We start from the raw sequence: 144,179 nt of genomic DNA, 5'->3' as shown, positions 1-144,179 counted from the left end.
AGTGGATGGGTGGGTTGTAAGTTCTCCCTACTTTGTAAAATACATTGTAAAGTGTATCCTATGCCTTATGAGTAGGTTGTGTTCTTTTAGGCTCTCTTCCTTTTGTGAGTTTACTATTTGGGTGGGTAGGTGGGGTTTCTAGGAAGACCGAAGCAGGAGGCATCAGTATAGGAATATGGAGGGCACTTTAGTGGTTTAGGGAAAAGGACACCATGAGTGAAAGCTCATAGGGGCAAATTTAATAAAGGGCGAAGTGACTAACACTAGCGAAAATTCACCTGCGTGACTTCATTTCATTACTTCGCCAATTTACTAACGGGTGCTGACGTAAATTCGTTAACGAAGTGGACCTACTCTAGTGCTACTTCGCACCCTTACGCCAGGCGAAGTTGTGCTATGGCAAAGGGACGTAACTAGGCTAATTCACTAACTTGCGCATTTTACTGAACGTTACCTCTTGCGCCAGACTTGCCTTCGCCACCTCAGACCAGGTGAAGTGCAGATAGGGCTTGCTTCAAAAAAAGTTGACATTTTTTCTAAGTCCCAAAAAACGCTGGTTCTTTTACTTTTTTAAGGGTGATAAAATAAAGATCGTAAATTTTTTTGGGGGTACACTCCTTCCCCCCTACATTTCCTAACATATGGCACCTAAACTATACAGTGGGCACATGTATAGGGCAAAATAACAACTCTTTTATCTTATGAAGCTCTTATGAAGCTTTCCCAGGCTTGTGTAGTGTAATGTATTTGCTGCTACATATACGTCCATTGTACTTTAACTTGGCGCCGTCTGCAACTTAGGCATCGCTAGCGTAACTTTGCTTTGCTCGACGAATTAACGGTAGCGCAACTTTGCTACCTTTTGCCTCCCTGATCGCAACTTCGGATTTTAGTGAATTAGCGGCGCCCTGGTGAAACTTCGCCAGGCTAAGTGCGACGAAGTCAATGCTGGCCAACTTCATTGGTAAGTAAATTTACCCCATAGTCTATAGGGCACATATTCTAAAGTGTAAATTTTATCCTTGTCTAACTTCATCAAAGTTCACCTAAATTCACCAGGTGTATTTTTACAACACATCTCATATTTACTTTCAAGAGAAATGTGTTGAATTTTCTCCTGGCGTATACAATTTTCTCCTGGCCCATACAATTTTCACCATACAGAAATTATGCATATGGACAATTAGCTTGGATGGGGTGTCTGCTCTGTCTACATAATGGTAGTGTGCCAGTCTGTACCTGGAGATATTGCATTCTTGTGGTCTTAATAAATTGGAGAATATTCACTGGAGAAATTTCACCTGGAGAAGAGATGGGAATTTAAGCCAATGCAATGAGAATTTTCACCACTGAGAAGTTAACGCTGCAAAATTTGTTGTATTCGCCTTTTAGCAAATTGGAGATAAGGAGAGGAATCTTAATTTTCGTTGAAATTACTCCAAATTCTCCCTTCCCCCTCTATGACAGGATAAAAACACCACACTTCAAGAGTATGAGATAGAGGGGGTAGTTAGGAAGGGCAGCTGCGTGCACCACCAAAGAAAAATAGTGTGGGTTAGTTCTACATGTGAACTACCATGTGAAATAGCTGTGATGTGACAATCTTCTATGAATATACATCTATCTCATCTGTACAGCAAACATTAAGGGAAATCTGCCCAGCTCAGCCAGAGAGGCAGAGTTTGAGGTGCTCCTGTGGACCTGGAGAAGGTGCTTACAGAATTCCAGGTGGAATATTTCTGTTGGGCTAGATTCCCATTTGGATTGGTCTGGGTAAGTGACAGGACCCCACACTTTGCTGCCATAGAGGAGGATTGGAGTGATGACACTGTCGAAAATTCTAAGCCAGACTCTCATCTGTGGTTTAAGGTGGTACAGGTGTCTTCTGATGGCATAGAAGGTCCTGCACGCTTTGTCTTTTAGGGCAGCTATTGCTGGTTTAAAGCTTCCTGATTGGCTGATATCTAGGCCAAGGTAGGTATAGCTGTCAGCAGGGCCGCCATCAGGGGGGGACAGGGGGGACAAGCGTACCGGGCCCGGGCATGAAGGGGGGCCCGGCAGCGCTGCATTTTTTTGAAGATCCGGGCCCCCCTTACGAGCGCCCGAGCCGTACGTCTTGCCTCTTCAGTGCCGAATGCGGAAGTGCCGAAAAGCCGAAGCCGATGCGACGAAAAGACCCGAAGTCACGGAAAAAGCCGAAGTCACGAAGCGCCGAAAAGACCCGAAGTCACGAAAACAGCCGAAGCCGAAGTCCTGAAGCAGCGCAAAGACCCGAAGTCACGAAAACAGCCGAAGCCGAAGTCCTGAAGCGGTGAAAAGACCCGAAGTCACGAAAGGAGGCGAAGTTGAAGTACTGAAGCCATGAGTTCAATTCTACTGAACACCAGTTTGTGTTTTTTTTTTTTTAATCCCCTGGCCACCAATGTATTATTTTAATATTCTATAGGCCCCTGCCACCAATCTTTTTTTTAAAACTTTTGTTTTTGGGGCCCCAATTTTTTTTTTAACTCGTAAGGGGCCCCTTGCCACCATTGTTTTTTTTTGGGTTTTTTTTTTTTAAAAAAAAATTAATTTTCTTTTTGGTGGCCCCAAATTTTTTTAACTTGTAAGGGGGCCCCTGCCACCAGTTTTTTTTTTTTTTCAAAAAAATTTTTTTTTCTCCAAATTTTTTTTTTGGGGCCCCAATTTGTTTTTAACTTATAAGGGGGCCCCTGCCGCCAATGTTTTTTTTTTTTTTCAAAAAAAAATTAATTTTTTTTCAAATTTTTTTTTGGGCCCCCAATTTGTTTTTAACTTATAAGGGGGCCCCTGCCGCCAATGTTTTTTTTTTTTTTCAAAAAAAAATTTATTTTTTTTCAAATTTTTTTTTGGGGCCCCAATTTGTTTTTAACTTAGAAGGGGGCCCCTGCCACCAATGTTTGTTTATTTTTTAGTTTTTTTTAAATTTTTTTTGTTGGGGCCCCAAGTTTTTTTTAACAGGGGGCCCCTGCCACCAATGTTTTTTAAAAAAAAAAAATTTTAATTTTTTTTTTTTGGGGCCCCAATTTTTTTTATAAGGGGGCCCTGACCATCAATAGCTTTTTACAACTTGTGTGGGGGGGGGTTACTTTTTTAGCGCTGATGTCTGTGTAGTCTTTTAACTGCGATGTGGGCGGGATATGGGGCAGAGCTTGGTCGTCAGTGTGGGCGGGGCCCAGGGGGCCCCAAAAATTTTGTTGTACGGGGCCCCGTGATTTCTAATGGCGGCCCTGGCTGTCAGTGCCATTCAGTGTGCAGTTGTTTAGTATGAAGGAGGGATTTTTGCTTTGTTTACTCTTCTTTTGGAAAACCATGACCTTCGTTTTGTTAATGGGCAGTGCCCATGTTGTGCTGTACTTCTCCAGTACTGCCAGGCTGGCTTGCAGGCCACCCTATGTTGGTGACAGGAGAAAGAGATCATCAGCATACAGCAGGAACTTCACCTAGCTGTCATGTAATTTCAATCCTGGTGCTGAGGAATCTATTGCTGCTGCCAGTTCATTAATGTCGATTTTTAAATAGGGTTGGACTCCGGCTGCAGCCCTGTCTGACTCCACAGTCTTGCTGGAACCACTCGCTTCTCTTCCCCTTAATCTTGATGGTGCATTGGTTCTCAGCATATGAGCTCTTTATGACATCATATGTCTTCCCTCCTATCCCACTCTCCAGAAGTCTCAGGAATAGACCTGGGTGCCACACTGAGTCAAAAGCCTTTTTAAAATCTAAGGAAGACATATGACATCATATGGCAAATATTTTTCCATGTTTTGTATTGTGGACATGGTCCCTGATGAGGCTGTGCAGGGTGTAGATGTGATCAGTGGTGCGATGGTTAGGCATGAACCCTGCTTGGCTCTGGCTGAGGACATGGTGCTGGTTTAGGAATGTGAGGATTCGCCTATTTGGGCTACTGTTGAACAGTTTGCCCATTGTTCTGCCCACACAGATCCCTCTGTAATTGGTTGGGTCATACCGGTCCCCACTTTTGTAGATGGGATATCTATCTATCTATCTATCTATCTATCTATCTATCTATCTATCTATCTATCTATCTATGTATCATCTATCTATCTATCTATCTCTCTCTCTCTCTCTCTCTCTCTCTCTCTCTCTCTCTCTCTCTCTCTCTCTCTCTCTCATCTATCTATCTATCTATCTATCTATCTATCTATTTATCTCTCTCTCTCTCTCTCTCTCTCTCTCTCTCTCTCTCTCTCTCTCTCTCTCTCTCTCTCTCTCTCTCTCTCTCTCATATATAGTATGTGAAATATACCTGGGTTTGGAATTGACTGTGAAACTCTTTTTTTACCTTATACCAATAGCACAATATTTCTATCACAATAAATAGTGAATTAAATACAAGTTTATGGCTTCTGCCATAAAATCCATCCAAAGTGTATGTAAGGAGGCAGCAAAGAGATGATCAAAGATTATGAAGATTATAAAGTGAGTGGCAGAGCTGAATGGCAGCACTCCAGGAACAGAAGCAGCAATATTACTGTGTCGAGGGGATTGTGTTGAAAATAGTGAAGGCATATGCCAAAGTAGGGATAACTGTCAGGAATGAGAAACAGGGGTCACAAGAGAAAAGATCCATAATGCAGAGGAACAGACAAACAACAGGGCAGTTGCTGAGAACCACCAGAACAACGTTGGAGCTTTAGGCAGTGTCGGACTGGGACGCCAGGGGGTCACCATAAAACTTTAGGCCACAGGTCAACTCTACTTTTCAGAGATAGAAACTAAACTCCCAGTAAAAAATTGTAAAAAGGCTGAGTGCTTATCGCAGCACTTTCACAATATATATATATATATATATATATAATATCTCGCTTGTGCGAGATATTAACAGTTTTTACACTACTGATATAATAAATTTGAAACAGTAGTGCCCCCTTCCATTCAAAAATCCAAGTTGTTGAGCAGACAAGTGCCTTCCAAAGCTTCTTTTCTGATTTCTATTGCTCATTGTCAGCTGAACGAGAAAACTGATCAGAGAAGCATCAAAATCAGGAAATGAAGCCCCTCCTAACACTTCTCTGCTCAGCAACATCATTTCCTGATTTCAAATGCACTATATTAAAGTGCTAATATATTGAAAACTAGAAAAAAAAAACAATAATGGAAATTGCAAAAGTGCACAGTTGCCCATTCATTTGTTTAAGGGTGCTTAGTTCCACCTTTAATTCCACATCACCCATTGTTTTCATATATTGTTGTACTTTTATGGCAGCACTGTTTTATTTTTATATCTGTGAAATCACCTGCACCGATACTGACCATGTGATCATGTATATGAACCATGATAGGAAGAGCATATGTCAGGCAGTATCGGTTTATTCCCAGTGGAGCAATAAAGACAATGGAAAGGTTAATGTTTATTCTGCGGTTGTTAAAAAGAACCACAAAATCTGTTTTGCAGGCTGAGGACCAGTGTCGGACTGGCTCCCCGGTATCCCAGGAAAACTCCCGTTGGGCCCAGGTGTCAGTAGGTCCTCCTGCTTCTACTTTTAGCCTATATCATGGACATTCCCTATTTGTAGGCTAAATTTGAAAAAAGAGGCTAAAAAGATTATACAGGTATGGAACCTAATATTCAGAATGCTCGGGACCAGGTATTTTCTGGATAATGGATCTTTCCATAATTTGGATCTTCATACCTTACATCTACTAGAAAATCATGTAAATATTAAATAAACCCCAAAAGCTGGTTTTGCTTCCAATAAGGATCAATTATATCTTAGTTTGGATCAAGTACAAGCTACTGTTTTATTATTACAGAGAAAAAGGAAACCATTTTTTAAATGTTGGATTATTTCATTATAATGGAGTCTATGGGAGACGGCCATTCCGTAATTCTGAGCTTTCTGGATAATGGGTTTCCAGATAAAGGATCCATATCTGTAGTATGTAAAGAAAAGAGACTAGGAGACTAGAGGTTGAGCGAAGAGAGTACTGAGAGTGGACCCCTGGTCTAAGGTTTTTGGGTGGGCCCTTGGTCTATGGTTTTTGGGTGGGCACCTGGTCTAAAGTTTTTGGGTGGGCCCCTGGTGTCTCAGTCCGATACTGCTGAGGACAACTTTGCATAATATTCATGCAAACCCCCACTGAGACTGGACAGGTAGTGAGACCACCATTAATACCTTATTCTGCATCAGCCCATAAGGAAGTTGTTATTATGATGTTAGTGGCACCAGACATGCAATGAAAGGATTAGACAAATGCCGTTATTTTGAGGAGTTTGCAAATTGTTCATTCTCTCCGTCTGTATTGTTCGTAAGAAATTTGTTAAACGGAAGAGCGAGGAGCCAGTAGTAGAAGTGAAGTGTGCCTGTATAGGGAAGGTTAGCAGCCAGTGACACAAGGAATGAGATGCAGAACACAGAGGCCATTGTGTGAGCCCTACCTGGGTGCTTTGTGCCATTGGTTTAAGAGGAATTTTCCCAGCCCAGGGCAGCGCACCTGTTCGACCACCGGCATGTGAGATTCACATCACCGTTCATGCCTGAGCCATAATGACAGGCTGGGGGGGGGGGGGTTTGGAGGGATATTTTTTCCCTACAATTATGCCTTTGTGGTTTTACATCATATTTTACTGAGCTCCGGAGGGCACCGAATTAAAGAAGAAAATTGTGTTTCTGTGCGTGGGTGTGCTAATGTGTGTGCACATTCCTGAATTTAGGCGTGTAACTGAAATTGCCGGCAAACGTTAATAAAAACAAAATAGAATGAATTCTGCCTCAGTCAGGCATAGAACATTATAAAACCAAAGTCGTCAGCTCATTTAACCGGTAAATGCATTTGTTGTGGCTCTGCAGAAACCAGCGCAGCATGCTGTGTGCTTCTCAGTCTACTGCTAATGTGCCACACAGGGTGTGGTTTTCAAAAGGCGAGTCAGAAAATGTATTATAAAACATACAAAGCTCTCAGCCCTCTTGGATTTATATACTGAGAAGTGGCTAACGCTAGTGACTTTTCACCAGCGTTGCCACCCACAGAGACATGGCCAATTTACTAACAGGCGCAGACGCCAAATCGCTAGTGACGCTCTGGCGAACGGACGTTACTCCACAAATTTACTAAAATGCGGATCTTACTGAACATTACCCCTTTCGCCAGACTTGCCTTCGCCAGCTCAGACCAGGCAAAGTGCTATAAAGCAGCTAAATCTTCCTCAATCTTCTGTCATTTAAATCATATCCTGTGAGACGAAAATGCTGGCGACTTTTTTTCAACGTGATTGTCTGCAAAAGTCCTAACAAACTTTTTTTGGGTACCGTTTTTTTCCAGACATTTCCTAACATGTGGAACATTCATTTTACAGTGGGCTCATGTGTAGGGCATTATAATAACTCTCATGTCTTATTAAAGGGATCCTGTCATCGGAAAACATGTTTTTTTCAAAATGAATCAGTTAATAGTGCTACTCCAGCAGAATTCTGCACTGAAATTCATTTCTCAAAAGAGCAAACAGATTTTTTTATATTCAATTTTGAAATCTGACATGGGGCTAGACATTTTGTCAATTTCCCAGCTGCCCCTGGTCATGTGACTTGTGCCTGCACTTTAGGAGAGAAATGCTTTCTGGCAGGCTGCTGTTTTTCCTTCTCAATGTAACTGAATGTTTCTCAGTGGGACATGGGTTTTTACTATTGAGTGTTGTTCTTAGATCTACCAGGCAGCTGTTATCTTGTGTTAGGGAGCTGTTATTTGGTTACCTTCCCATTGTTCTTTTGTTTGGCTGCTGGGGGGGGGAGGGAGGGGGTGATATCACTCCAACTTGCACTACAGCAGTAAAGAGTGATTGAAGTTTATCAGAGCACAAGTCACATGACTCGGGGCAGCTGGGAAATTGACAATATGTCTAGCCTCATGTCAGATTTCAAAATTGAATATAAAAAAATCTGTTTGCTCTTTTGAGAAATTGATTTCAGCGCAGAATTCACTATTAACTGATTCATTTTGAAAAAAATGTTTTTTCCCATGACAGTATCCCTTTAAGGTTCCCTGGACATGTGTTTTAAAAAGTGGAATTTGTAAGTATATGCACCAACATTTAACTTAAAGACATCCATCCAACTTTAAATTGCCTGCCCTATGCAAATTGACCTACGCACAAAATCACAAGCAAATTTTCGCTATGCACAAATGAATGTTAGCACACCTTCGCTTTGAAATGCTCGTACTGCTGAAGCCACGCTAGAGAAAAGTCGCCAGCGTTCCGCACCCAGGACGGAACTCTGCATATTAGTGAACTGGCGTAGTCTGAGCGCATTTGTGCCTGGCGAAGTTTTGCGATTGGTGTGAAACAGACGCTGGCGAAAATTCACCAGTTAGTGAATCTGCCCTTAGGCTGGGACAGATCTGAAAAGTATGGTTATTGCATAATAGGGGTTGCTGGGTGTGATTGGGCTAATTCAGGGGTCCCCAAACCTTGGGAGCAACAACCAAGGGGTTGGACATGTTGCCCATAAGTCACTGGTTTGGGATCACTGGGCTAATGTTTAGGTAGGACCATTTAAAGGTGGGACAATGGAGGCATTTGCTTAGGACCCCAAAGTCACAGGGGTCAGACAATATTCTTGTTTATGACATTATGCGGCTATTTCTTATAGCTACTAGTGTTCGGCCAGAGGTTCCTAGCTGTTCCTAAATGGCAGTTCCCAGCATCCCACTATCCTACCTGAAAACCAAACCATGTGTTCCAGGTCTCAAATTTTGAGGGGAAGAGCAGACTAGAAAATGAGTGAAGCTAAGGAAGATCTGGGCATGACCCATGGGAATTAGGGGACTTCTACTATGTCTATGGAGACATCAGGTTTTGTAAAGCAAATATTTCTGCTGATTACTCATCCGTTCGTGGGAAATGGAATTTTGTATTTATTTTGTTTTGGAAAGGGCTTCAATTCAGAACTTCATTCTTCACTGATTTGCCATGAAATTGATCCTGACCTAACAGAGAGAGCAGCACTTTGTATTTAGCCTGATATTCTGCCTCACACCCTAAGCTCAGTAGGTATAATATTTGATCCGAAAATCCGAATTACAGGATGGTCGTCTCCATTTTATCCAAATATTCCAATTTTTTTTAAATTATTCCCTTTTTCTTTGTAATAATAAAACAATACCTTTTACTTGATCCAAACTAAGATATTAATCCTTATTGGAAGGCAAAAAAATAAAATCCCATTTTTACTTTCTTTAATGAAAAAGAAACCTATCTCCAATATACTTTAATTAAAAAATGTGTACCATTTTTATAAGAAACCTGACTGTATGCAGTGAAATTCTCCCTTCATTTACTGCTGTGGATAGGAATTGTCAGATGGTCCCTAACTGCTGAGCAGGGAAACAATCATACTTATGAACAGCAGGGGGAGCCCCCGCCTTACTTCCCAGCCATGCAGAACTCAAGCAGCTTTGTTTATGATGATCCCTAAGCAGCCCAGACCACACTGAGCATGTGCACAGTCTTAGTCTTGCAAAGATGTACAGTATAACAAAGTTACAAGATGGTGACCCCCTGTAGCCAAATTTGAAAGCATAAATTATTTGTTTGATTAGGCTTGTGGTGCAGTAAGTTCATGTTTATATTTAGTATACAAAATACAGCATTTCTAGCCTTATTCTAGTTTAGACTTTACAGCCCTTTAATGCATTTTTTTAGTAGACTTTCTGGATAACAGGTCCCATACCTATTAGATGTCCTCTCTCAACAAAAAGGCCAATTTGTTTAGTTGTCCTTTAGACTTCTATAAAATATTTTGTCAGTGATCCTAATGATCCTTATTAAATTGTTTACATGTGCTGAGTATTAATTACCGATTGTTTATTTTTCTTAACATTGGGCTGGGCGCATTGGTACAATTAAAGAACACATCTTCGCTATCATATTACTCTATTTACAATAACTACTTCCATTTATTATCTTTCCGGCAATATAAATAGCTGCAGTTTATGTTTCTGCCCAGTATATTTAAGGTAAGAAGATCACAGGGAGATGATTCAGGGCTCTGAGCTTTGTGTTATGTTTTCTAGCGGTGCTGACACGATAAATAACAACCACAACTATGGGGTCAAGAATAGAGTTTCCACATCTCTTTAATGTTGCAATGTTTAACTGGATCTGGACTGCGACAGAGATCATGGCCATTCGGTGGCAAAGGGGAATAATTCTTGCTGAGCTTTATAAACAACTGTGTCCGGGAAATGTAACTATTCAAAGAAATCCAAACTACCAGTGCGGGTTAAAGGGAACAGCCGGGAATTGGACTCTATACCTGCGGATTGGAAACAAGTACATTTCCCTCACCCACTTGTTTACTTTAAATAAATGTGCTGGTTCATTACTTGCAAAACACAAAATGGCTTGAAAAAAATAAATTTATACAGATATATAATTCGGAATGTTTGGGACCTGGAGTTTTCCAGATAACGGATCTTTCTGTAATTTGGATCTTTATACTTTATGTCTACTAGAGAATCATTTAAACATTCAATAAACGCAATAGGCTGTTTCTGCTTCCAATAAGGACTAAAGGGATCCTGTCATCGGAAAACATGTTTTTTTTTCAAAAGTAAATAGTGCTACTCCAGCAGAATTCTGCACTGAAATCCATTTCTCAAAAGACCAAACAGATATTTTTATATTCAATTTTGAAATCTGACATGGGGCTAGACATATTGTCAATTTCCCAGCTGCCTCCAGTCATGTGACTTGTGCCTGCACTTTAGGAGAGAAATGCTTTCTGGCAGGCTGCTGTTTTTCCTTCTCAATGTAACTGAATGTGTCTCAGTGGGACATGGGTTTTTACTATTGAGTGTTGTTCTTAGATCTACCAGGCAGCTGTTATCTTGTGTTAGGGAGCTGCTATCTGGTTGCTTTCCCATTGTTCTTTTGTTTGGCTGCTGGGGGGGAAAAGGGAGGAGGGTGATATCACTCCAACTTGCAGTACAGCAGTAAGAGTGATTGAAGTTTATCAGAGCACAAGTCACATGACTTGGGGCAGCTGGGAAATTGACAATATGTCTAGCCCCATCGAGAGAAATGAATTTCAGTGCAGAATTCTGCTGGAGCAGCACGATTAACGGATCCATTTTGAAAAAATTATTTTTCCCATGACAGTATCCCTTTAATTATATCGTTGTTTGGATCAAGTACAATCGACTGTTTTATTATTACAGAGAAAAAGGAAAATCTGGATTATTTTGATAAAATGGAGTCTATGGAAGAAAGCCTTTCCGTAATTCAGAGCTTTAGTGATATCATCATCATATATTTATATAGCGCCAGCTAGATGCGCAGTGCTTTAATATGCATTTACTTGCATTATTTTATTTCTCTGTATTTGTCTTATCGAAATATGAAAAGGTTAATATATTATAAAAATTTTTTATCGCTTTAATACCCATCTTAGAGTTTTAACCTTACCTATGCTGCCTTCCTTTTAACTCCTATAGCGACAGTATTTTATTGTGTTGTAACCTTCTTATTTGAAGCCAGGGTAGCAAACGAGTTTGGTATGATATTAGATACATGCGCCCAGGGGTTTTAGTGGCATAATACACAGTAAGGTCTATCTTAAAGGGGTGGTTTAACTTTAACTTTTAGTATGTTATAGAATTGCCAGTTCTAAACAACTTTTCAATTGATCTTCATTAGTGATGGGCGAATCTGCGCCGTTTTGCTTCGCTGAAAAACTAGCGAATTTCCCGCGAAATTCGCGAAACGGGGAAAAATTAGCGAAACTGTGACAGTGCCGTGTTTTTGAAGCCAGCGTCCATTTTTTGACGTCGGCGTCCATTTTTTTGATGCCGGCGTCCGTTGTTTTGATGCGTGCGCCCGGCGCACATTCGCTTCTGAATTTTCGCGGCCGTTTAGCGGATTTATAAGACGGCGGCGAATCGCCCAATTTTGCCGCAAATTCGCATCTGGCATATAAATTCGCCCATGACTAATCTTCATTATTTATTTTTCATAGTTTTTAATTATTTGCCTTCTACTTTTTCTGAACATTTCCAGCTTTCAAATGGGGGTCAGTGACCCCATCTAAAAAGCAAATGTAAGGCTACAGATGTATTTTTAGTGACTTTTTTTTTCTCACATTGCTATTCAGACTCTCCCCTAATTATACAGGGATGGAATCTGTTACTGTATCTGGAAACCTGTTATCCAGAAAGCTCAGAATTACACAAAGGCCTTCTCCCATAGACTCCATTTTATACAAATGATCCAACATTTTAAAAATGATCTGTAGTAATAAAACAGTAGCTTGTACTTGATCCAAACTAAGACATAATTAATCCTTATTGGAAGCAAAATCAATTATTTAATGGTGACATGATTTTGTAGAAGATGAGGTATGAAGATCCAAGTTACTGAACAATCCGTTATTTGGAAAACCCCAGGTCCAAAGCCTTCTGAAGAACAGGTGCCATACCGATATTCCAGTTTCTTATTCAGATCAATGCATGGTTGCTAGGGTAATTTGGGCCCTAGCAGCCAGACTGGAAAGCTGCTGAATAAAAATCTAAATAGCTCAAAAACTACAAATAATAAAAAATAAAAACCAATTGCAAATTGTCTCAGAATATCACTCTCTACATCATACTAAAAGTTAAACAACCCCTTTGAGGTGAGTTGGACCTGAGCTGGACCATTCTGAAACAAAAGCTGGCTCTCGCACACCCAGTGTATAATGCGGTCACGCCCCTTTGACTTGACAAAGGGGCGTGACCCCGAAACGTTGCTCACTTCCGCATTAAACGTGCAAGGGGTTCCTTGCTTGCAGCAGCCTGTGTGCCGTGGATTTCTTTCGTACTGGACCATTCTGACCCACTACCCAATCTGCAAAATGTTCCTTACCAGTACCTTAATTTGAATCATTTTAACCCAGCCGAGTCTTCAAGGCCAGAGGTGGACCAGACTAACAATGATTTTTTTTTCTATTTTTTTTAATATATATATATATAGATAGATAGATAGATAGATAGATAGATAGATAGATAGATAGATAGATAGATAGATAAAACGTTATCCAGAAAGTTCCGAATTACGGAAAGGCCGTCTCCCATAGACCCATTTTATCCAAATAATCCAAATTTTTAAATATTACTTCCTTTTTCTCTGTAATAATAAAACAATAGTTTGAACATGATCCAAACTAATATATAATTAATCCTTATTGAAAGCGAGAACCAGACCATTGGGTTTATTTAATTTTTCATGATTTTCTAGTAGGTATGAAGATCCATATTACAGAAAGATCCATTATCCGGAAAGCCCCAGGTCCCGAACATTCTGGATAATAGGTCCCATAACTGTACTAAGCAGAAATCTAGAGGAAGTGTTGAGGGCACAGTGTCCCTTTAAATCTCAGTAAAATTAAAAGTCAGTATCACATCTGAGGCAATGGATAAGGAATGACAGTGTCTGTTAATGCTCTCTTAATAGGCTGTGGGTTGTGTTGGTTTGGAAAGTGCTACATACATCATTTAATGCAGTGAGATGCATGCATACAATATCTCTCGCAACTGTCTAGCCTCACATTAGCCTGTAGTGGGGTTTAATCATGTCCCCTTGGAGCAAAGAGGTTTCCCATGATGAAGCGATCAATACAGCGCCATACCAAATACTGACACGGAGCTGGCTTCCCAGAGTTGGGCAATATATTTCAATAAGTCAATCATTTGACATTTTCCAGTAAACCAGATCACTGTGAACTAGACACAAATTCAACATTCTTGTTTGTTGATCTCAGTGCAGAGAGGAGGACCATAGCCAAATGCAGACATTAGTTTGGGGTAAACAGAAGAATACGATACTTTGTTTTAGGGATGCACCGAATCCAGGATTCGGTTCGGGATTCGGCCAGGATTCAGCCTTTTTCAGTAGGATTCAGATTCGGCCGAATCCTTCTGCCTGGCCGAACCAAATCCGAATAATAATTTGCATATGCAAATTAGGGGCGGGTAGGGAAATCGCACATGCAAATTAGGATTCGGTTCGGTATTCGGCCGAATCTTTCACGGAAGATTCGGGGGTTTGGCCTAATACAAAATAGTGGATTTGGTGCATCCCTACTTTGTTTCCCAGAAACTCGCCACATATATGAGGAGGCTTTGTCCCGAGCCTTGAGCCTGAGGGAGCGGAATCCAAGTCCAGACCTGGATTTGTGTCAGTACCCATGGAATACTGCAGTGCTCTGTTCACTGGAAGGCCACCATGGAAGTATACAGTGCAATCTAACAATCAAAGGCTCTATGACTAAGGGGGTTATTTATCAAAATCCAAATACAGATTTTTTAAATAAAAAAAGTCCGACCAAACTACAATCCACAATTTGACCTTATTTATTATTTAAAAAGCTCGATTGAATCGGTTATGGTAAAAACTCGATAAAATCAAGCGAAAACTATCATGCAATTTTGTTGTTTCCCGAATCACTCGATTTTTTGTCAGGCTTTTTCCCACATTTTTCAAATTTTTGCCCGAAAAGGTCATATTTTCGGGCTAATTCCAGCGCAGACTACAGGAACTTCAAAATAGGATAGGGACCTCTGCCGTTGACTTCTACACAACCTCAGCAGGTCTAAGATGGCAGATTTTCAGAATCGAGTTTTTAGCTGCATCGGTCTTTAATAAATCTTGAAAATTTCAAGTTTAAAAAAAAAAAAAGTTCAGCCCCAAAAAGCCCGAACGGAGTTTAGTAAATAACCCCCTATGTGTTGTGAGAACGTAAAAACACATAAGGCTGTCAGTGTTCTTTGTACTCCAATAAACACCAGTTTTTTACAAGTCTGCCTGGAGCACTGCTCATTGAGTGCCTGCTCTACAAACAAATATGGTGATTATTTTGGCAGCATTAGGGCCAATCTGTAGCCCTATAGACCTATAGCTGCCACCTTAGGGCCCAGGGCCTGGATATCCTGACAAATGCTGAATGCTAGCAGGTGGAGTTTGTTCTTTACTGGGCCAACCAAGTGCAATGTCCAAAGTGCATCATATTTACAGAATGCATCATGTTTTTTACCCACCGAGCAGTTACACAGTAACAGGCAATAACTGCTACATGAGCAGAAGACTTGGTTTAGGAGTTGGGTACTAGGGTTAGATTGTACTGGATGCTCCCATGTGACCTTCCAGTGAACAGAGCACTGGCATTTTCCATGGGTACTGACACAAATCCAGGTCTGGACTGAGATTCAAATATATCCTGGTACACAGAGACCCAAACACCAGCCCAATAAATAGTGACTTTCTAAATTCACAGATTTCCAGCCTGGGCCCTGCACAAATCCACTTGGCAAGGTGGGCAAATCTGATATTTTCTGCCATTGAATGGATGCCATTCTGTTCTTTGGATGGAAGGATCAGGGCTTGGCAACTGCTGCAGCTGCTGGTAGAGGAATGTATTTGCATAAAGTTTAGTCATTGTGAGTCATTCGGCATTTTCAGACTTATACAATAATCATATAATTGGACTGTTATTGTAAAGGCGCAGTGTTTATCATGCAATTGCACAACTACCTGGTAAATATTATTGTCTCTACCAACTACTGCTTGTTCCTATTGTTCCAGCTCCTCCTTTACTTCCATTAGATTATTATAAGCAATTGTGCATGGTTTATATAGCGAATAAAGTACCCCCTCTTGTAAAATATAAGGATATTATAAGTTACCGAGGAGTTTCATGACCATATAAAAACACGAGGCCGAAGGCCGAGTGTTTTTATAGAGGTCATGGAACTCCGAGGTAACTTCTAATATCCTCATCTTTTGCAACTGGGGGTACTTTATTTATTATAATACACAAGTTTCAGTGAGTCATGTGACAGAAATGACATCAGAACTGACCGTTTATAACTGATGACATCAGAACTCACCGTTTATAAGGATATAATTTACAGGATATTCATGGCTTTTGTGTATTATATTTCCCTATTGCACAAAGCTCCAGAAATCATATCTCTCTAGCCCCCATATGGAATAAAAGGCAATAGCCAAACAAGGGAAAGTTGTGCTCACCACTGAATTGTAAACCATTCGGGGGTGTGACCACAATATTCATACAAAGACAAGAGATTCTCTGCACTCAACCCAATATCAATATATTAAAGGAAAACTATACAAAATAAATACTTAAAGGGCATGTAAAGGCAAAAAAATAAAATCCCATTTTTACTTTCTTTAATGAAAAATAAACCTATCTCCATTATACTTTAATTAAAAAATGTGTTCCGTTTTTATAAGAAACCTGACTGTATGCAGTGAAATTCTCCCTTCATTTACTGCTGTGGATAGGAATTGTCAGATGGTCCCTAACTGCTGAGCAGGGAAACAATTATACTTATGAACAGCAGGGGGAGCCCCCGCCTTACTTCCCAGCCATGCAGAACTCAAGCAGCTTTGTTTATGACGATCCCTAAGCAGCCCTGACCACACTGAGCATGTGCACAGTCTTAGTCTTGCAAAGATGTTTAACAAAGTTACAAGATTGTGACCCCCTGTAGTCAACTTTGAAAGCATAAATTATTTGTTTGATTAGGCTTGTGGTGCAGTAAGTTCATGTTTATATTTAGTATACAAAATACAGCATTTCTAGCCTTTTTCTATTTTAGACTTTACATGCCCTTTAAGCAACAGATAGTTTATATCAAATTAAGTGACATATTAAAGAATCTTTCCAAACTGGTAGATATATTTAAGTAAATATTGTCCTTTTACATCTCTTGCCTTGAACCACCAATTCGTGATGGTCTGTGTGCTGCCTCAGAGATCACCTGACCAGAAATACTGCAGCTCTAACTGTAACAGAAAGAAGTGTGGAAGCAAAAGACAGAACTCTGTCTGTTAATTGGCTCATGTGACCTAACAAGTATAGTTTGTTTATTTGTTTGTGTTCACTGTGAATCATAGGATCCCAGGGGGCGGCCCTTATTTTTTTAAAATGTCAGTTTTCTATTTATGATTACCCAATGGCTCATAGTACTAAAAAACTATATTATTATGAAAATGGTTTATTTACATGAAGCAGGGTTTTACATATGAGCTGTTTTATGCAATATCTTTTTATAGAGACCTACAGTGTTCAGGTGTATATTTTTTCCTTTAAGGAGACATTTTGTGCATACTGCTACTAAAAAAAGTCCTCCCTTTAAACAAAATAGAGATTGTTTGTATATATATTGCAATATATTTAATTTGGTTAAAGTCATCCCTGGTCTGGCCAGTCCGACACTCACTTTCATCTGATTCATTAAGAATTTTACTGCTTCATTACACAATTTACACGGGAAACAAGTTTTTGCTGCAACTGCTGTCAAGGTTAAAACTCCCAAATGGTTGCTCTTTTTCTTGGCCAGTGGCGGAACTACCGGGGGCAGGACCGCCATCAGAAATCACAGGGCCCCATACGACAAAATTTCCTGGGCCCCCTGGGCTGCGCTCACCGCAAACCCCTCTTACAGGTCCGCCCATCCCACAGGTCCGCCCCCCACCACACAGTAAAAAAAACAACAAAAATATTGGTGGCTAGGGTTCCCACATGTTAATAAAAAAATAAAAAGATATTTGTGGCCAGGGCCCCTCCATTAAAAAATATTGGTGGCTAGGACCCCACATGAGGAAAAAAAATTGGTGGCCAAAATTGGTGGCCAGGGCCCCCACCCTCACATTATAAGAAAATTGGTGGCCAGGGCCCATTAAACGTCCATATCTTCCCGAAGTCAGAAGCTCTCAGAAAGATGGGGGGGCCCGGCTAATAAAGTAAGTGTGGCGTGGCAGGGCCCCCTTACCCTCAGGGCCCCCTACAACTCTCCCCCCTGTCCCTCCCTGATGGCTGCCCTGACCGGCAGCCCACTCGCCACTAAAATGCGGGCCGGAAATCGCGTACGGAGGGGGGCCCGGCTGCGCGTCACGCACCAGGGCCTGCCACCCTCTAGTTACGTTACTGTTCTTGGCCACCACCTACACAGTACTTAAAGCCCACCATAAGAGGGTGCAAATGCAGATCTACCAGGGTGTTGGCAATTGCGCTCTCTACACTAGTGATGTGGCCCCCCTCCGGCATTGCAGAATCATCCCTGAGAACTCAACACCTTCTGCTCCCTAGGTTCCCAGGTTGTGTATCTGAATGACATTGCAAGTAGGGGGTGCCCATATGCCACCAATCTCTTGCTCACTCTGGATGCTACACAAGGGAACACAGACAGCACCCGAGTGAGAATGGGACACAAAACAAACCCAGCAGAGTAAACTATCAGCTGTCAGAGAATGAAGCATTGTGCATTCTTCATAATTATGCATCATCCGTACAAGAATGCACTAAAAGCAGGCCTGAGAGCTGTATTAATTCTTACAAAAACATGTTATTTATATAAATATATATATGGAGGCACAGCAAGCTCATGCATTACACTCTGTTTATGCCATAAGAAATGGGCTAGAAACTGATTTGCCTACGGTGAAACAAAAACAAATATGGGAGTGGGATGAGGCCTTCGCGGGGAAAGGGCACGGTATCGTTTGCAGACATGGGAAAGATCACGTTTAGATGCACGAGTGTTGGTATCACACTTTGCTGCTGCATTTCTCTTTCTGGTGTTTAGATATGAAGGATGGGAAGCAACACCCACAAAGAAATGAACCTGGTGGCCCAATCTTTATACATTTGAAGCTGGAATGTTTAAAGGGGATGTTTACCTTCAGAGAAGCCAGTCTAAATACATGATCAACCGCATCAAAACATGGTTCCAATATACAGTGCTTAAAGGAACAGTAACACCAAAAAATTAAAGTGTTATAAATAAATGTACATTTAATGTACTGTTGCTCTGCACTGGTACAACTGATGTGTTTGCTTCAGAAACTATACTATAGTTTATAGGGGCATTGGGGCAGCCATTCAAAGCTGAAAAAGGAGAAAAGGCTAAGGATACACAGCAGATAACAGATAAGCTCTGTAGTATACAATGGAATTCTTCAGAACTTATCTGTTATCTACTGTGTATCCAGTACTTGAATGGCTGCCCCCATGGCTACACAGCAGCTTATTTATATAAACTATAGTTGTATTTCTGAAGCAAAGACACCAGTTTTACCAGTGCAGGGCAACAGTACATTACATTTTCATTCCTTTAAAACACTTTCATTTTTTGGCGTTACTGTTCCTTTAAGCAGTGTATATTGGAACTATGTTTTAATGGGGTTGATCATGTCTTTAGACTGGCTTCTCTGAAGGTAAACATCCCCCTTAAACAGGCCTGGACTGGGAGTCAAAATAGGCCCTGCCATTCCAAGTACACAGAGGCCCAAACAGCCCCCTACCAGCCCACTATATGGTATCTTTCTATTGAACTATACAGCAGCCCCTCTGGCATTTGCCAGAACCCACAGATTGCCAGTCCAGGCCTGCCCTTAAACATTCCAGCTTGTTCTTTTCATAAAAATTGTACAGGTATTTGCTCCTATACTACTCTTCTCAAGCCCCAGCTCTACTCTAAAGGGGGTCACTGACCCCTCTATGCCTATTTGTGAGAAATATTCGAATTCTTAATTAATCAGATAGAAGTTGAGTGTAGGACTTTAGATTGAATATATTGCACTATATGGACAAACAATCCCTGTCTTGTTGAAAGGAGAGGGCATTTTTAGCAGCTTAAGGCACAAAACATATTCATGTCAGATGCCTAGTGCACAGATAAGCAGGAGAGCATTATGAACTTAAACTTGGTGTGCCCCTAGACCACTCGTACCATATCACCCTCACCCCCTTACACCCTACTCATATATACCCCCCTCCCACTCGCACACCCCCTCCTGCTCACATCTCCCTCACCTACTCACCGTGATCCCCTAGTACTGTACCCTGATTGACAGCAATTTTCCCCATTTTAGATGCAGTCCTCTGTCCTTTGCTGCCTGCCCACAAATCCGGGTCTGATTATAAAGTGGAGAATATCTGTGCACTGGGAACCTCATTCATTCTTTATAAGAAACAAACTTGGAGCAGCTTCAGTTTTCCTCTTTCACCTGTTGGGCTTGAGAAATAAACAAAAAATACATGTCTGTGAATGTTCTCCTTCATCCAGGTCACGGTTAGGGATGTAGCGAACGGCGGAAAAAATGTTCGCGAACATATTCGCGAACTTGCGTCAAAAATGCGAACGGTTCGCGAACGTCGCGAACCCCATAGACTTCAATTGGAAGGCGAATTTTAAAAGCTAGAAAAGACATTTCTGGCCAGAAAAATGATTTTAAAGTTGTTTAAAGGGTGCAACGACCTGGACAGTGGCATGCCAGAGGGGGATCAAGGGCAAAAATGTATCTGAAAAATACATTGTTGACACAGCGCTGCGTTTTGTGCTGTAAAGGGCAGAAATCACATTACGTCACTCAGGTGATGTTTCTGGACACGGAATGTGAAAAAGCTCACACAGCGAGGTGGCACTTGGTTAAAGACTGGGCAAACAATGCCTGCAAGGGCAACGTATACAGTAGTGGATACGGATATTATATATTACAATATATTATTGCTGCTGTATCACTCAGGTGATGTTTACGGACACAGAATTATTATTGTTATTTAGACAGAATGTGAAAAAGCTCACACAGCTAGGTGGCACTTGCATACCTCCCAACTGTCCCTCTTTTGACCACTCAACCCCCTGTCCCTCTTTTGTACTGGAAAGTCCCTCTTTTCTCTGAACTGAACAGCTAACTTAATTAGCTTTTGGCAAAGAGCTCAGAACAGCTAACAGGTGCAAATAAGATACTTTGTAACAATTTTGACTCTGGTTGGTGCTGGTAGTGGTGAACTACTAGGAGGAGCAGCACACCGGTCCCACTCCCCAACACAGCTAGACTAATAGCACTGGGCTCTTATAGTAGCAAAGTAAAAAAACAAAAAAGAAAATAAAAGCAGTCCTTACAAGGACTATTGGGTTACAGGCAGCAGTCAGCAGATGAGAGATCAGCAGCAGGACAGCTGCCCACAGCAGCTACATACAGAGCACTGCAGTAGAAGGTAGATTACTAGCCAGCAAAGCTACCTAACCTAAAATGTCCCTCAAATCCCTGCAGAGTTCTGTCCCTACAATACAGAGCAGTTATCAAGTAGATTACTAGCCAGCAAAGTTACTATCAACTGTTCCTCAAATCACTAACCAGCTCTCTCCCTACACTAGCTCTTCCAAGCACACACAGGCAGAATGAAAAAACGCTGCAGGAAGGAGAGTGGTCCAGGGGGTGTGGGGGTGGTCCAGGAGGGAGAGCTTCCTGATTGGCTGCCATGTATCTGCTGGTCTGGGGTGAGAGGTCAAAAATAAGCGCCAGCTAAGGCGAACCCAAATTGGCGAACGTCGCGCGACGTTCGCGAACATTCGGCGGACGCGAACAGTCGATGTTCGCGCGAATTAGTTCGCAGGCGAACAGTCCGCGACATCCCTAGTCACGGTATATCTATAGCAATCAACTGGACTTGCTGTATAAAAAACTAACAAAAAAACATAGATTTTTCATCATTTAAACAATAAGGAAAGAGTATATTCAGCAGAAGCCCTATTCGTTAGACTCATGTTGAACAAAGAGGTATTAATCCCCCTTAAAAAAATTTTAAAGTGGCACAAAAAATCTGTATAATAAAAGTCCTTTTCAAATTAAACATAAAATCCAATTTCTATTTTTTATTAAAGCATTCATAGCTCATTTAAAAATATCAGCTGTCAATCAAATATTGTCTGCCCCGCCTCCAGGGCACTTCCTAGATGTCACTGCTCTCCCCACATTCCCCCAGTTCTCTTCACCATTTAATTGTGTAACCAGGACATGGGGATGGACATCAGGTCCCCCATTCTGGTGCACAAACAAGATTCTGAGATGATACAAGACTTGTCTTAATAACAGTGTCCACAAAATGGCTCCTGCCTGCTTGCTATAATTATGAATTCCCAGACTGAAGGAAGAAAGATTCAAATAATTTATATTGTGTAATTAAAGTACATTTTGCTTGACTAATGTGATAAAATAGGATTTTGAATATTTTTTTTGGGTGACGGGTCCCCTTTAATACTACATTGAAAATATTTAACAGTCCTGGTTTCTGTACATTGAACTGTTCATAACCTGTGTTTACTCCTCCCACTCTCCAGACTACAAAGGTTGAAGTGCACATGAGGGGGAAACCCTCAATAGGATCCTTATTACTCTTGTGACTCATCCCCTATTATAAAGGTAAGGGAAACCCAATTCCCAAAGCGTGAGAAAACTGCTGATTTCTGACAGGGAGCAAGTCACGACTAGGAACTCTATATTCTCTATGCTGGGAGGGAGCTTAACTATTACTCTCCACATTTATACTTAATTTCTTCCTGCTTTACTGGCACATACTGTATTGCAATAAAAATAAGATTCCATTCTGGTCTGATACTTTACTGGGGGGGGGGGGTGGAGGAGTCAAAACCAATATAATAAAGTAAATATGAAGGAATGAGAAAAACATATAAGGAGCCTTAGGCTATGGGAGAAAAAAAAACTATTTCCTTTTTTTAGATATTTGCTGGCTTTTTGGGAAAATGCATGATCAAAATTAAACTTTAGAAAGGTTTCTCTAAACATGAGACGAAGGAAATGCATTTTATTTGGCATCAGAGGGAACCAGAAATGAAAAAATGATGGACACAATCACCACCTAACTATGCAGAAAGGAGGCATTTGTATGGCAGATATGATGTGTATTTAAGCATGGGATTCTGCTAATGAAGAACAATAACACCAAAGAATTAAAGTGTTTTATAGTGGACCTGTCACCCAGACAGATAAAGCTGTATAATAAAAGTCCTTTTCAAATTAAACATGAAATCCAATTTCTATTTTTATTAAAGCATTCATAGTTGCTGTAAGCTCATTTAAAAATCTCAGATGTCAATCAAATATTGTCTGCCCCTCCTCTATGCCTTAGGCATAGAGGCGGGGCAGGCAATTAATTTCACTTTCCATTCAGCACTTCCTAGATGTCACTGCTCTCCCCACATTCCCCCGTTCTCTTCACCATTTAATTGTGTAGCCAGGGCATGGGGATAGACATTAGGTCCCCCATTCTGGTGCAAAAACAAGATTCTGAGATGATGCAAGGCTTGCTTTGAAGGGCATGAAAAGGCAAAAAAATAAAATCCCATTTTTACTTTCTTTAATGAAAAAGAAACCTATCTCCAATATACTTTCATTAAAAAAATGTGTACCATTTTTATAAGAAACCTGACTGTATGCAGTGAAATTCTCCCTTCATTTACTGCTGTGGATAGGAATTGTCAGATGGTCCCTAACTGCTGAGCAGGGAAACAATCATACTTATGAACAGCAGGGGGAGCCCCCGCCTTACTTCCCAGCCATGCAGAACTCAAGCAGCTTTGTTTATGACAAGCCCTAAGCAGCCCAAACCACACTGAGCATGTGCACAGTCTTAGTCTTGCAAAGATGTATAACAAAGTTACAAGATGGTGACCCTCTGTAGCCAACTTTGAAAGCAAAAATTATTTGTTTGATTAGGCTTGTGGTGCAGTAAGTTCATGTTTATATTTAGTATACAAAATACAGCATTTCTAGCCTTATTACATTTTAGACTTTACATGCCCTTTAATAACAGTATCCACAAAATGGCTCCTGCCTGCTTGCTATAATTATGAATTCCCAGACTGGAGCAAACAAGATGAAAATAATTTATATAGTGTATAAAGTTCATTTTGCTTGACTAATGTGATAGAATAGGATTTTTAATATTTTTTTGGGGTGAAGGGTCCCCTTTAAAGTAATGACAATATCATGTAGTGTTGTCCTAAACTGGTAAAACTGGTGTGTTTGCTTCAGAAACACAACTATATAAACAAGCTGTTGTTTAGCCATGGGAGCAGCCATTCAAGCACAGGATACACAGTAGATAACATAAGTTCTGAAGAATCCCATTGTATACTACAGAGCTTATCTGTTATCTGTTGTGTTTCCTGTGCCTTTTCTCCTTTTTCGGCTCTGAATGGCTGCTCCCATGGCTGATTTGTAATCGATTTCTAAAATCAGTGTCTGCCTGTCCTTAGCTAGGCTGTGCACTATTTATATTACAATGATGTATCAGTTGCTACATGATCAACAGACCTGTGAAGAAAAATGCAAAGCAGAGAGCTAACTTTGATGCTGTTTCATGAGTCAGACACAGCAGTGCAGAATACTGCTTTCAGTTACACTGACAAGTATTGATGAATGGATATTGGAAAGTTTCTGTTGTGAAGCTTAGGAACGCATTAGACAACAGCAATTCATTAAGTCAGTGAACATCTTTCAGCATTGCCATCGGTCATGTCACTTTATCCCTACCCACACTTTGTTCCATGTGCATTAACAGATGAGGAGGGCAGCAGTATGATTCTGATTATTATTAATTGTTACACAGTGCTGTTGAGTTTACTGAGAAGGAGGGGTGACATTGCCCTGAAACTCATGCTCCAGTTTTCATTATCTGGACTCAATCCTCATTTTTCCACTTTATAGAGTACAGTAAATTCATCCTATAATGTGGCACATAACACCGGGGCTTTGCTGGTCAGCCCACAGCCATAATAAACCTGCCATCTGCAAGTATGAGGTGCTCTGAGGAGTTAAACACATTTATCTCTCTACACACAGGAACCATTGTGCCCTTTATCTGCAAGCAACAATGTCTGGAATGGCAGGATTCCTTCAGGAGCACAGGGGGGGGGGGGGGGGACAGAGACAAATCTTAATTTTAATGCATTGAATCCGATTGCCATCTAATATCTACCAGACCAGTTGCCCACTGATTTCCCTGCATGCTTTTGGTATCATTTCTGATTTCAGGAATGCAGGTATCAGACTTAACGGGGTTCAACACTTTTTTTCCAGTTCTGTTTTCAGGTTGTTCACCAGAAATAAAGACTTTTTCTCAATGGCTTTCTGTTTTCCCTGAGTTTCATTAAAGGGGTTGTTCACCTTCAAACAACTAATTGTTTTCAGATAGATCACCAGAAATAACGACTTTTTCCAATTACTTTCAATTTTCTTTGTGTCTCCGTTTTTCTGATATTGAAGTGTAAAGTGTCATTTTTCACCTTCTAATGGTAAGGGCACACCTGGAGATTGAGGGAGATTTAGTCACCCGCCAACTAATCGCCTCTTCTTTGGGGTGACTAATCTCCCCGAACTGCTTCCCCGTGTCTTCCACCTGCTTCAATGAAAAAACGTTTTTTTGCAGCTCTGGGAGGGGGGTCGCCGACCCTGTAAACTGTTCTAAATTGATACATTTTGTTGATACATTTTTTATCTTTGTCCCTGCTGAGCAGAATCTCAGGGTTTCATTACAGGCAGCTGTTAGAATTGATACAATAGTTGCTGATACTCCAGAGATGCTGCTGAGAAATGTATCAACTAAATGTTGCAAAATTTTAGTTTTGTTCAGAATCTGCACCTGAATTACTGAGCTGCCAGACTCAAACACCAGAGACGGACATTCAACTTTACACTTAGGGGCCCATTTACTTTGCTCGAGTGAAGGAATAGAATAAAAAGACTATTTTTTTTTTTTAAAGTTTTTTTTTGGCTACATCGACCATCGAATTCAACTACGACTTCGACTTCGAATGATTCGAACTAAAAATCGTTCGACTATTCGACCATTCGATAGTCGAAGTACTGTCTCTTTAAAAAATTCTTCGACCCCCTAGTTCGCCACCTAAAACCTACCGAAGCTCAATGTTAGCCTATGGGGAAGGTCCCCATAGGCTTTCTAAGATTTTTTTTGGTCGTAGAAAAATTGTTCGATCGATTGATTAAATTCCTTTGAATCGTTCGATTCGAAGGATTTAATCGTTTGATCGAACGATTTTTCATTCGATCATTCGATCAAACTATTTGCAGTAAATCCTTCGTCTTCGATATTTGAAGTCGAAGGATTTACATTCGGCAGTCGAACTTAATTAACCCTCGATATTCGACCATATGTAAATCTGCCCCTTAGATTTTGGGAAAACAGTAAAAAATAAATAATGGAATGTATTTGAAAAAAGTCTTTATTTCTGGGGAAAAATCTGAAAACAACTGAACTGAAAAAAGTGCTTGGAAGGTGAACAACCCCTTCAAAGGCGGAAACTCTTTAAATTTCAATTTGGGAAAATAGTCAAAAATTAAACATGGAAAGTCAATGAAAAAATCTTTATTTCTGGTGAACAATGTGAAAACAAAACCGTCAAAATGTGTCTGGAAGGTGAACATCCCCTTTAAACATGTCTGCTTATCTCAAAACTATGTATAACATTATATAAAGCAGACCTGTTTTGTAAATTATTTTTGTTCTTTGTTTCTGCTTGCATGGTAAGATCCATAGCCTGGGGGTTCTTGGCCTTTCTCTGGTCCCTCTTGACTTGCTTTGGTTCATTTTTCAGTTAACTTATAAGGGCAAATTTACTTATGGTCGAATATCGAGGGTTAATTAACCCTCGATATTCGACTGCAGAATGGAAATCCTTCGAATATCGAAGTCGAAAAGATTTACCACAATTCGTTTGATCGAACAATTGAAGGAAAAATCGTACGATCGAACGATTAAATCCTTCGAATCATTCGATTCGAAGGATTTTAATCCATCGATCGAAAGATTTTTCTTCGACCAAAAAAATACTTAGAAAGCCTATGGGGACCTTCCCTATAACATTGACTTTGGTAGGTTTTAGGTGGCGAACTAGGGAGTCAAAGTTTTTTTTAAAGAGACAGTACTTCCACTATCGAATGGTCGAATAGTCGGACAATTTTTATTTCGAAACATTTGATTCGAAGTCGTAGTCGATGGTCGAAGTAGCCAAAAAAACATTCGAAATTCGAAGTTTTTTTTTATTCTATTCCTTCACTCGAACTAAGTAAATGGGCCCCATAGTATGTTATAGAATGGCTAATTCTGAGCAACCAGATTGCTGAAATGGAGAGCTGCTGATTAAAAAAGCCAAATAATTCAAAAACCACAAGTAACAAAAAAGGAAGGTATCATTCTCTACATCAAACTAGAAGTTAATTAAAAGGTAACAACAAAAAATGGAAGTGTTTTAAAGTAATGAAAATATAAGTAGTGGTGTGCAGAACTGGTAAGACTGGTGTGTTTGCTTCAGAAACTCTACTATAGTTTATATAAACAAGCTGCTGTGTAGCCATGGGGGCAGCCATTCAAGCACAGGATACACAGTAGATAACAGATAAGTACTACTATAGTTTATATAAACAAACTGCTGTGTAGCCATGGGGACAGCCATTCAAAACTGAAAAAGGAGAAAAGGCACAGGATACACAGCAGATAACAGATAAGCTCTGTAGTATACAATGGGATTCCTCAGAATTTATCTGTTATCTACTGTGTCTCCTGTGCTTGAATGGCTGCCCTTATGGCTACACTGCAGCTTTTTTAAATAAACTATAGTTGTGTTTCTGAAGCAGGCATACCAGTTTCACCAGTGGATGGCAATAGTAAATTATATTGCCATTCCTTTAAAACACTTTATATACATCTATAGGACATATAAAGTTTTAGCCGGCAAAATTACTTGGCTCAGCTCTGACTATTCTGCCCTCTTAGGGTCAGGCCACACAAGCAGATTCGGGGAGATTAGTTGCCCCAATGACAAATTGCTTCTTCTTCTTCCGGGCGGCAATCTCCCCGAACTGCCTTCCCCCTGCCCTCCACCGGCAAAAATGAAAATCGCCCGAATCTGCTCGTGTGGACTGACCCTACTCTTCTGCACTTCTTCTCTTCCTCTATTTCCTATTGTTCTATGTTGTCTCCTTTCCATTCCTATTCTCCTCTTTAAAACATTTCTCTTTATTTGGCTCCTCCTTATTTATTTTGATACCCCTTTTCCTCCTCTTTCTCCCACTCCTTTCAGTTATTAGAACTATCCCTTTCTCTCTATGAGCTCTTAATCTGTAATGTTCTTCCATTTGCTTTTCTCTTATGCGCTGCTCATTTTCACATTCATCTTTCTTTCACTTCCCCCTTTTTCCTCAAACCTTTATTTAATTTCGTTAAAATCTCTACACCACACAATTCTTATTATGCGTTGTGGGTCCTTTTTGTATCCTAGCTACTAAAAATGTACGAGTGGCTTCAGCAGGGTTGTACTTTACTTGTTTATTTTTCTGTGCTTTAAATAAGTCTTAATAAATGTTTATGATGTTTCATTATGTATTTTATTTAATAGGTGCTCTTGAATAAGTAATACCTTTTACAAAACCACAAATTGTTGTTGAAGGCTGGATACAGATTAACATTCGTTTTGTCGCCTTACCATCAATTTGTTAACACTGGGTAATTCTAAAATACATTAATAATGCTAGAACTGAGTATATAGACATGTATATTTCAAGGCTGGTTCTCTACTTTGTTTGTCTGCACCATATTCCAGCCCCAGAAGGCCTAATTAATTAAATGCTACATATTTTGCATTGATCTAATCTATGTCTCCCTCCCAAACCATTCGGGTAACAGTTTCCAACCAACCACCCTTAACTCTACATAAAGATGAAAAAATGATAATTGCAATAGGGTTTTTAATTAATGGCTATTTGTGATTTCCCCTTTAAAACCTTTATCACACCTAAATATCAAATTGACAATGTCTCTGCAAACAGCTTAGGGGGAACCAGAAACAGGACAATGCTGGAGGCAGATAAAAGCAAAATCTGCCAAAGCCATAAGAACTTTATAGACCTGGGGTTTAAACACTAACAATACAAATATATATATATATATATATATATATATATATATATATATATATATATATATATATATATATATATATATATATATATATATATATATATATATTAGGGATGCACCGAATCCAGGATTCGTTTCGGGATTCTGCCTTTTTCAGCAGGATTCATATTTGGCCGAATCCTTCTGCCCGGCCGAACCAAATCCTAATTTGCATATGCAAATTAGGGGTGGGTAGGGAAATCGCGTGACTTTTTGTCACAAAACAAGGAAGTAAAAATGTTTTCCCCTTCCCACCCCTAATTTGCATATGCAAATTATGGTTCGGATTCAGTTTGGTATTTGGCCGAATCTTTCACAAAGGATTCGGGGGTTCGGCCGAATCCAAAATAGTGGATTCGGTGCATCCCTAATATATATATATATATATATATATATATATATTGGGAATGGGCATGAATAGAAAGATGAGAAATAAAAAGTAACAATAACATTACTTTTGTAGCCTTGCAGAGCATTTGTTTTTAGATGGGGTCAGTGGCCTCCACTTGAAAGCTGGAAAGAGTCTACTGACTATACCATATACCAATGTGCACATTCACTTGTATATTTAACTATTCAGCTCAGCAATCCATTCTGCGGCTCATACCTGGGTTCCTGTACCAAGATGCACTGAATTATATAAAATCCATGGTTCCTGGCTATTAAAGACTGTGAGAAAGGGCCCCAGTGAAATACATTGCTTGGTGTGTCCAAATGAAATATGATGTGTTTTTCGCTGGCTGTTCTGCTAGGAAGGCTCTCAATAGCGCTGCCATACTGTTCATGTACATTGAACATCTTCTCACAGACTATTCTGGAAAAAATCTCAGATCTCTCAGTTCTCTTTATGTCGGGCCAAGTTTTTGCTTTTTTTTTAAGCTTTAGCGGAACTGGAGTGACTGTTTCTGTGCATAAAAATAGATAAAAGAAACTTCTTAATAGCAATCACAAATCATGCAGAAAAGAGAATATGAATAAACGGTCACACTCCATTAATAAGGATATGGGGGGAAAAAAGCTGATTGTATTTTTTTTTTTCATGCGCCCACAACAGTGGAAAGGAATCCTTGATCTCAGAGCTGACTGTCTCCATTACCACATGGCTTTTCCTTATTCCCAAGCCCTGCTCATTGGCTGCTCTCCTGTGAATACTCTGCAGGGCTGTCATTCCCCAACTCAGTACCTGTATTCTTCCACACACTCAATAATGGAACCCACACTAATACTTATGATGCGTATATAGAGTTGCCACCTGGCCGTTATTTTACCGGCCTGGCCGGTAAAAATGATGGTTGATCCCAATGTTATTAATTGGCAAAAAAGATGAATATATAGGAAGGCCGATATTTTTTTCCAGAAAAGGTGGCGTATATGGAGACTAACATCACACAGTCTTTATGGGTCCCTGTCTAGCAGTGCTGGGGTCAAGACCCGTTATTTGGAATCAGTGCTGAGACCTAGTTTTGGGTTCAGGTTCACCTACGGGGTTGTGTCAGTTAGGGATGCACCTATTCCCTGATCCTTTATTAAAGATTCAGCAGAATCCCGAACTGAACATTTTTCTAACTTCGTAGATTGTGTGATGAAAGGTCATGCGATTTCAAGGATTTGGATCTTCCAGGTATTTGGAGTTGGCTTTATCCAGCTGAAGAAAGGCACAATCTTTGCATCCCTAGTGTCAGTAACAAGACTGGAAATCGAGAGCAAGAGCACAAACTCAGCTATAAGACTTTGCTTGGCTTTGGGTGCAAATAGTTCTTTTTGAAGAACATACGAGTCATTTGCTACAACCCTAGATGCGAGTGCTAGACCACTAAGGGGCCTTTACTGCTGAATCTAAAAGCACTTATATTAGGGGATGGGCGGTAGGGGGGCTGCCTATGTCCCCTCTTGAATACAGTGCTGCTGAATGTGGAGTTGTGTTTATGATTGGATACAAAAATTGAATCTATCTATCATCTATCTATCTATCATTTAATTATCTATCATTTAATCTATCAATATATCAATCATCTATCTAGCGATCAACCTACCTCTCTCCATTCTCTCTCTCTCTCTCTCTCTCTCTCTCTGTTCAACCCCAACTGGGGCAGATGTCTTTTAGGGTTAGTCCAGACGAGCAGATTCTGGGAGGTTTAGTCGCCTGGCGACTTATTGCCTCTTCTTCTGGGTGACAATTTCCCCGAACTGCCTTTGAGTGTCTTCCCATCCGCTATAATGAAAAGTCGCCTGCGCTAAAGCACACGCAGCGCTTCATTTTCCGAAGTTTCCTCGTGAGGCAACTTCGGTCGACTTTGGAAAACAAAGTGCCGCGTGTACTTTAGCGCAGGTGACTTTTCATTATAGCAGGCGGGAAGACAAGCAAAGGCGGTTCAGGGAGATTGTCGCCCAGAAGAAGAGGCAATAAGTCGCCAGGCGACTAAATCTCCCCAAATCTGCTCGTGTGGACTAACCCTTAGGAAACTCACATTACCAGTAAGACCATAATTAAATTGGGCCCAGCAGAAACCATGCATTTGGAGTTCATAGCAACTGTAATTATGTACTGATTTTTCAGGGCCCCAGGAATAAATGGGTCTTCTGCTCACTTTGAATATCTCCTTCCAGTAGCTTGATCATTAGTTATGGATGAGCAAGAACGATTTGTCTGTGCAGAGAGTTTGAGGTTTGGCTCAAATGGGTCTGTGATTTTGGCCCAAGGGAGTGAGACCAGAACCAACAGGGGAGCCCAAAGCTCAGGGCTGGTAGCACAGGATTTTGGGGTGTTGTTTGGAAAGCAGTGAGAGCAGGTAATTAGCATGTGAATAAGCTCAGAGTCAGACTTTCCAGCCAGCAGGATAATATGATGGGCCCAGGACACATGAGCATGTCTGAACACAGCTCCCACCTGACAATAAAAAATTAACCCTTGCAGTACTGCACTTTGCAAGTGAATTCACCCTTAATCCCCTCCCATTGATCCCCCAGACTATCCAGTATAATAGCCCCACATTCATTCGTGAGGTTTTTCCAATTACAATTCTGGTGTATTCCATTTGCATAATGAAAAAGAATGCAATTGCAAATTTTACCAACCCAGCACCCCCTCAGTGGTTGCACCTTTCCTTCTCCTTTACAACCACTGAAAATTTTAATGAATTTATGTTGGGACGTTGGACTTTTGCCCCCTTTAAATCTAAATCAGCATTGACTTCCCAGATAACTGGCTATACGGATGCTTGAAAGGCTTCAGCGCCATTTATAAATAATTAGTGAAGAAGTCGTTGATGCGGCATCGGGTCAGGGTGTGTTTAACGCATCTCCTTGGAAACATGAAGGTGCAGCAATGCAGGAAAGCGCATTTCACTAAATTGCCCAGGACTGTACAGAAAGTCAGTAGGGCAGAGAGTCAGGCAATGGACCTATCATTTTATTTCTGGTGCCGTAAGTACAGCAATATAAAACCAACGGGCTCAAGGTCAAAACTGAAGTTACTTTAACACATTTCCGTGATTTTACATCATTTTTTCCTGGTCCCCTGAAAAATGTAAAATGGGTTTTCTAATGTAATACCAAATATTAACAATACAAATCCAGCCCCCAGCTGTTGTCTGGTTGCTATGCATTGCTTACCCTAAAATTATATATTTGACATTTCAGGAGACATTACACCTTTAAATAACCAGTAATATAATGCTAACAGTGCAGGACAATATTACATTTAATTTCACCGGATACAAAAGCCTTTTGTGTGTGTTACTGGTACTTTAGGGCAATGGCACATGGGATATTTTGATGCCTGCTATAAATCTTGCCTACCATAGAGAGTGATAGTCTAATACAATTTGCAGTTGGTTTTCATTTTTTATTATTTGTGGTTTTTGCTTTTTTTTTTTTCAGCAGCTCTCCAGCCTCAATAGAAAGTAATAAAAATATAGAAATAGCATTAAATGTTTAGCCTTACATGGGGTCAGTGACCCCGGTTTGCTGGAAACAGAAGGAGGCTGTTCACCTTTGAGATAACTTTTAGTATGATGCAGAGAGTGATATTCTGAGATAATTTGCAATTTGTTTTAATTTTTTTTATTATTGAAGGTTTTTGAGTTATTTAGCTTTTTATTCAGCAGCTCTTCAATTTGCATTTTAAGCAATCTGGTAAATTTCCCTAGCAACCATGCATTGATTTGAATAAGAGACTGGACTATGAATAGGAGAGAGTCTGAATCGAAGGTAGAGTCCTGCAGCGGGTCGTGTACCCGCGGGTTACCCGCAAAAATCTGCGGGTTGAGGTTCCGGGTGCGAGTATAGACATGGGTCGGCGGTTCTGCGGGCCGCAGGTTTTCGCAATAGCGAGTTTTACTCCTTTTTTTTGATGGCGCCTACTTCCGATAATGTCACTTCCAGTTTACTATGACAGCACTTCCTGATTCTTGAGGGTCAGTGGGTCGCAGGTCCGGGTTGCGGATAAGGTACTTGGGGGTCGGGTAGCAGGTCCAACCTGGTAAGAATGCGGGTTGAGGGTCCGGGTTTCAGGTTGCGGGTACAGTTCGGGTACGGGTTTCAAAAAATTGACCCGCACAGGACTCTAATAGAAGGATCAGCAATAAAAAGTAGCAATAACAATACATTTTTAGAAGGGGTCAGCGACGCCCATTTGAAAGCTGCAAAGAATCAGAAGAAAAAGGCAAATAACTATAAAACTATAAAAATAATAAATAATGAAAACCAATTGAAAGTTGCTTAGAATTGGTCGTTCTATAACATACAAAAAGTTACTTTAAAGGTGAACCACCCCTTTAATTGGCTCCTAACAAAATGATGGGGATCCCCTGAGCATCTGATCATGTCAAACAGACAAGCAACACAGGGCCTGTCCCACCCTCCCCATAAACATCACACTCCTCAATATTGGGGGGCACTTAAAAGGATTCTGCAGTGGGGGCAGTGATTTAAATGCCAGACTGAAAGAAAGGGCCTGAATGGTCAACTGCAACTCACAGCACAGTTAGCTACAGTTCCCAACAGCTTCAGGAAGGTAGGTTGGACTTTTTAAAATGAGGATTATAAAAAAATTTTTCTTTTTAACCCCATAGATCGTTCCTCAGCTTTTACACCAACTCTCTCCATCTCCAGCCTTGGATAAACAGAAATAATCACTAACACTGACCTCTCTTTTATTCTAAGGGTCAAGGATACCCAACAACTACAGAGCAGTTACAGTCCAATGGAAGATAGAGGTAGAAAAGAGACCAATGGCAAAGTTGCAGAATTCTGCCTATGAGACTGACAATGTCATTCCAGTATAGGGATTGGGATGTTTAAACCCATTATCCAGAAAAGGCCGCAATATAGGAATGGGTGGGTCTCTCACTAAGGGGCAGATTTACATATGGTCGAATATCGAGGGTTAATTAACCCTCGATATTCGACTGCCAAATGTAAATCCTTCGACTTCGAATATCAAAGTCGAAGGATTTACCGCAAATATTTTGATCGAACGAAACGAATGAAAAAAACGATTAAATCCTTCGAATCGTTCAATTCGAAGGATTTTAATCCATCGATCAAACGATTTTTCTTCGACCTAAAAATTGTTAGAAAGCCTATGTGGACCTTCCCCATAGGCTAACATTGGTGCTTGGTAGGTTTTAGGTGGCGAAGTAGGGGGTCGAAGTTTTTTTTAAAGAGACAGTAATTCGACTATCGAGTGGTCGAATATTCGAACGATTTTTAGTTCGAAACGTTCGATTATAAGTCGTAGTCGAAGGCCAATTCGATGGTCGAAGTAGCCAAAAAAAACCATTCGAAGTTTTTTTTATTCTATTCCTTCACTCGAGCTAAGTAAATGGGCCCCTAGGTCTCCTGTACATGATGAGAACTTATAAAGCCATACTGGGGCAGAACAATCAATCCTATTACATAGTTAATTCGGGTTGAAAAAAGACAAAGTCCATCAAGTCCACATTTTATCAGCCTTAGGGACACTGTCATGGGAAAAAAAAAATTTTTCTCCAAAATGCATCAGTTAATAGTGCAGATTTTTAGATATTTCATTTTGAAATCTGACACGGGGCTAGACATATTGTCAGTAGGGTTGCCACCAGGCACGGACTGGCAATCTGTGGGTTCTGGCAAATGCCAGAGGGGCTGCTATAAGGTCCCATAGAAAGTCAGCATTTAGTGGGCTGGTCGGGGCTGTTTGGGCCTCTATGTGAGCTGATTGGGCCTCTGTGTACCTGAAAAGCCAGGGCCTATTTTAATTCTCAGTCCGGACCTGGTTGCCACCTTTTTAGAATAATTTTACTGGCCCGTGGTGGGGGCCGGAATAAAAGGGGTGGGATGGGACATAAAGGGGGCAGTGCAAAAGGGGTGGAGCTGTGGGGAGGGGCGTGACAGAAAAGAGTGTGGAGCCACATTGCGTGATGGCCAAAAGACAAAGAAAAGGTACGTTTCCAGTGGAGGGCCAAGGACTTTTGTTAAGGGTAGTACAAATTTACAGGCAACTACATTGCCGGTAAATTTGTAATACCGCCCCAACCTTGGCAGGTGATTTATTGGCTAGGCCGGTAAAAAAACGGCCAGGGGTAACCCTAGTTGTCCATTTCCCAGCTGCCCCCAGTCATGTGTCTTGTGCTCTGGGCTGGGCAGGTGGGATACCAGGAAAAAAAACCTGGTGGGCCCCGCCAGCCCAGATCCGTACCTTAGTTGCAAAAATATTTTGTGCATACTTAGCAACACGCACATGCAGCGCCGTGTGCAGACGCAGCCCAAATGGGGCCCTGGAGCAGTAACCACTGTGGGCCCCAGGCCCCCCAGTCTGACCCTGAACTTCAGTCACTCTTTACTGCTGTACTGTAAGTTGGAGTGATATCAGCCCCTCCCTTTCCCCCCAGCAGCCTAACAACAGAACAATGGGAAGGTAACCAGATAGCAGCTCCCTAACACAAGATAACAGCTGCCTGGTAGATCTAAGAACAGCACTCAATAGTAAAATCCAGTTCCCACTGAGACACATTCAGTTACATTGAGTAGGAGAAATAACAGCCTGCCAGAAAGCAGTTCCATCCTAAAGTGCTGGCTCTTTCTGAAAGCACATGACCAGGCAAAATGACCTGAGATGCAACTACACTCCAATATTACAACTAACAAAATACACTTGCTGGTTCAGGAATAAAATTTTATATTATAGAGTGAATTATTTGCAGTGTAAACAGTGTGATTTAGAAATAAAAATCACATCATAAAAATCATAACAGAGTCTGCTAGTGGCACAGGCAGTGGGGGAACCAGACACAATCATGGTGGTAAATGTGAGCAGTGCTCAGGACTGATACCCACTGGGAATGAATGTGTCCCACTGCTCAGATCCAGATCTTTCTGACCCACAGACACAACTGTCTGGGGTGGGGTAAATGTTAGTTATCAGTATCAAGGAGTATTTTTGCTGCCAGCTTACACATCGGTAGTTCAGTGACTTCAAAGGCTCCTTTGTTCCGTTCCCTTATAGATTCCTGAAGAAACTCCTTCTCTCCCCCTGAGCCAGTCCCCCCTGCAGCCAGCACCCCCCTCTGAAAGCAGCACCCGTAGTTTGATAAGTTTAAAAGCTCGATGTTTCACAGTAACCTGCTCTCCTTCTGCAGCTCCCCCTCCCCTTTCACTAAGTATGTGGAAATAAAGGTGGACTGGTAACTTTCCTCACAACTTTTCTTCCCTGCAGCATATAAGTCTGTATGTGAGTCCTGAGACACGTGAGTGTGCTGTTCCAGTTTGATTTTGTTGCTTATCTAAAACTCGTCACGTGTCTCAGGACTCACATACAGACTTATATGCTGCAGGGAAGAAAAGTTGTGAGGAAAGTTACCAGTCCACCTTTATTTCCACATACTTAGTGAAAGGGGAGGGGGAGCTGCAGAAGGAGAGCAGGTTACTGTGAAACACGGAGCTTTTCAACTTATCAAACTACGGGTGCTGCTTTCAGAGGGGGGTGCTGGCTGCAGGGGGGACTGGCTCAGGGGGAGAGAAGGAGTTTCTTCAGGAATCTATAAGGGAACAGAACGAAGGAGCCTTTGAAGTCACTGAACTACCGATGTGTCTTTACACAGCACTGACTGACTGACAGCACGAACAGCCAATGAGAGAGAGGACAGAGCAGTTATGCAGAGAAACACGACCCGACCTCAGAGCTAGCCAGAGGCAGGTAGGAGAGAAGCAGCTAGAAATAGATTCACTATAATGACTGGAATATTTTAAAAACTATACATTTTTTTTAATACATTATATTTAGACATTTTAATTACTTGATGCAACAATTCTTTTTACAAATTTTTAATTACGCGATAGATCCCCTTTAAGGAATGGGATAAAAAGTCTTTAGCCAGGAAACTCCCTCCTTTCCGGATAAGGAATCCCATTAGTAGGGTTGTCTATAGGTAAACAGTAACAGTGCTAGTGTAAGGGGAAGCCTTTGTTGCCCAATGTGTGAATCTGGGGGAGGGTCGCGGTGTTTGCTGCAAAGAGTTGAGTCGCTGCCCTTTCTGTAGGAGTCGCACTTGTCCACGCGTAACATCACTGCTCAGAGACTGAGGGAGGAACAGACGCGCTCTCCCAGGCAGCCTGAAGGAGACATCAGAGAAGCGCAGAGACTCGCACACACCGCTCACAGCCGTCGGGATCAGCAGGAGAAACACGTGCCCAGTTCGAGCGACAAACATCGGAAAGTTCGGGGAGCGGAAGGATACGGGATCCGGAGGGAAGGGGATTTGCCTGGGGATATAGACGAGTGAGTGCGGAGGGAGCGGCGGTCTCAGAGCGCTGAATCCAGTGGGAATCCCTTCAGCAACAAGTGAGCGCGGGGCAGTGTGGGACTGAGCAACTTCACCGCCCGGGATCGTCTCTATCGGGGGAATAATGAGGAACGTGTGGCTGATCGTTCCCTTTGCCCTGCTCGCTGCCTTCTCCGGGGAAACGGTGAGTGATTCTGCTGGGATCCAGTACTGGGAGAATTCTGTGGGTGCTGCTGGGATCCAGTACTGGGAGAATTCTGTGGGTGCTGTTGGGATCGAGTACTGGGAGAATTCTGTGGGTGCTGCTGGGATCCAGTACTGGGAGAATTCTGTGGGTGCTGCTGGGATCCAGTACTGGGAGAATTCTGTGGGTGCTGCTGGGATCCAGTACTGGGAGAATTCTGTGGGTGCTGTTGGGATCCAGTACTGGGAGAATTCTGTGGGTGCTGCTGGGATCCAGTACTGGGAGAATTCTGTGGGTGCTGCTGGGATCCAGTACTGGGAGAATTCTGTGGGTGCTGCTGGGATCCAGTACTGGGAGAATTCTGTGGGTGCTGTTGGGATCCAGTACTGGGAGAATTCTGTGGGTGCTGCTGGGATCCAGTACTGGGAGAATTCTGTGGCTGCTGCTGGGATCCAGTACTGGGAGAATTCTGTGGGTGCTGCTGGCTTTATCTAGCACTGAGGGAGTACTTTGGGTGCTGCTGCCACTACTGCTGCTTGCAATTATCTGGGTGCTGCTAGGAACACTGTGGGTGCTTCTGACTTTATTCCCTACTGCTAATACTGTGGGTGCTGCTGGCTTAATGCACTTTAGAAACTGTGGGTGCTGCTGGCACTAGCCAATACTACTTGTAATACTGCGAGTACTGCTGGGAATATAGTGAGTTCTTCTGGCTGTATCCAGTACTGTTGGGAGTATAGTGGGTGCTGTTGACTTCATTCAGTACTGATGGGGATAAAGTGGGTTCTGTTGACCTCATCCAGTACTGTTGGGAATATAGTGGGTGCTTCTGGCTGTATCCAGTACTGCTGGGAGTATTGTGGGTGCTGTTGACTTCATCCAGTACTGATGGGGATATAGTGTGTGCTGTTGACTACATCCAGTACTGTTGGGAGTATAATGGGTGCTATTGACCTCATTCAGTACTGTTGGAAGTGTAGTGGGTGCTATTGACCTCATCCAGTACTTATGGCAATATAGTGGGTGCTTCTGGCTGTATCCAGTACTGCTGGGAGTATTGTGGGTGCTGTTGACTTCATTCAGTACTGTTGGGAGTATAATGGGTGCTATTGACCTCATTCAGTACTGTTGGGAGTGTAGTGGGTGCTATTGACCTCATTCAGTACTGTTGTGAGTATTGTGGGTGCTGTTGACTTCATCCAATACTGTTGGGAATATAGTGGGTGCTGTTGACTTCATTCAGTACTGTTGGGAATATAGTGGGTGCTTCTGGCTGTATCCAGTACCGATGGGAATATAGTGGGTGCTGTTGACTTCATCCAATACTGTTGGGAATATAGTGGGTGCTTCTGGCTGTATCCAGTACTGCAGGAGTATTGTGGGTGCTGTTGAATTCATCCAGTACTGTTGGGAATATAGTGGGTGCTGTTGACTTCATCCAATACTGTTGGGAATATAGTGGGTGCTGTTGACTTCATTCAGTACTGTTGGGAATATAGTGGGTGCTTCTGGCTGTATCCAGTACCGATGGGAATATAGTGGGTGCTGTTGAATTCATCCAGTACTGTTGGGAATATAGTGGGTGCTGTTGACTTCATCCAATACTGCTGAGATTATAATGGGTGTTCTGGCTTTACCCATTACTGCTGGGAATCTTGAGGGTGTTTCTGGCCATACCCAGTGCAGCTGGGGATACTGTGGGTACCCAGCAGATTTCTAGGCAGTGGCTCAGACTGGCTGGGATTTATTTGTAGTGTCCCTGTGCTGTGTGAGTTATGTACCCCAGGGCTATAGAGATTTCCTTGGAATGGCCTAGGGGTGGACATAGTCTTGTCTAGTGGCCCTGGGCTATGCCGTTTGATTTGAGGATGGGTAGTAACATAGAATTTGTGGGACAAGAAGATTTTCAGCGTTTGTCTGAATTCCCAAGTGATACACAGATGTTGGCGGCAGTGCCCCTTGTGTATAAAGTGTTTGCTGGTAGTTGTGAGTGTACAGCAGTGTGTACAGCATGGGATGACATTGCCCTGGGGTATACAGATCTCTGGCAGTGCCAATGCATTGGGACATACTATCCTGAATATGCTGCATCATAACAATGATCTTTCCACCACATTAACCCATGTGCTGCCAGTTGCAGTAGAAAAGAAAGAAGTGAAATATTCGTGGCTGTCCGTTATACAATTATTGTTCTTTATATGGGGCTGCCCAGGGAGGGATGTTTTTATGGCAGTCGTGCCTGGAATGCAACTCACAAAAGCCTATCCTTGTTTGTCACATCTGTATCTGTGTAAGGTTTAGTGATCTCTGCCTTATAAACAGCCCCGGTAAGAAGCCCAAATAGCAGTGATTTCAGCAGGTTGGGGTCTGTGAATGCTTTGCTGCCCAGCGGCACAGTCTGGGGGTCTCATCTCATTGCTTCATCATTACTATTGTCATATTACCTGTGTTGGGGGGGGGGGGGGGTTCTGCAGAATATCAGCCTGATTGGAAAGTCAAATCTACACATACGCCTACGAGCTGATCCTGTAGTATATTCAGGTCTCCAGAAATCCAGCTTCAGGAATTCCTTTTTCCGTAATGCCCCATTCAAGCAAACAATTCTATTTCTTTAATGTTTAAATGTGTTTAGTAGCCTTTTAGGGCAGGGGCAGATTCGGGGAGATTTAGTAGCCTGCCGGGGCGACAATCTCCCCGAACTGCCTTCCACCTGCTAAAATGAAAAATCGCCTGTGGCAATGCACTCCCGGCGCTTCGATTTCCGAAGTCGCCCAAAGTTTCCTTGTGAGGCAACTTCGGGCGACTTCGGAAATTCAAGTGCCGCGAGTGCCATTGTGCTGGCGTTTTCCCTGGTACTATGAATTAGAGAAAGAGCCCTTATCTGGAAATCTCCATGTCCCAAATGTTCTGGATTATAGATCCCTGTCCTTTGTTCACACGGTGAATGTTGTTATTTACTTTTTTAAAACTTCGAGCCCATTAGTTTTTGTTCAATAGGACCCCTCCTAATTTCATATTCCTGGGCTTCATCACTTCCACCCCTTTCTGACACCACTTTTTTTTCCCTAATGAGGAAATGAAGTCGGTGAAATGGAAGGTGATTTTCCCTCAAATGCCCCGGGAATGCTGAGTCCATCCCTTTTCCTTTCAGACCCAAAGAAACATTAATGTGCAAAGAATGCTGCCCGGATTCCAGAGCCGCAGCGATGAGGGACGATCTAAACCTGCATTGGGACAAATGCCTTTTTAGGAGCTCCCAGTAACCTATTAATTGGTGGAGGCCCCCCTTCCCTTGTCTTCAGCTGTGTTTATAATATTCCGAATCTCCCTCCCCCACTTCCTGCTCCTCTTGCCAAAACTGATCCACTCCACATTCCCTTTTGTTGACAGAGGGAGCCAGCAGAGCAGCCCATTCCCAACTTGTTTGGAGTCTGTTTAACATGTTGTTTCAATCTACACCGGGATCTTTTTTCTTCCCCTTTTAAAGGGTATGCAAACCCAAAAATAGCATTTAATAAAAGAAAATAAAATTCTATTCACCTTTCACTATATACATTTATTAAAAATGCTGAATTGCTTTTAAAGTTATTTGCAGATGGAATTGCTATTGGGGAGGGGGGCAGAGAACAGAAAGGAACAGCCAGTTGCTTTTTCCAATAGTAATTCCGTTTACAAATAACTTTAAAACCAATTCAGTTTTACCATGAATCTCTATGGTAAAGTTGCCTAGAATTATAATTTCTTTTATTTACCAAAACTTTATTTTTTGGCCCCTTTATAGTTAATGGCAATTCTAACTGGTTCTCTCCCCTGTCATTTGAACTCTTCCCCCAACATGTCCTGTATGGGCTTCTCAGGCTCACTTGTTGGGTGATTGTTGCTAATGATTGATGCCACAAGTGAATGAGGGTCAGTGGTGTAACTAGCCATGGTTCGCCCCCTCTGGAATTTCATCAGGGTCAGTGCCCTTCCATCATGCCCACTGAATCATTTTCCCTGCCCTACTATCCACTGTATAACTTATCATGACTCTAGTGGGCACAATGGTATGTGTGTCACCCTGTAAATTTGTAATCCATTTAAGTTCCGCTCCTGGCCTGCCCCGAATCTGCTAGAAACTTACACTTAAACTTATGAAAAGGTGACAACCCTACCCAAGGGGTGTAGTCCCAGGTGCAATAGCACCCCAGTAGTTGATGGTTTTGCCTTTTAATGGAGAACTAAAGCTTAACTGAAGAAGTAGGCTGGAAATGTTTTGGGTTTCTGTACCAGCCCAAGGCAACCACAGCCCTTTAGCAGTAAAGATCTGTGTCTCCAAAGATGCCCCAGTAGCTCCCCATCTTCTTCTCTGCTGCTTCACTGCACATGCTCTGTGCTGCTGTCACTTACTGAGCTTAGGGACCCACTCACAATATACAGTACACATAGAATAAAAATGTCACAATATAAGGCTGATTAGTAATTAATACAGATAATTACTATATGGCAGCACAAAAACCAGTGCAATTAGCATCAGCATTTAATAATAAGCCCTGTAGCATCAGCTTATATTACAGGGAAGCTCATTTTCTGCTGGATAATTAGTGACGAGCCCTAAGCTTAGCTTCTCAACAGCTGCTCAGAGCCCACTGAGCATGTGAGTGTCACAGACACTTTCCAAGATGGGGACCCCCTGTGACAAGTTTGAAGTCCTGGATCATTGCTGCTATTGACAAGCTCAAACTTTAGGCTGGTGCAATAAGTTCAGTATAGAAAATATGGTATTTTTAGGGTTTAGTTCTCCTTTAAGGCTCTTACAGCAACTAATTGTTATAGGGACTAAATACTCTGCAATTATCCCATGTGCCCTGGGCCCTTCTTTGCAGATAGAAAGGTAGAATTGTATATGGCGTGTGAGCTTGAGTTGTCTTTTGAGAGGAGCAGTTAGGGGTTTATGTAGCTGAGCAAGATGGCAATAGTTGCAGTGTTCAAGGGTGATCCTGGGGCTGCTGCCACCCCCAAAACAGCCCCTCTCTCCCATTCTTAAAACATCAGCATCAGAGCGGGTCAAAGGGGGGCCCCATTGCTAGTGCAGTGAAAGCAAAAGCACTCTGCACTAGTGGGGCCAAATTTCATGGCAGGAGCAGCCCTGGCAGTGTTGTAGTTCAGCAGCAGCTGAGTGGGCCATAGGTTGGACAAGTCCTACTTTAGGTAAATAATGGCTCCTGGGAGAACTAAAGGCATCCGTGTGCATGTCTAGCAGAGAGATCTGTGTTTGGCATTAAGCATTTATTAGCAGCATCAGGATGTCAACTGGGTTATTCACTTCCAAATACTTTTTTTCAGTTGAGTTGTTTTCATTCCGTTGCTTTCAATTTTTTGTTTTCCAAAATTGAAGTTTGAATTGCTGTCTCAGTTCAGTGATCCAGGCGCAAACTCTGAACTGTTCCAATTTGCTACATTGAGTTGCTCCATTAGTTGCTCCATTTATCAGTAGTATCTGTGGAGTATTAACAACTATTGTATCAATTCTAACAGCTGCCTGTAATTGAAATGCAGGGATTGTATCAGCTTTGTATCAATTCTCTTTCCCTTTAGATTGTAAGCTCTTTTGCACAGGACCTTCCTCTCCTTTTGTACTGGTATTGGTCGTGATGTATGTAACTCCATATGTTCTATGTATGTAATTAATGTAGTTGTATAAACACATTTACTTTTCAGCGCTGCAAAATATGCTGGCACTATATAAATAAATGTTGATAATAATAATAATAATAATTTAAACAGTTACAGAGTCAGTGACCCCCACAAGCTGCTTTAGGGTTGGGGCAGATTCCGGGAAATTTAGTCGCCTGGCGACAAATCGCCTCTTCCGTCTGCCTTCCGCCTGCTTGAATGAAGAATCTCCTCGCGGCGCTTCTATTTTCGAAGTAGCTCAAAGTTGCCTCATGAGGAAACTTCAGACGACTTCGGAAATCGAAGCGCCGCGAGTGCATTAGCGCAGGTGATTCTTCATTCAAGAAGGCAGATGGAAGGCAGTTCTGGGAGATTGTCCCAGCAGAAGAGGCGATTATTCGCCAGGCGAAATCTCCCTGAATCTGCCCATCTCCCCCAACCCTTAGAAGGTGAAAAATTAAACTTTATACTTAAATATTAGAAAAATGGTCACAAATAGAAAGTGATTGCAAAAAGTCTTTATTTCTGGTGAAAAACTGAAAAAAAGGAAATAACGAGGCTCCCGCTGTGAGTGCAACAGTCATCCCTTTGGAATCCTCTTCCCAGATGTTGGTCTCTTTCCATGGCAGCCGCTTGTTGGCCCCACGCATGATTCCCAAGTTAGCTGTCCAAACAAGTCTCCGTTTTTTTTTCTATTAAGTGCATTTATTTTGAATGACACATGCATATTATGAAGTGCAAAGGGCAGATGTAGGGACCTCTTCATGCGAGTGATAACCAGCAGTGTAGCCTGTCTATCTCCCCAGAAGCAATGATCGTGTTTATTTTTAATATCGCACTGCTAATTATATGCAGCTCTTCAAACATATTGAGCCCACGGCTGCCTGTGTTTGGCGTCTGAGGCCCATGGGGATGTTGACCTTCCGAAAGCCCAGAGGAGATGACAAATGGATGGAACCCTAGCTTTTCAAGTTATACACTCATATTATTATTTATTAAGTACCATCAAGCTGGGTTTTACTCATGATAACCACCATGTGGATTGTGTTTCTCCAGATCTCTTCTCTTTGGGTCTCCAGGCTTTTCTTCATTAGGGGAAATGTTTTAACTGCAAGACCCTGCGGAGCTGACTGCACTTCTAGTCTGTCTCAGGCTGGGGGAATCGGGGGATTTGTAGTCTAAAGTTAGCTATAGCTTGAAATAAAGCCTGGCATAAATGCCAACATCTGGCCTCCCATCATGATGGACTGAATAGGTTGATCTGAATAAAAGGTGCTCAGACCGGAGAACAGGTCATTTTGAGGGGCCATAGTTGTCCTTGACCATGGACAAAATGAGATCAGATCCTTTAGTGATTGTAGAGGTGGTTGTGGTGTCATAATCTGGGCATTCTAGCACAAGGGGGAAAGATGGTTTCTGTAGGATAATTAATTTGATTCTACATTACAAGTGTAGGACCTGTTATCTGGAATACCTGGGACCTGGGGTTTTCTGTATGAGGGGTCTACTTTAAGGCTAGTTGCAGATGGGGAGATTAGTCGGCCAGCGACATCCCCTCTTCTGCAGGCGACTAACCGTCCCATACTGCCTTCTCGCTGGCTAAAATACTAATCGCCGGCTGGAATCGATTCGCATTTCCAACAAGCAACTTTGGGCAACTTCGGAAATCTGAAGCAATCCCGCCAGTGATTCGTGTTTTAGCCGGCAGAAAGGCAGTATGGGGAGATTAGTCGCCCACAGAAAAGAAGATTTGTCGCTGGGCGACTAATCTCCCTGTCTGCCACTAGCCAAAGTCAAGTAAAATCAATTTTATCGTTAAATAAACCGGATAGGATTTTTTTATGCCTTTGATAAGGATTGGAGGAATGGAGATGGAGTCAACAAGACACAGCCTTCCTATAATCTGAATCTTTCTGCAAAAGCCCTCTGGATAATTGATCCTATACCCGTAAATTGTAAAACTATAAAGACTTGTGTTATATTGTGTATAAAAAAGTCCAGGCTGGCCCCCCCCAAACATGAGCCATTTATCTCTAAATAGGAGGCATGAGATTGGCTACAGATTTGTTGAATGCTGTACATATTTGCATTCTGATTGGCTACAGACTGCACAGGCTAGTGTTATATATATATATATATATATATATATATATATATATATATATATATATATATATATATATATGTATGTCTTGTCTTTCATTACATTAGGTCATTTGTTCTACTAACAAGTTAAAAATATCTATTCACGCCTGATGAAAGCTCGGACATTGGAATAACACAGAGAGCTTAGAGATGGGAAGAAGGCTGAGCTCTCTGTGCAGCAGGGGTGGGTAGATTGCAGCCCTCTGGGTGTTGCGGTTGTCCATACATGCTCTATACAGCTGCTATATTAAAGTTTTTATGAAGAACTAAGTATAAGGTGCATTTTGGGTGACCGCTGCCATATGACATAGCCTTTAAAGTCATCTTGGCACCAAAAAATGGAGTGAAAATAGCTGTTTTGTTAAAGGAATTTTTGTTAGTACATTTTAGTATGACGTAGAGATCGATATTCTGAGATAATTTACATTTCGTCTTTTTATTTATTTTTTTTTATTGCTTTTGGCTTTAAATTATTTCACTTTTTGTTTGGCAGTTCGGAATTTCAGAACCTATCTGGTTGCTAGGGTCTAAATTACCCTAGCAATTAGTCAGCAGTTTGGATGAGAGAATGGAATTTGAGTAAGAGAAGCCTGGATAGAAATATAAGTGATAAGTAACAATAACAATAAAATTGTAACCTCGCAGAGCAAGTGTTTTTTGGCTGTCGGGGTCATTGACCCCCATTTGAAAGCTGTAAGGAGTCAGAGGAAGGCAGCAAATAATTTAAAAACTGTACACAATGAAAAGTGAAGACCAATTGAAAAGTTGCTCAGAAATGGGCATACTATATCCTACTAAAAGTTAACTGAAAGGTGAGTTACCACCTTAACTGGAATCAGACTGCCAAGCCTCTGAGTTGTGGGTGGTGCCCCCACAAATCCCAATGGCAAGGTAATTTACCTGTGTCAGTCTCTTAGCAGCTCTTGGGCTGATTCATATCCTTAATGATGTTTGTGTGTGATGATTTTGGTACTATGAACTTGAAGGGCAGAGATACGCTGCAATTCGTGGAGATTAGTCACCCGGCATCAAATCTCCTCTTCAGGACGACTAATGTCCCCGAACTGCCTCCCCTACCTCCCCGTCGGCTAGAATGAAAAATGTCGGCGGGATGGCACTCGGAGCTCTTCGTTTTCTGAAGTCGCCCAAAGTTGCCTCACGAGGAAACTTCGGGCGACTTTGAAAACGAAGCGACCCGTGCCATCCCACCAGCAATTTTCATTTTAGCCGACGGGGAGGCAATTTGGGGACATTCGTCGCCCTGAAGAGGATCTTTAATCTCCCCGAACTGTAGCGTGTCTCTGCCCGAAAGGTGCAGTATAAATATAGATAGGCTCAGGGTAGGCATGGGTTTATTTTCAGTATTATGGGTACAAGTTTATATGGGTGTCTGTGTTGTGCTGCGGATCGTCCCTCACCCTGTGTGCCAAATATTCCCTCCTCTGCCGCTTTTCACCAGTGGAAGGATCCCTGTCCTTGTTAGTCATAATGGCCTGTGCTTGTGCCTCCATAGCCTCGTCCCTGTGTTCCACCTTCAGTTGCTTATCTGTATGTGCCGATGTCATTCCCAAATCCCTTTGCTGCTTAGTGGTTTGGTGCTGTGGGAAAGGCACCACATTGCTAACAAAGTAAACAGAGCCCCGGGCGTGTGGGTATTGGTGTGATGCAAGGGATGAACAGAGTTGCGCTTACTGGAAATGGGCTGTCAGTTATCTCTATAGGATTGGCTCTGTATTGCCAGAAGGGGCCGTGTAGGCACAGGGAGTTGTTCTCTATTGTCCTGCCTGTTTAACTCCATAAATGTTTCAACTCAGCATAAAAAGTATTTTGGTATGTGAGTTACAGGGATACTTTCTCTTTGTCTGTCCCTGTTTCAGCTCATTTTAAGGGGCTGAGTTTCTGTTGCGTTGAGGATCACAGAATTTTTTTTTAGAAATTTTGTAATAGAATTCTGGGCAACTTTCTATTTCAACTTCTTTTTCATTCCTGCAGGTTATGACTGTTGAAACAGTGTAGCAGAAGTCAACATTCTGTGCTGCTTCATCAGTTTGTCATTTGACTTCTGCTACATTGTTTCAACAGTCACAACGGACGGGGGCTGCTTTCAGTAGCAATTGCATTTACAATTAAGTTACTTAGAATTACATTTTTTTCCCATTAAGTAACATTTCATTTCGGGGGTTTAGGGCAGAGACACACGTGGAGATTTGGGGAGATTATTCGTCGGGCGACTAAATCTCCCCGAATCTCCACGTGTGTCTCTGCCTTTATGTCTTCATGTTAAATAAAATCATGTAGGCTATTTGTGATACAGATTTATTACACACCCACTACAATATTATAGAGACTGGAAGGCATTCATGGTTTAGGAAATCATTGTCTGTCAGCGGATGTTCTACGTTGTGATGCTTGTGGGGTAAAACAATTGCAAGGCTGTTTATTTTGCCATACAGAGGTAATTAGTTAACTTGGTTAATCTGCACATCATTAATCTGACATTATTACAGGTAGTGTTGACGCACTTTCCTTACACGGGGATTGCATTTAGGAATTCACCCATGGACTTTCATGTAGTCTTTGGTTTACTCAGATCATAGAATTATGATATATATGATGTAATGACAATTATGATTTATATAATCATGAAATATGGATTCCATTAATGGAATGTCCCTATTTTACAAGAACATCTAGGACAGCAAATTCATTATCACCTAAATGTCACCCTTACTGTCCTTTAAGGTAGGCATTCAAGTGTTGTGTTCTCCCCAGATATCACCCTAACTGGCCTTCAGATTGAGCCCCCAGTTTGAGGGCCACTGCTGTAATGTTTATTGTTTAAACACCCTTTCAGTGTCCAACATTAGATTTTGCCCGGTCACCCCCTTTTAGGATAGTTTTAAATCACCAGGAGGATTCAGGGCAAAAATAATCATTGCTCTTTAATCGTTTCCCACCCTAATACATTACATTGTTTGAGGAGGGTCAGCACTATGATTAGATAAGACATGATGATTTTTAAGCGAGTATAACACAACAGGGGACATATGGGTGGCAGTTGGGATGCTTGCAACATGTTGGAGAGCAGGAGTGAGAAGTTTGGACAGATCATGAGAAGTAGTCAATACACCCAGATGTTAATATCTCCATTCAATAATTTCAGTGACACCTAAACCCTCTTTTCTCTGTGTCGCACATTGACTCTGTAGCGCTATGGTCTATTCAAGCGGGCGACCTGGAATGTGCATTTTGTGGCACTTGCTGATAGGGTGCCAAACTGAACAATTTAGTTTTTTGGGACAATATAAGTAGTTTGCTGAAGGTGCGCCAACAAAGTTTATTTTTGAAATATCTGTTTACTCTCTCTTTAGTCCCTGGGGAAAGGCCAAGCCACAGCCTATTTATCAAACTATATAAATCCTGTAGACTCTTCGGGGATTTGCTGCTTTAGAGAGAACCTCGGGCCAGCGGCTTTGCAAAAGATTTTCTGTGTTTTGTTCCCAAGACTTAAGTAAATCCCATAAAATATCACATTGTGCACAGAAAGTTTTCAGTGTTTTAAAGTTTCTTGCTGTAATGGGCCAACACCCTGCTCTTATTTCCCCCTGCTCTTATTTCCCCATGCTCTGGGGCTTTCTAGCCCATTAGGAATGAAGATGCCCAGTTTATTATTCCACCACATCATGACGAGGCTTTCAAAAGAGACTTATGCCATGAGGAATAAGGTCTCGGCTCTGATACACATTCCCTGCAAACCTGGCTCTATAAACGCATTCTTGCCAGCACAAGGGCCCCTCTATTAGAGAAGCGAGCGTGAAAAGCCCCGTATGGACAGATGTTGTCAGATTCCTTTTTTCAACGGTCCTGTCTGGAATGATATTTTCGGAAACGCTTGGCATTATTGTATCCGGGGACTACAGGTTAGCATTGCACTTGAATTGGAACGACTGATATTTTGGGGTGTATTTATCAAAGAGTGAAGTTAGAGATGACCATGGTCCACTAGCGTGAAAACCACCACCACTCTCCATTAATTTCTATGGTATTTTTAAAGGTGTATTTATCAAAGGGTGAAAGTGCAAGTTCGCTATTTGATAAATACGGCTTTAAAAAACCCATAGAAAAGAAAGGAGAGAGGCGATGTTTCACGCTAGCGTACCATGGTCATCTCTAACTTCACTCTTTGATAAATATACCCCTTTGAGCTCAGAGCTGTCTGAAAAGTGGAAGAATTCCTTTGCATAAAAAGTTTCCAAGATGTGAGTCCTATGATGCTCAGTTTATGGTCTTCCAGGATCACATGGAGTAATGATAAAGGAAGCAGACCCCAAGGATTCTGTGAGACCCAAGTGTAGATGGTCCATTATTAGTGTGGGAAACATTATTCAATCCAAAGTTTTGGGGATCCCTATAAAGATTTTGCCATGGTGCTAACTAAATGCTTGTTAGGCCATTGGCAAACCCTATAAGGTGATTCCATTGGCTGTTAAGCTGTATGCCACTGTCTTATTGCCCATTATTGTTGATGGGGAGTTATATAACTATGGCCACCAAAAATGCTTTTTTCATGTAAACAGAGCTTTCTGATCATCAGTTGTTAACACTACGTCTCTTGACTTGAATCATGTTCAAATGATGTTAAACACAATGGGTGCCATATGCCTATCCAGCTAGAGACATTCAAGCAACATTAGGCTCTCCATGGTGTCAGTAATGCCCCAGCCTATGGGAATATTCCTTAGTCCTGTTATTGTTTTAGCAAGATCCAGGCAGCTTCTATCTGGGCCCAGCTAATGAGTGGATCTCTGACAGTGTCCCTTTAAATAAAAATGGGCTTGTGAGCCAAGCGGTGCCCATGTTCCCCTGCCAATATGTTGTAATTGTGAGATTACTGTGTGTGTCTCTCTAATATTCCATCCACCCCTTCATTACGGGATCAACGCTGTCATTTTCTGGCTAAGCCTGTCTTTTATTGTGCGTCTGTGTCGGTGGTTTATACCAGGACTTTCATTCAGCAGCTGGCCTCACCGCTCGGGATAAGGGTGTGGAGCCAGGAGGCTAACTCTGCTTTCACCTACACATTCACTCTCACTTTTATTGGCATATTGATGAGCGCGGAGACTTCAGTTCTATATACCACTATACACGCCACATCGTTTTGCCGAATGGAATTAGTAAATCCCTTATTGAAAGGGGCAGGTCACCAGAAATTGATCTTATTAGTGGGATGTAGAGACAATTATTTTTGTGATTTTTGAACTATTTGTCTTTTTATTTTGCTTCTCATTAGCCTGTAATTGGAACATGTCTGTTTGCCAGGGTCCCTGTGTCTTTTTGTAATAAAGGTGAAAACACTGGGGGTGCCAAAATTGTGTTTTGGGCCTGTTTGTGTTGCCTCTAGGGCAGGGATCCCCAACCTTTTGAACCCGTGAGCAACATTCAGAAATAAAAGGAGTTGGGGAGCAACACAAGCATGAAAAAGTCCCTTGGGGTGCCAAATAATGGATGTGATGGGCTATTTGGTAGCCCCTATGTGGAGTGGCAGTGTACAAGAGGCTCTACTTGTCACTATACTTAGTTTTTATGCAATTAAAACTTGCTTTCAAGCTTGGAATTCAAAAATAATCATGTTCTTTGAGGACCCTGAGAGCAACATCCAAGGGGTTGGAGAGCAACATGTTGCTCACGAGCTACTGGTTGGGGATCACTGCTCTAGGGCATCACCTTCTTTGAGCCATTTCCCAAGTATTGCCAACACCACCTTGCACTGTTTATACTTATCCCAACTAGGGATGCGCCGAATCCAGGATTCGTTTCGGGATTCGGCCAGGATTCAGGCTTTTTCAGCAGGATTCGGATTCTGAATTTGCATATGCAAATTAGGGGTGGGGAGGGAAATCGTGTGACTTTTCGTCACAAAACAAGGAAGTAAAAAATGTTTCCCCTTCCCATCTCTAATTTGCATATGCAAATTGGGGTTCGGATTCGGTATTCGGCCGAATCTTTCACAAAGGATTCGGGGGTTTGGCCGAATCCTAAATAGTGGATCCGGTGCATCCCTAATCCCAACTATCCCATACATCCCAACTGTCCTGTTTTCTGCGGGGCAGTCCCAATTTTGACAGCTCAGCAGTCCCGGATTTCTTACTGAAATGTCCTGACTTTCTCTTTGATCTCCTACACTGACACCAGAAGAAGATGCAAAGTTTTTCTGAAACTTAATTAAAATAAGAGGCTTTTTGGCAGAGAGCCCAGAACAGCCAGCAGCTGCACTTTTGTAACAATTTATGATACGCTAAGAAACAATTGTAACTATTTAAGATAAGTTCTTGGGAGAACTGGGACCTGTAACTTAAAGGGCAATTCACCTTCATTAGCAGAACTGCTATAAAACATTGCACTAAAACTCCTAGAAATTTGTTCAAACTTTTATAACCTGACAAAAATGGACATGGTAATTAGGGGGTGTTACCATAAAAATGGGTGTGGACAAATTTTTCCCCACGCTTGCACAAGGCTCAATTCTTTATCCCTCTTTTTGTTTTTTCAAATGTTGGGAGGTATGTTATCCCCTTTGCCACAAATGTTATCTGGTGCCTGCCCAGGGGATGCTTGGGAAATTGATAAAAAAATGGCAGCAAGACAGTATCCTGTGCCAGATCACTTTTTATGGAATATTAGTACTGTCCTTGGCCAAAACATTAGTGATTTGCTTCACTAGGCCCACCATAGAGAAAACATCAGGAAACTTTGGAAAATAAAGAGCTCCGGATGCCATGCTGCCGGCGATTTAGATTCTAGACGGCAGGGAGGCAGATTAATCGCCCGAAGAAGAGGCGATTTGTCGCCGGGCGACAATCTCCCCGAATCTTCTCGTCTGTCTCTGCCCTTAAAGGGCTTGTGCACCTTTGAAGTAACTTTTTGTGCGTTGCAATTGTTTTTCATTTTTGTTTATTTTAATTAATTCACTTTTTGTTCAGCAACTCACTCATTTGTGTTCTGGTTGCTAGGGTTCAAATCACCTTCGCAACAAGGGAGTATCTTGATTGAGAGACTGGTATATGAATAGGAGAGGATCCTTAATAGAAAAAGAATTAATAAAACGTTCCAATTGAAAGTTGGAAAGTCAAAAGGTAAGTTTTATATATATATATATATATATATATATATATATATATATATATATATATATATATATATATATATATATATATATATATATATATATATATATATATATATATATATATATATATATATATATATAATGAAGACCACATGAAACGTCGTTTAGAATAGGCTATTCTATAACATACTAAAAGTTACCTTAAAGGTGAGTCACCCCTCTTATGCACTTTCCTATTAATCTTCCAGTCTGCCATTGACTGGTTGCTAAGGACAGAGGGTCCATAACAACCAGTTAAGGGATCCTCAGAACAAAAACTGAACGAATTCAGAATGGGTGAAAACTAAAGTGCAATTGCAGACTGTATTCGAATACAGGTAACAACTATTGAGCTCCCAGTAGAGAGAAGAGGGGACCTTGGGGAATTGAGAGTAGCTATGTGGACCCCTTAGTGCGCTATAAAAGCTGCATTTGCTGTGGATGAAGCTAATTCTTTCAGGTTAATAACCAGGTACAACTTTTCATTCTCCAGAAGCTCCTTCCATAGCCGTGGGAACACTAACAGGTAGAAGCGCTAATGAAAATCCAAAACATATTATTTGTCATTGCTGGAAGAATCATCAATCCCCAGAAATGTTAGGATTGTCTGGGGATCCTCAGGGGAGCACGATATGCGCTTTGCATCTATAAATGTTTTATGGACTCTGAAATGAAATCTCCATTGCAGGCTTGGCGCGGCGTATACATATAAATGTTTATTTCCACGGAAAACACACAGCCCTTGTAATTAAAGTTTTATTGCATGTAAACACAATTACTGCAGAGACGAGAATGGGCTTTGGCACCAGGAGTATTGGGCTGCACACGTTTGGATTTCCTGGGTTGGTACGGAACATGGCAGGGGCATATATATTGCAGCAGGCTGAACCGAATCTGAATCCTAATTGCGTGACTTTCTGTCACTAAACAAGGAAGTAAAACATTTTTCCCCTTTCCACTCCTAATTTGCATATGCAAATTAGGATTTGGTTAGGTATTCGGCCAAATCTTTCGCCAAGGATTCGGGGGTTCAGCCGAATCCAAAAAAGTGGATTTGGTGCATCCCTAATAATTAAAGAAGAACTAAAGCTTAAGTAAAGAAGTAGATAGAAATGTTGTACATTATGTTTTGGGTTTCTGTACCAGCCCAAGGGAATCACAGCCCTTTAGCAGTAAAGATTTGTGTCTCCAAAGATGCCCCAGTAGCTCCCATCTTCTTTTCTGCTGATTCACTGCACATGCTCTGTGCTGCTGTCACTTACTGAGCTTAGGGACCCACTCACAATATACAGTACACATAGAATAGAAATGTCACAATATAAGGCTGATTAGTAATTAATACAGATAATTACTACATGGCAGCACAGAAACCAGTGCAATTAGCATCAGAATTTAATGATCAGCAAACCTGTAGCATCAGCTTATATTACAGGGGAAGCTCATTTTCTGCTGGATAATTAGTGACGAGCCCTAAGCTTAGCTTCTCAACAGCTGCTCAGAGCCCACTGAGCATGTGAGTGTCACAGACACTTTCCAAGATGGTGACCCCCTGTGACAAGTTTGAAGTCCTGGGTCATTGCTGCTATTGATGAGCTGAACCTGTAGGCTGGTGCAATAAGTTCACTATATAAAATATGACATTTTACTAATATTTTTAGGGTTTAGTTTTCCTTTAAGGGGATAGTTGGTTTAATTAGAGAGGAAGCAGGGCACCTATTTGTGCACTGACTGGCAACCAGTTTCATTATATGATAATATAAATAAAAATGTATTTTTCCCCAAAGTTTATGCTATTTGCAGTAGGTCCCAGTAACTCATCACTATTGCATTGGTCCGATTCCAACCATAGCCTTTCTGCATTCAGTTTGTATGTTCTCAATAGAGGTTGAATCCTCTCCGCCCCTGCTTGTCTCTTTCCCAGGCTGTAGACAAATGTTGCTGTATTGTTGTTTGGTGCAAGACTTGATTTTAAAGAGGCCTTTTTTTCAGTCAAGTGTTTTGGGGGCCAAAAGCTCCCGGGATTGTTATGCAATTTGTCTGCGTATTTTGAAATCTGTGAGCTGGAACTGGCTCGGCAGCAGGTGTCGGGACAGAAGCAGTGAATTAGGACTGAATGGCCAATTAGTTGCTGAGATTTTATATACACAAATGTGCTGCTTATGGCTGCATGAAGGGGAAGGAAGGCCTGGAAATAAACCTCAGCGGGTTAAAGGTACTGTATAACCAAATTGTGTTGAGATGAAATTCCACCACTTGAGATGTTTTCAGGATGTTGATTATTGTGTGCCTATTTCTATTTATACTGAAGGATAGCTGGAACAGTGCACAAGGCACTCTCCATAGACCGCAATAAACCAGCGCCACCAAGTGGGCATGAACAGGCCGTGTTATTGCCTTTCTGCCTAAAAATAATGCCCATGCTGCCTCAAGCAATATGGTAGCTCAGACTAGCCACCTTGCCTTGATGCCAACATTATTGATAGAAAATAAAGGCATTTTCCCAAAAATAACAATGCAGCTCCAACTCTATGTGCAGCGCTGCGACGTGACTTCTTTTGTGGCAAATGTTAAATAGTCCAGTCCCTTTTGAGTCCGTGGTTTTTCATTTTTGCCAAAATCTCACCAGTTGCATGCATGACATTAGCAGCGATTGGGTGTGAAGCTTATTTTATGGGTTGATGCAAGAGCCTTCTGGCCTTTCTTGTGCTGATTATAATATGGTGATGGATTATTGAGAAACGAGCATGTTAAGGCAGAAAACACTCGGGCACAAGGCCAGATTATTAATTCTTTCTGTTGTCTTGTTGCCATGCTACGGTATGTTGCTGTTGGATTTAAGATGTGTCACACTGAGAATGCTGGGATTTGTAGTTCCAAAACTGTATTGGGGCTGTGTCCATTCTTGGGATTTTCAGCCGAGATGTAAATATGCTGCTTTATAATAATGTTTACTCATGTTTTTTAAAAAACAACGTAGTCTAATTTTCCCACATCACATATACAGTTTAAAACCTCGCTGAACTTCTAATGGTTACAATTTAATCCATCAGTTTATACGTTGCTCTGCAGCATCCGACAAATGGCTGAAAGGAATGAGCTGTACAGTTGCAGATGTGATTGAATCTGGGGAGCAGACCAGTTGGGGCTGCTGCTGCTGCTGAGAGATCCGCGGACTAATGCATCAATTATTACCACTCAGTTGCAGATCGGATCGTCAGTAGTTGTCTTGGGATGTTTTGTTCTTTGGCCAGATGAGTGATTTAATCCCAGGAATGCAAGACGTGCTGTGTGTCGGCTGTAAAGGGCTTATAGTCAGCAGTTCAATCTCCCCATCTCCCTCTTTCAGCAGCTATCAAAAGCAATAGTGCTGTAAAAATAACCATTTTATTGCATTAGAAGTGCTGAGCTGCAGCTATACCCACCAAATTGAAACAAGTGGAACAGTGAGCTGGGGTTGGTGATAGCAGACACTCTATACTGAGAGATCCATTAAAGCTTAAAAAGCTTTCTTTTTCAATGCATGGCATACGTTTTTGTGCCAGTTGGGGATTATTTTTGTTCCTTTTCATCAGGAGTTGCCACATTATTTCAATGCGATCTGTGCGGCACTTCTGTCCGAATTTTCTGGACGTTTCCCTGAATTTTCAAATGATAACCCTAATCGAGGAGATCAAAGTAGGCATTCTCCCGAAATCTCACCCTATCCGGCCTTCAAGCTGAGCAACCTCAACCTGAGCTGCTCTGTTTAGGAACTCTTAACTCTTAGAAGTATAGTTTAAAATTGTAGCTTAATGCAAGGACCAATGTGAGACTGGGTCTTCTTGGGCCCACCAGAGGATTGACACCTGGACCTCCAGTTATATTTAGATATTACCTGACATACAGGTTTTTCACTAGGCCTGGGATGGAAATAGCTCCCCTATTTCCATGGGGGAATTCTTTTATGCTGCAGCCAGTTCAGACCCCGGTCCTCTGACCAGGACAAGACACAAGTCTTTCTGTTGCCAATGGGCAGGTCATATCATAACAAAGCTAAAGCCAGTGTTTTCCTAAAGAGTTGCTGCTTTAACCAGGTGTCCCAACAGAGGGACAGTCCCATGTTGACATATGGTTGAGCGAATGGATCCTAGCAACCGGCCTTGTAGCAGTCTCTCTGTTATGGGTGAGTTAAACAAATACAATCTCCACACACCTGCGCCTTCTATTGACCACAAACGTGTTTGCTCAGAACTAGAAAGCAGAATAAACAAGGAGTTTATGTATGGAGCCTCTCTAGACAATCTAGGTGTGGGGCTTTTGTTTTAGTCTTATTTAATGCGCTTGCATTGTGCCAGACATTCAGACCCGAGTGATTGTCAAGAGAGAGGAGAACCTGTTTGTGCATAAATACAGACGGCATGTCACACACGCGATGGAATTTGCCTTTCAAAATAAAATTAAAAAAAAAAGTGGTCCTCCGTTGAGCTAGTCATTTTGGTCCGGAGCAATGGTGTCCATACTGTAGAAGCCATATCACTCATTGGCCAACTCTAGTGACTGATCCACTTCACCTTCTCTTGCCATACTAGCAGGTGAACCTCATATTGGTCAAATGGTAGAAGGCAGGTAATTTACACAAGACTCTTGGTTGACTATTGCAGCTTAAAGTCTTGCCTTTGCCATGACCTCTGGTTGGGTAGTTCATGGTTTCCTTGTGGATAGTGCTCCCATCTGGGGGAGACGGGTTAGATGTAGTTTTATGACAGCTCCCACTTATATATAGAATTAAATGATTCTGTGTGTGACCATGCAAAGCCATGTGCTTATACTTTATGGCCTGTTCAAGGAAAGATACAGTGAATTGGTTATATAAAAGTCACTATTTCCCTGTGCTTCAGGCTAGAATCTATGCATTGCATTAAAAAATATTTAAACACACAGAGGATTTTGTATATTGTGTAGTGTGTATAAACTTGGCAGATGACTTTGCCCTTAAGCATAAGTTCACTGCAAGCTGCTTTGTGTTAGAGATCCCCTCTTGCCTCCCCCCCGCCCCACTATCATTTGCTTTGCTTGAGTAGCAGACCATTAAGAAAATCCTTTTAAATGGTCTTCAGTATAAAAGGAGAGTGTGTGAAGCAATGACGTCACAATTGCAATAATTCATTTTATTTCTAAACATTAGCCCCCCCCCCCCAAAAACAAACATTTTAAGCCAGACAAGGAATCGTACAAGCGTATCTCATAAGCATGAGAATGCACATCGGCCCTCGTTTACTAGATTTTATCTGTGCCAGTCCTGTAACCTATAGCAACCATCCCCGTCAGCTGTTTTGTTGTTCCCAGGACAGTCCTGAATTCTGTGATGAAAAGCTGGGAACTTGGAGAGAATAGGGAGGGAGGTGCTGAAACGGATTTAGGCAGTGTCTCGGCTCATTGGAGGAATGGCTACGAGAGTATCCAAAATGTCCACTTTAGAAAGCTGCCGTCCAATCAGCCGATAGCTCTAGTCTTGTGTGCAGTTGCACTGATGAATGCAAATAACTGGTCTACCTTTGTGATGGTACAATATATCATCTGTAGATGATGGGCTGGTATGTGTATAGTGAACTATGTGCTACAGAAACAATCTGGGACCTTAGTATACTGCACTACTCTAAGGACCACAGGTCAAGCCACGCTGTTATATACAGGTATAGGATCCGTTATCCGGAAACCCATTATCCATAAAGCTCCAAATTACAACATGGCCATCTCCCATAGACTTCATAATAATCAAATAATCTTTTATTACCTTTAATTTTTCAAAATGATTTCTTTTTTTCTCTGTAATAATAAAACAGTACCTTGTACTTGATCCAAACTAAAGTTGGCAATAGATGCCATTTACCATTCAGATCAAATAAAGTAGTAAAAGAACAGATCAGTCGATGTTCTGCCCCTGACAGCAATCGTACAAAAGTATTTGAATCGGCACCCACGTTTAAGAAATCTGAGTGCGGCTGCCTGCAGGAAATGATTCAAATATTTTGTATAATTTTCACATAGAGCTGCACTCCATTTTTTCAAGTGAATCAAATAATGTTAATTTGCATAAGTCTGGGTGTCCAACGTTTTGGCCCACCTTAGGGTCTTTTTGTCGCGATACAGAAAATTGCTCCAACTGTGCCGCCACGCCGGTCTCATTCCGAAAATTTTCAAAGAGAAGAAGATGGCGCCCGTGAACTCTTTCCATAATTTGTATATATATATACCAGGCGCCCTAGGCAACCAACCGGTAAGCCCCATCCTGTCCAACAAGCCCCATCCTGCATGAGTGACGGAGAGAGAAGAGACAAGGAGGTGGAGTCAAGAGGGAAAAGATAGACTAGGTCTTCGGGTATGACAAAAACTATTTACAAAAGCTTTCAGTGTCTGAAATAATATGAATTGGGGGTAAACCCAAATAGATGGGGGGTCCAGATGCTCAAGCCCCAGACCTTCAGCTAAGGGAGGCAAACAATTGCAAAAATAGAGAAGGGCTGGCACAATCCAGACCACACTCCACAGGTTGATGCAGTAAAAAAGTATTTATTTAGCAAAAAAACATCACAGCAAAGGGCCTATTCTGTTATGTTTTTTGCTAAATAAATACATTTTTACTGCATCAACCTGTGGAGTGTGGTCCGGATTGTGCCAGCCTTTCTCTATTTTTGCAATTGTAGGACTTAGGGTAAGTTTTAGAGGTAGCTGCCCAGTGCCCCCCTATTATTGCACCCTAGGCAGCTGCCTCTTCTGCCTACCCCTAGTTCTGGCCTTGAAATATAGATAGATAGATAGATAGATAGATAGATAGATAGATAGATAGATAGATAGATAGATAGATAGATAGATAGATAGAATATATAGATAGATAGATAGATAGATAGATAGATAGAATATATAGATAGATAGATAGAATATATAGACACAATATAATAAAGATGGATGCAGAAGACAATTTAAAAATAAGAAATCTCCTTTCATTGGCAGTTAGACCTTGCTGACATCTCTTTTGAGCAGCAGCATTGTGCATCAATACAAAGAATGTCCTTCCCAGGGGATGCTGATATTAAATATTATTTACAGATCTGTATAAAACTCATTGATGTTCCCTATGTGCAATTGCTTTAAATAGTAGGCAGCAGGGTGCTTTATGAGGGGATACAAGGCCACTCAATGTATAAGTCAATAAGCAGATACGCAGTTATGTCCTGGAATAAACTGCCTTGGTCAGGGGAGGGTGCCTATTCATACAGACTAATTAACGTTACATAGTAAAGGGGACACATCACCTTTAAAGAAATTGATGTTTGAATAATGGCGTTTTTTTCAGAGTATACAAAGCAAAGTAGCAGTCATGCGTGGAACAGTTTGCTGCGGATACATGCAGTCTGGAAAATGCAGGAATTTTTCAGGGTGTGCCTTAACCACATAATACCAGTTACCAGGCGTCTGTACAGCCTGTACAAATTATAGCTGCAATTGCTCCGATGTGATTGGTCCTTTTTGGTGTTCACAGTCGGAGCTGCCCTGCATTGCCTAAGTGAAAAAAATGGTCACGTATTCAGTTAACGTCGGAGAGGGGTTTCTGTAAACTGCTTAAAGTCGTGGCGCCCAGGCGTGTTTACATGATTCAGAGCTGGCCCTTTAATCACTACCATACTGTGACGCTTTTGTTAATCACTGAGCTTAATAACATCTGAGCAGTAATTTAGTTCACGAGGCATGTCCAAAATGTTCAACTCCCAGCATCCTCTTTGCTGCAAGGGATTGATGGTGGGTGGGGGCTGGAAATTATATTTATGGCTAGAATTTAGAAGTAAATATTACTTTTTCTTTCACCACACGGTTTAGATATTTTGCCTTTGTGACTTCTATTGGATCAAATCATAAAATTCTCATGGCATGTTTCGTACTGCTGTACGGCCAAGATGGGTTTCAAGGGCATAATAACGTATGTCCATTTCATTTAGGAAGTTCTCATCATGGATGAAGTGGACTAAAGTTTTGTGGGTTGCTGGCTTGGTGACATATATAATGAGGTGCCATTGCTAGGGTGATGGGCACCTCATAAGGTGGCAGTACATGTATGACTATTGTGAATGCCTACCCAGGAAATCCATGTATAACAGGAATAGTGCAGAAATGATGCCCTTGTTGATTTGTGTCGATATTTATATTCTGGTATAGAATAAAGGCCCATGGGCCGAATGGATACTGCATGTGGGGCCATACATGGTATAGAAACCTTTTATTTTTTCCATTCAAACAAAAGGGAACAAGGCTCCTCTCCACCATGATGCACCATGCAATGACCAACATGCTTCATGGACAGATTTATGAAACCTGCTTAGTTAATAAAGTGACCAATATCGATAGTCTGTAGATATTTGTAGATAGTCTGCAGATATCAGTTCAGATTGTCTGGCCAGTATACACATACAGAAAGGACAGCTTTAATAGAATGACTGGGTGCAATTGCCAACATAGGGTACATTGTAATAACAGGAAAAGTATTTCCACTTCTTTGTTGTGTTGGGTTATAAACATAAGGAGAAATTTGCTGGTTATCTGTTTGATCACAAACCACTTATTTCATAACTCCTAGAACCCCCTGTAGAAGACTGGACATTGTGGAGGATGCTTGTCCTAAAACTGGCCAACCCCCATTCTTGACAAACCCCTCTGAAAAACATCACCACTTTTTGTTCTTACACTCGCACAAGACAATAACAACACGTGGAATTGAATGGAAAGCTTCCTGCAGACCAGTCTGGAGCACAATACTTATTACAGCCTGTAGTATAATGGGTTATTTGCCATGCCCACACCAGTTTATGAGATGATCTGGAGAACGTTTAAGGTGAACAGACTGATCAGTGATTGTGTCTGCCTTTGCTAGCTTAGGAAGCAGTAAACACAGTCATTAGCAATAGAGCAGTTTCCTACCATCATAGAGATTTCTACTTAGAGCAGAAGAAGATTTCTTGGGCTCCTTGAGTACGAGGGTCTGTTGTTAATTTGCTGTTCAATGCGGGGGTTGAGATGTAGGCTGGGCTGGCCTATTCTAACGTAATAATTGTACTTCAGATCTGTGAGAAACCTGTTGTTTTGATATCAGTGGAACTATCTGCAGACCCTGACCAGTGTTAGTCTGGGCCATCCAGGTCCACCAGAGAGAGAGGCAGAGAGATATTTGTATGAGTAGAACTGAGACAATTGAGGAAGTCGGTTGGAGAGCCCTCAAGACTGTAACTGTGTAATAGGAAAAGAAAAGTACTTTAAACACCTGACAAAAAAAAGGCGAGAGTTTGAGGACGCAGCTCATAAATTCCCATAAATTATGTATTAGCTGTCACACTAGGCAATGTCTTATTTTCCTCCCCATTCACCAGGGGTGGATCATAACTTGCTTGTGGCTTATTTCATCTCTTGCTGCTGAAAATTGATTTATCATGGATAAATAATGAATTGTGGCTTTCCGTGTAAGGCCTGGATCACTTTACAGCTTCCTGTTAGTGCAAAATGTCATCTATATCTGCACATAATGGCTTTTCTGCTGTCAGAATAGGTGTGCATCAGGAATTAGATTATTTTAATGCTTTATGGGAAAAATAATGAATGCTATATTGTACCTGTAAACTGTTTTCAGGGGATTTAGCACATAGGACTTCCAAAGTAGGAAAATGCAACATGTTCAAGCAGTGGAGCAGCTCATTTTGTAGCGGCATTATATGGGGAGACACTGTGCCATTGCAGGTATATTAGAGACAGATGGTGCCTATAGTAACAGTGGATAATAGTCTCTGGGAAGGGAGTGTGACTGTGGGATAGCAGGTATAGTAGGGAGAGATGGTGCCTATAGTAACAGTGGATAATAGTCTCTGGGACGTGAGTGTGACTGTGGGATAGCAGGTATAGTAGGGAGAGATGGTGCCTATAGTAACAGTGGATAATAGTCTCTGGGAAGTGGCTGTGGGATAGCAGGTATAGTAGGGAGAGATGGTGCCTATAGTAACAGTGGGATAATAGTCTCTGAGAAGGGAGTGTGACTGTGGGATAGCAGGTATAGTAGGGAAAGATGGTGCCTATAGTAACAGTGGGATAATAGTCTCTGGAAAGGGACTGTGGCTGTGGGATAACAGGTATAGTAGGGAGAGATGGTGCCTATAGTAACAGTGGGATAACAGTCTCTGGGAAGGGAGTGTGACTGTGGGATAGCAGGTATAGTAGGGAGAGATGGTGCCTATAGTAACAGTGGGGATAAGAGTCTCTGGGAAGGGTGTGTGACTGTGGGATAGCAGGTATAGTAGGGAGAGATGGTGTTTATAGTAACAGTGGATAATAGTCTCTGGGAAGAGACTGTGACTGTGGGATAGCAGGTATAGTAGGGAGAGATGGTGCCTATAGTAACAGTGGGATAACAGTCTCTTGGAAGGGAGTGTGACTGTGGGATAGCAGGTATAGTAGGGAGAGATGGTGTCTATAGTAACAGTGGATGATAGTCTCTGGGAAGGGAGTGTGACTGTGGGATAGCAGGTATAGTAGGGAGAGATGGTGTCTATAGTAACAGTGGGATAATAGTCTCTGGGAAGGGACTGTGGCTGTGGGATAGCAGGTATAGTAGGGAGAGTTGGTGCCTATAGTAACAGTGGGATAATAGTCTCTGGGAAGGGAGTGTGACTGTGGGATAGCAGGTATAGTAGGGAGAGATGGTGCCTATAGTAACAGTGGGATAACAGTCTCTGGGAAGGGAGTGTGACTGTGGGATAGCAGGTATAGTAGGGAGAGATGGTGTCTATAGTAACAGTGGATAATAGTCTCTGGGAAGGGACTGTGACTGTGGGATAGCAAGTATAGTAGGGAGAGATGGTGCCTATAGTAACAGTGGATAATAGTCTCTGGGAAGGGAGTGTGACTGTGGGATAGCAGGTATAGTAGGGAGAGATGGTGTCTATAGTAACAGTGGGATAATAGTCTCTGGGAAGGGACTGTGGCTGTGGGATAGCAGGTATAGTAGGGAGAGTTGGTGCCTATAGTAACAGTGGGATAATAGTCTCTGGGAAGGGAGTGTGACTGTGGGATAGCAGGTATAGTAGGGAGAGATGGTGCCTATAGTAACAGTGGGATAACAGTCTCTGGGAAGGGAGTGTGACTGTGGGATAGCAGGTATAGTAGGGAGAGATGGTGTCTATAGTAACAGTGGATAATAGTCTCTGGGAAGGGACTGTGACTGTGGGATAGCAGGTATAGTAGGGAGAGATGGTGCCTATAGTAACAGTGGATAATAGTCTCTGGGAAGGGAGTGTGACTGTGGGATAGCAGGTATAGTAGGGAGAGATGGTGCCTATAGTAACAGTGGATAATAGACTCTGGGAAGGGAGTCTGACTGTAGGATAGCAGGTATAGTTGGAAGAGATGGTGTCTATAGTAACAGTGGGATAATAGTCTCTGGGAAGGGAGTGTGGCTGTGGGATATCAGGTATAGTAGGGAGAGATGGTGCCTATAGTAACAGTGGGATAATAGTCTCTGGGAAGGGAGTGTGACTGTGGGATAGCAGGTATAGTAGGGAGAGATGTTGCCTATAGTAACAGTGGATAATAGTCTCTGGGAAGGGAGTGTGACTGTGGGATAGCAGGTATAGTAGGGAGAGATGGTGCCTATAGTAACAGTGGGATAATAGTCTCTGGGAAGGGAGTGTGACTGTGGGATAGCAGGTATAGTAGGGAGAGATGGTGTCTATAGTAACAGTGGATAATAGTCTCTGGGAAGGGAGTGTGACTGTGGGATAGCAGGTATAGTAGGGAGAGATGGTGCCTATAGTAACAGTGGGATAATAGTCTCTGGGAAGGGAGTGTGACTGTGGGATAGCAGGTATAGTAGGGAGAGATGGTGCCTATAGTAACAGTGGGATAATAGTCTCTGGGAAGGGAGTGTGACTGTGGGATAGCAGGTATAGTAGGGAGAGATGGTTCCTGTAGTAACAGTGGGGACAATAGTCTCTGGGAAGGTTGATTTGCAATGTTCACCATGAATCACTTTTCTCAGTGATTTTTACCCATTTTTATCCTTGTCAATAAAAACAGCAGTCCTTTCATGACTAAGATTGCAGAATGGGTTATAACGAAACATGAGTCACATAAGAACTATGGCAACATCACTGATCTGTCTAACAGGAAAAAAATGATAGTATTTATTTCACCAAAACACTGAGAGTAAAGTAAACTAGAAGTGGAAAGTCCAGCTTTTTTTCTTTAACCGTAGTACTGATGTAAGAAAATGTAAATACAGCAGACACTGAAGAGAATACTTATGGATTGCAGCTTTTCCTTACACTTTGCTAGTGAATGTGATAGAATGATCTCTGGCCCATTAACAAACCTCACTACAAAAGCTCAATTCAGTAGCAGGCAGGAGCTACATCCAAGATAAACCTGGGACCTCCCTGTTAGGTACACAAATATATGATATTAACTTTTGGCAGAAAACTCGATATGTGCTCCTTAAATTGCATTAAAATTATAGAACGGACCAATTACTTTTATATGACCCGAAAATCCACTAAACACAGCATGTACTATTCATACGCAAAACTGTCTTTTGGAATGTGCAATAAGGAACAACTGGTTAGGGCTGTGATAATAGAGGAGACCATGACGGGAATTGGGTAAAGGCTCCCCAAACCAAAGCCACTGTATTTCCTACAACAAACAAGATAGAGGTATTGTATGTAAAGTTAAATGCAATGCCATCTTGCCATGTGTTCTAGAGTATTGTACATGAAATTGATGCTGTATGTATACTGCCATATGTATGGGGCATTATATATGGGATTGGCACGGTATTTATCCTGCAATGTGTTCATGGAGTTATAGGGTTGGCACCTTCTGGCATTATAGAAACCAGGTGGGCAGTTGAGACGGTGACATCAGGGGTGGAAACAGTGACATCAGAGGGGGATAGGATGTGGTTATCAGTGATTGGCCATTCACCATGTCAATTGAATAGAGTCCTGCACGCTTTTCCTTTTTGGGAAAATCGGGCAGGCAGTTTAGACCTGGGTAGCCCACTTGAAAACCAGTCAGGTGCCAACTCTATGGAGGCATTTACATAAAAATGGCCACTACATTTATCTTTTTGTGTGTTCTGGGGAAATAGCCCTGAGAAAATTTAAAGGAATAGGTGTAGAAAATGTCTTTACTTCCCCAAACACAATAATCACCTTCTACCTAGTTTTGGTCCACAAAATGATGGGTGGTATGAATGTAGGAGAACATGTGTAGCTGAGTATGATGGCTAAAGTCAGGCAAAATGGAGAAAGCAGACGAGAATGCAAATTTAACACCTTAAATCAGTGTTGGGAATCGGAAAGGGACACTAACTGCAAGCAGCCAAAGCCCTAAGCGGGTGCTGAAAGGGCGCAGGTTAACTCCGAGTTAGCCAAAGCCAGCCGGTTGGTTTGCTACGATGCTCCGCTTTGCTCTGAAGAGACAGAATTAACATCTTGGGAAAATATTTCTGTAGATTAAACAGAGAAGCCTGTAGGTAGGATGAACTTTCCAAACCCGCGCAGAATGTTGTTTTTGCATTAGAAAACGGCAGCTGCTTGTTGTTCCAGACTTCCATTTACTGCATGAGGACACATCAGATAAGGGCAATTGAAATTCTTTCTCAAATAAAAGCGGAATGAACGGACGCACCGTGTCTGAATTCCTATCAATATGTGGAGCTTTTCATATGGGTATTTCAATATGCCCTTTCATTCAAAGATCTGCTTTTCATTTCAGTGTCTCTTCCACTTGAAAAATATTTTGTCTGTTTGATTAACTTGCCCATAAGGCTGTCTGCTGACTTTATCGAATGTTTGTTGTCACAGTTTCCAATCCTACTCTTGTGCTGATAAGTTATGTGTTTTGGGCAGTGCTTGGCCAAAAGGTAAGGGTGCAAAGGAAAGCCTTCCCTCCCCGCTCATGCCTGGCATACCCACCCATTTATTACCAACTTTCCCCCATTTTCCCCCACTCGCCTATGCCCTTTGCCTCCCAATACTGATGAAGGGATTACAGAAGGGCTGGGACTAGTGGTAGGCAGAAGAGGTATGTGCTGATTATCCAGACCGGTGCACCCTAGGTGCCTACCCCTAGTCCCCTCCCTGCTGTTGCCTTTCTTGCATTGCTGGGCCCATGCAAAATGGCGGCCTCCAGGCCTTTGGGTGGATAGTGCGCCCTAAGGAACCACCTCTTATACAACCCCAGACACTTAATCTCTTTTGTGCCGGAAAGGTTGTGTGGTTAACTACAGGCAAGTGTCAATGTTTTAAAATGCCAATTTTGGATATTTTAGTGTTTTGGGGTCACACATTTAGCCTGCTGTCTGGAATTTGCACTTATTTCACTATGATATTGGGTTTAAATATCTAGTCTCCGTACCAAAAATTACATTCATTTACATTTTCATTCATCCCAACTGTCCCATTTGAGCAGGACAGTCCCGATTTTGACAGCTCAACCCACAGTCCTGGGTTTGATACTGAAAGGTCACGACTTTCTCTTTGATCTCCTGCACTGAACAGCCAGAAAAAGATACTAATGTTCTAACTTAATTGGCTTTAGGCAGAGAGCCCAGAATAAAGTAATTGTAACAATTTAAGATAAGCAGGTCTCTTGGGGAAACTGACTTGCAGCTTAAAGGGCAATTCACCCCCATTAGCAAAACTGTAATAATCACATAAAACCCACAGAAATGTATTTAGACTTTCATAACCTGCCAAATCTTGTAAAAATAAAACTAAAAGGCTGGTTTTGCCTCCAATAAGGATTTATTATATCTTAGTTGGGGTCTAGTACAAGGTAATGTTTTATTATTACAGATTGAGAATATATAAACAAGTGGTCCATTTAAGGGATCGGCATTCGTCCAGTGCACTTCAACATACAATGCCTTTATTTATTTTCCTCCATCATGATACAGTTTATTTCTCATTTCTTGGATAAAGGAAAAACATGAGGAAGACCAGCTTATATATATGTCACAGTTGGAGAAGATATATCTTCTGGCTACTGGTACCAAGTCAAGGATTATAGCTCCAGTGAGCACGCACCTGCTGAGTCTGCTCCAGGTTTTGCTACCACTTTTAGCTTAAAGAGAGCAAAACACATGCAAGTGTCCCCTGTAGCAGATTCAAGCTGTGCTCCTTTGCACGTTCCCTTTGGATATGTAAATGCAGAATGTATATGCTGGCAGCGTATTCACCGTTTTATTCCAAGCAGGTAAACTTTTCAACAAAGCAACAGAATGCTGTCTTTAATAGTTGTGGGACCAGGGATTAAACAGGTGCTACTATCTGTATAGATTAGGACTGTCTCCCACAGTCAAAAGGCTGCACATTGGGCAATGCCGATATAAAGTTCCTACCTTCTTGCTTTATACTTCTTAAGGTGGCCATAGACGTAACAATTGCGATCTTTATTGGAAAAGATCTTTCCAAGAAAGATGGTTCGTTTCAATACACACGTGTAGAGCTGAATCGTCAGATATACAAATAGAAACAGTAGAATTGTACCTGTATCTGACGATTCAGCACTAACAATGGCCGATGTTTGGGTACCTTCAAAGGCACCTGATCAAAATTTTCCATCCAGCCGATCGACAAGCCGAACGATATCCAAGTCTTCTGCCAATATCGGTCGGCTCTTTTCACACCATACACGCACCGAATATCATACGAACATTATCTGTGCGCAGTGTCGTACTGTCCCGGTGGGCCCAGGTGTCAGTGGGCCTCTTGCTTCTAACCATTTGGCCTATTTCATGGTCGTTCCCTATTTCTTTATGGGAACAAAGAGGTTTAATAATGGAAGAATAGAGTATAGTATGTAGAGAAAAAAGACTAGAAGAATAAAGAGGTTGAGTGAGGAGAAGTATAATAATTTGGAAAGTGGGCCCTCAGCCTAAGTTTTTTTTGGTGGGCCCCTGGCATCCCAGTCCGACGCTGTCTGTGCGTCTATGGCCACCCTCACTTTTTTTGTCTCCGAGGCTGTTTTGTGGGACCTTGGACCCCTGTTTGGACTTTTCTAAGACCGCTTTCATGTTTGTTTGTGTACTTGTTCATAACCTGTGGTCCCGTTCATGTGCTCACAGCCCATTTCATATTCTTAAAATAACCAAGCTATTTAAAGACACCAGGCCACTTACTGGTCACCTTTTATTTGAAAGCAAAGTTCCTCTCCGTCACATAGAGCTTAAGTGCATAAACACATGCTGCATTTTACTACCCGAGTTAAATCACAGACGACAAAACGTCCAAAATGCTGTGTCATTCACTGCAATTTAAACCAGCACGGGTGAACTACACAAATCGCCTAATAATGCCGGATTGCTTCAGGAGGTATTTCCACACTATGAGTAATTCACCCATGGCGATTTGCTTTCCTCCAGTGGCATGGCGTTTTAGACCATTTGTCGCCTGAGTTTTAAAGTGGGCTGGAAAATGCCCCATCTGTCATTGCCCTAAACCTTTAAAAATATGTATACACATTAAAACCCCAAATAATTGTAGCCTTAAAGCGATGGTAATTTTATATACAAGTTCAATGAAAGAATACATCATTATGCAGCCTTGCATGCATATACGGTTTTCAGAGAACATCTTTATAACAAAGAATGGGGCAAACAGAAATTATAGTGTGCTTTTGCATAGGAGGAGCACCATTCCCCTTAAAGCTCTATGACACAATAGGGGTTTGAGATCACCCTGGTCTGCCAAAACATGATATCAAAATATCACAACTTGTCTGAAATAGCCTCCCCTTACAGTAGAGCAGACTGTCTTTCCAGAGTACCAGGGGATCTCCCAGTTGGCCCCAGCCAAGGATAATTCTCATCTGCCTTTTATTTCCTCCAATGGACACATTTTTTTAGAACCATCTATATCTAATTGATTGTCTTGATTGTCTTGTCTTGGTGTCAAGTTCTCCTTGTATCCCCAGGAGGGCATACACTGCATTGCAATAAATGGTAATTGCTGTGTCACACAAATCCATGGGATACCAGAATTCCTGGTGGGCTCCAGACCTATCACTATGTCCTCTGATGGGTTGTCATCAGTAGTTAACTGTTCATTTTTCTGCTTTGATATTAAATGCTGATAGAAATGTAATAAATAGAATAAGACTCTGTTTGGTTTTCTGGTAGTCAGTCCACAGATGCTATAGAGCTTCTTGGTGATGACCATCGTAATACCACTTGTTGGTAGGAAATTGAAAACTCTGTAAACTACCAGAGATAAAGGCAACATTAGAGCAAGACTTTATCATCCTGTTAAGGTCCCAATAGACGCAAAGATTTTTCGTTGGTGAACGATCGATTTCAGTGCAATCCGACCAATCCGTCAAATTATTGCGAGGTTAGTGGGAATCGTACGATTGTGTATCTTACGATTTTATCGTCCGACATCTGTCAGAAAATTAATCTTTCCCAGTGCAATCTATCTATGTTTGCAGGGCCAAGCAGGCAGCTACCCTCAGTTTTCCTGATAATATCACTTGAAATGGTCTTTTTAGTTGATGGACAAATCATACATTTAAACGATCATTTTCGAGATAAGTGTGGTCTCACCATAACAAAAAGATCTTTTAAAAATCTTTACATCTATGGCCAGATTTAGTCAAGGTTGTTGGCCCGGTGAGTGCTGAAGTCAACCATATCTGAAGAAGCATTATTTGGACAGACCCCAAAGTAGCCTCCAAAGGTCTGTGCTGGCCCTGATCCTCTCTACACTGACTTTTTTCACAATTCTGCAAAAACGACCTTTTTGGTATTGTGAAGCTGCGTTTTCAGCACTGAAGAAACTTGCTGGGTATAATTTCTTTTTATTAGAGTAGTTCAACTAAAATACTTTGGGTCACATTTACCTAAACCTAAATATTGAACAATGTCCTTTAATGCAAATTCTTAAAGGAACAGTAACACCAAAAAATGAAAGTGCTTTAAAGTAATGAAAATATCATGTACTGTTGCACTGCACTGGTAAAACTGATGTGTTTGCTTAAGAAAAACAACTATAGTTCATATAAACAAGCTGCTGTGGAGCAATGGCGGAAACTGAAAAACGGCTATATGGCACAGGTTAACTAATGGATAACAGATAACACCATTAGACAGACAGAGCTTATCTGCTATCTGCTGTGTAACCTGAGCCTTTTCTCCTTTGAATGGCTGCCCCCATTGCTACACAGCAACTTATTTATATAAACAATTGTAGTGTTTCTTAAGCAAACACAGCAGTTTTACCAGTGCAGGGCAACACTGCATTTTATTTTTATTACTTTAAAACACTTTTATTTTTTGACATTACTGTTACTTTAAGAACTACTTGGCTATGCCTATGTCTACCCTCCTTTCAAATAAGTGACTTAATTGACATCATACTGCGTAATTAGCACCTTTCAGAACCCCGTAACCCCTGTTCTTAAAGGATTATAATGACTTAAAGTGGACCGGTCACCCAGACATAAAAAGCTGTATAATATAATCTTTTATCTTTTTTATGCATAGTTGTTGTAAACGCATTTAAAAATCTCAGCTGTCAATCAAATATTGCCTGCCCCTCCTCTATGCCTTAGGCATAGAGGCGGGGCAGACAATTACATTCACTTTCCATTCAGCTCTTCCTAGATGTCACTGCACTCCCCTTATTCCCCCTCTCTCTTCACCATTTAATTGTGTAACCAGTACATGGGGATGGACATCAGGTCCCCCATTTTGGTGCACAAACAAGATTTTGATACAAGGCTTGTCTTAAAACAGTGTGCACAAAATGGCTCCTGCCTGCTTGTTATAATTATGAATTCCCAGACCAAAGGAAACAAGATGCAAATAATTTATATAGTGTCATTAAAGATCATTTTGTTTCATTAAAGAGATAAAATAGGATTTGGAATAATTTTTTCGGGTGACAGGTCCCCTTTAAGGTACTTGTTGCCCTTATTATTAGGATTATATTGACTAAGTTAAATTACTTGTTGCCCTTTATAGATTATATGTACACTTCAGCACCTTGGTTTGCTAAAAGTAATTTTTTATTAACCTGTGTATCCCTACAGACAAGGTTTGTCCTTCATCTGAAAACCATTGAGCCCTTTCTGAAAATCCCAGTTGAGCCCTGGAAAGTTTAAACTTCAGACAGTCCAGTATTGGTTGCCTTAAAACCAATTTAACAGTGGAATTCAGCCGCGGAACGGAATAATACATACATCACATGCTTTCTCATCAGAGCTTATCAAGCACCCCATAGAATGCTATTCTTAGCAACAAAATTGGCTGGGGATTCATCCTAAAGTCAGATTGACAGGCCCCAGCTGATCGTGTCCTTGGGAGCTCATTAGTGATAGTACAGTAAAGAGTAACTCGTGCTTGTTATCCTATTAATATAGGCCGTACGCCACCCGCTTCGTCGGCAAGTGTGAAGCTTCTCTGGTACCTTATTGCTTGTTCAGTTTGCAAGTCTCAATCTTAGATTTGTGCATTGGTGATAAGGTTGTTTCGTTCTTGTGATATGGTCAGAGAATACAAGTAAGGGGAAGCCATAACGTTGTTTTTGCTTATTTCACCTATACACGAGATGATGCCCATTTCTGAAATAACACTCTCCATATAATTGCGACCGCATTATCCCTCCCTTTTCCAACGAGACCAGCAAACATTCCTCTCTGTTTGTAACACTTGATACCTCCTGTGGGATTTGTGGAGGGGCCATTCGTGCTCTGAGTTCTGCCGGATTTTAATATCATATCCGTTTGCACGTTTTATATTTCAGATATTTTATTGCTTCTGTAAATTCAAGCAGTTGTTTCGGCGGCGTGTTGGGGATGCGAGCTGACGTTTCTATCTCGTTTTCTCAAACCTTGTGTGTCAGAAATCACTTTATTCTTTTCGAAAGGACCCCAATTGTCTAATAAATGGTATCTGCAATAGTTAAAGGTCTCCTTGATTTATAGAACAGAATGACGAAATCTGAAGTCTACTTGTTAAAGGAACCTCTGAACACATAAACCGAAATAACTGTTGGAAGATACCCAACTGGACCGGGGCATGTCAGCCAACTATTAAAATCTTTCCAGAGGGATGAGGTTTCCTAATCCAAACGGGCAAATAAGCTTAAACCAACTGTGGTCTGCTCCAGTGCTAATTAACTTTGTATCAATTAAATTGTGGATGTGACTCACATTAAGGGCGGAACTCCACGATGCGGCTTGTTCCAATCCAATGCTCTGCGAGGTAGCGCATGTGACGAGACAGATGTGTCAAATATAATGTATATTTTAGCTTTGTGCATCCGACACGACTGTCGGATGAAGAAGCAACTTGTGGTGTTCGCATCCGACAGTCGCGTTGTGTCGGATTTATGCAGCTACGAGGTCCGACATTTATATTTGGTGCATCCATCTCATCGCATGCCACTTTCCCTTAGCGCATTAGATCAGAACAAGCCACACCATGGATTTCAACCCTAAGGGGAAGATATTTATTAAGGGTCGAATAGTAACTTCAAATTCAAATTTTTGATTTTTTTTAATATCAAAAATTACACATTCAAATTTTAATGCCCCAATCCGAATGTAAATTTGAATGTGAGATTTATCACTCCTCGACCATGGAAACAGTTCTAATTCAAATATTCACCACCTAAAACCTGTCGCATTAATTTACAAGTCAATGGCAGAAGTCCGTTAAACCATTTGAATATGTCAAATGCCTTCCTGACATTCGGAGGGAAAACGCTATTTGAATTAGATCCAAATTTTTTTCTCAAATAACCTCCCATTCGGGTATATTCAAAGTTATTAGAGTAAATAAAAATACACAAATTTGAAATTTGACCTTTGATATATCTGCCCACAAATACTGACTTCGGCAGTGATATTGCACCTGTTCTTTCTCTTAGATGTGCCATTGATGTGAACATAGGGAATGGTGAACCAACACCTATATAATGGGCTTGCTGCCACCAAGCTGTGTATTTGGCCATCCTTAAAGGACTAGTGACATCAATTAGTATACAACAGAAAAAAAAACCACAAAGACAAATTAAATTTTGAAATCACTAAGTATTTATTAAGGAATAACTTACCGAAACTCTGCTTTCTCTTCTCTTCAGGGCGATGATCCATCGTTCGGCGCTCGATTTCTCCTCTCTGACTATCTCCTATAAGGAAGGCAGGGAAGAGAAATTGAGCGCCGCACGATGGATCGCCAGATCACCTTTTCTGAAGAGGTATAGGGGGCCCAATGAGGCCCAAATAAAAAGAAATTTCAACACATATAGGTAAAACAGTACAATCTCTGGATATGTTGGGGCCCTAAAATTAATTTGCTTTGAGGCTCAGTAACATCTAGTTACTCCACTGATATTCACCTTCTAAGACTGTTTCCCCTTAATTTTTTATCTCTTCTGATTTTTGAATTATGTAACGTTAATTTCAGCAGCTCCTGGAGTTTTAGCAGGTATCTTGGGTGCAGTATACTTTTTTTTTTTCTTTAAGCCGTCGCCATTGTCTTTCTTTTTGTTTTGCTTTCTATGGCGTCAGTTTAAGATACCGAGATAGTTGTGTAGTTGCTTAGAGCAAAACAAAAGCGACAATCATCCAATTAACATAGATGAATATTGAAAAGAAAACATGATTCAATGACACAAAGGCTCTATCGCTTTATCTTGAATTAGAAAAAAGCTATTCATTTTACATAATATTGTCCTTGAACTCGGTGAAGTCAAGTCATCCCCCAAGTCAATGAATCCCTTAATAATTATGATGTATTCCTCATATTTTAGATAGTAGAGGAGCAGTTGCTTAGTGTAAATAATGACAATATTATTCCTTTTTGTTCTATTAGGTTCCTATTCTACTGTTCTCATTGGTCTTGCCCAATCATGTACTTTGGCTCCCACAATTCTCAGTGGTCATATCTAGGTGTATAAGTGTTCAATGCATTTGATGTGGCAATGTGATGCCTTTTACGCATATATGTCCAATTTTATATACTTTGCCAGACATTTAGCAAGTGATTTTTGGCAGGTTAACATGGGGAGGCACATTTATCAATATTCAAATTTCAAATTCTTGTGAGGTTTTTCTTTTAAACTCACATGAATTAGATTTTACTCAAATTTCAAATATACAATTATTTATTATAAAAATCGAATATCTTAAACAAATTTTACCGAGTCGAAAACTCAAATGTCAGGAGGGCTGCAAACATCCAAATTGATCCCTGGACCCCTCCCATTGACTTAAACGGCAATTCGGCAGGTTTTAGGTGGCGAATAGTCTAATTTGAATTCTTAAAGGGCCAGAGTATGATGAATCTCAAAAATTCAAATTTGAATTTTTTTTAAAAAACTCGAATTGAGTTCGAACAATTCCCTAGTCGAATTTGACAGTTTTGAACAACAAAAATTTTTTTCAATTCGACTCTTAATAAATCTGCCCGTATGTGTGGCACAGTGCAGGGGTGTAACTACAGAAGAAGCGGCTGCAGGGGGCCCAGGAAGTATAGGGACCCGCCGGAAGTATAGGCGCTCCCATGAGGCCCCAATTAATGACAATTTCAACATATTTTGGTAAAACAGCACTACTACTGCTGCAACTGTTGGGGGGGGGGGCTAAAATTAATTTGCTGTGGGGCCCATTAACTTATAGTAACGCCACTGGCACAGTGTACTTTTGGGATCATCCACATACAGGAAATCAAAGAAAGAGAATTGACTAGTGCCCTGTATTGCAGACAGCTTGATTTCCTTTAACCTTAAAGGTTTTCTTATGGGATTAAAGACAATAGGCTTAGCCTCCAAGTAGACCTAACTCAACCTGTCATTTTCTGGGTTAAGTAGGTCTGTGGCAGGAGAGAGGTTTTAAAGAACTCCCAGCAGGTTAAACCCTCCTATCAGCATCAGCAGTCTCGGACTGGCCCACCCGGATAGTAGGAAAAATCCCGGTGAGCCCAGGTGTCAGTGGGCCTCTTTCTTCTAAACATTTGGCCTATTTCATGGTCATTCCCTATTTCTTTATGGGAACAAAGAGGCTTAATAAAGGAAGAATAGAGTTTAGTATGTAGAGAGAAGAGACTAGAAGAATAAAGAGGTTGAGTGAGGAGAGGAGCTATGATAGTTTGGAAAGTGGGCCCTCAACCTAAGGTTTTCTGGTGGGCCCCTAGCATCCCAGTCCGACACTGAGCATCAGGGTCCTTTGTTTTCTCCTGCCTGACGTCTGCTATGGATAAATTGAAGTGCCAACGGGTTACATTTGGTGGTGCATCCGGGTCTCTGGTTGATCCCATTGTTTAGCTGTTGGCTTCTACATTTAGCCAAATTGTGGGACAATGGTTATTGTACACCTTTGCGCCAGGTAGACCTTAGCGGACATAGTAGCTGTTCTACACAATGGTGGCCTTACTGGGATATTAATCTCCTTCGGTTTATCCAAAAGCTGCAGTAGGAACCTGGCAGTGGTCAGCAAAGGTTTGGTCTCCCACACATTACCTTCCAAATGCTGGTGAATAAAATTGGATGTGAACAAATTCAGGGGTACCGGGCCCTCATATCCATAGACGACATAGAATAGCACAAGCCTGCAGCAACTTCGGTTTGAATCCCAATGCACCCGACGGTATAAATAATGCAGTTGCCCATCAGAGCTGGATGTGGGCAGTTTGTGTGTTCAGCAGGCAAAGTTTCATTCTATTAATTTAGTTAAACATCTGCCGCTAGCGTGCCTGTATAGATCTTTAAATGCCCTACATTTTGCTGTGGTGCTAATTGGAACTGAAGGGATCCTTATGTGGACTTCAGCTTTGCGTCTAATGATAGGGGATCTCTAGGTAAACAGTTTATCCTACGTCGGGCAAAAAGCAGATTGAAGCATAAGCCGGCGGAGGATAAACTCAAGTCATCAGGTTTGCTGTTCCCTATAGTGTGATGGAAACAATCATAGGGGCGCTGTGTTTACTTGAAGATCAGTAGGATTGTCCCTAATGCAAAAGTTTCCTATTAAATGAGAATGCTGGGATGGGTGGTGTTAAAGGAGAACTAAACTCTACAGCTCCTCTATGTAAATATTATATCCCCTCACTCCAGGCTTCCTGTCCAGAGTGAATCTTGCATATTGAATGCCTCCTTAGAGGGGCTGTCCATCTTCATATTAAGTTTTAGTATGATGTAGAGATTGATATTCTGAGACAATTTGCAATTGGTTTTCATTTTTTATTATTTGTGGGTTTCGATTTATTTCGATTTTTATTCAGCAGCTCTCCAGTTTGTATTTTTCAGCAATCTCTTACCCAACCCTAGCAACCATGGATTGCTTTGAATAAGAGACTGGAATATGAATAGGAGAGGCCTGAATAGAAAGATGAGCAATGCAAAGTAGCAATAAGAATATATTTGTAGCCTTACAGAGCATTTGTTTTAAGATGGGGTCAGTGACCCCCATTTGAAAGCAGGAAAGAGTCAGAAGAAGAAGGCAAATAATTCAAAAACTAAAAAAAACAAAGGCTATTTGAAAAGTTGCTTAATATTAGCCATTCTATAGCATACTAAAAGTCAACTTAAAGGTGAACCAACCTTTTAATCATAGGCTTTCTGCATCATCAAGGTCCGGTGGGCATCCCACGTGAACCAAATGTCATCTCTGACATGGAGCCATTCCAAAAGGAAAAATGTCCTTTACCCAAGGGTTTTCAACATGCAGCCCTTTCTTAAACTGCACCTATCCGTATCAGAAGCATACCTCTCAAATGTCCCATTTTCTTTGGCACTGTCCCGAATTGTGAGTGCTCCGCCCCCCATCCTGGATTTTTATCAGAAATGTCAGAGTTTCTCTTTTGATCTCCTGCACTGACACCAGAAAAAGATGCATCGTTTCTGAAACTTAAATAAAACCAGAGGCCTTTTTGGCAGAGAGTCCAGAATACTCAGCACCTGCACTTAGATACAGTTGTAACTATTTAAGATAAGCGAGTTTCTTGGCAGGCCTGAGACTTGCCTTCATTAGCAAAACTGAAATCACACATAAAACATGGCCAGAAATGTGTTCAGACATTCATAAGCTGCCAAATTTTGTAAAATGGACATGGTAGTTAGGAGGAGTGGCCATTAAAATGGGCTTGGTAATTTTTTTCCCAGAACTTTTTGTCCTCTCCATTTTTAGAATGTTGGGAAGTATGTACTGGGAGTTGTAGTCGAGGTAGCAGGGTACATGCCCTCTCATAAATCTGGCCCTGAAATGCAGAATGCTAGAGGGAAAGAGCACTAAGGGTCAGGCCACACAGGCCATTTTGGGGACATTTGGTCGCCTGGCGACTAAACGCCTTTCCTGACTGTGCGCCGGCTAAAATGAAAAAACGCCGACGCTAATCCCACGCGGCTATTCCTTTTCCAAAGTCGCCCTAAATTTCCTCGTGAGGCAACTTCGGAAAACGAACCGCCGCGTGTGATTAGTGCCGTCGTTTTTTTCATTTTAGCCGGCGCAGATTCAGGGAAGGTGTTTGGGGAGATTTGTAGCGGCAAAATCGAGGCGATTAGTCGCCAGGCGACGAAATCTCCCCAAAACGCCCTGTGTGGACTTACCCTTAATGAAACAAATGTGCAATAATAAATTGTGCCTCAGAGAAATCAATGTGCAGTGGGAAAGAGAGAATATCTGCAGATTCCTGAACTTGTCTCTTTCCCACGGATTGGCAACACTTATTAGCACCGCCGCTGTTTGTACTATGTCTTTTATGACCCAGATTCCATCCCACTCCTATTGTTTTCTCCTGCTTCACCTGAGGCTGGGCAATGGCAGGCAAGACAAGGCGTTACTGCTCTACAGACGCTAAAACATTCGACTATGCCAGGCAACAGATTTAAAAGGGAAGTAAAGCTTATTTTCACAACTTTATCAGATGCAGTCCAAATCCCATATAATTGTAACAATCAAAATATTTTTTATAGACTAAATACCAGTTAAAGTGAACCTGTCACTCAGACACAAAAATCTGTATAATAAAAGTCAGTTTCAAATTAAACATGAAATCCAATTTCTATTTTTTATTAAAGCATTCATAGTTGTAAGCTCATTTAAAAATCTCAGCTGTCAATCAAATAGTTTGCCCCTCCTCTATGGCTTAGGCAATCAGCCGAGGCAGATAATTACATTCACTTTCCATTCAGCACTTCCTAGATGTCACTGCTCTCCTCACATTCCCCCGTTCTCTTCACCATTTAATTGTGTAGCCAGGGCATGGGGATGGACATCAGGTCCCCCATTCTGGTGCACAAATAAGATTCCACAAAATGGCTCCTGCCTGCTTGCTATCATTATGAATTCCCAGACTAAAGGAAACGAGATTCAAATTATTTATATTGTGTAATTAAAGTTAATTTTATTTGTGTAATTAAAATTCTTTTGGGTGACGGGTCCCCTTTAAAAGAATTTTCTTCCTCTTTACAGTGCATTTATATCAGCACAAATCAAATCTGCCAAAACAAATGAAAAAATTGTTCCATTTATTTTCCACACGGAAGGCAATAAAGAATGAGAGCAGGTTATACTCCCATATGTAATAAAAGGCTCTAAGTTTGCCTAGGAGCAGTAACCCACAGCAACCAATAAGATGTTTGCTTTTAAAAAGGTGACCAGTAAATGGTTCCTGTTGATTGGTTGCTATGGGTTATTGCTCCTGGGCAAACTTAGTGACTTTTATTACATAACAAATAGTGTTCTAAATAGAACACATAGGGGCATCATTTTACTCCAGATTTGCTGCTATTTTACATTACTACCGGTGGAAGTCACTATAAGAAAAAACATGTAAAAATGTGCATCGTTTTTTTTTTTACACAGAGAAGCCTGCCGATGTGTGGTGCATTATCCCGTTGTGTTTTTACACAGCATAATAAATATGCCCCATAGAACATAGCTACCACCACTTGTCTATTGACAACATCCCTGATGACTGTTTTCATGGCTCCTGGACTGGGATTCAAATAGGCCCTGGCATTTCAGTTGCACATAGGCCCACACAGCTCCCCCACTAGCCCACTAAATAGTGACTAGTGTCTATGGCATTTTACAGCAGCCCCTCTGGCATTTGCCACAATCGATAGATTATGTCCCCATGGCTACACAGCAGCTTGTTTATATGAACTATTCTAGAGTTCCTGAAGCAGACATACCAGTTTTACCAATGCAGCACAAAAATAACATTATATTTTCATTACTTTAAAACAATTAAATTTTTTGGTGTTACTGTTCCTTTAAGGAGCAGAAAGGACTGAAGCTGCAACAGCATAGCTCCCAACATTTTGGAAGTAAAAAGAGGGACAAAAAATTTTTTCACACGTGGAACAGCGTTTTCGGTGACCACACCACCTAATTACAATGTTCATTTTACAAAATTTGGCAGGTTATGAAAGTTGAAAATATTTCTCCTTATCTAAACTTTTTTTTTGTGTCTCAAAATTGTTACAAAGTATCTTATTTGTACCTGTTAGATGTTCTGGTCTTTCTGCTAAAAGCCAATTAAGTGAGAAACTTTGTTTCTTTTTCTGGCTGTTCAGTGCAGAGAAAATCGGGACTTTCCAGTACAAATGAGGGACTGCGGGTTGAGCTGTCAAAAGAGGGACTGTCCCTCCGAAAAAGGGACAGTTGGGAGTTATGCAACAGCATGAGATTTGTAGGATCGTACAGAATCGGATCCCCTAGAGCTAGAATGTAAAGTCTGATCAGATAGGTGGTGGTGTTTGTTCCTGCATCTACATCCAACAGCCAATGTATTTACAGTAATTGGAAAGAAAAAGTCGGTCAGACACCATCAGATTTTATCTCGTTGGATGAAGTTGCAAAATGCTGCGTTCATATCCGACAGTCATGTCAATAGTTTACACATCAGATCGTTGTATCAGTTCTATTATATTTTGACCCGTGTGACTACATCCAACTTGTAGGTTGCGTTTTGCCAATTCGGCACTGACAGAATCTCCTTTGGAATGTAGCCCTTATTGTTGCTGCATGGAAGTACTTCCCTTGATGCAAAACAGGAAGTGGTTCTCTGTGAGGTGATGAAGGTGGGGTCAGGCATACTTAACCAATCCCTTAACAAAGCATTTGGTAGCTGTGGTGACTTGTCTCTGCTAGTGATTCATTTAGACACCGAGTTCCTATTGATCTTTCCCCCCTGGCCATTAAACGGCCACTGTTACTGAACTGTGTTGTGCGACGGAGAAAGAAGTCAAATATAAATGCACTAATGCACTAAGGATAAAATAAAGTGAGCGCCGGCCAGAGCTGGCCTTCATCCAAGGATACTTGGAGATCGTGGTCCAGAAATAGCCAGACAGTTATTTTTAATATCCCAGAACTCAGCCATTTTTGGCCCGGTGCCTCAGGATAAGCGGCAGATAGGGGTTTTCAAGCAGTACCTGAGCGCTGACGGCTGAACTTTAAAGGAACAGTAAAACCAAAAAATGAAAGTCTTTTAAAGTAATGCAAATACAATTTAGTGTTGTGGTGCACTGTTAAAACTGGTGTGTTAGTTGTAGAAACTACAATAGTTTATAAGTTTTGGGCTCCCCTTGTTACATACTGACCCATAGGAACCCATTTCAACTGCACCCCCCCATAACCCTGACGGCTACTGTGCATAGAAGCCAAAAGAACTGGGATGTAGAAATAATACAAGTCCACATATCACTTTATAAAAGTGAGTTGTATTCTGTGTTGCTCTTGTTCAGCCCATGGTTCAGCCCTGAAGGTGGGTATTTTAGTTTTTCTTTCCCTTAAACTAAAAGAGCAAAAATTAACAACAACAAAAATTATTTTTGGGACTTTGTGCTTACATACCTCCACTGGGCCATGACCTCCCTTAAACTCCTCCAGTTTTACATAGGCCGCCAACTCTTAGTGCCATTGCTATTGTTCTAACAAGCAAACTATTCCTCCCCACTAGTACCACGTCCACAACTCCCCCCCCCCACACACAATACACACACACCCTTTAGGTACATGTGCGTGGGTTAATCGTGTCCAGCTCTGCTTATTATCACTGTCCATGTAATGTTCTGTGTGTATATCTCCTATCCACTAAATTTACCGCTCACAGCTGGTGGGACCATCTGTTGTATACAAAGCAGATTTCCCTCATGTTTGACAAAGGAATTACAGGGATATGCAATTTGTGCTACATAATGTTCCATAATGTTCGTTATTTTGTGTTCGGTGTTGGTGCATGGGATGGATATCGCCATTAACCCCATGCGTGCCAAAGTTAGTTGCTTTTTTATTTTCTAGTATTATGGAGGCCACCTCAATATAGAGGCTTTATGCTTTCTAGATGTTTTGTGATATATGTGCACTTTGACTTTGTATATGTCAGACCTTTGGAGTCGATGCAGAAATATCTGTTTTGTATGGGATTAGCATGCCCTAGTTTTTCTGTTCCTTTTATCTCAGGTCTATGAGTGCCGAGATTCTAATTTCCTTGACACTGGAACGTTTCCCGTAAAACTACCTTTTCTGGCATCTGGAAAAATGCATTGTCTTGCAAGACAGAACCTCCACTGTTCCGTCAGTTAGAGCCTGGGGCCCACAATCTCTAGAACAGGGAGGACTTTTATCATTGTTGCAAATGCAGCTTTGGAATTTGTAGGAAAGCTGGAGTTAACCCTTCACTGCAGATGAGTGATCAAGTCTTTCTAATGTATTTAGTGCTATGATACCCCTGTACTTGATACTAATCTGTTATGCCGCGTGTGCTCCCTACTCAGCCATTCTCACGTTGCTCACTCATGCTAGCTAGTTAGGAAGAAAGAGAAATAGTATAGACATTAAGAATTATGTAATTTGAAAAGGAAACGTATGGCCAGGGCTGGATTTACATAGTGGGAGCCCCTAGGCCACGGTCGTTTGTCTCCCCTGTCCCCTCCCCTTTATTCTTGCAAATTTCATCATCTAGACCAGAGCAATGGGGATTGGCGCATGGGAAATTAAAAACATTATTGTATCTCCTGTGCATTCCCACGGTTTTTGAACCAATGTGGGTGTGGTTGGGCAGCATGCCACCCCCTAAAATCCTGCCACCCTAAGCCCGGGCCTAGATGGCCTTTCCACAAATCCGGGCCTGTATATGGCATGGATGGTAGACAAGTCATAAAAAGTGATTCAGCAGGGAGATACACCTGTTTTGGTTGGAATGTCCTGCTCCTGCAACACATGCCTAGAGGCCAGTAGCTCCACTGAGACCTGAGATGAAGACCAAAAATAATATTGTAAAAGATTAAACTTTCTTTTAATGCAACATTTCTTTTTGTAAGTGGGTTTGGTTGTCCTTATACACAGTATGCAGGAAAAGTACTATGAATTTCTGTGTGTGTGGGATGCATTTCATGTACATTGTGTATTTGACATCTTGCGTTTAGAGGTTCTCCGTTTCAAATAAGCATGCCTATTGCTCCAATGATGAACCAAAGCTGGAAGATGTATTTAATCAGCTACTAAGAAGACATCGTGGAGCTTTGTGGAGCTTATATTTCCCAATTGTCCCCGGTTTAGCTGGACCATTTCTTGCACTGCACTGGAAATTGGTGGGATTTATAGGAAGTAAGTTGGGTTTGGGACTTATCAGGGGCATGATTGAGTATTACTGAGAGATCAGGGGCATGACTATTGAGGAACTAATGCTCACATTCAGTGCTGGCCGCTCCGAAGTGAAAACACTGGCTTTAATATCAATTCAGCTTTATTTTTCGAACAGTGCGAAATCATCTTCATAGTGGATGTGCTATTACGAAACCTATGCGTTTCATGCCTATGTGATCTGCACTTCCTCAGGGTTATTGAGTATTAATTAGCCTTTTTTGTGATTGGCAAATTTGTAGCCTAAATATCCAGTTTTTAGTGGTTGGGCAAGGATTCCCTAGCTATCAAGCCCTTTCCATCTTGCATAAACAGTAACACTTTAAAAAATAGGACTCCAAGCTTTAGAAGAAGGTTTTCTATACTGGTTTAAACTGAGATATCCAAGATTCATCACTTTCAGCTGTTCTTCACCTATATCTTCATGGACTTCAGAAGGCTAGCCTGTTATACCTGTATAATGTTGGATTTACCTCATTTTTCTTTGGGGGGGGGATCAATGGCCTTCCCTACTCCATAGCCTGATTACTGGTTTTCCAGTGTGCACTCATTTTTGTTTATCCTATTTCAGCTTTTCTTTTTTTAGACCCAGGATTTCCTTGGTTCTCATTCACAAGAATTCTCCCCTGTGGTGCTCATAGTTAACCTCAAGACCACAAAAACAAAAACTGGTGCTGTTTTTAGTCTCTTTTTATCTACTGCAATCCCCTCATATGGCGGCAAAAAAAAAAAGGTTGTGTTCCCTAACTATTTCATCTGTGTTGAACTATTGAGCCTGGATAAACCAAAGAAAATTCCTCATGTGTCTTGAAGCATCCTGGCTTTGTGAAGATATAGTGTTTCTTTAATTCATCAAGCCTCACAGTTCCTTGGTAGTGCCTAGGAAGAATAGCAGGCATCTCAGGAATCTATGAATAGCAATTTTCAACATAAAAGCCTAATCAGGAAGTAGTTTTGCTCCTCAAAGCAACCTGTTCTTTCTTCCCCCCTCCAATAATATCCTGCCTTGCTCGCAGTAAGCTGGGTAATACTTGTTTAGCCTGTGCTGCAAGTTTGTTTCTAGGAAGGAGAGACCTCGAGATTGAGTTTTACTTTCAGTAAAGCAAGCCATTGATGCTTGATCTGGCTTTAAAGGATATTGGATTAATCTGATAAACACTGGGATTTTTTTCAGATGCTGTGATTATGTGCTTACTCTAAAGTCAGTTCTTTTGGAATTCCATAAAGGAACACGGTGTATCCACCTGTATTTGTGTAAATGTCAGTCTGTCTCTCAAAATGTCATTTGCAATAGTCCTAAGTATACAGGCTAAGTGTATGTGCTTCACAGCTGGAGAAGGGGTGGTGTACTAGTTTAAATTATGTCTATAGGACCCTTTCATTTGGCAAATGTGTTTGACTGTACCGTTTGAGAACCATGATCCATCTTTCTTCCACCTGGTGTGGTGGGAATTCATGTTCAGCAGAAGTGCCATGGGTTGGACTTTTTAGAATTAGATTCCTGTACATTACAATAGCACTACAGTTGTTATTCATAGGTAATGCCTTACAAAAGAATATAATGTAAATTTAAGGATACCGTACGAAGGACAATTGCAATATTTCTTTCCCTTCTGTTTTCCTTTCCGTGTCTGCAGAAAGGTACAGGTGGCTGAGCCTTTTATCACTCGACTGATTTGAAATACCAGACCACAACAACTGCTTTGTGTTAAGTAGCAACAAAATGTTTTAGTTCAAGGGAAAAGCAACATCCAACATCCAAAAGCTTTTCCTAGTGGAAACATGTAGAAGGCCGCAATTTGGAGGGTTGTCATTAGGGATGCACTAAATCCAGGATTCGGTTCGGGATTCGGCCAGGATATGCAAATTAAGGGCAGGAGGGAAATTGCATGACTTTTTGTCACAAAACAAGGAAGTAAAAAATGTTTTCTCCTTCCCACCCCTAATTTGCATATTCAAATTAGGGTTCGGGTTCGGTATTCAGCCAAATCTTTCACGAGGGATTCAGGGGTTCGGCCGAATCCAAAAAAGTGGATTCGGTGCATCCCTAGTTGTCATATGGAATTGTTCAATTCTATCAAGGACAAGGAAAATAGCCCTTGGTATCGGTGGGTCCTTCTTTCTGCAGCCTCAGGAGAGGTCCTCTTGCTACCCAACCTATACTAGGGGTTGCAGGTCAGTATTTTATCAGCCTGGCTGATTAAATTGATGCTTGGTTCCAATATTTTTAATAGGGAAGAATAATAGATATTAATGAAGGTTAGTATTTGTTTGCAGAAAAGGTGGCAGATATTTATATTGACCTTGTGTATGTTGATCATTTCAGTTGTCTGTTGTCTTTACACAAATAAATGTATTGATCTTTACAAAAATAATCAATCCTCCTCCTTCGCTTCCCTCTCTTGTACAATTAATAGGTGTGTAACTAGAAGCTATGTTTCACCCAAATGAAATGTTAATACAGTAGTTCGCAGAGAAGGTCCCTTATGTTTGTGTAATAATTTGTCTCCCCTATTATCTCCCTTCACTGCACTATATTTTAATACTATCCAGGACATGTTTATCTAGCTAGTGTTCTTTCAACATTGCTTCTGCATTGTCTTCTGGAGTATGTTGGATGGTGTAGTTCGGCTATAACTGTACAGGCTAAGGCTGATCATTCCTGATATTGAATCGGATTTTTTCCAAACATCAGAGTTGGTCCCAAGAGAACAGAAGGGGCTCTGTATATCCACCTAACTTTCCCTTGGTTGAAGCAAGTCCAGGAATGCACCCTACAGACTGTGGAAAGACTAAACCTTTGCTTTAGTATTCTGATAGCAGTGCAGGGAATTGAGACGGGTCCGAAAACTCCCCTCATATGTGAACAGATCTTATCACCCACAGCAGATGACAGAAATAAGAGACAGCTGGTTCAGGAGAGACAAAAATATGCAGGCACTACCTCTACCTGTCCCAGGGGTTCACAGTCGCTAGAATGCTAGCAGTGGCTATATAAATGGATCTTGTTACCATTCATACACATAAGTCATTGACTCAGTGTGACTAGCAAGTAGAGGACAATCAGGCAAGGCAGAAAGACAAAGCATTTAAAAGAAACACACACAGATCATTCTCTACAACATATTTAAAATGGATATGAAGGCAAATCTCTCAGTTAATGTGGGTGCTTTGTGTTTATGGTATCGCCTTTCAGAAATCTGCAGTTGCAACCAACTGATTGAAGTCTCCCTTAGCCATTTCCAAATTCCTACTGTAGAAAATAGATTTTGTATAATTGATTCTAAGACCAGTGTTTGGGTCATGAACCTCAATACCAGACTTAATCTGGGTTCCCCAAGACAAAAGGCTAAGACGCACTGCAATAAATGAATTCCTGGAGCTGCAGTGTGAACACAACTTTAGGGCAACTTGTGAGCCTTCCCAGGGGTAGGCGGAAGGCCAGTCTGAAACTGCTTATGAAGTCTGCTTATATTATATTAGAAAGTTTACAAAGATTAGACTCCAAAATATTGATCTTGGTGGCCCCAGGCACTGGTCCTCCACTGAGTACTTCAGGTGATGAGTGATGTCCATTGACAACTTATTCTGTTTCTATGCATTTATTTTCTGTAGCCTTCAAGAGTGGGGGGCGCCGTGCCCTACATAAACATTTTTCTATTTTCTTTTTATATAAACATTGCCTAGTGAATAATGTTAATTAATCCTCTTAAATCCCACACTTGAGTCCATAGACCCAGGGCATTGATTTGGTTGACAAACTTACTGCAAGTTTTTGTTTTCATTACATTGACCAGGTCGGTGGTTCTAAAGTGTATTTACAGGTGTTTAATACCATCGTTTCCTAAAGAGCTGAATATGTATAATTTGCAGAGTGTCTTTTCCATCACCATCTGTTACTTGAATAGCTATTACTTGTATGACAACAATGCTGAAAGGGAGTAAGTGTGCACAACAAAACATAACTATACCTAATTACAGCATTTCCATCATTTTTATATTAAGAGGAAGGAACAGAAAATTGCAGTGGAATATTTAAGGGATTAAAAGTGAATTTAATTTTCAAAGTTTGATACATTTTTTATTTGTACTGATTAAATAAGAAGCCAATTCTGACTTATTTTTATGATCTAACACACTGCAGACCAACTTATTACATGTAATGTGCCAACTCTATGTGGAAATTGGTGATTGCTCCCGCACACCTGTCTTAACAGATATATCCAAGTCCACTTGGTGCTCAATGATAGAGGTAACCGGCAACCTCAAAGCAGATACTGAGAAAAGGCACACTGGCACACAAGTTGTGAATGCAGGTGAAAACTTTGCTAAATTTTATTACCGGAAGTGCAACGTTTCGTGGGCAAGCCCCTATGTCAAGCATTTTTTGTCGACCTCTGTCAACATTTCTGATCTAATAAAATGTCTTACTCTACTGATACATTTATGTTGTTTGGTTGGTTTTTACCAATTGTTATCAGTTGGCAGTTCTTTCCAAACGATGCGGTTGATGGGGGGGGGGGTATTTGAGCAGGAGAATGGCCATTTATCTTCTAGAAACACCTAGAAGCTCATTTGGGGTGAATGTGTTTTGCTGCCCTAGATATTCTTAAAGCTATGGCTGAAAGACTGATTCACCAATATTTTCTATCTTAGTACTCAATTACGAGTTAAATGGGGGCCTGCCTAAAGGTTCAATCTATAAAGTGGGGCCAAAAAAGGGTTGTGTGAAAAACTACCATGCTATATAGTAATCTCCAGTTAAATTTCCTTAATAATAAACAGCAGTGTGCTCTTATTTGATTGATGGAGCTTCCCCATATGTGAAGGTTAATGTGGGTTTTCGCTATATTGTGTATCATACAATTTGACCTCACTACTTAACACTATGAAGGGAAGAGGTCTTCACACTTTTAGGTCATAGCTTTATGAGAACATAGCCCATAATAATTAACTATGAGTTATATAATACTATATCATTCCAGGAATAACCTGGAACCTGGAAGAACATTAGATCAAATTTGACCAATTTGGCCTTCAGCAAAGGCCCCTCCACCACTGAACCACTGTGTTAAGAGGTCAGTGTTTAGTCTATCTTGCTGAAACCACTGCACTCATCAGACTAGGATACCATACTGAATGAGATGTTTGGTGCTGTTGGCCTGTTTTGGCCATCTTATTTGGCGCTTTAATAGGGCAAAGTCTAAACATTTTGGAGAAATTAGTGAAATAACTAGTGTGTTCGTGTTTGCTATGTGACTGTGGTAACGAAGTTTCCCCACAATGTCCAACGACATATTCCACATAGGTCTGTCTCATTGTTCCATGTCGAAAACAAGATTAGTTGAGCAGAGTGACCCCCCCCCCCCGGCTAAAGGCCATTGAAGGGCCTGTGAGAGCAGCAACACTGCCAAATTAGACCTCCTAGGTTCAAGAGCCCAACATTATGTGGTACCATTCACTTGATCAGCATCCACAGCCTGTTCTCAGCTTAAAATAGGAAGTAGACAATGAAAATATTTTCCAGCAGTCAACATGCAAATATCTTCACCCAGACAAGGACGTTGCACGTTTCTTTAAAGCTTCCTCATGCTCACATTCTATAATTGTATTATTGCTGGATTTAAAGGCACTAAAAGTCTAATATTTGACTCCTTCCTAGTTCTGCTTGCTGGTCTTGTGAATGTTTCCTCTTGGCTAGGCACTTGCCTACAATGAGATGTACTGGCTTCTTCATATTTGGGCATTGTTACTCCCAATCTGTTAGCAGATGCCTTTAATGAAATTGATAAACCTATAAAGAAAGGAACAGCTGCAAGCCTGTGTTTTTGGAATCCAGAACATCTGCACTTGTCTGCTTGCCTGTGTTCTCGATACTGCTTTGCTGGCACCGTGTGGCTTTTCTGCAAGACCATTGCCAGTCTATTAGACGCATATCTCTTGAAACGTCCAGTGTTTATGTGAACTCCATTGAAATATGTTTTTGCATTGTAAGCAACGTTCCAATATCCACTAATTAAATATGTTTTCAGTTGCACAGTGAGGTTGGCGGTCACCATGTTTGGAATTCTCACATCCTGTCTGGCCTTATAATGATGTGAGCGCCAACCAAGGGTATGTGCAAAGAAAGCCCAGGACAAGGCCAGCTTTGCGTGTGCATGCTCCAGCTTGGCAATCACAACAGTGGAAACTCTAATGTGGCCACCAACTTCACTTTTTGGCCCAGGTATGGGGTGTGGTGGCTCTGCTGAAGCATTAGCCAACTGAGAACACGAGGAAATATTACTTCCTGATTGCAATTGGATTTTTCCTTGGGCAGCAGCTTTCAAACCATTCAGTATATATTTTTGGAGGATCGTTGCCATTCTATGGCTACTTACTTTCCTTTGGAGGGCCACAGGCCTCCAGTATTCCAACACTGATTTAGGGCAGAGACACAGGCTCAAATTCGGGTAGATCGCCCAGCGACAAATCTCCTTTTCTTCGGAGCGACTAATCTCCCAGAACTGCCTCCCACTAGCTAGAATGTAAATCGCCGGTGGGATGGCAATCGTTGCACTTCGTTTTCCAAAGTCACCCGAAGTTTCCTCGTGAGGCAACTTCGGAAAACGAAGCACTCCCCAAGTGCCATCCCGCCGGCAATTTAGATTCTAGCTGGCGGGAGGCAGTTTGAGGAGATTAATCGCTGGGCAACTAAATCTGAGCGTGTGTCTCTGCTCTAAATCTCCACGAATCTGAGCGTGTGTCTCTGCCCTTATAAGTTAACTTAAATTAACAGAAGGAGATATTCAAGTTTCATCTGTAGGTGACCTTGTATAGAAACTTTCCTGAGTAAATATCTGAATATTTCAGCAGTTGGGTTTCCCAGGCAGCCTCATTATATAACGCGTTCCTATGTTTGCCAGTGCTAATTCTGGCCTCCAGATATCCTAATACCAAGGGAAGCATTATTTTCATCCTAAGAGGACAATGAATAGCAGCCCCCTCTGACAGCAACAGGATAAAAATAGGCTGAATTGTTCCTGTTCCAGTGATTAGCCTAAGGGTGCATGGTCGCTAAGCGCCTCTCTGGTCAGCCTGAAAAACACATTTTCACCACTTTTTGTTCAGATTCATGTCCTCTTTTTATAGCAAAATTAATATTGTTTCCTTAAGTTTTAGATGATGTTTTCACCCTTAGGTGAACTTTCTATAGCTTTCCGCTGTTTTTATATCACCATATGGAGTAGAATTAGCTGAGTCTTCTGTATTTTATTGCAAGAGGATTTGTGCAGGTTATTAACAGAATTCCGGAGAAGAAACAGTGCCCGGGCTGCGTGCTGTATAGCAGGCTTTATCTCCAAAGCTTTTCCTTTCGGGAAGTAATTCCACTTGTTGAATGCTGAACTCAAAGCTTTGGGGGATTGTTACCAATCCTTTTGTCTGGTATGCAGACTCTAAACCTGGCAGCCATGGAAAGATCACGTTTATTAATATTTATGGTTTACTATACTCTCTACATCCCGTGGCTCACTATAGAAATAATGTGCTTGTGAATAGACAGATTTGCCATCCTTAACTTCAGCTAGACTTCAGACTTAATCATTGCTCCTCTCCTCCCACTGTGACCCTACGGTCCAGCGTGTGGGAGTTTGTCTGCGGAGCTCCAACAATAGATAGTGAAAAATAGATACAGATATATATATATATAATATATACATACATACTAGCTGAGGTACCCAGCATTGCTTGGGAAATTAGATATGTTTCTGCTTATTTCTCATACCTCCCAACTGTCCCGTTTTTAGAGGGACAGTCCCTCTTTTGACAGCTCAACCTGCAGTCCCTCGTTTATACTGGAAAGTCCAGTTTTTCTCTGCACTGAACAGCCAGAAAAAAGAAACAATGTTTCAAACTTCATTGGCTTTTGGCAGAGAGCCCAGAACAGCCACAGCAGCAGATAAGATATTTTTGTAACAATTTCTAGATAAGCAAATAAGTAATTGTAACAATATAAGATAACCGGTCCCTTGGGAAAAGTTAGATTCGCAGCTTAAAGGGCAATTCACCTTCATTAGCAAAACTGTAATAACTGGAAAAAAAACCCACAGAAATATGTTCAAACTTTCATAACCTGCCACATTTTGTAAAATGAACATGGTAATTAGGGGGTGTGGCCACAAAAATTGGCGTGGTCAAAAAATTTGCCACGCTATGCACTGCGACTTTTTTGTCCCTCTTTTTATTTCCAGAATGTTGGGAGGTATGATTTCAGCCCATTAATCTTTGTCTATTTCAGCGGGGTGAATTCCTTTTCTTCTACAGTCGCCAGGACTTCAAAGGTGAGCGTGTACCCCAAAGTGAGAACATCATAAAAAGAGTGGCAATGAACCTGCTTGACTCTTTCCATGGTCCCTTTCTTAAGGCTGCAGTTTTCTGACCAGTATTGTCCAATTTGGTTCTAAGTATGGCCAAACAACTCTGATCCGCGTGTTTATTGATATCAGGATGAGATGGAGTTTAGGTCCCCTCTTATGAATCTGTCTGTGCCGCTATGACTATTTCAAAATAAAGAATCAGGAGACGATTTAGTCTGGGTATATATAACAATGAGAAAACTTAACCTAAAACCTGTCTGCTTGACTAAATTGGTGTATGAACACGTATAGAGGTGATTTCAGCCCTAACCAGTGTAGATCTGCATTCGGGCAAATGCTTTATACAGTGTCTTTATAATAATCTAGAAATATTGCTGTTGCTTTTACTCCTACAACAACCCCCACCCACCCAGGACCCTAACCAATGTTTGATCTGCTATAGGGCCCAGGCTAAATATCTTGATGATAATCTAGAAATGTTGCGGTGTTACTCCTTCAACACCCCACACACACATCTCATGTCAAGACTTTTCCCATTGAAATATTGGTTATTGCGCAGAAAGTTACCCTGGTTTTCAAATACTATATTGAGATATTGACGAGGACAGTGACATAATTCACCCAGAGCGTAGTTTATTTGAGCTTTTACACACTTTTATATGTAGGCTTATAGACTAGGTTTGGTCCAATATGGCCAAGGAATAATCATAAGACTGAGAAGCTATGGGGGACTATTGGCCAAACTATTGGATCAGAACATTGCCTGTGGCTCAGTAATTAATTGATTAGACTGTACACAGTGTTGGTTGAGGACCATACTGGTCCATGGATATGGTCTAGCTCAGTAGAGCCTTAGTGATTGTATTATTGGCCTAATGATTAAATTATAGATCGGCCTGACTTGTAAAATGTTTAACAAACATTACCAAATGGACCTTTACAGAATAAGTAAAGATGATCATGAATATTGGAGACAAACTATATTCTTTCTTGAGTCAACATTCTTCATGCATCACCTTGGGGTCAACTGGTGATAATTTTAACCACTAGGATAAAATGTTGTCATTTTCTGAAATAGCTAAAAAGCTTAATGACCTGATAAGGAAAAAGAAAAAAAAAACAGCTCTTTGGCTTCACAGCTACCCAGATATCGGACAGAAGCAATGGTTTGTGGCGTGAGTCAATGGCCGTTCTACAGCTACGTTACAATTATTCATGTGGATGTCGGGGATTAATCTGTGGGCAACCATCAGTTACAGAACACAGATCTGTTATGATAGATGTATTTAGCAAAGCTAAAAGCTATTTGATGAAACCTATTTAAGCTGAGCATCTAAATGAGCTTTGATGGCTCAATATAGCAGCTCATTCTGCTGAGCTCTCATCAAAAAATACATAATCTAGGTTTTATAGTTTGCATTAGGAAGCAATCTATCTCAGCCTGCAACGGCATCATTATTTTCCAGTATATTTCTTTTTCTACTATTTACAACTGTGCACAATTACTTCCTGTTATCCCAGTATCCAGCTGGATCTGCCATAGTTATATCATACTTGAACTTTGCCCATGTGCCATATTCGCATTGCATCAATTTCGACGAGTGATATGGTTGTTTTTTTGTTTCCATATTGTATCCATATTCCTATAAAATGGCTCTTTTAGAATTGGTTAACTAAGAGTGATAAAATACATTCATTTTATCTAGATTGTGGGGATAAATTTGCTATTAAAACTGTGCTAATATTACATTTTCACAATTTAAACCATTTACAACTATACATGTGATACAAACATTTCTGTAATATTTATTCTTCTATCAGGTAAACCACTTCCCCTTGGAGTGCTCTTCTGAGCACTCTATGAACCCTCCCTAACAGAGAAGCACAGGGGAATATTCGGCTGTAAAGAATAGAATATATTACGATAATGTTAACATTAGAAAATAACCTTGTAGCTTTTTTTTAAGGTAGATAGAGTCTTTGCAAAAAGTCTTCTGTGTGATTTTGAGAACCTTGCATGGCTCCTCTGTGCCACAGCTACTGCAATGTTCCCTTCTCTGCCTCCAGCTATTTGCTGTGTTAGTAAGTCACCTCCAGGGGAAGAAGAGCTTTAAGGAGAAAAAGTTTAATCCTTATATGATTTTTTTTTTCCATGAAGGTAATGTCTAACTCACTGCACTCAACTTGAGGCTTTCAGACCAGTACTGGTACTTTGATGGTGTCTCTGAAAGTACTGAAAGCATAAAGCATATAATCCCTATTTATAAACAGGGTATGGAAACCCTTCTAATGTCTGTTCCCCTTTATGCTAAAAGCTACTGATCTAAATCCACATAAATATTTTGGTACATATTCCCAGCAATTCATGAGCTCTGATGAGGCTGTGCGCTCAAAGGCAGCATAACAATGTTGGAATGATTCCTTGGCTTTACATTGACTTCTTATATGGAGATAAGTCTATTGTCTGTGGAGATATGATAAATAAAGAATTTATTAGGAGACACACAAAGTATCTTAATATGCACAGATTTGTACAACTGAACAATATAAACTGGCTTCTTTGAACAATATCTGCTGTTCAGACCACATGGCCTATTTTGTGTCATTGCACCAAACTGAAAAACTTCATGGCTGATCACATTGCCATGGATGGCCACATATCACCTGATCCCTATCTGGATGAGTGAGGCCATTTATCATAAGGTTTTGTGACCTCACAATACTCACAAAATTGATAACTTGGCCTGGGACCAACAATCAGGACATAATTGCCCCTATGCTGGCCGTTGGATCTAAAAAAAATTAAACCTACCAGATTGACATCTGGCTGATTTTTGGCCAGATACCAGTTGGGTAGGGTCCTATAGAAGGACAGATAAGCTGCCAAATCATTCTGGACGGGACAAATCTTAAGGTGGTTATAGACGCACCAATAATAACTTTGTTTAGTACGATATTCTGTGCGTCTATAGCGGGAGACAACCCGACCAAAATCAGCAGAAGACTTGGATATCGTTCAGCTCGTCGATTGGGCTGGCTGGAAAATTTTGATCAGGCGCCATTGTAGGCACCCGAACTTTGGCCATTGTTAGTGCTGAATGGTCTAATACAGGTAGAATTCTATTGTTTCTACCTGTATATCTGACGATTCGACTCTACATGTCTGTATTGAACACAAACCAATGGTCTCAGGAAAGATCTACGTCTGCTAGTGCCAGATCTCGGTCTAAAGGAAACGAATTGGCAGCTTAAATCTGTCCGATTTGAGAGTTAAATTACTCTTTAGGAGAGATAAAAGATATTCAAATGCATTGCTAAAAAAAAGGGCACAGCAATTAAAGAAGAAAAATAATTCAAAGCCTGTTTAAAAGCTAAAGAGGTTGTGTGAAAAATGTGTGAATAATTTGCCTTTAAGTTAATGACCGATTTTGTCTCGCGTCGCCATATCCTAAGTAGACATGTTAGATGTTTACTCATGGCTTTGTGCTGGGGAATATCTTGGCATTTCGTAAATAAACTGATGTCAGGGTCGCACAGCTCTCCGTGGAATGTACCTCAGCGGGTGGGAGGAATAAAAAGGTAGTTCTAAAGTCATTTTTCTAAATTGCACATAAGCAAAACAAACGTGATGGAGGTTCACAAAGGCGTTTATTCCCAGGCGACTGCAAAGACCACACACAGAACTCTAGCAGACACATGCTGTTTATTTCAGATAGAATGAGTGTGCTGGGTTGGTTGAGCATATAGAGCAAAGAGATATTCTGTTTTTTCTTGATAATGGTGACATTAAATCATTGTGTCCTGTGGGGAAAGGCCATTAAATAAAAAGACTTTCTGACTCAACGGTAGACATAAATACCATGCAGAATATATACCATATTTGATTATATGCTTAATGCTGAGCTGTTATCTACATATTTGTGTATATGCAAAGGAGGGGAGCTTTGTATAGCTTTTCTCTGCCCTAGAGTCATGTCATGGAGTATGGAATGATTTTAATCTTAAAAGGCCACGGTGCCCTCCAAGTTTCCAGAAGGATTAAATAGCAGAGTACTCCACTTATCTGGATTTATATGGGTTATATGGCCTTGGTTCAGGGGATGTGGTGAAAAACCTCACAGAAACCTCCCTTGATACAGGGAGACTACTTCCCCTGGTATAGATTTTCTTTACAGGCTAGGAGACATTATGTCTTGTTGTGGGCCTATTGTGCCATACAGGCCTTGGTGATGCCATACTTGAAGTGTAAGTTGAGGGTCCAAGACTCCATCACTTGGTAGAGGCTTTCCTTATCAATAAAAGGACTTTGAATTAAAAGTACATGGATGCATCAGAACTTATTCATGTACTACTGTCAAAGTGATATGTTCTGACATCAACTAAAAAAAATCCCAAATAAATATTTACACACATTATTCTGACTGATAAGACCATATGTCTGAGTTTCATCCTTGGTGAAACAAAGTGAACTTCTGTTTTAATTTCCTTTTTGTAGTGAGGGATTTGGGTTTTAATGGTAAGGTTTGGTGTTTTCAATATAATGTAAATCAATCTCCAATTTTTCAAAATTAAAGAGACAAAAGAGAAAATTGAGAAGAGATATTCTAGCTTTGATAGGTTGTAACATGGCTAGTTGAAAATGCCTTCTCCAGTTTAGAATTTGATTTCATTTCATGCCTGCACCGGACACTTACTCCAAGGCTAATTGGACTTATAATTAAGTGTTCTGTGTAAGTGTGAAATGCGGCAGGATTTGGGGCGGGGGTTGACCCCCACTTACACAGAATTAAGTTTTCTGTGTAAGTGTGAAATGCGGCAGGCTTTTGGGGCGGGGGTTGACCCTAGGGTTGCCACATGGCTGGTAACCCTAGGGTTATGGTTGATCCCAATGTTATTAATATAGGACAAAGATAAATAAATATATAGGAAGGTGGAAACCCTAGCTGCCCATTTTAAACTATGCATGGAGGCATTCAGTTATTTTTGTTGCATGGTGATTTTTGTATATTGGGCTTACTCATAGAGACACCCATGCTTGCCACCAGGTAAATTCTTCTTGACAAAGAATTAAGCTATATCAGTTCAGTTAAACACTACTAAAGTTACAATGCCTGAACTATGATTGATACGGTTATAGCCTTACCTTTATACTAGTGACTGTTGCATTTATTTCTCTGCTACTGATAGTAACTAGTATTAGGGTTAAGGGATTTCTCAGAATCTGTTTCTAAAGGACACCATGATTTCAGCAATAGCCATGGGTTTCAGCCAGCTGCAATATGTCTAGATGCAAGAGTTCTCCCATCAGCCTTGACACAAAAAAAAAACTTCTCTTAGAATTTCATTGGGTGGAACTGGTTAGGTATATGGAAAGGCAGTTTAGATAAATATCTGGCATCTTTAGTATATGTTTTATACTAGACATAGTGTTTTTATTAATGGGCAATACACCTTATTTGTATAGCATTTCTACAAATGTTACATAAAAACATAATGACATACTTTATTTAGCCCTGGAAGCCTTATATAACTGCAAAATTTCTTTATATTCTTAGAGAGCTGCCATATAGTGCTAATTTGCAATTATCCCAGATTCTTTTGCAGTTATCCCCTTTGCTGTTGGTTTTTAGGCTCATGGCAAGCACACAGTATTATTTGCGTCATCGTATTTCTCATCAGTGGAGAAATGTCTGTAAGCCCCACCATGTTGCTGGGCTATTATAGATCTAACATATGTACTTCTGGTACAAAACATAATAATTTAAGCCCTATTCACAACTACGGAAGAGAGAAACCGTGGTATCTTCAAACTATTACACTGTAGTTGGAAATGCTTAACATGTTAACAAGGGAAGCACATTTGGTGATTTTTGATGAGTAGATGGATTCCTCTCTAGCAGTGAGCACATAAAGAAAATTATTTATTGTAAGGGATTGGATAATTTCGCTGTTATAGTATCTGAAACCCACGTTGGTTCACTCTCCAAATCTCCAGACGAATTCCATTTTCTTCTCCTCTTTTGTAATCATTCAATGGGCTTCATTTTCCAGACGTAAGAAATAGACAAGTCGTCTATTTTTCTGAGCAGATTAGAAATCAGGTGCTGTTCAGATCCCTCACCTGCCTTAACAAAATCCGGCAAATTGATTTCACCCTTTTACCACAGAGGTTATTTTTCCTGAAATTTGCAGAGCTTTGGGAGTCGGAGACTCTTGTAGAGAACACAGTACGATTGATTACAGCAGCTTTTGTAAGGTTTTAAAAGGAACAATCTGTATTAAACACATCATTCTTCTGTGCTGGCTTCAGGACTATCTAATAGGTTTCCATGGGGTTGCCCTTAAATGTGACCACTGGAGGGATTTGGGATAATCACCAGGGACTGGGTTGTGTGCCTAAGGCTGCTGGGTGAGCCATTTATTATCTTGCATGCTTCAGGTTGCCCCAGCAGCTTTGCTAACATGCCCTCGGCCTAGGGTGTAGGATGGAGAATACAGAGATATTTAGTAGCAACATCTATTGAAAAGTGCAGACATGCCCCCCTGCCTGAATTGTTCCACTTGCTGTTACTTTTGCATTATTACATACAGTTTATTAGCCTGTGGAACCAACTTGCTGTGTTCCCTTTTGTGCAGCAAGATTGAGCTTTCCTATCAAAAGCCATCTGCTACACCCAGCACCCTTTGTAGTTTGCCTCTTAATTTGGTGGAACTCAACCTGATAACCCTTTGCACCCAAAACTGGCCCACCTTTAGTCCAAAGCCACGAATAAGCGTAGCATTATTTAAATACCTACTCACGTGGCAAATAAGATCCATCTCATGGTTGTAGACACATCTGAAAAAATATCCCCCCCCCCCCACCATCATCAAAGACTTTATACATGTGCAGATGCATGGCTTATTGTGGTAAGGTGCTATTTGACTTTGCAGGGGTGCATGTTAAGTATCCTGCAGAATGGGGAGCAACTAGTGGAAGTGAAGTGTAGTTCACCATTGACCTTATGTATGACTTGCAGCCATATCTTTTTGAATTGAATGTTTACCCCTTTCATTTTTTACTGACTATATATGGCAGCAGTATCATCCACAGCTTAAAGGGATACTGTCATGGAAAAAAAAATTTTTTTTATTTTCAAAACACATCAGTTAATAGTGCAGTTAATAGTGCAGTTAATAGTGCTGCTCCAGCAGAATTCTACACTAAAATTAATTTCTCAAAAAAGAAAACAGATTTTTTTTATATTTAAATATGACATGGCGCTAGACATATTGTTAGTTTCCCGGCTGCCCCCAGTCCCCGGCTGACTTCCTCTGATAAACTTCAGTCACTCTTTACTGCTGTACTGCAATTTGGAGTGATTTCACCCCCCCCCCCCCGAGCAGGCCATCAGCAGAACAATGGGAAGGTAACCAGATAGCAGCTCCTTAACACAAGATAACAGCTGCCTAGTAGATCTAAGAACAACACTCAATAGTGAAATCCAGGTCCCACTGCGACACATTCAGATACATTGAGTAGGAGAAACAACAGCCTGCCAGTAAGCAGTTCCATCCTAAAGTGCTGGCTCTTTCTGAAAGCACATGACCAGGCAAAATGACCTGAGATGCACCTACACAGCAATATTAGAAATCCTATATAGTCCCTGTGTCTGTGGGATTGCGCTACTGCGCATGTACCCCACGGACCTCTAGCGCCCGTTAATTTAACGGGCTTAATGTCTAGTAAAAAAATAATATACTTGTTGGTTCAGGAATGAAATTGTATATTGTAGAGTGAATTATTTGCAGTGTAAACAGTGTAATTTAGAAATAAAAACGACACCATAAAAATTATGACAGAATCTCTTTAATCTTCTTCTTCAATCTAACACCTTTGGAACATATAAAAAAATAAATAAATAAATAAATATATATATATATATATATATATATATATATATATATATATATATAGATATATATATATATATATATAGATATATATATATATATATATATATATATATATATATATATATATATATATAGATATATATGTATTTTGGTATACATATTTATTACAGGTTAATTTGTTGGCATGTTGGCATTTGATTTAGCTCAGTCTGTCAATGAGGAATTGCTGTTGGCTAGCATGGCTCTCTGATGACCATGGATGCTGTGAACGCTCTCTCTCCTCCTGTTTAGCTGCACTGATCTTTGAAGCCTGATCGATTGCAAATGTATCTGAAAAATGGTACAAGAAAGGAACATTTCTGCGTTGTAATTGAATAAGTTGGGTGTTAATCATGATGGCAGTTCAGTGCTGAAGCCATCCCACTAGCAATAAATCACTGCCCTATTCTGAGGCTCCTGGGGAGAGGTAAGGGGATAATTTATATCTGCACTGAGCAGGGAATGCAACAAAAAATGGAAGTGTTCTAATTCACCTTGTTTGCCATTCAGCCTCATCATTTTATGCAGTGAACACAAAGTAGCACAAACACCCAAAACGCTTAATCTGCAGGCTCTTATTTTTTCGGCTGGATATCTGGAGGCATTTTTATTTAAATTCATGGTAACTAAGGGTTAGATTGTCAGCTCTAGTAGGTTAGGGTCAGGGGCTAAATTTACACGTATTGGAACCTGTTATCCAGCATGCTTGGGACCTGGGGTCTTCCGGATAACGGATCTTTCTGTAATTTGCATCTTCATACCATAGGTCTACAAGAAGATCGTGTAAACATTAAATAAACCCAATAGGCTGGTTTTGCTTTCAATAAGGATTAATTATATCTTAGTTGGGATCAAGTACAAGCTACTGTTTTATTATTACAGAGAAAAAGAATATAATTATTTAAAATTTGGATTATTTGTATAAAATGGAGTCTATGAGAGACACCCATTCCTTAATTCGGAGCTTTGTGGATAATGTGTTTCTGGATAACAGATCCCATATGGATAATTTATGTGTGGATGATATCTCCTTATAGGGCACAGGGGCTCTAAGCCACTAAAGTTAAAATTAATTTATGGATGTGTCCATATACTGTAGAAGTTGATTTTAGGACTAGTAAGTATGGGTCTATTCAAGTAATGGAAACAAAGACTTATTCAGGAAATATTAAGTTACTGATCTCTACAATATAAATCTGTTTTTTGAAGAAAACCAAATACAAACAGATGCAACTCAACAGACAAGATGCTGAGCAAGGCATCAAATTATTAAAAGCTAATATAGAGATCCATTTAGGGCAAAGTAGGTTAAGCTTTTCAGTTTTCCATTAAGCCTTTCAAGGAAAGTTTGTGCGACTTCAGAAAATGAAGTGCTCCGAGTGCCATTTCGACGGCCATTTCAATTCTAGCCAGTGGGAAGGCTTTCAGGAGAGATTAGTTGTCCCAAGAAGAGGTAATCTATCGCCGGGCGACTAAATCTCGCCGAATCTTCGTGTGTCTCTGCCCTAAATCTCACCATACACTAAGGGGCAGATTTATCAAGGGTCGAATTTCGAAGTAGAAAAAGCTTTGAAATTCGACCATCGAATTGGAATACTTCGACTTCAAATATCGAAGTCGAAGTTTTTTTACATCAAATTTGGCCATTTGCGGTTGAAGTAAAATCGTTCGATCGAACAATGAAATCCTTCGAATCGAACGAATTCGAACGGAATTCATCCATCGATCTAACAATTTTTCTTCAAAAACCGTAGAAAACTGCTCTAGAAGGTCCCCATAGGCTAACATAGCACTTCGGCAGGTTTAATTTGGCGAAGTATTGAAGTCAAAGTTATTTTAAAGAGACAGTACTTCAATTATCGAATGGTCGAATATTCGAACGATTTTACTTCGAATCAAAGTCAGTAGTATCCTATTCGATGGTCGGAGTATTTAAAAAATTACTTTGAAATTTCAAATTTTTTTACTTCGAAAATTCCCTCAAATTCACTTCGACCCTTGATAAATCTGCCCCATAGAGATCCACTCGTCTGGCGACATCGCCAAATGAGCAGATCTTTCCCCGATATGGCCACCAACGGCAGGGCCGAACGATCGGATTACGACGAGAAGCAATGGTTTTCGATGGGTCGATCGCCGGAAAAATAAAACCTTCCCGATCGATATCGTGGCCAGATATCGATCAAGAAGACCCATCGGAAGCCCCCATACACGGGCAGATAAATTGCCAAATTGGTCTAAAGGACCGATATCGACAGCTTTATCTGCCCGTGTATGGCTCCTTTAGAGTGTAAATGGTCACAAGAACCAGGCTTAACTTTCCATGAAACCAGCTGAAACAACCGCTGTCGACACTTCCCTATTAAAAAGCCATTTTTGACTTTTATAAGCTCGGGGGGAATTGTGGGGGAAAATACCATTATATTATTATTCCAATAAATTCACACGGTTTACACCAGTAGTAACCCATACAGCCTGCGTAACAAATAGTGTCACATCACCATACCTCCCAACTGTCCCTTTTTCGGAGGGACAGTCCCTCTTTTGACAGCTCAACCCGCAGTCCCTCATTTGTACTGGAAAGTCCCTCTTTTCTCTGCACTGAACAGCCAGAAAAAGAAACAAAGTTTCTCACTTAATTGGCTTTTAGCAGAGAGCCCAGAACAGCTAACAGGTGCAAATAAGATACTTTTAACAATTTTGAGACACAAAAACACAGTTTAGATAAGGAGAAATATTTTCAAACTTTCATAACCTGGCAAATTTTGTAAAACAAACATGGTAATTAGGGGGTGTGGCCACAGAAAGGGGTGTGGCCAAAAAAATTGCTGCGCTACGTGCGGGAAAAATTTTTTTGTCCCTCTTTTTACTTCCAAAATGTTGGGAGGTATGCATCACAAAGGGGCCCAAAATAGATTTATTGCTCATTTGGGCTCCACTGGGGCTGTCGGCTCCTGTCACAAAGTCTGAATTAGTTTCTCAAAGACAAAATAGTTGTATTTAAAATTCACCACAATGAATGTAATACCCCAAATAGCATTTTATGACGGAATTTTGACACCGCTATTATTTTAAATGGATATCTAATAAATGCCAAGACCAAACCATGACTAGGAACTGACTGGGAGCCCTACACAATAGTTAGTCATTGTCACTGAATAAAATGATGGTTCTTTTCAGATAGTAACGCTGCTGGAATAAATACATACTCATGTGGATAATTTTACAAGTGAAGAAGACAGTCGATGTCTTTAAACCCGACAGGCCGAGAATTTATGTGATGACCAGTATCCCCCACCCCTTTGTACATGCTTCCCTCCAGTTAGCGCTACTTGTGGCATTGATTCCCTCTGGTGGACCCTGCCAATACATATTAGCTCCATCCATACAATGTCTGTCTCACAAATGAGAATGTTTAGAGTTTGTACCATCCCCACGCTGCAAAATGAAGCCGACCATAATAAATGAATCTCTCGTCAGGTCTCTGCGGCATATACATGGCCTTCTCTTGAACGAATTGTAGTTCTTTTATAGCGTATAGTGACAGTCAGTCATTTTATGGCATTTGTGTTATATATTGTGTGGATAAATAATTGTGCCATTGTCATTTGAGCCACAGGTACCAGTCTATGGGGCAAATTCACTAAGCGCCGAAGCGCCGAACGCTAGCGTTACTTCGCTAGAGTTTGGCATTTTCGTTACTGCGCAAATTCACTAACGAACGCTGGCGTAGATTCTCTAGTGTTACTTCGCACCCTTAACCCGTAACTATGCAAATTCACTAACTTGCGCAGTGTACTGAACGCTACCTTTTACGCTAGACTTCCTTCGCCACCTCAGACCTGGCGAAGCGCAATAGAGTAGATAGGGATTGCTTCAAAAAAAGTCAAAATTTTTTCTAAGTCCCAAAAAACGCTGGCGTGTTTTCTACATTATGGGTGATAGGCTGAAAAAGATCGAAAAATTTTTTGGGGCTCCCCTCCTTCCCCCCCTACATTTGCTAACTCATGGCAACTTACCTATACAGTGGGCACATGTGTAGGGCAAAATAAAATTTTTATTTGATGTTTTGAAGGTTTTCTAGCCATTTGTAGTGCTGATACGTATTCCTCCATTGAAATTTGAATTTGGCACCGTATGCAAATTAGCCTTCGCTAACGTAACTTCGCTTCACTTAGCTAATCAACGCTAGCGCAACTTCGCAACCTTACGCTTCCCCTGTGCGCAACTTCGGATTTTAGTGAATTTGTGGAGCGCTGGCGAAACTACGCCTGGCGAAGCGCGGCGAAGTTGCGCCTGGCACAACTACGAATGTAAGTGAATTTGCCCCATTATGTCACAGATCAGTTATATGATGACATTTGGGGGCGGATTTAACAAGGGTCGAATTGCAAATTTGAATTTTCGTGTTTTTTTTTTTATGGTCAAAACTGTCACAATCGACTAGGGAGTTATTTAAATTCGCTTCAAGTTTTTCAAAAAATTCGAATAAGATTTTCAAGATTTATCATACTCAGTCCTTTTAAGAACTCAAATTTAACTATTCGCCACCTAAAAACTGCTGAATTGCTGTTTAAGTCAATGGGAGACGTCCAGGGATCAATTTGGAGTTGTTTGTAGCCTTCTTGACATCGAATCGAGTCTGTAAAAATCTAATCGATTTGAGTTTTCAAGTCGATTTAATTCACCAGAGTTTAAAATTTTTTTAGATTTTTATAATAAATTTAAAAAAATTAAGTTTAAAAAAACTCACATGAATTCAAAATTCCACCTTTGATAAGTGCCTCTTGGAAGTGCTTGCTTTTTGGAGCAGATTTGAATGTGCTGTTGTAGTTATGCTTGTGTTTAAAGAAATATTAAATATACAATAAAATATTTCTGTATCATAAATTACAGATTTTGTTTTTCAAGTAAATTCAAATATACTTGAAATTCGACTGGGTGGGGGTTAACAATCAAATATTTTAAACTCTGACTAATTTTACCAACTCAAGAACCAATCAAAATCGAATTTGATCAAACTTGATTCGAGTTATTTCTCCAAATGTCAGGAAGGCTACAAACAACTCAAAAATTCATCCCTGCACCTCTCCTATTGACTTATACAGTAATTCGCCAGCTTTTTAGGTGGCGAATCGTTGAATTCGAAATCCTTTAATTTTTAAAAACTCTAATCGAGTTTGGATAATTCCCTAGTCAAATTTGACAGTTTTGACCATGAAAAAAATCAAATATTCGAATTCAAATTTTCACTTCGACCCTTAATAAAGCTGCCCCTTATTGTTGGCTATTCTTTACAAATGTATTTTTATATTAAAACATAAAAGTAAATACATATATAGGGTGATAGAATGTAAACAGTACTGAGTCGTTTCAAAAGAAATAAAAATAGAAATTATTCAAAATAAATAAAAGGAGTAGTAATCATTTCTGATAGTGTCAGTTGGAAATATAGGGACGTTAAACAGAATGTAATATATATTTGTGTGATTTGCTGTTATTTATACTCATGTGGCCACACAAGCACAGTGACACCTAGAGGCCAGTTTGTATTCCAGAATCCTGCTAATCGAATTATAATTGCGTTTGGGGAAAAAAAGCATTCCTGTATCTAATTGAAATCCACACAGTATTTAAAGTTTTGGTTTATGTTTTCTTTATACAATTAATCATACCTTCATTATAGGCAGTTACGTAATTAATCATTTTAAAGTGTGGTTGTTGGTGGGATGTAGAGAAATTCACCCTCCCATTGGCTTATGAGTCTTTGGTCTACCATCTCATTTTTTCTTATAGTGGTAAAACAATCCCCAAAATGTATTTTGAAAAATGTTCTCACAGCAGTGGAACTCCCACACGTGGGGAAATGGTCATCCTGTTTCAGTTTTTCTTTTGCCCTTGTCTGTGATTCGATTGGCATTGATAGGAAAATTCTGTGAAAATCTATTTGTCCGAGCTTTCCTTGGAATGGATTTCTCAGACTCAGCTGAGATCAAATGCCATAGATAGGGGATAGATCAGAGATAAAATCATGACTTTCTCTGAGTCATTTAGACTCTTCAAAACAGTCATTGAGCCTGTGTGGGTTTTTTTTCCCTACTTGATTGCATCACTATGAGCAAAACAGATGCATTGTTCTATACGCGGTTAATGGTTTCAACTTGTTTTGTCTTTTTCTTCTTTGTCGTCTATTTGTATTCGCTTACGCAGGTGCGATTCTTTTGCATACCGAGCGGAGAGAGCATCCTTTGTTTTATGTATGAATATATATTGTATTTACTTGGCTGGCAGAACACCTTTCGATGCTAGTGTAATCTCGGCAGCGAATGCGTGCAACGTGTTGGTTTAAGTTGTGTTTTTTTAGGATGTGTCTTTGAACGTTCTTGATTACAATATGGGGAAATTTGTGCATGCTGGTGAAAGTCCAATCCACTTATGTAACGGTACACCCTCTGTATTCTGGTTTCTATATTGTCTACCTTTTTGTGTTTATGTCTAATTAATAATAGGTTTGCAATCAAATACATCAGCAGGAATCTCTTCCAAAATAGGAATATTCAAAAGTAAACAGACAAGCTGGCAGAATAACTGCAATGTGCAGGGTCAGACTGGACTAGCGGTAAACTGGGGAAAAACCCAGAAGGACCCCGATGGGTCAGACCTCACCGAGATCCTAGGGGGCAAATTCACTAAGCGCCGAAGCGCCGAACGCTAGCGTTAATTCGCTAGCGTTTGGCATTTTCGTTACTGCGCAAATTCACTAACGAACGCTGGCGTAGTTTCGCTAGTGTTACTTCGCACCCTTACGCCAGGCGAATTTTCGCTAGCGACGTAACTACGCAAATTCACTAACTTGCGCAGTGTACTGAACGCTACCTTTTACGTTAGACTTCCTTCGCCACCTCAGACCTGGCGAAGCGCAATAGAGTAGATAGGGATTGTTTAAAAAAAAGTCAAAATTTTTTCTAAGTCCCAAAAAACGCTGGCGTGTGTTCTACATGATGGGTGGGCAAAATAAAATTTTTATTTGATGATTTGAAGGTTTTCTTGGCATTTGTAGTGCTGATACGTAATCCTCCATTGAAATTTGAATTTGGCGCCGTATGCAAATTAACCTTCGCTAGCCTAACTTCGCTTTACATAGCGAAACAACGCTAGCGCAACTTCGCAACCTTACGCTACCCCTGAGCGCAACTTCGGATTTTAGTGAATTTGCGAAGCGCTGGCGAAACTACGCCTGGCGAAGTTGCGCCTGGCACAACTTCGATTCTTAGTGAATTTGCCCCTAGGCTTCTTTGTGCCGCGACCTCCCTTTGGCGGGTAGGCGCCGCAAAAACATTGCGCATATGTGCGCACACACACATCGCAGCATTCCGATGCAGCAGGGGTGGTCCCCCATTTCGCCCCTAGCAATGTGTCGTGGCTAGGGTTGCCACCGGACCAGTATTTTGCCCGACTGGCCGGTAAAAATTATGGTTTATCCCAATGTTATTAATAGGGAAAAAAGATAAATATATATATTTTTCTGAAAATGTGGCAACCCTAGTCATGGCATATATTCTGCAAGTCTTCATGGCTTTCCTTCCACAAGACGTTGTATGCTTTTGACAACAATCAGCCCTGGTGTGCATTTATATCTGTCACCCAGACTTCCATGCCAATATCACCATAACTCTGTGATCTCGAAGCATTGGCTCGTGAGCAACATATTGCTCTCCAACTTGTTGGATGTTGCTCCTATTGGCCAAGCAGGTGATTATTTTTGAATTCCAGGCATGGAGGCAAGTTTTGGTTGCATAAAAACCAGGTGTATTGCCAAACAGACAATTCCTGTGTATCGCTGTTCAGCGCTGGCCCATCCACATCAGAATACGCTACACTTGTACTTTGTGTATATATAATTATATATAGGTATTTATAAAAAATAATTATTATAAAAAATAGAAAATACATATATTTATATAATACCTTTAGTGAATAAAACCATTTTATAAATTGTAATATGCATATTAATATTAAACCAATGCCCTGTGTTTCTAATATCTTTATTCACTGACAGTATATATAAGCAATAAGCATATATATATACTTTTCAAAGTACAAGTGTAGCGTATTCTGATGTGGATGGGCCAGCGCTGAACAGCGATACACAGGAATTGCCTTACAGATGCCGGCTTGGAGTTGCAGGAGTATCGCGAGAGCTGCGGCCAACACGCTACAAGGAAGGGGTGAGCTCCGTTTAACTTTCACTTCCCGTGTTTTTGTATTGCCAAACAGAGTCTCCTGTAGGCTGCCAGTCCACATAGGGGCTACCAAATAGCTATTCACAGCCCTTATTTGGCACCCCAAATTGTAAACTCTTTTTACAATTGAATGTGGCTCACGGGTAAAAAAAAGGTTGTTGACCTCTGCCATAGCTTTATGAAACATCAGCACGATTGGTAACTGTAGCTCCTGCCAAAGGCTTGGAGGGCTTCCAGTCTGGCCAAACTGTTGGACAACCCAGAATTAATTCACTATGGTGTGCAAAAGATTAAATAAGCAACCACGCCTCTATCGCAAGCACCTACTTTTCAATACACTAATTGTTATAAACTTAGTAACCAAGCCACTCTTTACCTAATGGAGACCTGCCTCCATGCACTAAACATTGCACAATGTGGTCGGGTTCAAGAGCTATTTTTAAGTAAAGTTCTTAATGTGGTTCTGTTTTGCTAATATACTGAAAAGGAAGCCTTTAGCGTATTGAGTAAAATGTCCCAAACTTTCTTTACAGTGGGCCCAAGCTGACAGAGACCTATATATCGACAGCACAGAATCATCGGGAAACTACCCAGTTGATGATGATGATTACTCTTCTGGATCTGGCTCTGGTAAATCTTTATTTCATTAGCTTTTTTATTTCATTCCTGCTGGATTTACTACTTTCTGCCCATCTGTGTATTCAGTCTGTTAGACCGCTTTTGTCTAATGAGAACTAATAATTTGTATTGTTGTAGCCTGAGGGATATTTGGGGTCATTCATAAAAAAACCACAATGGTTACTCTGTTTACAAGTGCGTACAGTTACAGAGAAAGTCATTCACAATAGTTTGTGCACTCGAGAAGCTCACAATTAATCTCTCTGTCCCGTGCACACATATTCCAGTGTGAATTCTATCATACAGCTAGTCAACCTTCCAGAGTGTTTTTGTCTATGAGAGCAAGCTAGGGATGTGCTGGATTCGTAATTTTTGGATTCAGATGATTATTGTGTCCTTGGTAAAAAAATATTACTTATACACATAACATAGTAAGTTAGGTTGAAAAACTGCTTGATCTAGAAGAAAAAATAACACTTTCAGTTGGACTGTGCTCTAAAGTCACATGACTTTAAAGGAGAAGGAAAGGCTAAAATTAAGTAAGCTTTATCAGAAAGGTCTATATAAACACACCGGTAAACCCTCAAAGTAATGTGTTTTCTTTTGAGTCCCTTGTCAAAAGAATTCCTTTTATTGTGTACACATGGGCTTCTGTATAAGACTTCCAGTTTTCAACATAAACCTCCTGGGCTTGGGCTTGAGCATGCTCAGTTTGCTCCTCTCTCCCTCTCCATTTCCCCCCTCTCTCCTCCCCTCATAATATGACAGCTGCTATCCTAAACAAACAGAAGAGTTTCTAGAGCTGTTTACTCTGTTATGGTAAAGCATTCTGCAGAATAAATATAGTGTTATAGCTTGCACTATTGTGGCTAATCTATTGGCAATTAACTGCTTTAGTGGTTTTCCTTCTCCTTTAAAATTACATTTTCTTTCATTATGCAAAACATTTGTTTTTGGGTGATGTTCCCCTTAAAGTGCATGTAAAGTCTAAAATAGAATAAGGCTAGAAATGCTGTATTTTGTATACTAAATATAAACATGAACTTACTGCACCACAAGCCTAATCAAACAAATAATTTATGCTTTCAAAGTTGGCTACAGGGGGTCACCATCTTGTAACTTTGTTTAACATCTTTGCAAGACTAAGACTGTGCACATGCTCAGTGTGGTCTGGGCTGCTTAGGGATCGTCATAAACAAAGCTGCTTGAGTTCTGCATGGCTGGGAAGTAAGGCGGGGACACCCCCTGCTGTTCATAAGTATGATTGTTTCCCTGCTCAGCAGTTAGGGACCATCTGACAATTCCTATCTACAGCAGTAAATGAAGGGAGAATTTCACTGCATACAGACAGGTTTCTTATAAAAATGGTATATATTTTTTAATTAAAGTATATTGAAGATAGGTTTCTTTTTCATTAAACAAAGTAACAATTGGATTTTATGTTTGCCCTTGAAAGGGTTTGGAATAAATATGGTCAAGCCCAGATATAGTCACACTCTGTACAATAATCATTTATTTACTGAATATAGCACCAACAAGTTACACGGCACGTATGTTGATTTCTAACAAACAGGAGTCTTGTAATAATTTTAACAAACAATGGTTACAGAATGAAAATTGGGTTGGTTTTTGGGACCCAATGGGGCCTGGCAAGAATTATTAAATCCAACCAATACCCAAACATTCCTGATTTAAAGAAGACGTTTTATGCGGCACTTCAGTCTTTTAAACCCTTCTTTTTCCTCTCCTGTTTCATTGCAAGACACACGATCATCTACAGTTAGCTACAGTTACACCACCTGGAGCGATACAGCTGAGAGAGGAATTGCAGCTCCAGTTTTTGTTAGATCCTTTCCAGAAGGCAGGCACTGAAAACCTGTCAATGGACTAAGGGGATTATGGGAAATATGTACAAAAAGCAGTCTCAATGGTCCCATTTATTCCACAGGCATCCCAGCACATGATGACGATGAAGACAATGTAGTATTAACAACTGTCCAGACACTTATAAGCAGCCCTTCAAGTGAAATGCCATATGTTGACACTACAACGCTGAAAACACAAACAAAAATGGCACCTGAAACCAAGGTACGGGTAATTCTATTGCCTTATTTGCAGAAACGTTGCACATTGCAGCATGTATAATTTTTTGTAATGGCTGGCCATCTTTAAATACTTCCCTCAAATCTTTCCCAAAAGAGTAAATTAAACTCTTTAATTTGCCTCCCTCAGTTGTTCATTTCTAACATTTTGGTTAAGATCGCTAATCCATCATTCTGACATTCTAAAATTGATAGGGTACCCAAAGTGCACTATAATTTATACAAGCTCACTAAAGGGATACTATCATGGGAAAACAAATTTTTTTCAAACACATCAGTTAATAGTGATGTTCCAGCAGAATTCTGCACTGAAATCCATTTCTCAAAAGAGCAAACAGATTTTTTTATATTTAATTTTGAAATCTGACATGGGGCTAGACCTATTGTCAGTTTCCCAGCTGCCCCCAGTCATGTGGCTTGTGCTCTGATAAACTTCAATCACTCTTTACTGCTGTACTGCAAGTTGGAGTGATATCACCCCCCTCCCTTCCCCCCCCCAGCAGCCTAACAACAGAACAATGGGAAGGTAACCAGATAACAGCTCCCTAACACAAGATAACAGCTGCCTGGTAGATATCAGAACAGCACTCCGTAGTAAAATCCAGGTCCCATTGAGACATATTCAGTTACATTGAGTAGGAGAAACAACAGCCTGCCAGAAAGCAGTTCCATCCTAAAGTGCTGGCTCTTTCTGAAAGCACATGACCAGGCAAAATGACCTGAGATGCACCTACACACCAATATTACAACTAAAAAAATACACTTGCTGGTTCAGGAATGAACTTTTACATGGTAGAGTGAATTGTTTGCAGTTTAAACCGTGTAATTTAGAAATAAAACCTATATCATAAAAATCATGACAGAATCCCTTTAACTACTAAGAAAAGTCGAAACATAAAGCTCAATGTTAAGTTGTTTGAGACTGCTACTGTCCATATGATACTGAATGTAAGGTGAACTTTCCAGTGTGTAAACATTGCCTCTCCCATTCAGGAGCCTGGTGAAGTAGAGTCAACTAACACAGTTCTTGTCCACGAAAACAAGAATATCATCCAGACTGCAACACATACAGAGAATCTGTTCCACAGAACAGAAGTACTTGCAGGTAAGTGCACAAGATTGACAATATTATGTATATAATCTTTATTTGCTTCATCTATTATGCATATTCTGACTGGTAGTCAATTAGGGGAATTTGCACACTTAACCCATTAATAAGAATAATAAAATGTAATTAATAAAGTATTTGTTGCTGTTGGAACGTTGCCACCAGAACATTCATCCCAATGGTTTTTACTGTAGACACATAGGCCTTCATATAATAAAAGGTGCAACGTTTAACTGTTTAGTGTACACATGTGGGTATCAATCAAGCTGATACCGTATGTCTCATTCTCAGTCATCATTGTGGGTCACACAATATAGTGGCACTCCTGTGGGACTCTTTAACCATATTTGCTTTGCACGAGTTGTCATTCCGTGTCCAATCCTTCAAAATGAAAAACAAACATAAAGAAAACAAATAACACACTGAAATGACCTGCACTTGAATGGAACACACACAACTATAAGGCTCATGGCATTCTTTACTGGTGGGAAAGCATCCTAACCCCATTGAGGAGCCTGCCATTAGTTTTGATGGAAACCAACATTTTCTGGTTTAAATCCCTATCAATGGTGGTAAAAGGCCATTTCCATTAAAATGAATGACAGTCTTCTGAGGAAGGTTTGGGTGCTTATCAGGATAGCCCTGTGGACTCTCTCTTGCGGTGCCTACTGTCCACTGTCCATGCAACTCTTCATGAAGAAATGGGGTGGTTGGGCAGATAGACTGTGAAACCTGGTTTTGTTCCTTCAGCACTTCAACCAATAACATTCAGTCTCTGCATTGGACTTGTTTGTGTAAAAGAGTTTAGAGGACGAGGGGGAGAAATGGGAAAGTTCTTATTTCTAATGCAGTTTTATATTCTTTTAGGTCCTCTTAGCTCTATATAGAAACCCCAGTGTTTGATGTAGTGTCAACCCTAATTACCAAGTGGTTAATATTGAATTGTCCTTAAGGTCATCTTATGAAATTTATAGGCTACTAGAAAATAAGGGTTTATTCCAGATGCCACTGCAAATCATCACTGGCAGGAGGGTATGTAGTTTTGTAGGAATAATTAAAGGAGAACTAAAGCTTAACTAAAGAAGTAGCTAGAAATGTTGTACATTATGTTTTGGGCTACTGTACCAGCCCAAGGCAACCACAGCCCTTTAGCAGTAAAGATCTGTGTCTCCAAAGATGCCCCAGTAGCTCACCATCTTCTTTTCTGCTGATTCACTGCACATGCTCTGTGCTGCTGTCACTTACTGAGCTTAGGGACCCACTCACAATATACAGTACACATAGAATAGAAATGTCACAATATAAGGTTGATTAGTAATTAAAGGGCATGTAAAGTCTAAAATAGAATAAAGCTAGAAATGCTGTATTTTGTAATTTGTAATTTGTGACGACCCCTAAGCTTAGCTTCTCAACAGCTGCTCAGAGCCCACTGAGCATGTGAGTGTTACAGACACTTTCCAAGATGGTGACCCCCTGTGACAAGTTTGAAGTCCTGGATCGTTGCTGCTATTGAAACTTTAGGCAGGTGCAATAAGTTCATTATATAAAATAAGGCATTTTTAGCCATATTCACTTTTAGGGTTTAGTTCTCCTTTAAGGAAACCTGTCAGAAGTATCTTTATAGAAGGCCACAGAGACCCAACTCAAATCCATTTGCGACAGCAACATCCATTGCAGACGCATTAGTTAATATTCTCATTATATAAGCATGCAAGATCCAACAGGTTAGAAGAGAGGATAAATCGTTTGTGCCCAGAAGCAGTCAAGTAAGTTAAAGACAATGAGATGCTCCGTGTCCCATTCTTCATGAAACCCGTTCTGTCTTGTTTTTCAGCTGTCATTGCTGGCGGTGGCATTGGCTTCCTGTTTGCTGTATTCTTAATCCTCCTGTTGGTTTATCGCATGAGAAAGAAGGATGAAGGCAGCTATGACCTTGGCGAACGCAAACCATCCAGCGCCGTCTACCAAAAGGCACCAACTAAAGAGTTTTACGCGTAAAACTGCTACTTTAGTGTCTCTTTTTACGAGATCACTGAACTTTTCTTTTAAGTAAAGCTTTTGCATAGAATAATGAAGATTTTTTTTTTTCATTAAAAAAAAAAAAAAACCTTTACGGTAACTTTATGATAAAAAAATCCCATTATATTTAAAAATAAACAAACAAAAAACTTTTCATTTATTCCTTTAAAAAAAAAAGAAAATAAAAATAAATGTAAAGTCAATTCTTCGCATTTTCATTGTTGAGCGAATAACCGCAGCAGAGTATTATTTTCTAAGACCATTGGTATTCGCCAAAAAAAAAAAGTCGCCAACCTTTATGCATTAAACAACAATGAAATGGTCGCGTCAAGCTTCGGGTCAATGAAAGGTTGTTTAATATTTTTAGCATGTCTCAGATCATTCAAATTTTTAGTTTTATTTCATTAATTTATCTGTTTCCAAACAAAAAATGCCTTTTGTAGTTGTCACGTGCAATTGTCTTAGGGTAATTCAGATATACAGTATATATAAGTGTAAATGTTTTTTTTTTTTTCTTTCCTATGTAAACATTAACCTCCGAGATTTGTATAAAACCTGTAACGATATTCATTTTACACGATTGTTCTGTTTTCTTTGTTTTCTCAGTGTTCATTGGGCAAATTTAACACGATGAGTGTGTAAAATCGGAATATCCCCTCCCCCCGCAAAGCTGTTCGGTTAAAGCCACATGGGTGTTTGTATTTGCCGCAACATTTACGTTGTTTGGATTCCGTGATATAAGCCAGACATGAGGCCGTCAGATATTTGTTGTCTGCTGTTAAAATATGATTATATCCAATGGGAATATTGGTATTCGGAAGAAATCTAATTCTTTCATTTTTACATCGCATTAAACTGCTGCTTCTTCGGTACTTAAAAATTGCAGCGACAAAGTCACCCATGTGGCCTCAGCCTATGTCAGCTCCTCTTAATTGAAGCTGCATTCTCTGTTTGTATTTGCCATTTCACTGCCTGAAAGAACTAGTCCTTGCCATCCGATAGATATCTCTGCCCGTGGATGTTATTGTTTTATTGATACCGCTTATATTCGTTTTGTTCCTTTTATGTTTTTCCATCGGCTTAGTCCATCCCACTATATTCTATATTTTGAAGGTTTAGTCTTACTTTGAGATAAGGAACTGAAAATCCCGAGTCCTGCTTTTTGGAGCTGTAAAGACTCCGCCGTGCATTGTGCAACAGAGAGCTCATTTAAGAGTGTAGTACCAGTGACAAACAAAACGTAGCAGTTGGTTTATTTGGCACCTACGTGCTATGCCTTAGAACAGGGATCCCCAACCTTTAGAACCCGTGAGCAACATTCAGAAGTAAAAGGAGTTGGAGAGCAAAACTAGCATGAAACATGTTCCTGTTGTGCCAAATAATGGCCATTTAGCAGTCCCTGTATGGATTGTCAACCTCCAATGAGACTCTGTTTGGCAGTGCACCTGTTTCATATGCAACCAAAACTTGCCTCCAAGCCTGGAATTCAAAAATAAGCACCTGGTTTGAGGCCACTGGGAGCAACATCCAAGGGGTTGGAGAGCAACATGTTGTTCTTGATCTACTGGTTGGGGATCACTGCCTTAGAGACATATCAAACCAGGTACACTACAGTTTTTAGAGAGCCGATAACCCCACTGCTTTTAAGACCACGTTATTTAGGGAGCGAATGCATCCTTTAATACCAGTAGCGTTGGAGAGGGCAAGCCGAGCATTGCGTAGTATGTTCTGGCCGTATTTGCTATGTGATATTGGACAGAGGATGAAGGTTGAACCAAGTCCAAAGACTATAACAGTATTCTGGCAAAGTTGCATATGTCCGTGGCCACTGTACTCAACTCCTTTTACATTTTGAAGGTACGACTTGGGAGTTTCCACAGCAATTTTTGTCATTTCTCAACACACATTTTAAGTTGTAAGAGTCTTTTTTTCAAGCCTTTGAAGTGCCTACGATTCCATGTAAATTGTTACAGACTGTGTTACAGAGTGTATGACAAAAAAAATAAAATAAAAAAAAATGTTGGTTATTTTATAAGCACAGAAAAATCTAATGGTAATTTTGTAGTCTTACATCAATAGACCTAAAAATGTAATTTGGGAACATAAACACTACTGAATAAAATCATGTGGCCTAATGACGGCTATTTTCGGTGTCATTATTTCTTGCGCTTTCCTCTACCGAGAAACGGAGCATTATTTTCTTATTATGCGCATGCTTTTATCAACAAAATACAGGATTTCAAATCAAAGGTTGATGGGGTGCGTGCAAAGAAAAGTCTGCATTATAGTCTCAATCTCTGCCCTAGAATGTAATGAATGCAAAAGAAATTTTTAGGTTTCCCATTGTGCTAAGGGATTCTAAGGCATAATCCTAAATCTTCTTTTGCAGTTTGTTTGTGGCTGCATTGTGTGGCTTTGTAATGCACCTAAATATATAATGCCCCTCGTTGGTATATGATCGCATAGAATTGATTTCTGTTGTCCCCGAGCAGTGTTTAATGTTCATTTTTGGCAATACAGGTATGGGATCCATTATCTGGAAACCTATTATCCAGGATTTACGGAAAGGCTGTCTCCCACAGACTCCATTTATCCATACAATCAAATTTGTTTTTAATTATTTTCTCTTTCCTCTGTAATAATAAAACAGAAGCTTGTACTTGATCCAAACTAAGATATAATTAATCCTTATTGGAAGCAGAACCAGCCTATTGGGTTTATTTCATGTTTACGTGATTTTCTAGTAGACTTGAGGTATTAAGATCCAATTTACAGAAAGATCTGTTATCCGGAAAACCCCAGGTCCCGAGCATTCTGGATAAGAGGTCCCATACCTGTATAGCACAGATACAGGATCTATTTTTTAAACTGTAGAGCTGCATAATGGAGCCCCAAGTGATCTGTAAAGCTTGCCTCTATTGGAACATGTCATTCATCTTTCTGCAAGAAAAGGTTCTTTCAAGAATCTGACTATCCTCAAAGTCTGAGGAACAACTGCCTTTGGGAACGGGTAGTAACGGCTTTGTCATGACCTATGCACTCCATTACTGCAGTGGTGCCACACCTACTCTGAGATGTGCTGAAGATCAGAACCACATTCTACATAAAAAAAAACCACTAACTTTAAGGGCAGAGACACACGGTCAGATTTGGGGAGATTAGTTGCCCAGTGACAAATCTCCTCTTCTTTGGGGCGACTAATCTCCCCGAAGTTCCCCTGCCTTCCCGCCAGCTAGAATGTATATTGCCGCCAGGATGGCACTTGGAGCACTTCATTTTCCGAAGTCGCCCTAAGTTGCCTCACGAGGAAACTTCGGGCGACTTTGGAAAACAAATCGCTCTGAGTGCCATCCCACCGGCGATTTAGATTCTAACCGGCCGGGAAGGCAATTTGGGGAGATTAGTCGCCCGGAAGAAGAGGAGATTTGTCACCAGGTGACTATTCTCCCCAAATCTGAACATGTGTCTCTGCTCTAAACATTAGCTGAATAGAATGAATAGAGCTTGTGAAGAACATACTTTTTCCCTATTGTTTTAATTACGAAATATCTATGATTTGTGTTATTTCTGGCACTAAACAAGAATATGAAACCAGTTTCACTTTAGTGTTTTCTGCCACTTCTCATCCCAAACAACTTCAAAGGATCGGATAAAACTAATTACCAGTCTACTGAGAAGCTCCATATAATGAGCTGTTTAAAGGCTACTGCTTAGAAAAGCGAGAGGTTCGTTTTGGTATATAGGGGAAATATTTGCCCTGTTTATAAAGGAAGGCTGAAGCGAGTCCAGTGAACATAGCCCAACTTTTAAATTACTGGTTTATAATGTGCTCATAGACATTAGTGAATGACAATGCTTTGGAGTTGTTTTTTGAACCATTGGTCACCCTTTTATCCACATCTGCTCTTTGACTTCCAATGCTACTTTGGGCAGTGCTCCTTGTAAAAAGGTAATGGGTTGAGCAGTCTTCTACCAAACACATACAGTTTGAAATAGAAAGAGGGACCAAAAGATTTGCCGCACGGAGGGGGTGACATTTTTGACCACGCCCATTTTTGTGGCCACATCCCCTAATTACCGTGTTCATTTTACAAAACTTGGCAGGTTATGGAAGTCTGAATACATGGAAGTCTCAATACTGTTTTGTGATAACTGCAAGGCGCAGTTTCCCCAAAAGACCTGCTTATCTTAAATTGTTACAATTGTTTCCTTGCTTATCCATAATTGTTATAAAAATGAATCTAAGTGCACCTGCCATTCTGGGGTCTCTGCCAAAAGTCAATTAGGTTTTAGAAACTTTGTATCTTTTTCTGGCTGTTCAGTGCTGGAGATCAAAGAGAACGTCAGGACATTTCAGTAACAATCTGGTACTGCGGGTTGAGCTGTCGAAATCGTAACTGCCCCGTGAAAAACGGGACAGTTGGGAGGTACGAGAATAGGGTTGCCTCCTTTTCTAAAAAAAATTGACCGCCCAGTGGGAGGCGGTAACAAAAGGGGGTGTTCCGTGCTGCAAAAGGGGGCAGGCCACACACAGTGCTGCAAAAGGGGGTGGGGCAACACACGGGATGGCCAGAAGCCTGAAAAAAAAGGCAAGTTCTGAGCGAATTGGGGACGGGTCAAGGGCTTTTTATAAGGGTATTACAAATTACCATCAACTACTTGCAGGTAAATTTGTAATACCGGCCCCGGCTAGGTTGGTAAAATACCGGCCGAGTGGCAACTCTGTATGCAAATATGTAGCAAAACTTTTTATTTATCTGTGAAGTCTCTCTTTAAACAGATGGCACATGGGTATTCAACGTTGCCTCCAGGAGGAATGGGGTTTCAGGCAGTTATGCCGTCATTCCTCAGCAGTCCCTGGTTACCAGCTGAAACTTCTGCCAGCGACCATGTGTTTTCCATTCAGATCAATGGTTACCTGGCTGTTAGAGATACACGGGAATTCTGATTACCAAGAATTTTCAGCGAGAGCAGCAGAAATGTAAAACACTTGTGTGCTGTGAGCCTTAAAGAGCAGCATACCCTATATACAGTTAACTAAAGATATGGGGAAAATTTATTCAATTCAAAAATGCTTTTAGTTTTGTGTAAGAAACCATTTTATTTTGCTTTTATCCTTACTATATCTTCCTCCCTGTAACGAGTAGAGTGTAGCTCTAACTGGGAAGGTAAATTAATTTCTTCCTCCTCCTACAATTGCTCTGAAGAACCAGGAAGTTGGAAAATGAACCTAATATAAATCTTCATTAAAACTAGAAATAATGTGTATAGGTGTATGATGCTCAGTGCAATACTCATACAAAGGACTCATGAAATTGTATTGAAAAAGGGTGTATATTATTGGCTTTTTCTTTAAAATGGGTGTATCAGAGCAGTTATGTACAAAAATTTTATTTTATCTGTTAAATTAGGGATGCACCGAATCCAGGATTCGGTTCTGGATTCGGCCTTTTTCAGCAGGATTCAGATTCGGCCGAATCCTTCAGCCGGCTGAACCAAATCCGAATCCTAATTTGCATACGCAAATTAGGGGCAGGGAGGGAGACTTTTTGTCACAAAACAAGGAAGTAAAAAATATTTTCCCCTTCTCACCCCTAATTTGCATATGCAAATGAGGATTCGGCCAAATCTTTTGTGAGGAATTCGGGGATTCGGTGCATCCCTGACTATAAGTGATGTCTTTTACTACAGATGTGAATAACACCCTGGGCAGTGGTGATAGAGAGTCCTTGAATTTTGCTGTAGGCTTATTTTATTCCCTCTAGGCCTCAACCAACTGAAGCTTCATTATCACAATTGCAGTTACATGAATTACATTGCCTTCACAGGAAAAAGTCATAACTGATCAATTGGAATACAATATTCTGGTACTCTAGGACTCTAACATCTATTGGTGCCATGGGTGAAGATCAAAGAGCCCACAAGGGTAAGGGGAAAATATAACGTATTGGGGAAAGTTGATTTCAGCTGTTCATTAATACATTCATCCATATTCATTATTTATATGGATATATTTTTACAGAGCTGTCATTATGGTCCAGATTTGCCACAGGCATGGGACCTGTTATCCAGAATGCTCAGGACCTGGGGTTTTATGGATAAAGGATCTTTCTGTAATTTGGATCTTCATAACATTAAATAAACTCAATAGTCTGGTTTTGCTTCCAATAAGTATTAATTATATCTTAGTTTGGATCAAGTACAAAGTACTGTTTTATTGTTACAGAGAAAAGGGAAATCATTTTCATAAATCTAGATTATTTGGAGAAAATGGAGTTTATGGGAGATGGCCTTTCCGTAATTTGGAGCTTTCTAGATAATGGGTTAACTGATCCCATATGTCACATCCTCCTTTTTTAAGACATTTTCAATTTCCTCCTTTTTCAAAGAAGAAACAAACCCTTTACCAAAAAAAAACAAAAAAAAACCATACCCCCACCCCATGTAGAACCCCCTCCCCAGGGAAATGCTCCTAAATTTTTACTTACCCCTCTGTGCAGAGTCACAGCATCGGAGTTCACCACAGACATCTTCCGGGTCTTCAGTAAGCTGAGACGGAGACCGGCAAAGCAGCAAAGGTTTTTTTTTCGGTAAACAGTTTGTTTTCCTTCAAAGGAAAACTATACCCCGCACACAATGTAGGTATTGCATAAAACAGCTCATATGTAAAACCCTGTTTCGTGTAAATAAACCATTTTCACAATAATATACTTTTCTAGTAGTATGTGCCATTGGGTAATCATAAATAGAATAAAAAATAAGGGCCGCCCCCTAGGATCATACGATTCACAGTGAACACAAACATACCAACAAACCATACATCAGGGGCGTAACTATAGAGGAAGCAGACCCTGCGGTTGCAGGGGGGCCTAGGAGTGTAGGGGGCCCAGTGAGACCCTAATTAATTAGCAATTTTAATATATCTTGGTAAAATAGGCCAACTTATAAATATTTTGGGGCCCTAAATTGAATTTGCTATGGGGCCCAGTAACAACTAGTTACGCCACTGCCATGCATGTTAGGTCACATGAGCCAATTAACAGACAGAGTTGTGTCTTTTGCTTCCACACTTCTTCCTGTTACAGTTAGAGCTGCAGTATTTCTGGTCAGGTGATCTCTGAGGCAGCACACAGACCTTCACGAAATGGTGGTTCAAGGCAAGAGATGTAAAATTTCTATATTTACTTAAATATATATTCCAGTTTGGTAAGATTCTTTAATATGTCACTTAATATGATGTAAACTATCTATTGCTTAAGTGTTCATTTTGGGGCTATAGTTTTCCTTTAAGACTTCTTTTCAGTTTTAGAAATACTGAACCATTTCAACCGCAGTTTTTATCAGCCGGGTTTATAGCTAATAACAGATATTACAAGCATTATTCACACAGGAGTAGAAACGTGGTGAATTATACCCGCTCTTTAGTGCATCTGGGTCATTAATGGAAAACTTCTTACCAGAGAATTTTAAGGGTCAGGCACAGGGACAGGTGTGTGCTGGATTTAATATCTGGCGTATGTATCCGTTAATTAGTCCCAAAAGTCTCAGCAGAATGCGAAAAGTCTTCCATGGAGTTTGAAGTCCCGAGGTCTGTTACAAGTTGACATGCAGATGAGTGAGTGGTGTCAGGATTTTGACCTTTTAAAGCGGCTCTTTCAGCTTCACTAAGTCAAACGATCTCTCTGAACACCAACTTGAGATATGATGGTAATACATTGAATATATATAACAGAAAAAAGGAACATTTTTGTCCGACTTTATAAATGTTAATGTTGGAGGATCTGGGACTCATCTGCTTATTGAAGATAAATGTGATTTCTATATCAATGAAGATCAAACACAATGGTGCAAATTCACTGAAGGGCGAACTTTCGCCAGCGAATAATCGGCCAAATTCGTTCCACTTTGTCAGGCGCAAATTCGTTACCATTACACTAATTCACTAAAAAGTTGCGTCTCAGCAGGCAAATGCTGGCAAAGTTTCTCTAGCGTTAATTCGTCAGCGCGAGCATTTCATAGCGAACTTACGATAGCGTTCAATTCTGCCTATCGAAACTTCACTAGTACTCTTATGCTTAGGTCAGTTTGAATAGGGCAGGTGCATATAGGTCATATATATGTCTTTATTACTGTGCAAATGCTTGAAGTGGCCACTTATTATGTCCTAGGAAGCAAAATAAAGACAAAATAGATCCTCTAATGCCCTAGACATGAGCCCACCCTAAAACAAACGTGGCATGCCCCTCAAATGGTTGGGAAAAAAATGTTAACACAAAAATCTTTAATCGAACTTTGGAAGGCAATCCCGCTTAGAAAAAACGCCATCGTTTTTTAGAACTTTTATGACTTTCCGGGATACAGGATATGATGTCACTGACATAAGATTGAGGAGGATGCAGCGTCATCTTATCAGTTCACCAGGTCTATGGTGGCAAAGGAAACTCTGCCAAAAGAGGAAATGCTCTGTAATATTCGCACTTTAATGAATTTGCGGAGTAATGATCGTTAGCCTTAGTGAAAATCCGCCTGGCGATAGGGCACAAAACCATGCTATCGACAGTCTCTCATTTGCAAATTGTCCTCTACGCCTGTTAGTAAATTGAAGATGTCCCTGCAGATTGGGTTTCTGGCAAATTTTCGCTAGCAATGGCCACTTCGCCCTTTAGTAAATTTGCCCCAATGACTGCAAATTGTGTTTTTACTGGTAAACAAGTGAGCTCCCCCAAAAATAATTGCTCCAACAACAGACTAGGATCCATATGTTATTATGTCAAATCCAAAGGTTACTATTAAAATGCATTAAAAGAAGTCTAGTTACCAGGGCACCTATTTGATGGTGATAATACACTTGTACTACTTCTACATCGTCAATGATGTAATAAAAGTTCCTACTGAAGTCAGATTCATTCATTGGAATTTTGGTTGATAATTCAATATATGAATCTAGTACCCAATAACAAGCGAAATATTACATGTTACATAAAATCCTTTTTTTTTTTTTTTTACATCCACCAAATAGTTGAAAGTATCCCTAGCTCTCAAAAACATGTAGGCAAAAGCTGTGAGAGGGGCCCCTAAACATATAATCAAAATATTATAATGAATGCTGCCTGAGATACAGCTCAGTGTTAATTAATGGAGTTTGATAATGGGCCAAACAAGGCAGATACGGGGAGATTAGTTGCCCGGCGATAAATCTCCTCCTCTTCAGGGTGACTAATCTCCCCGAACTGCCACCCCTGCCTTCCCGATGGCTAAAATAAAAATCGCCGGCAGGATGGCACTCTGAGCGATTCGTTTTCCAAAATCACCCGAAATTGCCTCACGAGGAAACTTCGGGTGACGAGGAAACTTCGGAAAACGAATCGCTACGAGTGCCATCGCACTAGTGATTTTCATTTTAGCCCACGGGAAGGCAGGGGAGGCAGTTCGGGGAGATTAGTCACCCTGTAGAAGAGGAGATTTGTCGCCAGGCGATTAATGTCCCTGAATCTGCCTGTGTGCCCGGACCCGTAGTTGGTTACACAGATAGAGCCTCCTGGTTTGGCAAGGTCAGCAAATGAGCAGATCTCTGCAGGACCGGATTTTGGCCTTGGCCACAGGGTCCTAGAATCCTCCAGGCGTGAGCTGCTGGGTGGTATGCCACCCCTAAAATTTTGCCGCCACTAAAATCTTGCCGCCGGCCAATTGTGGCCTCTCCACATATGCAAGCCTGAATCTTTGCCCAATTGGACCACCCACTTATGGGGCCAAATCAGGCTGATAAGATTATTTGGCCACCATGAAAAGAAATCGGTCAGGAAAGGGGAATTTCATAGCACTCTTTTCACTTGTTTAGGCTTTTATGGGCATATTGGAGTTCCCTCTGTTTTACCGTTTGATAAATATACCCCTAGAAAATTCTTAGCAGAGAGCTGTGACACTGTTAAAGAAGCCCTGTTGTCTTTATGAACCCACCTTGAAAGTAAATTTCACTTGATCCATTAAAGAACTATTTAGTGCAGAAAGATGAAAAATATGATGAAATGCTTCAAAGCATTTACAACAGAAAAGGTTTCTGTGAGATTTAACACATGGCAGCTCCATTAATACAGAGAAAAACCTGGTAATATTTCACACCAATGTAGTGAAATTCAAGAGAGAGAATATTTATATAATTTCCCTACTGTGAGATACACATATTATAGAATTCTCTGCCAAAAGAGTTAATGCTAATGAAGCACTGCATTGTAATCCTTTATTAAACATTGATCTAAACCCAATTCCCAGTTCATTCTAGTAGGCTAGGGAGCAATAATTCCTTCCTGGACCATATTTGGGATATCCTTTTGCAACAGCATTAAAGGGGTTATTTATATATAATATATATATAATATATATATAATATATATATATATATTTTTTTTTAAATAAAAAAGTCAGACTAAACAAGAATCCATGAAGTGACCTTGTTTATCATTAAAAAAGCACAATTTATTCGGATCAGGGACAAACTCGAAAAAATCAAGTGAAAGTTTGAAAGTTTTTTCCCGAATCATATGATTTTTTCGTTTTTCCTGGCTTACACTTGGAAAGCCAGAATTTTTCGGATTTTTGTCTGAAATAGTTGGATTTTCAGGCTAATTCCAGAGAAGACCACAGAAATAGTGATGTGCGGGTCAGGATTTCCCCGACCCTAACCCACCCGCATCCACGCTTCCGGGTTGCTGTTATAAACTTAAGCTGTCCGCCAATGATGTCACAAAAGGGGCGAATTTTCTGACGAACCCGGACGACAGAAGCCAGCATTTGACACCACCCGCGAAGAATCGTGCGAGGTTGGCCCGAACCCGCTCAACCCCAGGTCCCGCGGGTATCGGGCCGCACCTACACATCACTACCCAGAACTTCCAAATAGGGTATGGAACTCTCCCATTGACTTATATACAACCTCGGCAGGTCTGAGATGCCGGATTTTCGGATTCAGACTTTTTACATCCTCAGGGTATAATAAATCTCAAAAAATAATTCCACCAAAAATTCTGAGTTTGTAGTAACAAAAAACTGAAATATTTCGAGGTTTTTTGCTTTCAAACTTTAATAAATAACCCCTAGATGTTACGGTGGCCTCCCCTTTTTTAATTTTCAGCTCAGTTTGTGAGTGACGAATAAAAATTCATTTGGCAACATGACACGTGAATACTCCTGCATACACGTGGGCTTTGATTTTAATTTAGAACATATTTAACGGTACTGACGACAGAAGACATGTCCCATTCCCTAAAGTGAGAGAAGTGCACAGACTAAATATACAGGAGATAATATAGCACTAATAAGCACACGCCAATCCTGGGCATATTCCGCACCGTTTATTTGTATGAAGAAGATAAAATTTACCTTTGTAAAGAGAAAGATTTTATAGTAAAAAAAACTCTGATCAAGGTGCTGAACTCAATGGACCAATGTCAATTTGAAAAAACGGGACCCCCACAATATAACAGATATTTAATATCCGCAAGACACAAACTGGTGTTCTTCTAGATATAGCAGCACCCAGTAATACAGAACTATTCATATCAAGCATCCATATAAAACTGCACTTTAGTAACTACACTGAATGCACTGAAATCCATTTCTCAAAAGAGCAAACAGATTTTTTTATATTCAATTTTGAAATCTGACATGGGGCTAGACATCTTGTTAATATCCCAGCTGCCCCATGTCATGTGACTTGTGCCTGCACTTTAGGAGAGAAATGCTTTCTGGCAGGCTGCTGTTTTTCCTTCTCAATGTAACTGAATGTGTCTCAGTGGGACATGGGTTTTTACTATTGAGTGTTGTTCTTAGATCTACCAGGCAGCTGTTATCTTGTATTAGGGAGCTGTTATCTGGTTACCCTCCCATTGTTCTGTTGTTAGGTTGCTGGGGGGAGAAGGGAGGGGGGGGGCGATATCACTACAACTTGCAGTACAGCAGTAAAGAGTGATTGAAGTTTATCAGAGCACAAGTCACATGACTTGGGGCAGCTGGGAAATTGACAATATGTCTAGCCCCATGTCAGATTTAAAAATTAAATATAAAAAAATCTGTTTGCTCTTTTGAGAAATGGATTTCAGTGCAGAATTCTGCTGGAGCAGCACTATTAAGTGATTCATTTTGAAAAAAAACATTTTTTCACATGACAGTATCCCTTTAAGTTCTTAGGTCAGTCCCTTCCCGTGTGTTAGCAGCCCAGCCGCTCTCCAAATAGGGCATGTGGGGAATAGAAATTGGATGAAGAAATATAAAGTATGCTCTGCACCTTTGGGAGTGAAATTTAGCATAACAAGGCTGATGTGCATCTGTGTATGTATCCCAGCCCTATCATATCAGTATTTTCATGGGCTTTAGTATGTCTTAAGTAATGTACATGCGACTGCCTCCTGCTATTGGAGATACATACCGTAAGAGCTGGCACACTGGCATGGGTCTTACAATAATTTAACCAAAACAAGAACTTACAATCTAAAGGGAAATGGAACAGTTGCACAATTCGTAATATGTATGATAAGTTGACTTTTTTGTGCATTTCTTTAAACTGGTGGGTGGGTAACAACAAATTGATTCGCCTTGTCCTTAAATAAACTCGATGCAAACGTTGCCCCATTTATTATAATATTGTGCCAGGTGAGCGTTTGCTCCCTCTTAGGCACTGGCAATTGGGAGCAGCTAGAACAAAATTTCATTAAATTAAAAGAGAATTCATCCAATTGTTTATGGTTATATTACATCTGATCCTTGTGCTGGTTTCATTAAATTTTCTAAGCAAATATTGGCAAATGAATAAAGCATTCCAGTTATGAGAATTTCTCTCTCTTTACAAAGGTAAATGTTATCTTCTTCATACAAATAAACGGGGCAGAATATGCCCAGGATTGGCGTGTGCTTATTAGTGCTATATTATCTCCTGTATATTTAGTCTGTGCACTTCTCTCACTTTGGGGAATGGGACATGTCTTCTGTCGTCAGTACCGTTAAATATGTTCTAAATTAAAATCAAAGCCCACGTGTATGCAGAGGAGTATTCACGTGTCACATTGCAAAAATTATTTTTATTCATCACTCGCAAACTGAGCTAGAAATTAAAAAGGGGGATGTCATTTTAATATCTAGGGGTTTTTTTATTAAAGCCCGAATGCAAAAAACTTGAAAAAATTTTAGTTTTTTTTTTACTAGGAAATCCAAATTTTTAGTGGGAAAAAAACCTAGAATTTTTCCAAATTTATTATACCACGAGGATGGAAAAAGTCTGAATCTGAAAATCCGACATCACAGACCTGCCAAGGTTGTATATACTGTAAGTCAATGGGAGAGGTGCCTATCCTATTAGGAAGTTTCTTTAGTCTGCACTGAATTGAGCCCGAAAATCTGACTATTTCAGGCTTTTCTGGCAAAAATCCGGAAAATTCTAACTTTTCTGGGAAAAACACGAAAAAATCAAGCAATTCAGGTTAAAAAAAAAATCATATGACTCGTAGTTTGTCCCCGATCCGATTAAATCATGCTTTTTTATTAATAAATAAGAACCAGGGATTCTAATTTGGTCAGACATTTTTTTTATTGGATTTTTTGGATTTTGATAAATAAGGCCCTAATTGTTAGTATTTAGGGATGGGCGAATTTTTTCGCCTTGTTTCGCTGAAAAAATTACGCCAGTAGACGTGTATGGCGTTGTGCACCAAAATAAAAAGGCGCGTGTTAAAAAAATTTCGCTGCGCAACAAAAATTTTTTGATGCCCATAGACTTTAATGGGCGTCGGCGACATTTAGTCAGCGGCAAATTTTTGTCTAAACGAAACGGGTCAAATTCGCCCATCCCTATTAGTATTAAAGGAGAGCTCAACCCCCAATTAAGAAAAGCCCCTACCTACTAAGCTCGATAGTCCCCCCTCCCTGCTTCCCCTGCAAACTTGAATAGCCTTGAAAATGTCCATAAAATATTTCTCACCTAACAATGCAGAGTTAACGCAGCGGAGCTTGTGGGTGCCATCTTCCAGATTGCCGGTTTTCATCTGTAATAGAGTGCCAAATTGCCGCATGTGAAGTTGGGGCAGTCTTCCGGTTCGTACCGATTGCGCATGTGCCGAAAAGAGGAAGAGGACCGGTAGAAATCCGAAGATCCGGAAACTGGCACCCATGATTTCCACTGCGCTTACTCTGCAGGTGAAAAATATTTTAAGTCTATTGAAGAGGGGGGGGGGGGCGATCAAGCTTAGTAGGCAGGGGCTTTTCTTAATTGGGGGGTTAAGTTCTCCTTTAAGTAGTGAAATTTTAATGCAATTTGCAACTGTCATTTCATTGTCGTTCTTAGTTAATGATGGTTAATGGTGCACATGCTGGCCAAAAACTCACAGCTTGAGTAGGTTCAGGTCCACAAAATTCTCTATTCATAGGTTATGAGCTGGTGGCAAGTCTAACCTTTGAAGGGCCTGCTCCTTTAGTAGTGTCCCTACCCCACAAGTGATATAACTGCCTCTATCTCTACCTTCATCTATATCACTAAAGAGGGTCCGGTTTCTCATGCCTATAAATACTGTAGGGAGATTGACAAAGGTGGGTCAGGAGAAGTGAAGACTTGCCCCAAACCTTCAATTTTAGCCAGGAAACTCAAGGAAAACAGGATACTATGTTTAATTTTAGGATAGAAATAGGCATAATAGAAATAATTAAAACAACAGAAAATAAAATCGGTTGCCTGCCTAAGAATGAAGCATCTCAACAGTATAAATGTCCACATCTTACTAAAAGCTATTATTATCAGGATGTGATTTTTTTTATTTTTCACGAGTGGAGACACAAGACCAAATCTATTGTGAGACCAGCCTTTCATTACTTCAACAACCCCATTTTGATTGGGAGAAGTAAAGACTTTTTTCAATTGCTTTTCAACTTTTATTTTTTACCATTTTTTCAAAATTTTAGCTTAAAGTGTAGTGGGTTATTTATCAAAGTCTGATTTTATTTCAACATTTTCTGCTGCACCCTCCAATCAAATCCGCTTGGGTATTTATTATTACATTTTCCCGAAAATTTGCTTTGGGGGAAAAAAAATCTGATTTTTCACCCGAAAACTCTGATTTCTTGTGTTTTTTTGCCCAAAAACTCTGAAAACTTCTCCCATTGACTTATACGCAACCGAGACAGGTCTGAGATGCCGAATTTTCTGATTCAGACTTTTCCATCCTCAGGGTTTATGAATTCCCAAACATTTGTGATTTTTTAAAAGTCCGATTTTATTAAAATGATTTTTTCATTCAGTTTAGTAAATAACCCTCGTAATGTTGCTGTCTTGTGTGTTTCAATCTGGCAGCTCAGTGATCCAGGTGCAGATTCTGAACTGTTACAATTTGCTCCATTAGTTGATACATTTCTCAGCTCAGAAAATTAGCAACTATTGTATCAATTCTAACAGCTGCCTTTAAAGGGCATGTAAAGGCAAACAATAAAATCCCATGTTTACTTTCTTTAATGAAAAAGAAACCTATCTCCAATATACTTTAATTAAAAAATGTGTACCGTTTTTATAAGAAACCTGACTGTATGCAGTGAAATTCTCCCTTCATTTACTGCTGTGGATAGGAATTGTCAGATGGTCCCTAACTGCTGAGCAGGGAAACAATCATACATATGAACAGCAGGGGGAGCCCCCGCCTTACTTCCCAGCCATGCAGAACTCAAGCAGCTTTGTTTATGACGATCCCTAAGCAGCCCAGACCACACTGAGCATGTGCATAGGCTTGTGGTGCAGTAAGTTCATGTTTATATTTAGTATACAAAATACAGCATTTCTAGCCTTATTCTATTTTAGACTTTACATGCCCTTTAATGAAATTTGGGGATTCTTCTCAGCAGGGACAAAGATAATTTATTTCTGGTGAAATAGCCGAAAACAACTCAACTGCAAAAATTGTTTGAAGCTGAATATCCCCTTTAATATCCCCTTTAAATCTAGCCTTTCCAGAAGAACAGAGGCTGTTATAGCAGCAAAAAGTGAACTGGTTTCATACTAAAATCCTTAGTTTTGGAATGAAGTGTTGGACATGCAGGTGTCCAGATGCTTTTGATAATGCTGCGTAGTTTGACATTGCAGATGCTATAAAAATACTCCGATGTAAATAAATTAGAATTTTGTTTTAATGGCCGCAAGTCTTTTCATCGTAATAGTCCTTTGGCTGTAGGAATAATGTTTTACATCATTAATGCAAATGAATGTTATGGTTTGGATGTGCTCAACCAATTAAAAACCCATTTCATCAGCAGAGTCTTGAAATGTGCAGAAAATTTCAATATATAAAGTTCAGGTTAGATGGACTAATTGTGCAAGAATCTGTGAAATCCGAGTCATAGAATAACATTATGCTTTTTAAAAACCTACAAGAGGAGCATATTTTCCGCTACGTTATGCTGTACTTCAGCTTGGACATTTGTTATATTGCCAAGACAAAGTCTGCCCGGCCCACGCTAATATTTTATTAGAACCTTTCACACGTCCAGATTTTTCTTATTTCTTAAGAATAAAAACACAAAAAGAAGTCTTATAACCTTACCATACCACGCCATAAAAATTTGTTCATGTCTAATAACTGCAGCGAATTATCTGGTCGGCATTTTACAACAGTATGAAACTTGGAAAGATACAAATTATGGGTGAAATACATTTTTAAAAATCATCCCGACTTATAGAAATTTGGTGTCCGTGAATAATATAATCAGCATTTTTCTCTTTTTCTTACAAAATGACTCTCCATATTTGAGTGTTTTTTTACCACTGTTTTTTTCTCCAAGGCTTCGAGATATTTTTATCCTATTTGAAGCAATTTACACTGTGTAGTTTAAACAACAGCTTTAGTCTTCCTTAATCTAAAAGATTATGGTCCAAATGGGAGGATAAATCGAAAAGTCAAACAATATAGAGTAAATAGTGCTATATAACTACCTCTTATATGAGTCCATGTCAGCATCCTCCATTCTCATCCCACCCTGGTGTGTCAATAAAAATCCCAATCATTTTACATTATTTCATTATTCTATATATTGTTGACAGTGATGAATAGATACCATTGTCCCAATGCCATATTTGTTCATTTATAATCCAATAAAAGTCCCATAAATATATACTGTATATTATCCTTTATTACTTAGTTGTACAGTGATTCAAGCAAGAAGTCTGTCTGGTGCAGCATTTATTTTGCTGGTAGGTAACTATTTAATGACTATTGGGTATGATGTTTATTTTGCAGTATGAGAATTGTGGGGTATGATGGACATCTCAGTTGGGGTTTGATCTACTGCACATTAACAGAGAACTAAAATGAAAAACATTACTCTAGGCATGTCTCACAATGGGATATTTTGGGATTTGTGCCATCTGTACCCCCATCCTTTTTTCATAGAGAGAGAGAGAGAGAGAGAGAGAGAGAGAGAGAGAGAGAGAGAGAGAGAGAGAGAGAGAGAGAGAAGAAGAAGAAGAAGAAGAAGAAGAAGAAGAAGAAGAAGAAGAAGAATTCAACAAGAATGTTTATTTATTAATTTGTGGTGTATGTAAATTTTTATAGGACAGTGTGCTATAAGGGCAGAGACACACGGTCAGATTCGTGGAGATTAGTCGCCCGGTGACAAATCTCCTCTTCTTCGGGGAGACTAATCTTCCCGAACTGCCTTCCCGCCGACTAGCATGTAAATCGCCGGAGAGATGGAACTTGGATAGTGATGGGCGAATTTGTGTACTTTCGCCGGAAAATTAGTGAATTTCCCACGAAATTCGCAAAACGGCTAAAAATTCCTCTTTGGACGCCCGCGAACATTTGCCGGCGAAAATGCACCGGCATCCAAAAAACAGACACCAGTGTCCACTTTTATTGACGCCGGCGAATGGGGGGAATTCGTCGTGAATTTGCGCCTGGCGAATAAATTCGCCCATCATTACACTTGGAGAGCTTCATTTCCCGAAGTCGCCTGAAGTTGCCTCACTAGGAAACTTTGGGCGACTTCCGACAAATACGCGCTCCAAGTGCCATCCCATCGGCGATTTACAGTCTAGCCGGCTGAAAGGCATTTCGGGGAGATTAGTCGCCCCGAATAAGAGGGGATTTGTCGCTGGGCGATTAATCTCCCCGAATCTGACCGTGTGTCTCTGCCCTAAGTAAACCCAGTCATCATCCCATGATAATGGGCACATGAATTGTGGAAACTAGATATAATCTATATTTAGGCCATGGTAGACATTTTAAATTGGGTCCTGTCTACTAAGAAAACTTGTGGGATGACATCAAAAATGTTGTTTCTGAGGCAAAAGCAAGAAATGCAGAAGAATTGTGGAATGTAACAGGTTGTTGGAAGTTGGAGGACTCCATGTAACACAGATGTGCAGCAGTTCTCAGTAACACTGATTATACAACTAAATATTAGTTCAGTCGTTCAAAGGAAAGCAAAATCTTGAAACATTTTTCAATTTATACAGTGAATGTTTGAGTTTGTAAAGAAGAATGCAGACACTGCTATTTTTTGGAACAGCCTAATATTCCATTTTCTTTAATTTTTGAAAAGGAACAACACAAATGTGATGCATTTTTCTTCATGTTTTGATTTGGAATAGAATGTGCAATGTTCCCAATGTACAGTGTATGGAAATAAAAACTATTATAAGAATTTTGAGCTTATTCACTTTTACTAAACACACTGCTATTATTCAGAACACAACCATATATATATATATAACACATATCTATTCCTGCATGACTCTACCGTGCATGCCAAAAGATGTACTGATAAAATCATACAAAACTTTGTTTCAAACTATTTTCATTATGTGTATACTGGCCAGATAATCCCAGACCATATCAGTCAGTGCATTCGACATCAGAAACTGCTGTTCCAACTGTTCAGGCTACTGGCTCTTACTAAAAAAGTATAAAAAAAGGATTTGTCCCTTTGGCCTTTGAACTGATTGTTGTATACCTTACTGAATCTGCCAGTTCATGGTCATCCTAACAACGAACCAGCCATCAGGTTATAGAACTCGAATAGGATGTTAAAAATATCAGTATCACTATTCATACTCAGTCCAGTACCCACTTCTCTACATTTAGCGTACCACACTTTGGAAAAGGAACCTTCGGTATCATTTGTAAGAGTAATATGCTACTTCTAGTGCCCTTCATGGCCTGATTTCACCTTAAAGGGCATGTAAAGGCAAAAAAATAAAATCCCATTTTTACTTTCTTTAATGAAAAAGAAACCTATCTCCAATATACTTTAATTAAAAAATGTGTACCGTTTTTATAAGAAACCTGACTGTATGCAGTGAAATTCTCCTTTCATTTACTGCTGTGGATAGGAATTGTCAGATGGTCCCTAACTGCTGAGCAGGGAAACAATCATACTTATGAACAGCAGGGGGAGCCCCCGCCTTACTTCCCAGCCATGCAGAACTCAAGCAGCTTTATTTATCATGATCCCTAAGCAGCCCAGACCACACTGAGCATGTGCACAGTCTTGGTCTTGCAAAGATGTTTAACAAAGTTACAATATGGTGACCCCCTGTAGCCAACTTTGAAAGCATAAATTATTTGTTTGATTAGGCTTGTGGTGCAGTAAGTTCATGTTTATATTTAGTATACAAAATACAGCATTTCTAGCCTTATTCTATTTTAGACTTTACATGCCCTTTAAAGCTATCTAATGTATCAGCCTGTACAACTGATTCAGGGAGAAAATTCCACATCATAACAGCTCTCACGGAAAGGCAAAAGATTTGTGAAACATATTGAAGTCAATGGGTGTCAAAATAATGTTAACACGCTACAATTTTGGCGCAAACGACAATTTTTATACGCACGACTATTTTGTCCAAATGCATTAAAGTCAATGGGTGTCCAAATAATTTTGACGTGTGACAAATTTTTTTTTCACATTGAATTGTTGCGGTTTGCCATACCATACGTTACACATATCTACTGTGCACAAACTCAATTTTCTTTCTTAAGCCTCTGAATCTATATCACCCTTTTAATTGTTTTTAAATAGGTCATCTGCAAGTTGGAATATCATGGAAACATATTTTTTGCTCATTAATTTAAGGCAATTTTTGTACAATTCCCAAAGTATAATATCTATCACCGCCAACATAAGGCAGAAATAATTAATTTTCATAGCTGAGCCCCAAAGGTCAATATTCATGTCAGCAGATGGTTCTGTTTGACTCTGTATTTTACTCTGTATTTTAACTTTACATGCCCTCTAACACTGTGTATAACTGAAGCAGCAGCTGCTATTAAATGAAAACATAACAAGGCATAAAAGAATTAAACAAAATAAAATATAGCTAAAACAGAATGTTTGTGTAGAGAACTGTTTAACATTAAAGGACTGCAGAGAAAACACAAAAACCAAAATTGTGGACCTTGTGGAAGGAAGAGATAGGGACCCCTTGAACAAGAGCTTTTGGTTAGTGTGCACCAGCACTCATATTACACCCCAAAAGGCTAGCAAAGGGTGACACCCACCAGACACTAGGGCATCAAGTGGTGAGGACCCAGAATATAGTAGCATAGTATTATACATTGCAGGGCATATATATCATAGAGTGAAATTAGAGCAGACCAAAGGAAAACCTTTTAGAGGTGATTAAAGGAATTTTTAGAGGTGGGTAAAACTTAGAGTTCACCATTTGATAAATACATCCCATGATAATAACACATAATAATATATCTGAAGAAAAACAGTTACAAACATTAAACATTTTCTTTCTACTCTTCAAAATGAAAGAATTGTAGGGTGTTTTTATCTCCAAGGCTAAACATAGTGTTACAGAATGTATGAAAATGGCTGGGGAATTTAATCCTATGGGACATTGTGGCATTACTTACTGTGCACGTGGCAGACGGCCTCTAAAAATAATTATTATTGTTGCTGTAATGCTTTTAGTGTTTGCTACAAATAACATGAAATATGCTATGCTAGGCGTCATGCAACTGTTCAGTAACACAGATTATAAATTGTAAGATTTAGGAAGAATGCCATATGACTACATAAAGAGCCACCATCAGGGGGCAAAGGGGTGAGTGTTGTTCCGGGTCTGAGTGATTTCGGGTTCTAAGGGGGGCCTGGTCATGCTTGCAGAAGAAGTTCCAGAAAAGAACAAAGAAAACCATTCCAGAAAAGAAGAAGGCGGCTGCACAGGAAAAGAATGAAGAAGCCACGATGGAAAAGAACAAAGAAGCCACAATGGAATTGAACAAAGAAGACTGCTCAGGAGAAGAACAAAGAAGTCCCCATGGAAAAGAATGAAGAGGCTACAATGGAAAAGAACAAAAAGCCATGATGGAATTGAACAAAGAAGACTGCTTCAGAGAAGAACAAAGAAGCCCCCATAGAAAAGAATGAAGAAGCCACAACGGAAAAGAACAAAAAATCCACGATGGAATTGAACAAAGAAGACTGCTCTAGAGAAGAACAAAGAAGCCCCCATGGAAAAGAATGAAGAAGCCACGATGGAAAAGAACAAAGAAGCCATGAAAGAAAAGAACAAAGAAGACTGCTCTAGAGAAGAACAAAGAAGCCCCCATGGAAAAGAAGGAAGAAGCCCCGACGGAAAAGAATGAAGAAGCCATGATAAAAAAGAACAAAGAAGACTGCTCTAGAGAAGAACAAAGAAGCCCCCATTGAAAAGAACAAAGAAGCCCCGACAGAAAAGAATGAAGAAGCCACAATGGAAAAGAACAATGAATGCGGCTTTGGAGAAGAAAGAAGAAGACGGACGGAAAAGAACAAAGAAGCTGCAGCAGTAAATGAAGAAGACTGCTCACCAAGGAGGATGAAAGCAACCAGCTGAAATTTAAAAGTAAGCTCCACTAAACGCCAATGTTCTTTTTTTTTTACCCCCAGACCACCAATTTTTCAACTTGTGGGGGGCCCTGGCCACTAACGCTTTTTTGAATATATAGGGGGCCCTGTCCACCAATGTTTTTTTTAACTTGTATGGGGGGCCCTGGCCATCAGTGGGATGGGTGGGCTCTGGGCAGGGTGGGGCCAGGAAATGTTGTCGTATTGGGCCCAACGATTTCTGATGGCAGCCCAGAGTCATTCTGTTAAGACATCTTTTAAACTGTAAATATGATTTATCTGCATCTAGGAGACTAGGGCAAACTATTCTCATGTTTGCTGTAATAGCCTGTAAACAATACAATATCTTGCTGGCAGTTTAAACTTTACTCTTTGGAAATCAGATCAGTGCTTTTATGGCTAAGATGAAACAGCATTCATTTAAGGTTGTAACTCTGAGAACATACAGAATAATCTCTTGCAGCATTTTGCTTTACTAAAAGGACAGAGATAGATAGATAGATAGATAGATAGATAGATGATAGAGAGACAGACAGACAGACAGACAGACAGATAGATAGATTATGTGAGCTTCCAGTAGCGAAACCCTAGGCCCCGCACAGATTTTAGCACAGAAACTGAGACTGAGCAACTTAAAGAGTTCAAATTGCCGCTTTGCTGGCTTTTATTTGAAAAAACACAAAATCTTCACCCCACTGGCTTCACCTGGGGAATCACATATGCTTCACATCATAGCAATAACAGTCCCCCTTAACACCCTCACTGGTGTTCACTTTACTCACAATTGAGTTTAGCCCTCAATGGCTTTCAACGGACCACAAATCCCAGAATCCTCTCTGGGCACACTTCACTCTTGTCTCCTGGGAGTGGTTTCTCTGGTCCTCTCTCCAGCTCAGAGCAATCACTCTTGTTCCCTGGCGCTCACAAGCACATGTGGCCACTCACCCTTCTCCTCTCTAGGGGAAAGCAGCAGCAGCACTAAGGTGTTGCTCCACACCTCCTTGTAACTAACATTAATTAACTCTAACTGCCTTTAGCTTGGCAGCTGCAAAACCCTTACATGGAGCAAGGGATGGAAGCCCACCCTGCTCTCTTCCATCCACTCCAGGGACCCATAATCCAGCTTTTACTGAGCCGGTTCACACTTTAAACAGCTTTACTAGCTGCAGCAATTCAGTTTTCCCTGGAGTTTTGATTTCACCAGCTTAATGCTGGTGAAATACACACAATATACTACCCTTTAGACCCCCATATCTTACAAAAGATACAGTAGATAGATAGATAGATAGATAGATAAATGATAGATGGATAGATAGATAAATGGATAGATTAATGATAGATGGATAGATAAATGATAGATGGATATATGGACTATCTAGATATATAGACTGTCTATTCTCTTGAGTAATTGTCCTGGTCTGGGATATTTATTGGGGCCTCCTACCCTAGGCTTTGGACAACACGCTTCCTGCTCACTGAGCATAGAGAAAATAATTTCCTTTATTGGGGAGAGGGGGGGGGCAAGTGAAGTACATATCAATAGCTCTCCCACTTTTCTATCCTAGAGAAACACAACCCTGAAAAGCAGACTTTATCCTGTACTAACATCCTTACTTGCATGGTTACCATCAGGTGGGTACAGGGGCTTGATTCATGGGTCACAAAAGTTGAGGAGTTTCCATGTGAGTGGGCAGGGTTTGAGTGGATGGTGGGTGGAGTTTATGCCTAATAAGGGCATGGCAGGGAGGATTAAATGCATGATGATGTCCACATGTGGGACTTTGTGTATTTGGGACCCTACATTAATTGTCAACAGGGCCTATCGTCACCGGTGTTCAAGTTCAGGCCCATATGGAGGAGGGCCCTGCTTACTTAGCACGCCGGGGCCCCATGACTACTGACAGCAGCCCTGCCTACATGCACATTGCTATATAATAATCATTTCTCTCGCAACAGATTTTATTTCAGTGATTTATCAGCATTGCCTTTTGAATAGTTTATTATGTCCTGGGAACATAAGTAACGATCACATGGAAACTATTTTGAAACGTAGTTAATTGCTGACTTCCCTCCATCACTGGGCTATGCCAAACATTTCCCTGCCACTAGAAACATTTATATTTGCACAGCAGCAGTAATGGTACAGAAGTTCTGTAAGGGTAACTGTTCCACAGTCACATGGAAACTCCCGAGGCTCTGTACATGGTGGGGGTCAATGCGCCCTTGAGATGTAAACATGTGAAGACAAGTCATATTTCCTTACACGTTTGTGTAAAACCAACATTGGGGAAAATATAATTTTGCACATTTCCAGCCACTCAGTATATAAACTGAAAACCAAATCAATGGACAACGATTTCTTTTTCTAGACAGAAAGTGGATGCTGCAAGGAAAAACCATTCACAAATGTAACTGGGATTATCACTTAGGGTCCTGCTAAACTCTAGATACTATTTAGAATACAAATTGGAATATATATATAGTAAATTACAACCTATAGCAGGATGTGAACACAGAGGGTAGGGCAAAATGACTATAGGGCACGAGCTGTTTTATACATATACTGTGTGTATATATATATATATATATATATATATATATATATATATATATATATATATATATATATATATACAGTATATATATATATATATATATATATATATATATATATATATATATATATATATATATATATATATATATATAATATGTGTGTTCGGTGTACGCACTCTTACTGGATCAAGATACGAATTTGGGTACGTAGGTCAAATCATATTCTGTAGAAAATGGACCCACACTCCTTATATTGTGAATAAAATGTCTTTATTTCCAATGCATATCCAATGTTTCAGCCCACATCAGGGCCTTTATCAAGTCCTTGATAAAGGCCCTAATGTGGGCCAAAATGTTGCATATGCATTGGAAATAGACAGGTTTTAAAGATCTAACTTCAAATCAAATGATTGACTACAGCCTATTCACCCGCAAAAAAAAAATTGATTTTTTTAAATACATTTTGGTTGGTCTTTTTTTATTCGAATTTCGAAGTTATGGGGAACTCCCATTACTTTGAAATTTGACCCTTGATATATCTGCCCCTAAGTGGGGCTCATTTATCAACACTGAGCTAATCTGTCCATGGGCAGTTACCTACTATAGCAAGCAATCAGTGATACTAGCTTTTTAAAGCCAGCTGTATGTAGAACAATGAATGCAGCAATTTGATTGGTTGCCATGGGTTACTGCAAATTTGCCCAGTGTTGATAAATGACGCCTAGCTTTGACTCTACGCATCCTATTCCCTCGTCCTGTCCCATGTTTGGGGTGAATTTTTATATCCCATTGCCAAAAGGGAGTATCATCTACCAGAAATAGGTTGTGGTTAAATTGGATTTGGGTCTGATATAAGGTTAGGGCCATACAGAGGCCAAAATCAGCTAACTGAAATCCACTGGTTGAGTTCAACCCTACCGTGGGCAGTAGCCTCCTCCCATCACTGCTTTAAATTGTTTTGGTGCCAACAGACATGGAGGGTTTTGGCAAAAACCCAAGAGTCTTTGCAATTTGAGCCGAAATCCGTTGAAAACTGTTTGCAACAAGCCAATTCAATGTGGAAGAGCAAAAAGGCACCCAGTCAAACCCACACCTAGGGTGCACCTTCTTGGCCCTAACCCACCCAACCTGCAGGTAAAGATGTGGATCCCACAAGTTTTTGGTCAAGTTGCTCATCACCATTACAGAACTAATCCAATTATACATAAGATTAACTGCAGCTCACCGAGGTTCCTTTGCTGGTTATCCTGTGGGGTGTCCTATGTTAATACCCCAATTGAATTTGTTCAAAGGAAAAGTTGAACTTCAGGACAAATCCACGGCAGTAGTCTTAGGGCTCTTACACACGGCCTTTTTTGTCTGTGCTCCCCTGCATTGCGCTTTCTTCCGTTCAGCCGCAGGGAAGCGCAGGAGTAGACGCACTCAATTATTGTGAAGGGGGCTCTACTCACATAGACGTATGTATGTGCCGAACGCAGGTGAAATGCAACATGCTGTATCCCACCTGCGTTATTACATACGTCTGTGTGAGTACAGCCCCTTCACAATAATTGAGTGCGTCTACTCCTGCGCTCCCCTGCGGCTGAACGGAAGAAATCGCAGCGCAGGGGAGTTCAGGAAAAAACACCCGTTTGTTAGAGTCCTCAGACTTCAAATAATACTTTTAATTAATGATATTCACTTCCCCAGTTAAAAGGATTATTTGCAGTCTAAGATTTGCCCTGCACTTCAACTTTTCCTTTGAACTATTACAAAACTACAACACTTCCCACTAAGATTTTAGACCTGCATCTGTCTCATAATATGATTGCATCTCAAATGAACAGAAAGTTCACTTCAAGCCATTCTTTAATTGTGTCTGCTGAAATGTTTTTTCTCTATAGGATATCAATAAACCTTGGGAGTGTTTCCTGTCCTTCCACTATTTACCCTTTAAGTATTGACCCCTATTAATTTCACATTCAATTTTTCTTGTGTTTCCCATATATATCTGGTAAACACCTATTACATTTGTTGTTTTTTAGTTTGCGCCAAAGTGACATCTGGTTATTGGCCTGGGATTACATTATCCCAAATGCTTCCATTTACACGTAAACTGGAACATGACATTTACTAGCTTTTAATTCAAATTTTTGATACTTATTCTTCCTGTGGAGCTGCCTTCCCCACATATATTTATATTTATATTTATGCTAGTTCAACTGCTCTGAGAACAAAGTGACACCTGTATGCCCAGAGGGGGAAATATGCAAATTTAATAGGGCTCAGAATTAAAAAAACAACCCAAAAAAGTAGCTTGGCTTCAATCTTTTGCTGCTGTAACAGAGAGAAACAAGTAATGTCTCCCCCAATAGAATGCAGTGAGCAGTACAGTAGATATTATAGTGCATGTTGCCCTATTATCTCAGATAACCAGCTGCAATTAACCAAGCAATTCATGAACAAAACATGGATGGCAAGACGGCCCTTTGGGGAGTTTAGTGAATCCCAGCCTTTGTCTGCTGCAATTATACATTCTTTCATTAAAGATAATTTAGCCTTTCCAGCAAATTAGCCAGTTGTTTCTACTCCAGAAATAAAGACTTGGTAATTCAGCTGTTCGATGGGATGCCACATTAGCATGCATGCTCTCCGCTGATGGAAATCTGGGCCTCTTCCAAGTACCTGTGCTCATTCAGAGCTCCACTGAACTGGTGCTGTTCCGCAGGTGAAACAGGGACACCCATGGGAAATAAAATAAAATCCATACATTTACGACACGCCTGAAAGTGTGAGGGAAGAGAGAAGAGTCTGCTTTCATTGTAAATACTTAAGAGATTTAAAGGGCATATAAAGGCAAAAACATAAAATCCCATTTTTACTTTGTTTAATGAAAAAGAAACCTATCTCCAATATACTTTAATTAAAAAATGTGTACCGTTTTTATAAGAAACCTGACTGTATGCAGTGAAATTCTCCCTTCATTTACTGCTGTGGATAGGAATTGTCAGATGGTCCCTAACTGCTGAGCAGGGAAACAATCATACTTATGAACAGCAGGGGGAGCCCCCGCCTTACTTCCCAGCCATGCAGAACTCAAGCAGCTTTGTTTATGATGATCCCTAAGCAGCCCAGACCACACTGAGCATGTGCACAGTCTTAGTCTTGCAAAGATGTTAAACAAAGTTACAAGATGGTGACCCCCTGTAGCCAACTTTGAAAGCATAAATTATTTGTTTGATTAGGTTTGTGGTGCAGTAAGTTCATGTTTATATTTAGTATACAAAATACAGCATTTCTAGCCTTATTCTATTTTAGACTTTACATGCCCTTTAATTTCAAATATATTTCCAGTAGAATGTGCTGGCATGGCTTGCTCTGCACACTTTCCTTCATTACATGACATTTAGGTATATTCATTTATCCTATCACATTGCCTGCCTTGGTCAATGTAATTCTGAGCTTATTCTCTTGAAAACTATAGCAATGACACTCCTTGTGGTCAGATATGGTAAATCACCATGGAAGGTTACATAGTAGAAATGCAAATACACAGAAAAGGAACATTTTGTTGACATAATATATTCTTGCACATTACTGTTGAAATGAAAGGGTAAACATATTCCAACCTCTTATTCAAAACAATGTGTAGTTGCCAGGGTAATTTGGACCCTGGCAACCAGACTGCTGAAATTCCAAACTGGAGAGCTGCTGAATTAAAATAAATAAAAAAATAACTCAAAAACCACAAATAATAAAAAATGAAAACCAATTGCAAATTGTCTCAGTTTATCACTCTCTACATCAGGGGTCCCCAATCTTTTTTACCTGTGAGCCACATTCAAATGTAAAAAGAGTTGGGGAGCAACACAAGCATAAAAAAGTCCCTTGGGGTGCAAAATAAGGGCTGTGATTGGCTATTTGGTAGCCCCTGTGTGGACTGGTAGCCTACAGGAGTCTCTACTTGGCACTATACTCAGTTTTTATGCAACCAAAACTTGCCTGGAATTCAAAAATAAGCACCTGCTTTGAGGACCCTGAGAGCAACATCCAAGGGGTTGGAGAGCAACATGTTGCTCGCGAGCTACTGGTTGGGGATCACTGATCTACATCACACTACAAGTTTATTGAAAGGTGAACAACCACTTTAATTGACCTTACACCTACCAGTTGCACTCAAAGTGTCGATTGCACTAAATAAAGTGAAAGAAGCAAGGCACAGCACGCAGAGGTATAGGGAAATTGCAGTTAAAAAAGGGTAATTTGCATCCATTGCCCTTTATACATTGCACTTCCATTCATAAATGAGCCTTTATATGTATGAGCTATTGATCTGGTTGTTAAAAAAAACAATAGCAGAAAAGTGTAAATATCAAGCATCTAAACCAGTTCTGGTGCCTGCACAAAGTTTATGAAATGCAAAAGACATACTAGCACAGGTTATCTACACTGGAATATTTATATATCTGCATATTTATGTGCACAGTATTCATATCATGTGGAGAAGCAGTTATTACCTAATTGCATGGAAAACACCTTCTAAGATAGTAGTTTTTACAATTTCTTGGTTCACGCCCCCTTTGAGAACTGACAGTTAGGGGGTTATTTACCAAAAATGCAAATTTTTCAGATTGTTCCAATAAAAAAGTCAGACCAATCTAAAATCCACAATTTACCCTTATTTATCAATAAAAAAATCAACAAAAAATCGGCTTTTTTGGATTGTCCCTCGAAAACGACGACTTTTTTGGATTGTTGCAAAAAAAAACTGAATTTTTCTGAATTTGACACACGAATAGTCCGACTTTTTCATGAAATTGTCGGAAAAACACAAAACGTTCGGATTATCGTACGAAACCCAACGCAGACAATAATATCTTCAAATTGCAAATAGGACCTCTGCCATTGACTTCTACAGGACCTCAACAGGTTGAAGATGGAGTATTTTTGGATTCTGACTTTTTGCAGCCTCGGGGTATAATAAATCTGGAAAAATTCTATTTTTTTCCAATAAAAATTTGGATTATATAGTAAAAAAACGAGTTTTTAGCATTTGGACTTTGATAAATCACCCCCTTAGTCTCGGCCCCCTAGAGTAGAACATAATTACAGATATATGATAACGTTCCTTTATCAGCCATTCATCAACCTTTCAAAGATACTTTAGTGCAGCAAATGGGGTCACCCACATATATCACCTTAACTGACCTTTAATTCTGTAAATTTCCAGGTATGCAAATTCTCTAAATTCACAGTAGGTCTATTGCTATTCCCTTTAAAGAGACCTTCTTGAACAAGTTACTTTGTTAGTTTGGTAACTGTGTATGCAGTTCAGTGTAATAGGGTTGGTGCCTTAATCGAAATGCGTTGATGACTCTGACTCAACATTCTGCATTGGTTTGGAAACTGGTAAAAAACAGAAGAAAAGTTCAAGAGAACAGAATTTTGTAACTGTGTTGTAAGTGTTTAGACATGTCCCAAAGTTACTTGCTAAATACAGTACATGCCCTCCAATTTTCCTGCTTTCCAGGTCTTTTCACAGCATGTGTGGTTCCAGCTGGGAATAAAAATACAGAGCCAAACAGAACCATCTGCTGACATGAATATTGACCTTTGGGGCTCAGCTATGGAAATTAATTATTTCTGCCTTATGTTGGCAGTGATAGATATTATACTTTGGGAATTGTACAAAAATTGCCTTAAACATAAAAAATTAATGAGCAAAAAATAACTTTACATATGTTTCCAAGATATTCCAACTTGCAGATGACCTATTTAAAAACAATTAAAAGGGTGATATAGATTCAGAGGCTTAAAAAAGAATATTGAGTTTGTGCACAGTAGATATGTGTAACTTATGGTATCCCAAAACCCAGAACAGATGCCAAGGTTCTGGACACAGCTCATGCTTCTGCCTATAACTAGCGATGGGAGAATTTATTTAGCAGGCATGGATTTGCGGGCAATTTCCGTATTTCGAATGTTTTCGCAAACTGCG

General features: G+C 40.5%; 1 protein-coding gene across 3 annotated transcripts; it reads left to right on the top strand.

Moving 5' to 3' along the window:
• Positions 1-36,802: 36,802 nt before the first annotated feature.
• Positions 36,803-115,920, top strand: sdc2.S (syndecan 2 S homeolog). 3 transcript variants are annotated; one of them, XM_041567088.1, is made up of 6 exons: positions 36,857-36,999; positions 37,343-37,769; positions 108,472-108,568; positions 110,505-110,644; positions 111,652-111,763; positions 113,601-115,920. In XM_041567088.1, the coding sequence occupies exons 2-6, from the start codon at positions 37,710-37,712 to the stop codon at positions 113,762-113,764; spliced, it is 573 nt and encodes a 190-aa protein (XP_041423022.1). In that variant the 5' UTR covers positions 36,857-36,999; positions 37,343-37,709; the 3' UTR covers positions 113,765-115,920.
• Positions 115,921-144,179: the final 28,259 nt, after the last annotated feature.

This window comes from Xenopus laevis, chromosome 6S, assembly GCF_017654675.1.
Source record: "Xenopus laevis strain J_2021 chromosome 6S, Xenopus_laevis_v10.1, whole genome shotgun sequence".
In the NCBI taxonomy this organism is placed as follows: domain Eukaryota; kingdom Metazoa; phylum Chordata; class Amphibia; order Anura; family Pipidae; genus Xenopus; species Xenopus laevis.
Note: the sequence above shows the minus strand (reverse complement) of the source record. Positions and strands in the feature narration are given on the sequence as shown.

What these genes read in the sequence shown, in the direction of transcription:
- sdc2.S (XM_041567087.1), top strand. Translation starts at nt 36,934, where the DNA reads ATGAGAGAGAGGACAGAGCAGTTATGCAGAGAAACACGACCCGACCTC. An exon ending in TCAGAGCTAGCCAGAGGCAG is followed by an intron (nt 37,000 to 108,471) that starts GTAGGAGAGAAG and finishes CTTTCTTTACAG; the next exon opens with TGGGCCCAAGCTGACAGAGA. An exon ending in CTCTTCTGGATCTGGCTCTG is followed by an intron (nt 108,569 to 110,504) that starts GTAAATCTTTAT and finishes TTTATTCCACAG; the next exon opens with GCATCCCAGCACATGATGAC.